This window comes from Suncus etruscus, chromosome 4, assembly GCF_024139225.1.
Source record: "Suncus etruscus isolate mSunEtr1 chromosome 4, mSunEtr1.pri.cur, whole genome shotgun sequence".
Classification (NCBI taxonomy): Eukaryota; Metazoa; Chordata; class Mammalia; order Eulipotyphla; family Soricidae; genus Suncus; species Suncus etruscus.
The window spans coordinates 149209131-149353309 of NC_064851.1; positions in this window are offsets into that span (position 1 = coordinate 149209131).

Genomic DNA, 144179 nt, shown 5'->3' on the forward strand with positions numbered 1-144179 from the left:
CAAGTTTATTTTATAGTATAGTTACACATTACGTAATGAGGTACCACCACATTTCTTATTTTTCAATATTTTAAAAAATATGATATCTCCAATGAGGTCATGAATTCATTGTCAGAAAATTTAGTAAACTTTTGTTGCTAAATGATCATTCGGATACTTCATTTGTTTCTAGGTGACTTTAGATACACATTGGGATTATCAGCTGTTTCAATTTTCTTTCTTATGATTGTTTAGCCTATTTAGACTTTCTACTTCCTTTTCTTTCAGCTTTGAAAAATTTCATGACACTCAGAATTTATCCATTTCTTCTAGGTTCTCCAGCTTAAGATCATACAGGTATTCATAATAATCTCTCATTATATTTTGAACTAACAAATTGTCCATTATAATTTATATCCTTTCATTTCTGATCCATTGTCTTTGAAATTTTTCTCTTTTTTCCCTCTCATGATTCCAGATAAAGGCTTATCTATCTTGTTTACTCTTTCAAATAATAAACTCTTAGTTTCATTGCCTTCTTTAATTGTTTTCTTGATTTCTACTCTCATTTTTACAATTTCTCTCCTATGACCTTTTGAGTTTGGTTGCTGCTCCTTCTCCAAATTTATGACATATGTTTGGATTGTTAATTTGGGCTTTTCATTAGGCCTATAATGAATTTACTCTGTATTATAGTTTTTGCTGCATCCTATGCATTCTCATAGCTAGTATCTCCATTTTCAATAGATTAAAGGAATCTTAATTTTTTAAAATTTTATTTTCTAATTGATTTATTTTTTGCTCCAGTTTCTAATTATCAGTATTTTTTTAGCATCCACATGTTGGCATCTTTCTCCATTTTATTTCTGTGGCTAATTTCAACTTTTATGAAATTATGGCCTAAGGTGATACAGTGTAATATTTCTATATTTGTAAATGTATATATGCTATGTAGTCTATTTTGGAGGATATTCTAATGCCCTAGAGAATATATATTCTTGTTTGGGGGCATGAAGAGCTTTGCACATGTTCAAAAACAACCATTCCTTTTGGTCCTCATTTAGATCTCTTGTACCTTTATTGATATTCTGTCTGTTGGATTTGTCTATTGGTTAAAGTGGTGTGTTGAAGCCTCTGTATTTTTGTGTTTACACCGTCGTGTTTCTTGAGGTTTGTTAGCAGAAGGTTTATGAAATTTGATGGACCTTCACTAGGTACATGAATATTAATGATAGGAGTTATTGATTTATTTCTCCTTTAATCAATGGCTAGTGCCAATCACTGTCTATATTTACCTATTTACCTTAAATATGTTAAATGTTACTTGGTCTGAAATAAATATTGCTACCCCAGTTTTTTTTCTTCAATTATCTTGTATAGTTTTTCCCATATTTTCATAATCTGTGTTTCTCCTGTGAGTTTAGGTATATTTATTGTAGGCAGCAGATGGAACAATTTTCTTTCTTGATCAATTCTGCTAACTTATTCCTTTTTATAGAGAAGTTTAATCTCATTGAAATTGAGGTTAATAAAATATTTGCTGTGTTGCCATTTTTGGATATATATTTATTGATATGTATGTATTTGATTTTGCATGAGTCTGATATTTTTAGGTGGCTTTTCTGTAATTCATACAGCATTGGTTTATTTGACAAAAATGCTGCTAGTTCTTTTTGTCTGAACATGTTCTTATCCCACTCTCAAATTTAAATGATAGTGGAGCAGGATAGTGGATTGTAGGTTGGAGTTTTTTTTTCATTTAATAACTTGAATATATCATTTCACTACTTATAAAATAACAAATGGTATGTCTGTTGCTATCCTTATGTTGTTCCCTGTACATTTGAAAGTTTCTTCTTTCTTGCTTTAAGTATTTTGTCTTTGCTTCTTAATTTTACCATTTGAATATTAAATATTTTGGCATTTTGTTTTAGATTATATTTTTTGGTACTCTTTGTGCCTCTTGAATCTTTGCTTGTGCTTCTGCAAAGATCAGGAAAGTTCTTGGTAATTATTTCTTCCACCATCTCTCCCCTTTCACTTTTTCTTCTCTTCTGGGGTTCCTATAATTTTGATTAATCCTTTTGCTACTATCACAAATATTATATCCTCTTCTATTAGTTTATTGCTGTTTTATCACTTTATTCTTGCGTATAGCCCAAATTTTGTCTTAAATATTATACTGAAAAGGTGCTCTGTATGTCGAATTTTGTTGTGACTTGCTATTGTATTTTTTATCTCCTTCAATTACACCTGTATTGACTCTTTAATACCCTGGATAGTTAATCATTCAGTTGATCGAATTGTTCTCCTAATGATTGCCTTATTTGCATGGCCATTGCATGGAGTGTTGATTTAATTTCCTCATTGATGAGACTTAAATCTTTACTTGAGCTTGATGATTTGCTGGGACTAGTATCTCTCTCTTCCAGAGCATATTATTTCCATTATGTTTTTCATTGTTTTTAAATGATTGTGGGTGTTGTGATTTAAACTGTAATTTAAGCATCAGTTTCCCAATTGACTGAGATTTGAACTTAATATATATGTATATATTCTGTATCAGTGAATTGTTACTCTATAATCTTCTATAATCTGTCAATCTAACATAGTGCCCTAGCATGCTCTTTCAGTGTTTATACAGGTGAATAACTAATGAACCCATTTTCATAGAGGGTAATTATGAAGTTATTTGAGACCATAAATCTAAATCAGAAAAACTTCCCAATCAAATTTAAAAAAAAATGATATACTGGCCTTTTTTCAGTTTGAAGTGATATATCTATGGATATATCTACCAATTTTGTGTAGCAGGTCTATAGAGTCAGGCCCCAAATTACTGGTTAGAATAAGAGACTTATTCTATCTGAAGTATCTGAGAAGATCTCATGTCTCCATAGAAGAAGCTTTGGATGCCTGTACTTAAATCACCCAAGGGAATTTGAGAAGAGCCTCAAGGAGATATAAATCTTGTGACAATGGTCGCAGGCTTCAGTAATATCCCATTTTGGGAAGTTCTGGGGGGAGGATTGTATAACCTCTTAGTGATTGTTTGAGTGCTGTAAGGCTTGATTTGTTTTCATTCAGGTACAAGTCCATGGATCCTTAACGGAATCTGAATAGGCTTATACCTGCAGTTCTATCCTAATACAACCAAGGGTGACCCTGAGAGGGATCCTGGTATGATATTGTCAGCCTCACTAAGGTTGAGAGGCATCTAAGGTCTCATGAGAGATGTGGTTCGGCAAGCATCTGGATGAAAGCTTGAGCTGAATGACTCATTTCTTTTCTTTTTCTTTTTTTTTTTTTGTCTCATACCATCAACATGTTGGATATGTGTGTGGAAGGGATGAAACTTAGATCCCCATCATTTGCAAATCCTTTATATTTCTTCATTAATTTAGATATTAGCAGTTTCTTCTGAAAGGAAACTTATGGGACCTCAGCCAGCTGATTTCATGGATTGCAGATAGATTGCAGATAGTCAAGGACTCCTCATTGCTGGCAAATTAAATCATCCCTGCCTACTGGTTAATCTTTGAGAATAGTTCTTCTCTCTCAGATATCTGTTTGTGTGGAATAGTTAGAGCTATCTAACTTTAAGATCTCTAGGCTACTTTAACCAAGAAGCAAGTTACGTAAAGTCAGGGTTCCCCTTGCTCATTTCTGTAAAACTCTGAAGCATTAAAGACCAGTTGTTTATAAAATCAAATAATATAAGCAGCTAAATTTTCCCAGATGAGATGAGATTACTGGGATTAAAGCTCTAGGGCTTCCCTCCCCACAAGAATGCAATTAGACAGAGCTCCCTGAAATTTACCCAGACACCAGAAAATCTAGCAGCCTCCATCCACAGCCACCATTTTCTCAGCAGAAAAAATGGCCACTCCTCTACAAAGCTCTTAAAGAAAATAATGGCTGCTCAGACAGTCAGGTATGTGTTATACCTCTGTGACATTCTCAGAAAGGGTTGGGGAAAGATTTACCTTTCTGCATAAACTAAAGTCCAAACTATACCCATCATATCACACATTACACCCTTCAATATGAAATAGCCCAAGTTTATGACCTAACCTTATCAAACTTCAAAGGCATTACATACATTTAAGCCTTATAAAACCTGGACCACATGGCCACACCAACATCACAATTTTTATTAGTATTATTAGACAAAAATCTGATCGAAAAGTTACATAATAATTTATTAAACTCAGTGGTGGGATTGCTGTTTGAAGATATAATGCCTAAAAATACTATAAGACCACATAAATCACAGTGTTATAATAAAAATTGAAAAAATAATTTAAAAGGTCATTTATATTTAAAACATCAAGTAGGTAATTATTTTCAAGTATAGACCTAGTTTGGAAGTTCAGCAGGATGGATGTACTGTGTCCTTTCTGGAAAGACAAAGTAATATTTGAAGACCAGGTTGCTTTGTTTTTTCTTGGGTTTTTTTTTTTTTTTTTTTTGGTTTTTGGGCCATACCCATTTGACGCTCGGGGGTTACTCCTGGCTATGCGCTCAGAAATTGCCCTGGGTTGGGGGGACCATATGGGATGCCAGGGGATGGAACCGCAATCCGTCCTATGCTAGTGCTTGCAAGGCAGACACCTTACCTCTAGCGCCACCTTCCCGACCCCTGTTCATTTTTTTAAAACTTTTTGGAATACAATTTAGCTGAAATGTTTCTGAACTGATGATTAAGAGTGAAAACTCACTCTGAATTTGTGGTCTGAAAATATTGAATGGATCAAGAGGATCAAAAAGTAGCACAAAAATACCTCTGTAGGGGCTGGAGTATAGTGAGTAGAGCATTTACCTTGTATGTGGCCTATCCAGGTTCCATCCCCAGCATTTCATACAGCTCGCTGAGAACTGATAGTAAAAATTTTTGAGCACAGAGACAGAAGTAACTCCTGAGCATACCTGGTGTGGCCTAAAAACAAAAATTCCTACTCAATTTTTTGGGGGGGAATCTGGACAGACAGTTGGCCAAAGGCCCCCAGGACTGACCAGTTAGTCCTGGAGACCGAAAGCCCCCCCCCCATGCCAAGCTGGCTTTTAAGGCCAGGTCTGGCATCTGAGCTCTGGGGGGGGGGCATGGGGGGTAGGCAAATTCCTCCCCCATGCTTTTTCATACTGGAGAGGGAGGCTGCAGCTGGACCCAGAGGATCCCACATGCCAGGATTCCTGCTCCTCTCCTACGGGTATGGCTGGGAATCTGGGCAGACAGCTGGCCAATGGCCTTCTGGGCTGATCACTTAGTCCAGGAGACCGAGATCCCCCCCATGCCAAACTGGTCTTCAGGGCCAGGTTTGGCAACTGGGCTCTGGGGGGAGAGGGGAGGAGGGAAACTCCTTCCATATTCATACTGGACCCCTGCAGCGGTTTCTTTTCTTACTAATACTCATTTTTTATAACCAATTTATAACTCAATTTTATAACCAAGCAAATGCGCCCGAGCGACAAATATACTTTTTAAGCATTATCTAAAAATGTTCTTCATTCTAGACGGTTCCTAGGAAAGGCAACAAAATATCAAAGATTTGGATGATAACACTCAAATAGATCTTTAAAGTCAGTCTTTATGGACGTGACTTTTCGTACTGACTCCAATCTGAAATCACAAACAATTAATATATATGTATTGTATATAGCCCCTGTCATGTATTGCCTCTCCCTTACCCCGTATCTCCTCTATCCCCTCATTTTTCAATCCTGATCCGTTATCTTCCCCTATGCAATTTTTAACACTTACTCCAGTTCTGAAACCTGAGATTTCCTTGAGTTTGAAATTTTTTACTATTAATAAAGAGGTAAATATGAGTTGATCTAATAAGTGAGATAAGTTTATTTTTAAAAATTTCAGATTTTTATCTTATATACCTAAACAAATTCTAATATGAAATTAAGTTGTTATAAACTGATATTTAAAAGTTAAATAAAAACTAAAGTTTTTTTACTATGTTTATAGGTATATGTTTATTTTTGTCTTTATGTGGAATTATTTGATATTTAAAATATTTTTGCACATATATTTTCAAAAGTAGTTTTAAAAATACAAACTTAAACTGTATAAAGTTGGATATCTTAGTTATGTACATAAAATTAATACCAAGTTAGTCACTACAAGATACAGACTGCAGAAATCCCTCCTTAACTTTAGAATTTATTGGGAATAAAAGAGTAAGTGAAGAATATTTTTTGTGAATTAAAATGTATGACAAAAATATAAACATGAAATATAGATGTATTTTTGGATAGGGATTATAAAGGACTGGAGTTTTAAATTCAAAAAGAGAAAATGAAATAATTTTCCAAAAGATAGAACAAAGTTCAAGAAATTAGCAAGTTATCAAACTACATGGATGTGAGGGAATTTTGTTATGTAGGTGTGATATTTCAAACAAAAAGAAAGAAATACAATATGGGAAGCTACATCACATCAAATGGAGTTTTTTTTTCTCCAGAATTTTAAAGTTTTACAAAGAACACAAAACTTTATCTGTTCTTCAGTATCTCTATGGACTTATGTGAATATGGTCTTGATTTTAAACAAGCTCAAAAATGTAAATTTTGCTTTTCTTTTGCCATCTGTATCACTCTGATTAAATGTGTATTAAAATATTTTTCATAAGACTATGTAAAAGCTTTGCAAAAAATGTGCAAGGTTTATAAAAATTACATTTAAGAATATTAATAAATAATTAAATTTTTTGCATGAGAAAGAATCAACTATTAGAGCTGAGTATTATTTTAAGTAATTTGGTTTGAGACCATGCCAAATATCTTATGCTTATTATATGCAAGAAATGTTTATATTTAAAATATAAAACCTGTAGAAATATGGTTATTGTATCATTTTGTATGTGAAATATTTTCTTTATTTATACCTTTTTAATAAATAATTTTGCTTCCTATGAATGTCTTATTTTACAGAGACAGAAATACAGTCAATTATTTTTCTTTGTAATAAATATTTAGAAGTTAACTCCAAAATTCTAGGGTATGAGTGGATCCTGATAGTTAAAAAATATCTCATAAAAATCCTGAACTTGGGACCAGAGCGATGGCGCAGGGCATAAGGCATCTGCCTTGCACGTGCTAGCCTAGGACCGAGGTTCAATGCCCTGGCGTCCCATATAGTCCCCCAAGCCTGGAGCAATTTTTGAGCACATGGCCAGGAGTAACCCCTGAGCTTCAGCAGGTGTGGCCCAAAAACCAAAAACCAAAAAAAAAAAAAAAAAGGAACTTAAACTTTAGTTTACTTGATTTTAACCTTAATTTTTAACACTCCAAAATTTTAGTCTCACCAAGGACTATGTGAACATGGACCAAAGTCCCATAATATCTTGGCTTTGACATCAGAGGCCAAAGGAAGAGTAAAGTATTAACAAAGATCCAAAGAGGTGAGGAAAAGCTGCAACATACTAGCCTGAGTCTTGAAGTCTGGGAAGTAGGATAAGATTTTTTCAGGAAAAGCCACCCTATTCTAATCATTTAGTACTGAATTCAGATTTGGCATATTAACCTAATACAAAGCATATATTTCTTACTGTGATTATGCATAATATCAGAATAAATTTACCCATTACTGTGATTATTTGGATCATTATAAAAGGTGAAGTCATTATATAAAGCTTGCACAAAGAACAGTGAGCGTATTTAGAGAAATAACTTCACTAACAACGACCATTACAATGATAATAAGAGAAAGAAATAGAATGCCTGTCTTAAAGACAATCAGGGGGTGGGGAGGAGAAAAATGGGGAACATTGCAGGTGGGAAAGTTACACTGGTGAAGGGTAATGAACATTGGATGACTGAAACCCAACTACAAACATTTTGGTAATCATAATGCCTAAATAAAAATATCATGATAAAAATATTTTTGTTTCAATATGAAATAAAAAAAGAAAAGGTGTGTTACAAGTCAGTCCCTGAAGAGGTTGACTGATGGAGGGATGGAGGATGAGGTCTTTCCCCTCCAGCTCGGAGCACGCGTCTGCCACCCTGTCCAGCTGACAGTTCTGAGGTGAAACTGAGGGCAAACAGCTTGCATACAGTCAGGCTTGTGGAAATATTAGCTTTATTCGGTGGACAAGACTGAAGTCCAAAGTCTCAGCCTGAGTTCCAGTAAAAAAGCCCTTCGCCTTCCACAGACCCTTGTTTTTATCCCCCAGAATCAGGTACCACCCTAGGGTGGGGGCAGAATGCCAGGTCACACCCTAGGGTAGGGCACAATCACCAATCAGTGTAGGGTCAGTAACATAATAATCCCATAAAATGTTTACATACACAACAATTCTTCCATTTGTTTTTAGTAAACAAACAATATTGTCTACAATTATTAAAGGAAAAACTAGTCAATAATAAAAATAGCAGCTGTTTGCATAAGCGCATCACAGGAAAATGTAAAGAAAAACTTCTAACCTAAACACAGGGTGTCTAAAACCAGAAACATGTATTAAGGAATTAACTACAAGCTCCCGAGTATACCCCCTGCACAGTGGGGGGCCACTGCAATGATGATCAATAGGCTTCTGAACTTAATCCAAGTTCTTAATCCAGGCTGAAGTCCATATGATGTCTGAAATTGATGTACCAATAAGGTCGATTATTTATAGATGGGAGCTTAAGTCACAAATTAAAACAAAATGTTTAAGGCAGAGACCCTCCCTGTGTAAATAAACAACTTGAGGGCCCATTCAAAATGGATGGAACCTCCTATAAACCTAGTATTTTGCCTATGATGTGCCCACGCAAAAAAGCCCTGAGACCAGACAAAAATATCATTTAGGAAATTATAGACAACAATATCTAACCCACTAACCTAAAGTCAAGGAAGCAAAACCCTAATGTAATACAACATCAATTCCTAATATTAAAAACTAAAATAGAAAAACATTAATTACAATAGTCAAAAGAAGTGTAGTACCAAATATAAATTCAAAGGATTACAATTATAAGAAAAATACAAAAGGTGAAATTTCTACAGAGCCCAATACCAATATGTAAAGATGAGGGGTCTGGAACTCCGAGAAGACCGGCAAAAGACACGTGATGGGTTTGGAAAAAAGGGTTGAAGCCATCATGAGTTGGTTGGGCTTCTGCATTTCCTTTGAGATCATTGCAATCTTGGGGTAGCCATTGTAGAAATGGTCAACGATAGTACTGTGTACATGGATGGAAAACCAGAAATTTATATAGCACAGTTTAACTGGGATCAAGAGATTGTGGGTCTTATTCATGGATCTTTTCTCTGGGGATATATTGTGACACAAATTCCAGGTGGCTTCATTTCCAACAAGTTTGCAGCAAACATGGTACAAAACTCCAACAGTCACGGATTTCTTCCTCAGGCCGAGAACCGGAGGCTTGTAGTTGTGGGTGAAGGAGATGAGTTGCACATGTGAAGGGAATTCTGAGAATTAGATGTTAAGGACTAGGAAGGAATGATAAGGAAGACTAAATTGGGGAAGATAAAGTTAGGAAAAAGGGAACTATATACAAAATATGCAAAACAAGACATACACATACAGACTTCACAAAAAATATGGCCATACCACTCACTCATACCAAAAAATATGTGTTGGAAAGGATCCAAAATAGAGCCAAAGAAAAGAGAATTCAGCTGAATCAATTAAAAGCGCCTTATAATGTAATAGCCAGCAACTGTTTAGATAAATCATTTCAAATTCAAAAATAAAATTTTTATGGCAGAGCAGAACAGATCTGAAAGAGAATTTTATGCATAATACAAACATGGAAAACTCTACTATAAGTGTATAACAGTATATATACAAAGTTATTGTATAACAGTAACTCTATGATAATCTATCATAAGCAAGAAGCACTGTGAAGGAAGTCCACCTAAAATTATCATTATGTCAGCTTCTTAAAACCTAAATTGAGGGAAATAAAGCAATGATGTTAAAAAAGAAAGAGTGAAAGTGGTTAAATGAGTATACCTACAAAGAAAAACAACATTAATATGATGAGAAATTTTTATTTCAGGTGAACCTTGACTAAATTAAATTGTAAGATTTCATGATTAACTGAGACCTAGAGCAATAATGAAATTAAGACATAAATCCATCATACAAGGAAACACATTGGTGTCCATGATTTTCAATCCATATTCATTGATCATGCCTGTGGAAAGAATTCTAGAGCATTAATAGCAACGAATAAGGAAGTAAAATGATTATCTGGTGTTCATTGTAGATCTTTAAGAAGTATAAAACAGGATGTATGCTGCTGTGGATTTCAGCAATGTATTAGGGACTTTTTCGATCTTCTTGTCATCAAAATTGTTCCAGTGTTGTTTTGCAGAAATTTTACAGTATGAAGTACAGTGTCCATAGTGAACTTATAAGTTGTATTTCTTTTTTTTTTTTTTACCACTTATGCCACTGCTCTGGCCCCTCTTTATTTATTTTTTTTCTTTTTTTTTTTATTTAAACACCTTGATTACATACATGATTGTGTTTGGGTTTCAGTCATGTAAAGAACGCCACCCATCACCAGTGCAACATTCCCACCACCAATGTCCCAAGTCTCCCTCCTCCCCACCTAACCCCTGCCTGTACTCTAAACAGGCTCTCCATTTCTCTCATACATTCTCATTATTAGGAAAGTTCAGAATGTAGTTATTTCTCTAGTTAAACTCATCATTCTTTGTGGTGAGCTTCCTGTGGTGAGCTGGAACTTCCAGCTCTTTTCTCTTTTGTGTCTAAAAATTATTATTGCAAGAATGTCTTTCATTTTTCTTAAAACCCATAGATGAGTGAGACCATTCTGTGTTTTTCTCTCTCTCTCTGGCTTATTTCACTCAGCATAATAGATTCCGTGTACATCCATGTATAGGAAAATTTCATGACTTCATCTCTCCTGACAGCTGCATAATATTCCATTGTGTATATGTACCACAGTTTCTTTAGCCATTCATCTGTTGAAGGGCATCTTGGTTGTTTCCAGTGTCTTGCTATGGTAAATAGTGCTGCAATGAATATGGGTGTAAGGAAGGGGTTTTTGTACTGTATTTTTGTGTTCTTAGGGTATATTCCTAGGAGTGGTATAGCTGGATCATATGGGAGCTCGATTTCAAGTTTTTGGAGGAATCTCCATATCGCTTTCCATAAAGGTTGAACTAGATGGCATTCCCAACAGCAGTGGATAAGAGTTCCTTTCTCTCCACATCCCCGCCAACACTGTTTATTCTCATTCTTTGTGATGTGTGCCATTCTCTGTGGTGTGAGGTGGTATCTCATCGTTGTTTTGATTTGCATCTCCCTGATGATTAGTGATGTGGAACACTTTTTCATGTGTCTTTTGGCCATTTGTATTTCTTTTTTGTCAAAGTGTCTGTTCATTTCTTCTCCCCATTTTTTAATGGGATTAGATGATTTTTTCTTGTAAAGTTCTGTCAGTGCCTTGTATATTTTGGAGATTAGCCCCTTATCTGATGGGTATTGGGTGAATAGTTTCTCCCACTCAGTGGGTGGCTCTTGTATCCTGGGCAATATTTCCTTTGAGGTGCAGAAGCTTCTCAGCTTAATATATTCCCATCTGTTAATCTCTGCTTTCACTTGCTTGGAGAGTGCAGTTTCCTCCTTGAAGATGCCTGTAATGTCCTGGAGTGTCTTGCCTATGTGCTGTTCTATATATCTTATGGTTTTGGGGCTGATATCGAGGTCTTTAATCCATTTGGATTTTACCTTCGTACATGATGATAGCTGGGGGTCTAAGTTCAATTTTTTGCAAGCAGCTATCCAATTGTGCCAACACCACTTGTTGAAGAGGCTTTCCCTGCTCCATTTAGGGTTTCCTGCTCCTTTATCAAAAATTAGTTGATTGTATGTCTGGGGAAAATTTTCTGAGTATTCAAGCCTATTCCACTGATCTGAGGGCCTGTCCTTATTCCAATACCATACTGTTTTGATAACTATTGCTTTGTAGTACAGTTTAAAGTTGGGGAAAGTAATTCCTCCCATATTCTTTTTCCCAATGATTGCTTTGGCTATTCGAGGGTGTTTATTGTTCCAAATGAATTTCAAAAGTGTCTGATCCACTTCTTTGAAGAATGTCATGGGTATCTTTAGAGAGATAGCATTAAATCTGTATAATGCCTTGGGGAGTATTGCCATTTTGATGATGTTAATCCTGCCAATCCACGAGCAGGGTATGCATTTCCATTTCCGCGTGTCCTCTCTTATTTCTTGGAGCAGAGTTTTATAGTTTTCTCTGTATAGGTCCTTCACATTTTTAGTCAAGTTGATTCCAAGATATTTGAGTTTGTGTGGCACTATTGTGAATGGGGTTGTTTTCTTAATGTCCATTTCTTCCTTATTACTGTTGGTGTATAGAAAGGCCATTGATTTTTGTGTGTTAATTTTGTAGCCTGCCACCTTGCTATATGAGTCTATTGTTTCTAGAAGCTTTTTGATAGAGTCTTTAGGGTTTTCTAAGTAGAGTATCATGTCATCTGCAAACAGTGAGAGCTTGACTTCTTCCTTTCCTATCTGGATTCCCTTGATATCTTTTTCTTTTCTAATCGCTATAGCAAGTACTTCCAGTGCTATGTTGAATAGGAGTGGTGAGAGAGGACAGCCTTGTCTTGTACCAGAATTTAGAGGGAAGGCTTTTAGTTTTTCTCCATTGAGGATAATATTTGCCGTTGGCTTGTGGTAGAAGGCTTCAACTAGATTGAGAAAGGTTCCTTCCATTCCCATCTTGCTGAGAGTTTTGATCAAGAATGGGTGTTGGACCTTATCAAATGCTTTCTCTGCATCTATTGATATGATCATGTGGTTTTTATTTTTCTTGTTATTGATGTTGTGTATGATGTTGATAGATTTACGGATGTTAAACCAGCCTTGCATTCCTGGGATGAAACCTACTTGATCATAGTGGATGATCTTCTTAATGAGGCATTGAATCCTATTTGCCAGGATTTTGTTGAGGATCTTTGCATCTGCATTCATCAGCGATATTGGTCTGTAATTTTCTTTTTTTGTAGCATCTCTGTCTGGTTTAGGTATCAAGGTGATGTTGGCTTCATAAAAGCTATTTGGAAGTATTTTCGTTTGTTCAATTTCATGAAAGAGTCTTGCCAGGATTGGTAGTAGTTCCTCTTGGAAAGTTTGAAAGAATTCATTAGTGAATCCATCTGGGCCTGGGCTTTTGTTTTTCGGCAGAACTTTGATTACCATTCTAATTTCATCTATGGTGATGGGGGTGTTTAGATATGCTACATCCTCTTCCTTCAACCGTGGAAGATTATAAGAGTCCAAGAATTTATCCATTTCTTCCAGGTTCTCATTTTTAGTGGTGTAGAGTTTCTCAAAGTAGTTTCTGATTACCCTTTGAATCTCTGTCATATCAGTAGTGATCTCTCCTTTTTCATTCCTAATACGAGTTATCAAGTTTCTCTCTCTCTCTTTCTTTGTTAGGTTTGCAAGTGGTATATCAATCTTGTTTATTTTTTCAAAGAACTAACTTCTGCTTTCGTTGATCTTTCGGATTGTTTTTTGGGTTTCCGCTTCATTGATTTCGGCTCTCAGCTTTGTTATTTCCTTCTGTCTTCCTATTTTTTGGTCCTTTTGTTGAGCATTTTCTAGTTCTATTAGCTGTGTCATTAGGCTACTCATGTAAGCTCCTTCTTCTTCCTGATGTGTGCTTGCAAAGCTATAAATTTTCCTCTCAGTACTGCTTTTGCTGTGTCCCATAAGTTCTGATAGTTTGTGTCTTGATTGTCATTTGTTTCCAGGAACCTTTTGATTTCCTCCTTGATTTCATCTCGGACCCACTGGTTATTGAGTATGAGGCTGTTTAACTTCCAGGTGTTAAGGTTTTTCTTCTGAGTCCCTTTGGAGTTCACAAATAATTTCAGAGCCTTGTGGTCAGCAAAGGCAGTCTGCAAAATTTCTATCTTCTTGATCTTATGGAGGTATGTTTTATGTGCCAGCATGTAGTCTATCCTGGAGAATGTCCCATGTACATTGGAGAAGAATGTGTATCCAGGTTTCTGGGGGTGGAGTGTCCTATATATATCCACTAAGCCTCTTTCTTCCATTTCTCTCCTCAGGTCTAGTATATTCTTGTTGGGTTTCAGTCTGGTTGACCTATCCAGTGTTGACAAAGCCGTGTTAAGTTCCCCCACAATTATTGTGTTGTTATTGATATTATTTTTCAGATTTGTCAACAGTTGTATTAAATATTTTGCTGGCCCCTCATTCGGTGCATATATGTTTAGGAGAGTTATTTCTTCCTCCTCTACATACCCCTTGATTAATATAAAATGTCCATCTTTGTCCCTTACAACCTTCCTGAGTATAAAGTTTGCATTATCTGATATTAGTATGGCCACTCCAGCTTTTTTATGGGTGTTGTTTGCTTGGATAATTTTTCTCCAGCCTTTTATTTTGAGTCTATGTTTGTTCTGACTATTCAGGTGTGTTTCTTGTAGGCAGCAGAAGGTTGGATTGAGTTTTTTGATCCATTTAGCCACTCTGTGTCTCTTAACTGGTGCATTTAGTCCATTGACGTTGAGAGAAAGAATTGTCCTGGGATTTAACGTCATCTTTATTTCAAAATTTGGTGTGTCTTTTGGGTAGTCTTGTCTTAGATTAGGTCTTTCAGTTTTTCTCTTAAGACTGGTTTTGTGTCTGTGAAGTTTCTGAGCTGTTTTTTGTCTGTGAAGCCATGTATTCTTCCGTCAAACCGGAAAGTGAGTTTTGTTGGGTATAGTATTCTGGGTGAAGCATTCATTTCATTCAGTCTTGTCACAATATCCCACCACTGCTTTCTGGCATTGAGTGTTTCTGGTGACAGGTCTGCTGTAAATCTCAGGGAAGCTTGCTTGAATGTAATTTCCCCTTTTGATCTTGCTGTTTTCAGAATTCTGTCTCTATCTGTGGGATTTGTCATTGTGACTAGGATGTGTCTTGGGGTGTTTTTTCTGGGGTCTCTTTTGGTTGGTACTCTTCGAGCATGTAGGATTTCATCACCTATATTCTTTAGCTCTGGAAGTTTCTCTTTACTGATGTTCTTGACCATTAATTCTTCCTGGGAATTTTCTTCCTGGGTCTCTGGGACTCCAATGATTCTTAAGTTGTTTCTGTTGATCTTATCATAGACTTCTATTTTCATTTGTTCCCATTCTTTGACTAATTTTTCCATTGTCTGCTCATTTGCTTTAAGTTTTTTGTCCAATCTCTCCTGCTGTATGGAATTGTTATGTATCTCATCTTGCACAGCACCAAGTCTATTCTCAGCTTCTGATACCCTGTCCCAGAGCTTATCCATTTTGTCATTCAGTTCGTTTACTGACTTTTTCAGGCTTGTTAATTGATATGTTATTTCAGTTTGGAGTTTTGTGATTTCTGTCTTCATATTTTCTTGGTTCTTATTAGTGTTCTGTTCAACTCGATTCATGGTTTCTTTGAGTTCCTTGAACATATTCCATATTGCTAGTCTAAAGTCCTTATCTGAGAGGTTGATTAGTTGGTTGGCCATTATCTGGTCATCAGAATTGTCCTCTTCATTCTCTATGTCTGATGCTGGCCTGCGTTGTTTCCCCATTGTCACACTTGTATTGTGGGTTTTTCTACGTGTTGTGGTGGTATTCATTGACTATATGATGTAGGCAGCACACTTCTCTGGCTCCGCCCTTTCTGGATGGGCTGACTTTCCTCTACGGGAGGGGAGTCCTCCGTGGATGAAGCCTCACACTGGATCAAATCTTAGGCCCAAGCATTCAACGGAGAAGACAGTTCGAAGAGGAATGCTTGCTTCTGTGTTATAGCTCAGTTCTTAGTGTGATTTTTTCTTCTTGTTACGATGGTATTCTTTTCTTAGAAAGAGCGCACGGCCGCGTAGCGAAGCGGAGCGGCCGTGCTCTGCTGGAGCCTCTTTGGCCCCACTCCCAAGAGTTTCACGCAAGAGGACAGTAGAGAAACACTTACAAGGAGCACTCACAGTTAGGCTCCACTTGGCGGGCGCAGATTCGTGGCTTTTCCCTGCCTGATGTCCCAAACAGGGCAGCTGGCTTATGCGAAAGCCTGCCGGTTTTCACGTTCTGGAGACCCGCCCTGGAAATGGCGTCTGGGAGAGCAGATTTCTGGAGCCTCTTTGGCCCCACTCCCAAGAGTTTCACGCAAGAGGACAGTAGAGAAACACTTACAAGGAGCACTCACAGTTAGGCTCCACTGGGCGGGCGCAGATTCGTGGCTTTTCCCTGCCTGATGTCCCAAACAGGGCAGCTGGCTTCTGCGAAAGCCCGCCGGTTTTCAAGTTGTATTTCTTAATCTTGCTTTTATTCTTTGAAGTGCATTCTACTAAATTGAGGTCTTCTAAAGGAAAATATACATAAGTGTGCAATTTTTTAATTTGTTTGCCATCAAAAGCAAAACGTTTCAAGTGTATTATAAGTACTGGTGGCAGTTTCCATAAGTATGTTTTCTTTGAAAAATCCCTTCTAGTTTTGCAGCTGTTGCACAGAACTTTGTTGTCGTCCCTTAACTCTTCTTTAAAAAATTTAGAGGCATTCCTGTAATGTACATTTATCTGTAGATGTAAAAGCCAGAGACAAATGAACAAATGTCTCATAAACCTCAGACTTTTGGTGGCATGTGAGACACTGTAGTATAGATTTGAATTGTCCTTGAAAGAGATCATAAATAATAGATTTGTGAGCCTTTTGGTATTCTGGACTAAATTGTTCATAATTTTCAATTTTCATAAGATGTGTAGTTTTGTCTGTCATTAGATTTACAGTAAGCAAGTCCTGATGTAGTCCCTCTATTAGAAACATCAGTAGTTCGTGTGGATCCTGCTGATTGTGTACAGCAAACTGGTTATTAAGTAAACCAATTGTTACTTTGAAGCTTTCAGGGTTAATATATTATGAAATCCATTTTCCATGGTTTTGATTAGCTGACCAAATTCTTTGGCTAATTTACCTTCATGCCCCATTGGATTTTTTTTGTTAATATCCTTTTTATAATGATCTTTATGAAAATACTGAGTCAAGTCTGAAATATTATACAAGCATTGCAATATTGAGTTCATGTAGCAAGAGTTTCCTATATTTTGGAGCCCAGTTAAGACAGGTTCCTGTCTTTCCTTTTGCATCTTGGAGTGTAAGGGTTTATCACTACCATCTGTCTCACTCAATGTATGGTGTGTGACAGCTAAATCTTTGTTCCCTGCTCCAGAGACCTCATCAATATTACTGCTGTTAGTGTCTGGATATTCTGTTTTTGCTCTGATGGGGAGTTTATAGTCTGAACCTGATCATTTGTGCTAGCCCGATTTCTAACAAGGTGTAATGGAACCCAAAATTTCTTGGGAGGGTTGTCATTTGTAGAAACATAGGCACAGGCCCAGAGAGATAGCACAGCAGCGTTTGCCTTGCAAGCAGCCGATCCAGGACCAAAGGTGGTTGGTTCGAATCCCGGTGTCCCATATGGTCCCCCGTGCCTGCCAGGAGCTATTTCTGAGCAGACAGCAAGGAGTAACCCCTGAACACCACCGGGTGTGACCCAAAAACCAAAAAAAAAAAAAAAAAGAAAAGAAAAAAAGAAAGAAACATAGGCATAACCCCTTCCTCTTAGAAGATATCTTCCTTGATCCAAATAAGTTTATGGGTTGTTTCTTGTCTCTAAATATCTTCTTTAAAATGTCTCTCCACTGCAGTGTAACTTTACCCTTGGGGTAAGTTTAAGTAATTTATTGTTGTTGTTGGTTTTTGTATTTGGTTTTTGGGTCACACCTGGCAGTGCTCAGGAGTTACTCCTGGCTCCATGCTCAGAAATCGCTCCTGGCAGATACCGGGATTCGAATCAGTCAACCTCTTCAGGGGCTGACTTGAAGGTGGAAGAAAACTATGTTTTAGGAATTTGCCTTTCTGTAAAAATCAAATCTAAGATCTACAGATCTACAGAAGTAATTGAACAAATTTATTCTCAAAGTCTTGATTTTAAAGATACCTGAATTAAACCTAGTTAGTGAGAAATGTAGGAGTAGTTCTGGAAAATTCATAGTCCTGTCTGGCCATCTGTTCACCAGACAGCCAGAAAATCTGGTCGGGAAAATAGCCCATTGGGTAGCTTACACAGATTTTCATTTGAATTTCTTTTCTCATGGGAAACCAGCCCATATTCCTGACAAGGAAGAGTCCAGTGCCAATTTTAACCTAGCTAACCCCTATGGTTGATTCTTAGGAAAAATTTAGAAAGCCTATTTTTTTAGTCCAAACATCTGGTAAAATTTGTTCTGACCACATGCCATATGCTGGCCATTCACTGCACAGTTAAAGATTGTGGGCTACAAAAAAAAAAAATCAGGAAGCCACTGATTTCTGGTTGTTATTCTCTGGTCTTTGTAGAAAGGTCTCAGAGAATCCTTTATCTTTCTGTTTATGGCTCTTTGATTGTTCAGTCACTAGAAAGTCCCCATTGATTTGTGTTTGTATAATCATCTCTCCTATTTTAGTTTTTGGACCATAATACAACTTAGTCTTAGCTCTGCCAGGCTCCAGGGACCTTATGGGTGCCAGGAATTAAATCTGGGTTAACTGTCTACAAGGCAAATGCCCTATCAGCTGTACTATCACTCTAGTCCCTGTATCATTTTCTTCTTCTTCTAACAAGTTTATGTTTTTTCATTTAATCATCAGGCTAAAAAATTAGCTTGATTTTTATTATTCATTTGTTTTGTTTTGTGACTACGCCCAATTGTGCTCAAAGTATCAGTGGTCCTCAAACTAAGGCCTTGGGCCACATATTGTATTTGTTCTCATTTTGTTTCTTCACTTCAAAATAAGATATATGCAATGTACATAGGAATTAGTTTTTTTTTTGTTTTTTTTTTTTTTGTTTTTTTTTTTTACTATGGTCAGGCACTCCAACTGTCTGAGGGACAGTGAACTGGCTACCTGTTTAAAAAGTTTGAGAATCACTTGCTTACTTGTGTTGGCACTAAGCAACCTCTTTTTTCTTTTAATTAAATAATTTTTATTTTGATCAAGGTAAATTACAAATATTTCAGAGCAATATTTTAGGCACATAGTGACATTGAATTGGGCAGTCCCACCATCAGTGTTGTCCTCCCTCCACCCTTGTTCCTAGCATGCATCCCATATCTACCTCCTTTGACTCCCCGTGCTGCTAGTATAAGTGGTCCCCTCTCTGTCTAGATTGTTGTAGATTTCTTCTAATGGGCTTTCACAAACATGTGTGACAGGAATAGAACCAGATTTGCTGCATAGAAAGCAAGCACATGCAATACTATGTCTGTGGCTGCTGGCTTCAGTCATGTTTAACAAAATATATTAATCTTCAAATCCTAAATTAAGTAGTCACACTGTTTGAAGAAAAAAGTTTAGAAGAAATAAGTCAAATAGAATTTCATTTCTATTTTTTTTTTGGTGTATCTTGAGAAAAATGCTTGTTTAGGACCATAGGAGAACAGAAACATTCATTGAATTATGGCTTTAACACAATAAAAGACAGAAATGTTAATTTAAATTACTGCTTCTTCTTATTATGCCCATGTTTTCATGTTAATGCATTACCATTTAGTCTGCCTGTGATGTGACCATAAATGTGAAGTGATCTGCTATAAAGTCACTTGAGAAAGTGTTTAACAATTTCTATACTAAAATTCTGATCTGTTGAAACTGACTGATTTTGTTAGTCCCTGCTAACAAAATCAACTGTGTTCTCTCTCCTAACTTAATCAACGCTATTCAGAAGACTTTAGAGAATCATTGTTAATTCCAGTGTGCTGTACAATTTCTATAACTACTTTAGACAACCCCTTCCCAAAGTTGCCTTGATCCAGTATTCTAGTCAATTCCAACAACTAGTTTAGGCAACCCTCCTAAAGTGAATTTATTTATCACACAAAATCCCAGAATTGGCCCAATTACTCCTTTCCTGGGATAGCCACAAAATATTTTATATGCATCTCAGTCTCTTCACATGATAAGCTCAGAATATCCTATATACAACTCACTCCCTTCTCAGAATTGGCATTACCCACCTCTCAGAAATAACTAATCTACAGAAACAAAAACTTTCTGCCAGAGCAACTCTGAAATGTATGATAAAGACAATAGATAAAATAGACAATCCATAAAATGATTATATATAGCATAAAATGAGGATTAACAGAAAATTTTTCAAATTCATTACTGCTAAATTGCAAATTTTTGTATGCAAATAGACAAAACAAATTACAATAACAAATTTTAAAGCAAATTATGATAAAGAAGTAAAGTCATACACTAGAGAGCAGAGTAAGTCTCTTTAATAATAGAAAAGCAATATAGTCACATACAAATTCTAAAATTATACCAATACCTGACACATTTATCAAAATAATATAAACTTATTAGATACCTGGATATAAGATTTGAGGTAATAAAATAAGTAAAAATGTTTAAGTGATACAATTCTTGACATTAGTCTTAGAGATGTTTTTGGCTTTGACTCCAACTGTAAAGCAACCTAAAGCTACATAAACTATAAAAACTTTTATAGGATTAAATAAACTCTGAAGTAATCAAACCATATAAAATGGAAATTATTATTTGCACATCATATACCTGATAAGGGATTTATATTCCTAATTTATAAATTGATAAAAATTCAACAACAAAATTGAAGAATCGACCTTAAGAAGGAGCAAATGATTTAAATATACACTGCTTCCAAGAAGACATGCAGATGATCAATGAGATCATTATGATATGATCGTTCTCTTATTAACAGGGCAATGAGCATCAAGGCAACAATAAACTATTACCTGATACCTATGAGAATGCCTATTATCCAGAAACAAATAAATGATACTGTAATGTGATGAAGAGAGAGCCTTTGTACACTATTAATAGAGGACATAAATTGGTGCAATTATTATGAAACTCAGCATGGGGACTTCTCAAACACTAAAACAGAAATTTCATGTGATCCATTTATCTTACTTCTTGGAAAATCATAAACAATGCAAAACACTAATGTAAATATCTATGTCTACCCTCTTCCTATAGTAACACTAATTAGCAATATCCCGAAACTGAATGCAACATGTTCTTATCAATAAATAATTAGACAAAGAAATATTAAATACTGCAATAAACATATGTGTAATGACATTATTGGATCTAGACTAAAATATACTAAATAAAATATCAAATGGAAAAAGTTAGGCACTAATTATTTCATTCATATTTCACACATAGAAAATATAATAAAAATTTAATAAATACAACCAAGCTTTAAACTTGATAAATTAATATTACAAGAATGAAAGGGAAAGAAGGTAGCAGGCAATGGTGTCATTTGTATGATAAAGATTTGGACTTTTAATGGTAAATTTATACATATATATGAATTTTAATACTATGTATTTGAAAATTATATGATGTTATAAAACAATGTTCCTTCAATTAAAATATTAAGACTGCTGGTTTAAAAGCACAAAAAGTCTAGAACAAAATTTAGTAGTATGGTCATATGTTTAGCTTGTGCCTGGCCCAGATTTTATTTTGGCACCATATAGTCTACTAAGTATCACTGGTTGTGTCTCTAGTAGAGGCCATAAGCACTGCTTCAGTGACCCATAAATCAGCTCAAATGATGGGTAGTGTTCTTTACATGACTGAAACCAAAACACAATCATCTTTGTAATCAAGGTGTTTAAATAAAAATATAAATTAAATATTATTTAAAAAAGATTAATAAAAATTTTGACACACAAAATAATTGTTTTATATATTTTTGTTTTTCAGGTAAAAGTTTTTTTTAATAAAGATACTATTTAAGTAGGGCAGTGGAGCAAAAATGTTTTCTTCTTTTTAGGGGGGGCATGATTGAGAAGCACTGGTTTAAAGAGACAGGAAAGAAAAACAGTAATTGGGAACAAAAAGGAAAGACCTATTTATTAAACAACAGCATTGAAGGGAGCTAATTTTCTTGTATGGAATGTCTCTTCAGGCTGACCACTCTGGTGAGGAGCCAAGAAATGAATATCCTGACTACACATTCTACTTTCCAATGGTCTTTTTTTTTTCAGACCCCAAATTGACTCATCCATAGAAACAAGTTGAAAAGGAGACTATTAAGAAATTGAGCCTTAAGAATTACTTTCTTGGTGGACTCTTAGTGGTCCTCAGGCTTCCCCTCTCCCTCCGTACTCCAGGGGGGAAGTGCATGGGGAGGAGGGCGGGCAGACATGTGGCCTCCGGTTTTCTCTTTAATTATGGGGACCAGCTCGTGCCAGGCTTGGGGAGGCCCCATACTGGAGCCCTTCTCCCTGGCCTGGGGAGTGCTGGGAGGCTTGGCAGGCCCCCAGCCGTCCTTGTCTTTTTCCCCTGACTCCAGGCCTTCCCTGGGTGCCAGCTCAGATGGCCAGAAGTGGGTTCAGGTGGATTCCTAGTGGTCCTCAGGCTTCCCCCTTACCTCTCCCTATACTAATAGAAATGCACTTTGGGAGGAGGGCGGGCCGTTTTAGTACTGGTTTATGTTGGGACAGTCACTGGAATTTTTTTCTCCTTGTTTTCCTATTGATAATATTGTATGCATATATTTTATATATCCATAACATCCATCTTTTATTGTGACCTTGATACTGCCCTACAAATCTCGTTTCTAATATTCTACTGCCTCAGTCCCAACCCTTATTTCCCCCTATCTTCTCAGTAGATGCAGCTCATGACATGAAGCTCACCACATAGAGTGATGAGTGCAGTTAGAGAAATAACTACCCTGAAAACTATCATAACAATGTGAATGAATGAGGGAAAAAGAAAGCCTGTCTCAAATACAGGTGTGGATGGGGTGGGGAGTAGATAGATCTGGGAAACTGGTGGTGGGAATCTTGCACTGGTGAAGGGGGGTGTTCTTTACATGACTGTAATCATACAACTACAATTATATTTGTAATCACGGTGTTTAAATGAAGATAATTTATTTAAAAAAAGAATTACTTTCTTGAACAGGAAGTAGAGTGGGAAAAGATGGGGTGATGGTAAACTTGAAACCTCTATACTTTTGTAAGAAAGAAGAGTTTAGGTGTAAGTTTAGATTTGGATGAAAATATAAAGATTAAAGAGATCTGGGGCTCAAGTTATAACATGATTCAAGAAATGACAAGAAATAAACTTTGAATATGTGTTGAATGTACTTATTTCATTTAGGTGATATTTCAGTATCTCAATCGAAATAATATTGCCTCAATTTTGAAATGATGGAAATTATTGCTTAATACTAAAAAGATTACTCTAAAATCTAGGGAATGGATATTGATAGAGAATTAAGAGGACTGAATACATACATACTGATATATTATGTATACATTATAAAATACATTCTGATTATGAATATAAAGTAACTAAAGCTGTGTAGAATGTGACTATACTCTTGCACCTCGCCAAAAAAAAGCATAACACTCAGAGAAAATTGAGATTCTGTGGATCCATTTTAGAACTTCCAATTGTCAAGATAATTTATGAAACCATTCATAATTTATTTCCATATTTACATAATTACATAATGATTTTCTTTTAGTGGTTCTTCAAACTTAGAAGATTTATTTGCTTATGATCTTTAGAATTTTCTGAAATATCAGGTGCCAGTTATTTGTTATCCATTTGTTTATTGGTCATTTTTTTGTTTTCTCTTTTTCTTAAACATTTTTGGGATATTGGGGGTTACATATCCAGAGGTTTTTAGCATGAACTTCTATTTATCTTCCCAGGAGTCACACACTCCAGGGAGTGCTCAGGAGATCAGCTATGATGCTGGGGATTAATCTGCTATCAGCTGAATGCAGAGGAAAGAAAATGTCTTAAATGACTACAATGCTCTGCTAGAATAGAAAAAATACATATAGAAAGACAGGGTAAGAAGGTAGACTATAACTTTGTGGTAAGCACCTTGCAAAGAGAAATATGCACACCTTCTGTTGTTGGTAGAATTTAGGATTTCTGCAAGTAACTGTGAATTCTTGCATATGCTCAGTACAGTGGCGTGAGAGTGACAGAATGACTTTTGTGACTTGTGTGAAGTAGATCATTTCAAAGTAGATCAATATAGACTTGTTGGCAAGTAAACGATAAGCAGAAATATCATTTGCTCTTGAAAGAGACACAATTTCAATTATATTTTATCATTGGTTATAATAATTTTTATTTGATTTTAATTTTCAAATTTGGAAAGTAAATTTTTAAATATGTTTTCCTTCTCTGGCCCTTCTTTTCTATTTAATTTTCCTGTTGTCATGTTATTTATCTCCAACCCTACTCTCTTCCCCCTTCTTTTCTCTTTCTCATTTCCTTGTCCCCATTTCACATCCCATGATATCCTACAAACTATATTATTATGATAATTTATGATTTTTTTATTTTGTGGGTCACAAACAGTAATGTTCAGGGTTTACTCCTGCTTTTTGTCAGGGATTACTCCTGGCTGGGTTGGGGGTTTATATAGGGTACCAGGAATTAAACCTAGGTCAGCCACATGCAAGGCAAACATATAACCCACTCTATATTTTCTTCAACTCCCGTAGTAAATTTTAAATGCTTTGTCAATGTGCATTAAATTTTTTAAATCTCTGAGAAAACTAAGGAGGTGTATTATTGTTACTTGCATATAATTAATAAAGTTTCCCAGCACTACTTGTTAAAATAATTTTTTTTACACAAGGTCAGTCATAATGGTATTTATTTGGTACTTCTGATGAGACAATAGTATAATGTCAACCATGAGAAATAAAAATAGGCCCATTTGAGGACAGAGGATCACACACACGCATGGACAAGCATTTTTCATGGGGAGTGGGGAGAGATGGTTCAGAACATGTACAATATGGAGCTGGAAGTCCAGTCCAAAGCTACCAACCCCCAATCCTATGGTTTCAACTAGTGACAGAGAATTACCTATGTTCCTCTAGGGTTTGAAAATAAATTTTAATACCAGGCAGTTTTAATTATTACTGCATTGTAGTACAGTTTGAAGTTAAGAAATGTTTTGCCAACTCATTTTCTTTTTCCCTAGGATTGTTTAACTATTTGTTTCATATGAATTTCAGAAGTGTTTGACTTAAAAAAAATTATGGGCATCTTTGTAGAAACTGCATTTAATCTTGCAAGATTTGGAAGTATTGCCATTTCAATATTAGTCCTGCCAGTCTATGAGCAGATATGTGTTTTCATTTCTTCATATTCTCTCTTACTTTTTAAATTAGTGTTTTATGGCTTTCTTTGTATAGATCTTTTGCTGATTTAATTAATTGACGCTGAGGTACTTGATTTTTTTGAAATATAATTGTCAATGTGATTAATTTAAATGTTTCTTCACTTTTATTATTTGTATATATGAAAGTCATGGACTTTTGTTTGTTAAATTTGTACCCTGTTAACTCTGCTGTAGAGATCTATTGGTTCTAGAATCTTCATTTGTGGAATCTCTAGGATTTTCCAAGTATAGAATCTCATCATTGGCAAAAATGAGAGCTTGAGTTCTCTATTTGGTTGCCCTTGATATTTTTCTTTCTTTCTTTCTTTTATTTTCCTTGAAAATGAAACTTTATTTCTTTTTATTTATAATTATCTTTATTTAAACACCGTGATTACAGACATGATTATAGTTGTATAATCATACAGTCATGTAAAGAACACTCCCCTTCACCAGTGCAACATTCCTGTCACCAATTTCCCAGATCTCCCTCCTCCCCACCCCCCTACACCTGTACTCGAGACAGGCTTTCTACTTCCCTCACTCATTCACATTGTTATGATAGTTTTCAGTGTAGTCATCTCTCCAACTGCACTCATCACTCTATGTGATGAGCTTCATGTCATGAGCTGCATATACCAGCCCTTATTTCTCTTGTCTCTGAGATACTGTTAAAAATGTCTTTCCTTTTTCTTAAAGCCCATAGATGAGTGAAACCATTCTGTGTCTTTCCCTCTCCCTCTGACTTACTTCACTCAGCATAATAGATTCCATGTATAGGAAAATTTCATGACTTCATCTCTCCTGATGGCTGCATAGTATTCCATTGTGTATATGTACCACAGTTTCTTCAGCCACTCATCTGTTGAAGGGCATCTTGGTTGTTTCCAGAGTCTGACTATTGTAAATAGTGCTGCAATGATTATAGGAGTAAGGAAGGGATTTTTTTTATTGTATTTGTGTGTTCCTCAGGTATATTCCTAGGAGTGGTGTAGCTGGATCGTATGGAAGCTCAATTTCCAGTTTGTGAAGGAATCTTCATATCGCTTTCCATAACGGTTGTACTAGACAGCATTCCCACCAGCAGTGAAAAAGAGTTCCTTTCTCTCCACATCCCCGCCAGCACTGCTTGTTTTCCTTTTTTTGTGATGTGTGCCAATCTCAGTGGCGTGAGGTGGTACCTCATAGTAGTTTTGATTTGCATCTCCCTGATGATTAGTGATGTTGAGCATCTTTTCATGTGCCTTTTGGCCATTTGCCTTTCTTCTTTTTCAAAGTGTCTGTTCATTTCTTCTCCCCATTTTTTGATCGGGTTAGTTGTTTTTTTCTTGTATAGTTCTGTCAGTACCTCGTAAATTTTGGATATTAGCCCTTTATCTGATGAGTATTGGGTGAATAATTTCTCCCACTCAGTAGGAGGCCTTTGTATTCTGGGCACTATTTCCTTTGAGATGCAGAAGATTCTCAGCTTAATATAGTCTGTTTATCTCTGCTTCCACATGTCTGGAAAGTGCTGTCTCCTCCTTAAAGATGCCTTTAGTCTCAATGTCCTGGAGTGTTTCACCTACATGTTGTTCTATATACCTTATAGTTTTAGTTCTGATATCAAGGTCTTTAATCCATTTGGATTTTACCTTTGTATATGGTGTTAGCTGGGGGTCTGAGTTCGCTTTTTTGCAAGTGGCTAACCAGTTGTGCCAACACCACTTGTTGAATAGGCTTTCCTTGCTCCACTTAGTATTTCTTGTGCCTTTATCAAAAACTAGGTGGTTATATGTCTGAGGAACCTTCTCTGAGTACTCAAGCCTATTCCACTGATCTGAGGGTCTGTCTTTATTCCAATACCATGCTGTTTTTTATAACTATTGCTTTGTAATACAGCTTAAAATTGGGGAAAGTAATGCCTCCCATACTCCTTTTCCCAAGGATTGCTTTAGCTATTCGAGGTTGTTTATTGTTCCAGATGAATTTCAGAAGTATTTGATCCACTTCTTTGAAGAATGTCATGGGTATCTTCAGAGGAATCACATTAAATCTGTACAATGCATTTGGAATTATTGCCATTTTAATGATGTTGATCCTGCCAATCCATGAGAATGGTATGTGTTTCCATTTCCGCATGTCCTCTCTTATTTCTTGGAGCAGTGTTTTGTAGTTTTTTTTTTTTTTGTATAGATCCTTCACATCTTTAGTCAGGTTGACTCCAAGATATTTGAGTTTGTGTGGCACTAATATGAATGGGATTGTTCTCTTAATGTCCATTTCTTCCCTATCATTATTAGTGTATAAAAAGGCCATTGACTTTTGTGTGTTAATTTTGTAGCCTGCCACTTTGATATATGAATCTATTATTTCTAGAAGCTTTTTGGTAGAGTCTTTAGGGTTTTCTAAGTAGAGTATCATGTCATCTGCAAACAGTGAGAGCTTGACTTCTTTCTTTTCTATCTGGATTCCCTTGATATCTTTTTCTTTCCTAATCACTATAGCAAGTACTTCCAGTACTATGTTGAATAGGAGTGGTGAGAGAGGACAGCCTTGTCTTGTACCAGAATTTAGAGGGAAGGCTTTTAGTTTTTCTTCATTGAGGATAATATTTGCCACTGGCTTCTGGTAAATGGCTTTGACTATATTGAGAAAGATTCCTTTTATTCCTATCTTGCTGAGAGTTTTCATCAAGCATGGGTGTTGAACCTTATCAAATGCTCTTTCTGCGTCTATTGATATGACCATGTGATTTTTATTTTTGTTGTTGTTTATGTTGTGTATTATATTGATAGATTTATGGATGTTAAACCAGCCTTGCATTCCTGGGATGAAACATACTTGATCAAAGTGAATGATCTTCTTGATGAGGTACTGGATCCTGTTCGCCAGGATTTTGTTGAGGATCTTTGCATCTGTGTTCATCAGGGATATTGGTCTGTAATTTTCTTTTTTGGCAGCATCTCTATCAGGTTTTGGTATTAAGGTGATGTTGGCTTCATAAAAGCTATTTGGATGTGTTCCCGTTTTTTTGATTTTATAAAAGAGCCTGGCCAGGATTGGTAGTAATTCCTCTTGAAAGGTTTGAAAGAATTCATTCATGAATCCATCAGGGCCTGGGCTTTTGTTTTTGGGCAAATTTTTTATTACAGTTTTAATTTCCTCAATAGTGATGGGGGTGTTTAGATATGCTACATCTTCTTTATTCAACCGTGGAAGGTTATATGAGTTCAAAAATTTATCCATTTCGTCCAGGTTCTCATATTTAGTGGCATAGAGTTTCTCAAAGTATTCTCTGAATACCCTTTGAATCTCTGCAGTATCTGTAGTGATCTCCCCCTTTTCATTTCTAATATGTGTTATAAAGTTTCTCTCTCTCTTTTGCTTTGTGAGTTTTGCCAATGGTCTATCAATCTTGTTTATTTTTTCAAAGAACCAACTTCTGCTTTCGTTGATCTTTCGGATTGTTTTTTGGATTTCCACTTCATTGATTTCTGCTCTCAGCTTTGTCATTTCCTTCTGTCTTCCTATTTTTGGGTCCTTTTGTTGAGCACTTTCTAGTTCTATTAGCTGTGTCATTAAGCTACTCAGGTAAGCTCCTTCTTCCTTCCTGATGTGTGCTTGCAAAGCTATAAATTTTTCTCTCAGTACTGCTTTTGCTGTGTGCCATAAATTCTGATAGTTTGTGTCTTTATTGTCATTTGTTTCCAGGAACCTTTTGATTTTCTCTTTGATTTCATCTCGGATCCACTGGTTATTCAGTATGAGGCTGTTTAACTTCCAGGCGTTAAATTTTTTCTTCTGTGTCCCTCTGCAGTTCACATCTAACTTTAGAGCCTTGTGGTTAGCAAAGGTAGCCTGCAAAATGTCTATCTTTTTTATTTTATGGAGGTATGTTTTATGTGCCAGCAAGTGATCTATCCTGGAGAATGACCCATGTACATTGGAAAAGAATGTGTATCCAGGTTTCTGAGGATGGAGTGCTCTATATATATCTACTAGGCTTCTTTCTTCCATTTTTCTTTTTCATGTCTAGTATATTTTTGTTGGGTTTCCATTTGGTTGACCTATCAAGTGTTGGCAAGCCTGTGTTGAGGTCTCCCTACAATTATTGTGTTATTATTGATATTCTTCTTCAGATTTGTCAACAATTGTATTAAATATTTTGCTGGTCCCTCATTGGGTGCGTATATGTTTAGGAGAGTGATTTCTTCTTGCTGTACAAATCCCTTGATTAGTACATAATATCTATCTTTGTCCCTTACAACTTTTCTGAGTATAAAGTTTGTGTCATCTGATATTAGTATGGCCACCCCCGCTTTTTTAACGGTGTTGTTTGCTTGAGTGATTTTCCTCCACCTTTGATTTTGAGTCTATTTTTATTCTGACTATTCAGGTGTGTTTCTTGTAGACAGCAGAAGGTTGGCTTCAGTTTTTTGATCCATTTCGCCATTCTGTGCCTCTTAATGGGTGCATTTAGTCCATTGACATTGAGAGAAATAATTGTCATGGGATTTATTGCCATCTTTGTGTAGAAGTTTGGTGTGTTTTTTGTTCTGTCTTGTTTTTAGAATATATCTTTCAGTTTTTCTTTTAAGGCTGGTTTTGAGTCTGTAAAGTTTTTGAGCTGTTGTTTATCTGTGAAGCCATGTATACATCCTTCAAACCTGAAAGTGAGTTTTGCTGGATGCAGTACTCTTAGCGAAGCATTTATTTCATTGAGTTTTGCCACTATATCACACCACTGCCTTCTGTCCTTGAGTGTTTCTGGTGACAGGTCTGCTGTAAATTTGAAGGATGCTCCCTGGAATGTAATTTCCCTTTTCGATCTTGCTGCTTGCAGTATTCTATCTGTGGGTTTCATCATGGTGACTAGGATGTGTCTTGGGGTGTTTCTCCTGGGGTCTTTTTTAGCTGGTACTCTTCGGGCATGCAGGATTTGGTCACATGTTTTCTTTAGCTCTGGTAGTTTCTCTGTGATGATGTTCTTGACCATTGATTCTTCCTGGATATTTTCTTCTTGGGTCTCTGGGACTCCAATGATTCTAAAGTTGTATCTGTTGAGCTTATCAAAGACTTCTATTTTCATCTGCTCATATTCTTTGGGTAACTTTTCCATTGTCTGATCCTTTGATTTAAGGCTTTTTTCCAATCTCTTCTGCTGTGTAAAGTTGTTATGCATCTCCTCTTCTAAAGCACTAATTCTAGCCTCAGCTGCTTTTAACCTGTTGGAAAGCTCATCCATTATGTTCTTCAATTCGTCTACTGAGTTTTTCAGACCTGTTATTTGACCTGATATTTCAGTTTGGAGTTTTCTGATTTCTATCTTCATATTGTCTTTATTTTTATTAGTGTTCTGATTTATACTTTCTTTGATTTCTGCGAGCAACCTCCATATTCTTTTCTAAACTCCATTTCTGAAAGACTGCTTAGGTAGTTGGCCATTGTTGGGTCATCAGAGTTTCCATCTTCATTCTCTATGGTTGAAGTTGGTCTGTGTAGTCTCCACATTGTCACACTTATGCTGTGGGTTTTTCTACGTGTTGTGGTGGTACTCATTGGCTAGGTGGAGTGCATGGCAGCGAAGCGGCCATGCTCCTCTGCTTCTACCCCTTATAGGTGAGCTTAAGGGTGCCAGCAGAGTCAGCTTTATCCGCAACTCTGGCCCCCAAACACTCACCTCAGCTGAGGCAAGCCATCAGGGGATGAATGCCAGAGAAGAACAAAGTTCCCAGGTTGATGCAAGCCCAGGGAAACCCCAAAATGTCTGCCAATCTTAAGGGTCCCAACAGAGTCTCTCATCCACAACTCCGGCCGAAAAGACACACCTCAGCCAAGGCTCGCCTTGAAGGGATTAATGCCGGAGAAGATCAAAGTTCCCAGGTTGATGCAAGCTGGGGGAGGCCCCAAAATCTCTGCCGAACCTACAGGCCCCAGCAGTCAGCTTTATCCGCAACTCCGGCCCCAAAACACTGAGGTAAGCCGTCAGGGGATGAATGCCAGAGGAGATCAAAGTTCCCAAGTTGATGCAAGCCCAGGGAAGCCCCAAAATGTCTGCCCCTTGATATATTTTTATTGCATAATTTATCTGACATACAACTCCAATACTATATGAAACAGGACTGGCAAGAGTGAGAAAGCTTCTCTTGTGACAGATTTTAGGAAAAGTATAATACTTGCTGTGGGATAGTGGTAAATGGCTTTGACTATAATAAGGAAAGTCTCTTTAATTCATCTTGTTGAGGGTTTTTGTCATAAATAAGTACTGGACATTGTTAAATGATTTTTTGCATTTGTTGTTATGACCACATTTTTTTTTCCTTTACTGATATGGTGTATATTGTTAATTGATTTACATGTGTTTAATTATACTATCATTCTGGGTGAATCCTACTTGGCTTTATTTTTATTATTCTTTTGGCCTACCTACTTTTGCTGATAGTTTCCAATTTCTTAAACTGTGCCATTATTTATGTAGGTTTTTTCTTTCTTCCTAATGAATGCTTGCAAAGCTATAAATGTTTCTCTTAATACAGCTTTTGCTTTGTCCTCCAAATTTTGATAATTCTTGTCTACATCCTCATTTGTTTCCAGAAATCTTTTGACTTCCTCCTTGATTTCCACTCTGACCCATTGTTTGTTAATTAGTGTGTATTTAACTTCTAGGTGATAAAGCTATTATAAGTGACTGCTTTTAATTTACTTCTATTTTTTTTTTTTTTTTGTTTTTGGGTCACACCCGGCAGTACCCGGTTATTCCTGGCTCCAGGCTCATAAATTGCTCCTGGCAGGCACAGGGGACCATATGGGATGCCGGGATTCGAACCGATGACCTCCTGCATGAAAGGCAAACGCTTTACCTCCATGCTATCTCTCCGGCCCCAATTTACTTCTATTTTCAATGAATCAGAGTAGGAGAAGGTAGTTTATATAATTTTTATCCTCTTGATTAATGTTTTGCAAGTATAATTTTATGTTATCAATGTATGTTTTATGACCCAGTACATGGTCTATCTTGAAAAATGTCCATTTGCATTGGAATAATGTGTTTTAACTTTTGTAGGGTTTAAGAGCCTTATATAAATCTACTAAACCACAATTCAAGTTCTTCCTTTAAAACTCACATACTTGGTGAGTTTTACCCTGGTTGATCTATCAAGTGGTAATACAGTAGTGTTGAACTCTCCCACTATTATTGTGTTGTTTTGTGCGGGGTCCTGCAAGTTCCCCAGAGGGGCCCGGCCAGCAGGGATCAGTCGAGAGGCTCACGGACGGCCGCATCTTTATTTTGCAAAGCTCAGATCGCAACCACACCTGTAAAAAATCTGAGAGGTTAATATTAATAAGGCCCAAGGCGGAAATTCCGTTCAAAGGCGTTTAATGGGGTTCAGCACCTTCTTAAATAGAGAAGGTACAGGGGGCAGGCAAAAGGCAGTGTCAATCACTCTTTTCAGTGCACAGACTTATCTCATTATTCCAAATAAGGTATAAACACAGGACAGGTAGGTTGGAACAAGGAACATAGCATCCTTCTCTAAAAAAGTGGGCAGGGGGCAACCATGCCAGATCCTGGGAAGTCGGTTTTGCCACATTCCTAAATTCTTAACAGATGTATGGTGGGGCAAAGTTCTTTGTAAAAACCCGATACTGCACAAAGCAATAAAAGGTACCTCGTAAATGTGAGAATGTGGGCTGGGGAAATCTGACTTCATTCCAGGCTGAGTTTTTCTTTCCCCTGGGCTAAGAAAAATTTTATTACTTGTTTCCTGCTGGTCCAAGGGTTTGTAGCAAACAGCACGTAGGGCTGGAAAATGGCAGAGAGCTTTGCAAAAGTGGCCACCGCCAAGTCACGGTAGCCAACAGTTTTGAGGTATATTTTTAATTTACAAGCCGTTGTTTTTAGGTGCATATGTGTTTATGAGTGTGATTTCTTCCTGGTGTACATATCCCTTGATTATTAGCAAATGACAAATCTGTCTTTTTTTATTACCTTTTAAGCCTAAAGTTGGTGTCATCTGACATTAGTATGGCTGCCCCCGCCTTTTTAGGGAGCTATGTTCTTGAACAATTGTCCTCCAGCTTTTGACTTTAAGTCTACAATTGCTCTGACTATTTAAGTTTGCTTTTTTTCAGGCAACAAAATGTTGGATTCAATTTTATGATCCATTTATCCACTCTGTGTTTCTTAATTGGTGCATTTTGTCTATTGGTATTGAGAAATGATTGTCATGGACTATACCGCCTTTTTTTTGTAGAAGTTTAGTGTGTTTGTTGGGTCTACCTTGCCTTAAATTAGAATCTTTCCTTTTTCTTTTATGTTTGGTTCTATAAAGCTTTTAATCTACTGTTTATCCATGAAGCTGTGTATCCTTCCCTTAAACATGAATGAATGAGTGAGTAAAGTATACTCGGCAAAACAATTATTTTATTAAGGCTTTTCACTTTATTCAACCATTGTCTTTGGGCCTAGAGGGTTGCTTGTGATAAATATGCTGTAAATTTTAAGTATGCTTCTTTGTATAGAATTTCCATTTTTGACTCAGTATTCAATCTCTATATGTTGTTTTCATCATTGATGTGACTAGGATGTTCCTTGGTATGCTTTTATTTGGGTCTCTTTTAGCTGTACTCTTGGTGCATCCAGAATGTAGCTGCATGCTCTCTTTAGTTCTGGGAACTTCTCAGCAATATTGTCTTTGACTGTTGATTCTTCATGAGGGTTTTCTTCCTGTGTCTCTGGTACACCAATGATTCTTATGTTGTTTCTATTGAATTTATCCCAGAATTTTATTTTTATCTGTTTACTTGAGAAAAAAGTTTTGGGAACTTTTTTCATATTCTATTCTTTTATTTTTATGCTCCTTCCAACATCTTCTGTTGTATGGACATGTTATGAAGCTCATCTTTTAGCTCACTGATTCTGTACTCAGCAGCTGTTACTTAGTTGCTGAGGCCTTCCAGTGAGTTTTTTACTTCACCCACCAAGTTTTCATATATATACATATATAAATGAATATATATTCATATCCTTTTGAATCTTATTGGCTATTCATTCCATTGATTTTTTTTAATTTTTTATTTTTAATTATGAGAACAATGATGCAAAGAAAGAGGAAAAGGTAAAGTTACAGTGGGAGGACAATCACCCATAAACAGCGTTCTCAGAAGAAATCCCCTTGCTGATGGCTAAATTTTGAACTTACAGTCAAAGAACATTAAGAAAAATAAAACAGAACACATGTACAATTACTTTGTCCACAAGTCCCCAGATTGTAGTAAAATATAACTTTTCTTAGCAGTACACAAAGCAATATAAGGCCATGAAATTTATGTGACTCCTTAAACATTGAAGGAATAGTATTTTTTTTACATTTTCATGCACATGCATATTAGTTTAAGTTAACATCAAAAGTTTCAGTGTTTTTTTTTAAGGTTTAGAGTCAAAAGAACACAGTAAAAATGGTGTTAGAGTGGCAAATATTGTTTGCATGAGCCCACCAAAATATGGTGGACATGAAAAGGAAAAGCCTTGGCCTAAGTACAAGGAGATCCTACCCCTGAATTTTCCTGGCATAAGACCAACTCTAGGCTCCAGGCAAACTAGTTTGTTTAATCCAAATCATTGTCTGTAGTGCCAATACAGTTTTATTTTTTATGCAGTCTCTTTTGTTAGCATCAGGTTTCTGTATTAATGATCCTGGAATCTGCATGCATGTCCTACATTTAAGTCAGGCTGGTGTGGAGCATCCTCTCGTTTCACCTCACAATTAAAGGGCAATGCAGAAAGCCCTGTCCAGTAAGCAGGTCGTTGTTATTGTTAATTAAGTCTTCTCAGTGTAAAGGGAAGTCTCTTTTGAGTAGGTCGATGTCATAGCAGCAGTAGGGTCTTCCCTGGTAGAGGATTGCTTTCAGGTGATGTTATAGACAACCTTGAATGTTTTGTAGATGGCTTCCCTAGATCAGAGGTGAATGGAGAATGCCCATTTTTCTGAGGCCTGTGCCAGGTCATTATGTCAATGTTCAGGGTGTAAGGTCCCATTGCACTACAAGGTTTGTGTGTTCCTATCTCTATTAGATAAGAAATTATTTGTATGTATAGTAAATACTATACATATGCACTATACATGTCCCTATGCAAACAAGAAATAAAGCTGCGTGGCGTTATCAGTGTATATGGGGCATAAGAACACGTCCAAAAATACTCGTGACTTCATTCCATTGATTTTTTAAATTCTTTGAATATCCTTCATGTTTCTTATGTAAAGTCCTTATCAAAGAGGCTTTATAGGTGGCTGGTAATTTTTAGGTCTTTAGGGCTACCATCTCCATTCTCTAAGCATCACCATGTGATTTCTGTGTTGTTTTCCCATTGGGGCCTTTTCAATGTGGTGATTTTTAATTGTTGTGTTGGAGTTCATTAACTACAAGAATTGTGGAACTCATAATGGGTCAGAGTGGACACATTCATCTGGTTTCATCTCTTCTTTGGTGGGGCTGCACTCACTTATGCAATGGATCTTATCACAGGCAGAGTGGCAGAGTTGGGCCACCTGTCTGAATTCATTCTTCCTTGGTGTGGTCATACTCACCTGCATAGCAGCATAGCTGGTCATGTCTGCAGAGTGATAAAGCTGGGCTGTTAGTCTGTTTTTTTTTCCCTTCCTTGGTGGGGCTACATTCACTTGAACAGCCGGTCTTTACACAGTTAGAGAGCTGGAGGTTGGATGCTGGTTTGCTTTCATCCCTTCCTGGGTGAGCCATACTAACCTATGCAGCTTGTTCCATCATGCTCAGAGTGGTGGAGTTGGGCTGCCAGTCTGCTTTTTTGTGATTCATTTTGTTATTCTGTCTCTCTTTCTCTTTTTTGGAGTGGGGGCACACCTGGTGATGCTCAGAGGTTACTCCTCTTTATGCACTCAGAAATTGCTCCTGGCTTGGGGGATCATATGGGATGCTAGGGGATCAAACTGTGGTCTGTCCTAGGCTAGCACGTGCAAGGTAGACATCTTAATGCTTGCACCAACCCTCCGGCTCCCCTATTCTGTCTCTTAACTGCTGCATTTAGTACATAAATGTTGAGAGATATGATTGTCATGAGATTTTTCTGCCCTTTTATGTAGAAATTTGATGTGTTTGTGCGGTCTGTTTTGCCTTAATCCTTCAGTTCTTTTAAGATTAGCTCAGCTTCTAAAGTTCTTGAGCTGCTGTTTATTCATAAAACTCTATATCATTCCTTCAAACCTAAATAAACACCTGGCTAAGTGAAGTATTTATGGTAAGGCAACCATTTCATTGAATTTTTTCACTATATCCCACCACTACCTTAGGGCTGGAGGGTTGCTTGTGATAAATCTGTCAACCTTAAGGACTATTTTTTTAAATAAAATTTCCATTTTCGGTTTGCTGCTTTCAGTATTCTAGCTCTATAAGTGGTTTTTATCACCATGACTAGGATGTGCCTTGGGGTGCTTTCATTGGGTCTCCTTAGCTGGTACTCTTTGGGCATCCAGCAGGTGGGAGCATGTACTCTTCAGTTTGAGTGACTTATTCAAATTGATGTCATTGACCCTTAATTCTTCATACGAGTTTTACTTCTGCCTCATTTGTATCCCAATTGTTTTAGTTGTTATTCTTGAATTTATCGCAAAGGTCTAATATGTATTTGTTTATTTTCAGTATTTTCTATCGGTTCATTTATTTTACGGCTCTTTACCAACTTCTGCTGTATGGAGGTGTTATGCAGCTTATTGTCCAACTCACTGATTCTGCTCTTAGCAGTTATTATTCTGCTGGTGAAGCATTCCATTCCAGTGAGTTTTTCATTTTACCTACCATTTTTTTCAGAAACGATTTCAAGTTCTCTCATATTTATGTTCATATCCTATTGAGTATTTTGTATGTTCTTTCTGTTTATTTCATGGTTTCTTTGAGTTCTTTGAAAATCTTCCACATATCCTCTCTAAAGTACTTTTTAGAGAGGCTATATCTATACAGGTGGCTAATGTTAATTGAGTTCTCAACTACCATCTTCATTTGTAAGTGTGGTGGCAATTTGTGTTGTCTTCTCATTGTGACATTTTAAAGTAGATGGTATTTTTAATGTGTTGTGTTAGACCTCCTTGCCTAGAAGAAGACATAGAGCAAAGTGGAGCAGCTGAGCTCTGCTCTAAGTATACTAGCTTGAAATCACAATGACTCTTTTGATTCCATAAGCTATGCACTGTCACTGCAGTTGATGGTCTTTGGTCTTGCCTGTCTCAGGACCAGCCATTTTTTTCTGTGTGTAGGAATGTTAGTTCAAAATGCATATTGAGCTCACAGCCAGTTCTAGATTGCCCAGAACTGGTGGCCTGAGCCTGACAAAAGCATATTTAAAAGCAGAGTGGCTCCCCAGCCTCACCTTCTGTGGACAGCTATTGATGCATAGCTTATAATATTTCACCCATGCAGCTTCTGCCCTTGTGGCCAAATCCAGGATCCTCCTGTCTTACTTAGCCTTGCACCTGCTCTCTCTCTCGACACTATTGTCCACCGTTCCACAAACTTGGTTGGCTGTGCAAATGGCTCTGAGCTTTGTCCATAGCTCCAAGTTCTGCTGTGGGATGAAGTCAGGCATACTCCCTGACAGTGTCCTGTCTTTGGGAACCAAAGCAGCATAGTTGCTTCTAATACTGTCTCTGTTAATCAAGGACACCCTCCCTACCTAGTATATTGATTTTTGATCTGGTGACTAGTATTTATCTCTTCTTCAAGACCTAGTGCCACTGATGGATTTGTATATTTTGAGAATTTCGCACTTTGGGGTGCCTGGGGACTACCTGCTCTCAGAATTTCCAGTTTCCACAGTGGTGCTGCTGCTCTAATCACTCATACCTCTGCCATTTTTCTTACAACATTCTTTACTTGCTTCCTCCATCACATCTCCACTTCTCTAAAAATGTACCTCTTCAAAGACATCTATGATATCATTAAAAATTCATGAATAGATTATTTGTAGGGACTTTAATCCTTCCTTTCTGCCCAAGCCATTCTAGAACAACACTCTTTGGACTCCATATCTACTTCACCCACTCTAGCCTTCTCAGAAAATTGTGAAAGATACGGTAATCTGTAAATCCAATTAGGTATGTTGTAGAGAAGTTGAATCCTTCCATTACTTTCTCAACCAGCCCTGAGAAACTTCTCCAAGTCTCTGGATTTTGGGATTTATTTATTTGCCTCCTTTTTCCTCTCTGCCAGCTCAAAGGACCAGAGCTAAAATATATAAAGTAACCTTATCTATAACTGCAAAGAGGTTTTAGTGGAGATGTTAAGACCTATAAGTTTACCAACACTAATGCATCCAAGAGATTACTCTGCTTCACACATCCTAAGAATTGGTGGGACTTACTCTAAAGATTAATGGTTTATAATTCTGCATCAAAATGTCTTCATAAAAGTTCTGATAACTAACAGGAGAAACTAGATTTACATCTGCTGTTCTCATTGAAATATCATTGCAGGGTTATGAAAATAGAGTAACAACATAAGTAGTCCATTAGTGTAAAATAATAAATCATGTGAATGCTAAAATTATCAGAAAGTGAACATTCATGGTGCTAAGTGAACTTAGCACCCATAGATATATAATGACAATGAGAAAATAAGTAATTTCAGCTGAACAGGGAGGAAGAGATTGGATCAGTAATAGAAATAAGTTCTCAAGCTAAACAAAATTTTCAAGCTTCCTTAGGATGACCCCAAAGAAATTCATTCAATGGCAATGGAAGATGAGTTCAATTAACTGAAAGAAAAATTGTATCAAAGTATAAAAATAACATTGAAGGAGCTAAGAAACATAATAGCAAGTCACATGAAATAGAATGATGGATATAGAAAATCATAACAGTAAATTTGAAGACAAAATACAAAAGCAGCAAAAAAGTAGCAAGGGAAATCAAAGAGTAGTATAAAATGTAAAATTTTTTGAAGTAAAACAGGTTTTATTTTTATGTTCTGAGGAAGGTAAAGAAGTAAAGAAGGTAAAATTAAAGGAGAGAAACATGCTCCAAAGAAAGTGCAGGATTCTCCAAAGGAAAATATATACCCCAATACACATCACAGTCATGAAATAATAAAAGCATGAAAGTACACTTCTCTAGAGGGGAAAATAGGGTGATATGTGCTCAGCCATCATGTACACAGACAATATGTGCTGAAAATGTAGATTACTAATGAATAATAGAGAGAAGAATGGCCTCCAAATTATATGAAAACCATCTTATTAGGGAAAGAGAAAAGGGAAGATAAAATGGTGAAATAAATTACAGCTGAGAACTTACCCAGTCTCTGGAGGGAGGCTTCTGCATAGACTCAGGAGTCCCACAGAGCACCCAACAAAATAGATCCAAACAGAAAACACCAAGACAAATAATTAAAATGGTTACAAAAATTAAAGGGAGTGACAGATTACTTAGATTCAGAAGATGAGGAAAGATTCAGAAGATAAGAATAATACAAAGGAATAAAACAGATCTCCAATATTTTACCATATGAGCAAGAGAAAAACAACAGATGAAAAGTACTGGATGAAAATCACTTTCAATCTAAAGTTCACTGTTCTAAAAACCATTCATTTAAATTTGAGGGAGAGATTCAAACCTCAAACAAATAACTGGCAAGATTTGCTACAGCTAAACCATCCCACAAGAAATAAGGTCTATAAAAAACAAAGACAAGTTGTAAAAACAAATAAATTGCATACACAAAAAGGTAACCAAGCCCTTTATATCAATACTACTTCTAGATGTCAATGGACTGAACAATCCTATTAAAAGAGAGAGTGGCTTAATGGGTTAAAAACAAAATTCCATATTTTTGCTTACAGAAAATAACTAAATCATAGGTAGAGCTACAAACTCAGAGTGAAAAGTTGGTCAAGCAATCACACAGGTCAGTGGCAGATAAAAAAGTTTTGACATACATGAGGCAGGCTGGGTAACAGAAGGGAACCTGAGCACATATTCCAGGGAAGTTGATGACACTGGTGTTAGGATTGATCCTGAACATTGTATGACTGAAACTCAAGTAAAAATAACTTTGTAAATTACAGTGTATAAAAAATGATAAATAACACAATTAAAAACACCTGAGTGATTCAGATTTTGTTCCCATCTCCAGGTCTTTAATAGCATCTACAGAGTTTTCTTTGTTAAATAAGTTAATAAATTACTAGGCTTTAGGAATCTATCTAGAAACATCATTGAGGCCATTGTTTTGTTTATAACAAACCACCTTCTTTTCCATCATTTCTTCATACTTTTCTATGTGCATAAGAATAATTTGACGTATTAATTTATGAGAAGAGAGAGGATTCATGGAACGTACTCCTGAACTTTACTCTTGACACCATATACATATATGCATTTTGTTTACAATTTTTATTTGGCTTTTATACCTAGTCCTCTCTGGACTAGTAGTCTGTAGGATTTCTGAGGTTTTAGGATAGATCCAGGAAGGTGCTATTTCTGTCTGGGTTAGAGGGAATGTGTTAACCCTTAAGATTGTATCATGATAACCTTTGCTTATTTATCTAAGATCAAATACATGACCCACAAATCTTCTATCAGATTACATAGTTTGGGGGACTAGGGAGAACACTACAACTGGTCTGAGAAGCATCCTTGGAAATGAAACCAAGTAATTTACTCATTCTCCCTGAATGCTGCAACAAATTGTTAGAGCAAAGGTTTTGTTTTTCATATGGCATTAATTTAAAGAAAAGAATAAATGTCTCTACCCTCTGTTATTTTTCCATCAGTTTAAGTTATCTGAGACTAAATATTAGTAAATGTTACAGATCATCTTGAATTTTAAAAGAAAATGTGTTTCTTGCAGCGGACAAGGCTCTTACCTTACATGTGGCTCACACATTTTTGATACTTAGCGTCCTATAAGGTCCACTAAACAACTACCACTAGTAAATCCTGAGCACAGAACCAGGAGTAATCCATGAGCATCATCATTTGTGGCACCTAAACAACAACAAAAACAACAGCAAAAGACATACATTCAAACACAATGCACACTGATTCATTAATACATACACTCATGCAAACATACTTGCTAATCTATGAGCATTTGCATTTCTTTTTGGGACAGCATAGTAGTGTGTAATGATCAGTTAAACTTGACTAATATGATTCCGTGTTATTTTTTCTGTTCTCTCTATATAGAAATATTTAGCCCCATTCCAGAAAATAATAGGGAAAAAAGAATTATAGACCGTTTGAAAGGTTTTCAGGCAATGAAATACTGTCAAGTGTTGCATGATGAGAAAATGAATAAGGATATAGCACATTTTGAGATATTGATAAAATAAATTATCAACAGTGTCACGTCTCTTTCTCATTTACAAATTGTCTACAAATTTCAAACAATTTACAAGCAAGCTTGGTGTGGTGTAATTGCATGCATGCATGTGTGCAGGGGTAGTATGTGAGAGGAAAGACAGAGCAAAAGAGAGAGAGAATGGGAGATAAGAGGAAGAGAGATAGGATTATTTAGAATGGAGTGAAAATACATTATTACTTAAAATCAGTAAATACAGGTAGCTCAGTGCTAAGAGGCCAAGATCAAACATTTTTTTTAGATTTTGAAATAAAAACAAAAAATAGTCTAAAATAGAAGCATTGGGGCCGGCAAAGTGGCGCTAGAGAAAAGGTGTCTGCTTTGCAAGTGCTAGCCAAGGAAAGATCGCGACCGCGGTTTGATCCCCCGGTGTCCCATATGGTTCCCCCTAACAGGGGGGATTTCTGAGCACTTAGCTAGGAGTAACCCCTGAGCATCAAATGGGTGTGGCCCAGAAAACCAAATAAATAAATAAATAAATAAATAAATAAAATAGAAGCATTAAGAGACAAAACAATTTTTTTTTTTGGTGTTTGGGTCACACCCGGCAGCGCTCAGGGGTCTTTCCTGGCTCTACGCTCAGAAATGGTTGCTGGAAGGTTCAGGACCATATGGGATGTCAGGATTCGAACCACCGTCCTTCTGCATGCAAGGCAAATGCCCTACCTCCATGCTATCTCTCTGGCCCCAACAAAACAATTTTTAATGTCTTAAATATCTTTTTGTTTGTTTTTGGGCCACAACCGATGACACTCGGGGGCTACTCCTGGCTATGCGTTCAGAAATTGCTCCTGCCTTGGGGGCCATATGGGACGCTGGGGGATCAAACCCTGGTCCATCCTAAGCTAGCACTGGCAAGGCAAAAAGCCTTACCACTCTGTGCCACCACTCCAGCTTCTTAAATACCATTTTTACAGCTAAATTTCAGGAGCCCATGTGTAACTATGCCAACTATTTCTGTAAATTCACCTTAGAAAATCTTCATTGGAAGATTATATCAGAATATATATACTATTGCTTACATCAAAATATTAGTTATTCTAAGGTATTAATATTTTGGGGGTCTCTTTGGGAGGTCACACCCATTGGGGTTCAGGCGATAATCCTATTCTCTCTCAGAAATAGCTCCTGGAAGGGACATATGGGATGTCGAGTTTCAAACCATAGTCTGTCCTGGATTGGCTGCATGCAAGACAAATGCCCTACCTCTGAACAATCTCTCTGGCCCCTATATTTTTATAACATATTTAAAGTGACAACTATCTTTAGAGGGATAGCATTAAATCTGTACAATGCTTTTGGGAGTATTGCCATTTTAATGATGTTAATCCTGCCAATCCATGAGCAGGGTATGTGTTTCCATTTCCGTGTTTTCTCTTTTATTTCTTGGAGCAGAGTTTTATAGTTTTCTTTGTATAGGTCTTTATCATCTTTAGTCAAGTTGATTCCAAGATATTTAAGTTTGTGTGGCACTAATGTGAATGGAGTTGTTTTCTTAATGTCCATTTCTTCCCTATTATTATTGTGTATAGAAAGCCCATTGATTTTTGTGTGTTAAATTTGTAGCCTGCCACCTTGCTATATGAGCCTATTGTTTCTAGAAGCTTTTTGATAGAGTCTTTAAGGTTTTCTAAGTAGAGTTTCATGTCTCATGCAAACAAGAGGAGATTGACTTCTTTTCCTATTTGGATTTCCTTGATATCTTTTTCTTACCTAATCGCAATAGCAAGTACTTCCAGTGCTCTGTTGAATAAGAGTAGTGAGAGAGGACAGCCTTGTATTGTGCCAGAATTTAGAGGAAAAGCTTTTAGTTTTTCTCCATTGAGGATAATATTTGCCATTGGCTTGGGTAGATGGCCTTAACTATATTGAGAAAGGTTCCTTTCATTCCCATCTTGCTGAGAGTTTTGATCAAGAATGGGTGTTGGACCTTAGCAAATGCTTTCTCTGCATCTATTGATATGATCATGTGATTTTTATTTTTCTTGTTGTTGAAGTTGTGTATGATGTTGATAAATATATGGATGTTAAACCATCCTTTCATTCCTGGGATGAAACCTTCTTGGTCGTAGTGTATGATCTTCTTAATGAGGCATTGAATCCTATTTGCCAGGATTTTGCTGAAGATCTTTGCATCAGCATTCATCAGGGATATTGGTCTGTAGTTTTCTTTTTTGGCAGCATCTCTGTCTGGTTTTGGTATCAAGGTGATGTTGGCTTCATAAAAGCTGTTTGGGAGTGTTCCCCTTTTCTCAATTTTATGGAAGAGCCTGGCTAGGATTGGTAGTAGCTCCTCTTGAAAGATTTGAAAAAAGTTCATTAGGAAATCCATCTGGGCCTGGGATTTTCTTTTTGGGCAGATGTTTGATTATAGTTTCAATTTCCTCAGTAATGATGGGGGTGTTTAGATATGCTACATCCTCCCTACTTAACCGCGGAAGGTTATAAGTGTCCAAGAATCTTTCCATTTCTTCCAGGTTCTCAAGTTTAATAGCATAAAGTTTCTCAAAGTAGTCTCTGATTACCCTTTCGATCTCTGCAATATCTGTCGCGATCTCCCCCTTTTCATTTCTAATACGGGTTATCAGATTTCTCTCTTTCTTTCTTTGTGAGTTTTGCCAATGGTCTATCAATCTTGTTTATTTTTTTTTTCAAAGAACCAACTTCTGCTTTCATTGATCTTTCGGATTGTTTTTTGGTTTTCCACTTCATTGAGTTCTGCTTTCAGCTTTCTTATTTTCTTCTGTCTTCCTATATTTTTTGTTGGTCATTTTCTAATTTTTTGAGCTGCATCATTAAGTTATTCAGATATGCCCCTTCTTCCTTCCTGATGTGCTCTTGTAGAGCTATAAATTTTCCTTTCAGAACCGCTTTTGCTGTGTTTCATAGATTCTGGCAGTTTGTGTCTTCATTATCATTTGTTTCCAGGAAAGTTTTGATTTTCTTTTTGATTTCATCTGAGACCCACTGGTTTTTCAGTAGCAGGGTGTCTAATTTCCAATTGTTAAAGTTTTTCTTCTGTGTGGCTTTGTAGTTCACACCTAATTTCAGAGCCTTGTTGTCAGCAAAGTTAGCCTGCAAGATTTCTAACCTCTTGATTTTATGCAGGTATGTTTTATGTGTCAGCATGTAGTCTATCCTGGAGAGTGACCCATATACATTGGAGAAGAATGTGTATCCAGGTTTTTTGGGATGGAGTGTCCTGTATATATCTACTAGTCCTCTTTCTTCAATTAATCTTTTCAGGGCTAGTATGTTTTTGTTGTGTTTCAGTCTGATTGACCTATAAGTGTTGATAGGACCGTTTTGAGATCTCCCACAATTATTGAGTTATTATTGATATCTTCTTTCAGATTTGTCAGTAATTTTATTAGATAATTTGCTGGTCTCTCATTGGGTGCATATATGTTTAATAGTCTGATTTCTTCCTGTTGTACATATCCCTTGATTAGTACATAGTGTCCATCTTTGTACCTTACCACTTTTCTGTGTATAAAGTTGGTGTCATCAGATATTAATATGGCCACCCCAGCTTTTTTAGGGTGTTGTTTGCTTGGATGATTTTCCTCCAGCCTTTGATTTTGAGTCTATGTTTGTTCTGACTATTCAGATGTGTTTCTTGTAGGCAGTAGAAGGTTGGATTCAACTTTTTGACCCAATTTGCCACTCTGTGTCTTTTATTTGGTGAATTTAGTCCATTGACATTGAGGGAGATGATTTTCATAGTATTTAATGTCATCTTTGTAGATAAGTTTGCTGTGTTTGTTGGTCTCTCTTGTGTTAGAGTAGACCTGTCAGTTTTTCCTTTAAGGCTGTTTTATCATCTGTGAAGTTTCTAAGCTGTTGTTTATCCATGAAACTATGTATTCTTTCTTCAAACCTGAACGTGAGTCAGGCTGGGTGCAGTATTTTTGGTGAGGTATCCATTTCATTCAGTCTTGTCACAATATCCCACCAGTGTCTTCTGGCCTTGAGAGTTTCTTGTGCCATGTCTGCTGTAAGTCTTAGGAGTGCTCCTTTGAATGTAATTTCCCTTTTTATCTTGCTGCTTTCAGTATTCTATCTCTATCTGTGGGATTTGTCATTGTAACTAGGATGTGTCTTGGGGTGTTTTTCTTTGGGTCTCTTTTAGCTGGTACTCTTTGGGCATGCAGGATTTGATTGCATATAGTCTTTAACTCTGGGAGTATCTCTTTGATGATGTCTTTGACAGTTGATTCTTCCTGGAGATCTCCTTCCTGGGTTTCTGGGACTCCAATGATTCTTATGTTGTTTCTGTTGTGTTTATCAAAGACTTCTATTTTCACCTGTTTGCATTCCTTGAGTACATTTTCCAATCCCTGTTCATTTGTCTTAAAGTTCTTTTCCAATTTCTTCAGTTGTGTTGAGTTTTTCTGCATCACATGTTCCAGTACTCAGATTCTCTCCTCAGCTGCTGATACCCTGCTGGCCAGGCCATCCACTGAGGTTTTTAGTTGAGCTATGGTTTTTTTCAGATTTGTTATTTCAGTTTGGAGTTTTCTGATTTCTGTTTTGTGTTCTGTTCAGATCGATCTATGCTTTCTTTGAGTCCTTCAAATATCTTCCATATTGCTATTTTAAGTTCCTTATCTGAGAGGTTAATCAGGTGGTTGGAATTTATTAGGTCATACGAGCTTTCTTCTTCATTCTCTGTGCATGGTGTTTGCCTGCAAGGCTTCACCATTGTCATGCTTGTAGTGTGGTTTTTCCTGCGTGTTGTGGTGGGGTTCATTGGTTAGGAAGATTGCATGGCAGCATTCTGCTACCTGTAGTTGACAGTTTTTTTGGGGTGTGCTCCTTAGTCCTCTGAGGAGATCTTCATGGACTCACAAACACAAGAAGACAGGCGCAGAAGTTTCCCTTGAAGTCCTCAGAGTGAACAAAGGCACAGTAGGGCAGAGCCTCCGCAGACCAGAGAGCTTAACTTATTGGATGGCAACCCACACAGCCAGAATTTACTCACTGGGCAGCTTCAAAACGCAGTTTTTGGTGGTGTGCTCCCTAGGCCTCTGAGGAGACCTTCAGGGATTCAGAAACACAGGCAGACAGGTGCAGAAGAAGTTTTCATTTCAACCAGCCATTTCTTACTCAATCACTCGCTCGCTGGGCAGCTTCAGGATGCAGTTTTTTTGGTATTTGTTTCCCAGGGCTCTAAGGAGAGCTTCAAGAATTCAGGAAAGACAGAGAAGCACAGGACAGAGCTCCCTTCAGGTCCTCAATTTCCTCAGAAGAAGCACAGCAGGGCGGAGACTCCACAGGTAGAGCATCAGCACTCCACCTGGCAACCCCCACAGCCAGCCATTTCCTACTCACTCACTCACTCACTGGGCAGCTTCAGGATCCCCTTTCTCTATTTTAATACAAGTTATCAAGTTTCTCTCTCTTTCTTTGTTAGTTGTGCCAATGGGTTATCAATCTTTATTTTTTTCAAAGAACCAACTTCTGCTTTCATTGATCTTTCAGATTGGTTTTTTTGGGGGGGTTTTCAGTTCATTGATTTCTGCTCTCAGCTTTGTTATTTCCTTCTGTCTTTCTATTTTTGGTTCCTTTTGTTGAGCACTTTCTAATTCTATGTGCTGCATTATTAGGCTATTCAGGTATGCCCCTTCTTCCTTCCTGATGTGTGCTTGCAAAGCAATAAATTTTCCTCTCAGTACTGCTTTTGCTGTCTCCTATAACTTTTGATAGTTTGTGTCTTTATTGTCATTTGTTTCCAGGAAATTTTTGATTTCCTCTTTGATTTTTATCTCTAACCCACTGGTTATTTAGTATTAGGCTGTTTAACTTCCAGGTGTTAATGTTTTTCTACTGTGTCCCTTTGGAGTTCACATATAATTTCAAAGCCTTTTGGTCAGCGAAGGTAGCCTGCAAAATTTCTATCCTCTTGATATTATGGAGGTATGTTTTATGTGCTAGCATGTAGTCTATACTGGAGAATGTCCCATGTACATTGAAGAAGAATGTGTATCCAGGTTTCTGGGGTTGGAGTGTCCTGTACATATCTACTAGGCGTCTTTCTTCCACTTCTCTTTTCAGGTCTAGTATATTCTTGTTGGGTTTCAGTCTGGTTGACCTATCAAGTGTTGACAAAGCCATGTTGAGTTCTTCTACAATTATTGTGCTGTTATCAATATTATTTTTCAGATTTGTCAACAATTGTATTAAATATTTTGCTAGCCCCTCATTTGGTGCATATATGCTTAGGAGAGTGATTTCTTCCTGCTGTATGTATTTCTTGATAAATACAAGATGTCCATTTTTGTCCCTTACAATGTTTCTGAGTATAAAGTTTACATCATCTGATATTAGTACGGCCACTCCAGCTTTGTTATGAGTGCTGTTTGCTTGGATAATTTTCCTCTAGCCTTTTATTTTGAGTCTATGTTTGTCTGACTAATCAGGTGTGTTTCTTGTAGGCAGCAGAAGGTTGGATTGGATACTCTGATCCATTTAGCCACTCTGTGTCTTCAAAGAAATGGATCAAACACATTTAAAATTCATTTGGAACAATAAATAACCTTGAATAGCTAAAGCAATCATTGGGAATAAGAATATTAGAGGCATTACTTTCCCCAACTTTAACCTGTATTACCAAGTAATATTTATCAAAACAGCTTAGTATTGGAATACAGACCCTCAAATCAGTCAAATAGGTGTGAATACTCAGAGAATGTTCCCCAATCACTTAATTTTTGATAAAAAAAGAAATTCTACATGGAGCAAAGAAAGCCTATTCAACAAGTGGTGTTGCACAACTCTCTAGCCACTTACAAAAATTGAACTTAAATCCCCAGCTAACATCATGTACAAAGGTAAAATCCAAATGGATTAAAGACCTTGATATCAGACCAGATACTATAAGTTATATAGAACAACACGTAGGAAAAATGCTCCATGATACCGAGACTAAAGGCATCTTCAAGAAGAAACTACACTCTCCAAACAAGTGACAGCACAAATTAACAGATGGAAATACATTAAGTAAAGAAGCTTCTGCGCCTCAAAGGAAATAGTGCCCAAGATACAAGAACCACCCACTGAGTGGAAGAAACTATTCACCCAATACCCATCAGATAAGTGGCTAATATCCAAAATATACAAGGCACTGACAGAACATTACAAGAAAAAAAATCTAATCCCATCAAAAAATGGGGAGAAGAAATGAACAGACACTTTGATAAAGAAGAAATACAAATGGCCAAAAGACACATAAAAAATGCTCCACATCACTAATCATTAAGGAGATGCAAATCAAAACAACTATGAGGTATCACCTCACACCACAGAGATTGGTGCACATCACAAAGAATGAGAACAATCTGTGCTGGTGGGGATGTGGAGAGAAAGGAACTCTTATCCACTTCTGGTGGGAATGCCGTCTAGTTCAACTTTTCTGGAAAGCGATATGGAGATTCCTTCAAAAACTGGAAATTGAGCTTCCATACGATCCAGCTATACCACTCCTAGGAATATACCCTAGGAACACAAAAATACAATACAAAAATTCCTTCTTTAAACTTATATTCATTACAGTATAAAAATTAGAATTAATTTTTATGAGGTACTGTGTCTAGTGAATTCCATGTTTCAACTAACTAGCTTTTGCTGATATTGCATGGAGACTCCAGTTGCCTGGAGTTAAGAGGGAGATTGGAAGGGTGATGCTGAGCATGCAATTGGCTTCATTGGAGCATATTACATATTACATATTTATTTGCTCCCCAAGAACCTCAAAGATGAGAGCAACAGTATTATGACTCTTCTTTTATTAAAGAAATGATTACATAGATGTGATAAATTTGGGTTTGATGATTTTGTGTATTATTTTTGTTTTCCTTCTTTTTTCCCTTTCTTTTCTTTTGCAGTGCTCAGGGGTTACTCTTGGCTCTACACTTAAAAATCACCCCTGAAGGCTCGGGGGACCATATGGAATGCAGGGATTCGAACCACTGACCTTCTGCATGCAAGGCAACTGCCTCACGTCCATGCTATCTCTCTGGCCCCTCCCTTTCTTTTTTTCTTTTTCTTTTTTGGTTTTTGGGTCACACCCGGTGGTGTTCAGGGGTTTCTCCTGGCTGTCTGCTCAGAAATAGCTCCTGGCAGGCACGGGGGACCATATGGGACACTGGGATTCGAACCAACCACCTTTGGTCCTGGATCGGCTGCTTGCAAGGCAAACGCTGCTGTTCTATCTCTCCTGGCTCTTCCTTTCCTTTCTTAAACTGATTTTTATAGTCTCTAGAAAATCTCCTCCAGTTTTTGCTTGTTTGAATCCCCCCCTTTTTTTATTTTTTTCTTTTTCTTTCCTTCAAACAGAACCACATAACTTGAACCATCTTGTTCTGTCTCACAAATTGAGGGGGGAATAATGGAGGACACCAAGACCAATCATCGAGTAGAAATAAAAAATGATCAGACTTAAACAGAAAATCCAAAGCCAACTACAACAGAATCTATACCCAATCTACAAAAAGCTATACACAGAGGGGACCAGTTATACTAGCATCTCTGGGGGCAAAGGATGGGCGATGTGGGATACATGCTGGGAACTGGGGTGGAGGGAGGACAGCATTAGTGGTGGGAATGCCCCTGATTCAATGTCACTATGTACCTAAAATACTACTGTGAATGATTTGTAATCCACTTTGGTCAAAATAAAATTATTAATAAAAATACATAAAAACCCTCTAGGTACTTTTTCATCTTTTTTCTCAGCATTAATTTCTTCCCTTGCACTAATTAATTCCAATAATCACTACTACTATCTAATTATCTATATCAAATTATTTTCCTTTTAATCTTATTTTCTTTCCTCCTTTTAATTTCATTGTTATATTTTGTTTGGTTTTGTTTTAGGTCGCGACAAGTAGTGTTCGTGGAACACTCATGGTATTTGGGTGACCATGCAATGTTGAATTATTAATTACAGGCCTCCTGTTTTCAAAGCATGTGTTCAGCTTAGTAAACTATCGCTCACTGTTATTTCTCACATTATAACAGAATTAAAATAATACTTAGGTTAACTAAGTTGTATACTAGACTTTCAATTATGATTATCCTATTATTATTACAGTAACAATATTTTAATTACTATAACTCCACAGTAAAATGTCAGGGAATGTGATGCTTTCCACGTCTCATTTTTTCAGCCTGGCTTTGGTTATTAATGGAATTTATGCTTTTATACAATGTAATTATTACTGTTCACTCTAATTCATTGAAGAATATCACTTATATATTTTACATATTATTATTTAAGGGGGCATACCTATCTGTACTCAGGCTAACTTCTAGCTTTGTGCTCAAGAGCCACACCTGGTACACTCAGAAGAAGGATTAAGCAGGAATTGAAGTCAAACCAGACATACATAACACAAGTGCCTTAATCACCATAATTTCTTTCTAGGATTATAATGGAAACTTTGATAGGAATTATATTAAATTTCTGTAGTGCTCTGGGTAGGATAGAAATTGTGAACTTATTAATTTTTAATTCGTTAATATAAATACATTTTATTTCCTGGTTTTCTCTTTTATTTCATCAGTGAATTTAAGTTTTTATGGTTAGGTCTTTCAGATATTTTGTTAGATTGATTCCTAATTTTTTGACTTTTGGGACACTACTTTAAATGTCTGTATATTTTGATCTTCATCTCTTTTAATGTATTGTTTGCATAGAAAAATGCAACATATTCTCAAGTGTTGATTTTGTAATCTGCTACTTTGTTGTAGTTTTAACTGCTTAGAGATTTTAGTAGGTTAGTTTAGGATTTGATCTATTTAATATATATATTCATATATAATATCATGTCCTCTGCAAACTGTGATAGCTTCACTGTTATTTTCCAATTTGGATTGCTTGATTTTGCTTTTATTTTTTTTAACCAAATTGCTTTGATGAGGACTTCTAAGATTATGTTAAATTTTAGTGGAGAAAGTAGACAACCTTACCTTATCCTAAGTTAGAAGGAATGCTCTGTGTGTGTGTGTGTGTGTGTGTGTGTGTGTGTGTGTGTGTGTGTGTGTGTGTGTATTATTTGACTATGATGCTCACTATGGATTTTTTTTAATAAGTAGCTGTTACTATCTTGGGGAATGTTCCATCTATTTCAATTTTGATGAATGAATTTTAGACTTTGCAATAACTTTCTCAGCATTTGTTGATACATTTTCATCTTTATTTCTGTTAATATTGTATATTACATTAATCAATTTTTGTATGTTGAATCATCTTGATTCCTAGTTGATTGTAATGCATAATTATTTTGGATATTATTTTGGCTTTAATTCTCTAAAATCATCTTGATAATTTTTGCATCACTGTTTATCAGGTAAACTGTAATTTCATTTTTTGTAGCATCTCTACTTTTGGTACTAGAGTCATGTTAGCTTTAGGGAAGATATTGGGGAGGATTCCTTTTGTATGATGTTTTGAAAGAGCTTGAGGAGTATGTTCTTTCTGAAGTCTTGGTAGAATATAGTAGTAAACCCATCTAGACCCAGGATTTTATTTGGGGAGGAAATTTAAATCACTATGTCAATTGAGTTTGATCATTTATATTTTCTTATTTCTTCTGATTCAGTCTTACATGTCTCACATTTCCAAAAAGTAATTCATTTTATAAAGGTCCTTATTATGATTATTTCTAAGGTGATTTCTTATTTTTTACTTTTATTCCTGATATAATGTATTTATGGTTCCTCTCTTTTGTTTCTTGTAATATTATCTAGGTGTTCATTGATCCTGTTTGTTCTTTAGAAGAATCAGCTTTCAGTTTCAGTAACATATTTATATCTTTACTATTATCTTTGTGATGTCTATGTCATTAACTTATACATAATTTTTATCTTTTTTTTTTTTTACTAACTTTGGGTTATCTTTGTTCTTTTTTTTTCAAGTTCCAGCTTTGTGGCTCAATCACTTATTTGAATTTGTTCTTTGTTCTCTAGTTTTCTAATATAAGCTGTATTGCTATGAATATCTAACATAGTCCTGGTTTTCCTGTGTTTCATAACTTCTTAATTTTTTCTTTATTCTTAATAATTTTGAGGAACATTTACTTCCTCTTTGATTTCATCAACCAATATTTATTTAGCAGTGTATTGTTCAATTTCCAAGAAATTTTAATTTCCCCTATTGTTATTAATGGTAAATTTCTATCATAATATTACTGTGGTCTGAGAATATACTTGATATGAAGTACAGTGTATAGAACAATAACCTTTATGTAACCAACCTGTGTTAGATCTCTGGTATCCCAGATGATCCCCCAAACACTGCAAGGAGTGATTCTTGAATGTAGAGTTAGGAGAAAGCTCTGAACACTGCCAGGTGTGAACCAAAAGCGAAACAAAAAAATCTTAATATAATTTATAGTTTTGAAATTATGCATATTTGCATTGTACTGAATCATATGGTTTATCCTGGAAAACATACTCTGTATAGCAGAGAAATATTCAAGGTTTTAAAGATGGTTCTTTCTGCAAATGTCAGTTAATTTCAGTTCTCTCAAATGTTCACAACTTTTGTTTTATTAAGGATCTTATGTCTGGCAGATCTAGCCAATAATGAAAGTTGGTATATTAAAGTATCCCATAATTATGTGTTGCCCTCAAAGTAGTTTTTATAGGTCTGTTAGCAAATGCTTTTTAAATTTTGCTGCCCCTTCCTTGGGTGAATATATATTAATGGAAGATAGCTCCTTAAAAATCTTTACTTAACTAGGATGCAGTTATCATTCCTCATTCTTAATATTACTTTAATTTAAATGCTATTTGGTCTGATATAAGAATCACAGCTCCATTTTTGTCTACCATTAGTTTGTATTGATTTTTTTTATTCTTTCACTCTGAGCATGTTTAATATGTGATTTAAAGTTTATTTATTGTAAGCAGAAGAATGTTGGAGCTTATTTCCTGATCCATCAGCCACTATATAGCTTTTCATAGGAGATTTCAGCCTATTGACTAATATTAATGTGAATGAGTTTGATACCAGTTTCAATGAGGATTTATGTCCTATTATCATTTGGCTTAGTTATTATTGTTTTTAGAGGAAACTTACTATATAGTGATCCTTGTAGAACTAGTGTGAATACAATTAATGCCTTCATTTGCATTTTGTCTGAGAATGTGTTTTATCTTGTCCTTAAATTCTTTCAAACAGAAGAATCTGATTAGATATTTCTTACATTCAGAACTTTGAATATGTTATTCCATTCTCTTCGTGCATGTAGAAATTCATATAAGAAATATGCAATGAATTTTAAACTTTGTTCCTTGTAATTGAAGTTTGGTTTCTTTCTTGCTGCCTTCAGTAGTCAGTCTTTCTCTTTGATTCTTGCTCTTTTGATTACATGCATTGTTCCATTAGATTTTGTTTGGTTTGGAACTCCTTAGGATTAATAAAGCCGTGAAAATGTCTCCCTCTTCAGACTGGGGACATTTACAGCTCCTTCAAGTACCTTTCTTAAAATTTCTCTTTTCTCTCCTGGCATTCTTTTATTTTGAGATTGTTTGGCTGTTACTGCTCATACATAAAGTGCTTTAATTTTTTTTGTTTAAAAATTTTCTTTTATGTTTCCCTTTCTTTTTATCTTTTAAAATTAAAAAATGTGGGGTTTGAGCATTAGCACAGTGGATAGGCTCTTTACCTTGTACATGGCTGACCTGGGGTTGGTTCCAGCACTTTATCTGGTTTCCAGACTTGCCACCAGTAATTTCTAAGTGAAGAGCCAGGAGTCACCTATGAGGGCTGCTGGATGTGACCCCAAAATAAAACAAGACAAAAAATTATCAAGACACTGCTTTTACAAAGCTATTGATAGTAGAGTTGTTTTAGACATATAAAATCCAACCACAATTCCATTACCAGTATTCCCATCCCTTCATCCGTGTATCCAGGTTTCTTCCATATCTCATCTGCCTCTTTGCAGGCACATAGCACATTGATTTTATATATATATATAATGTATATATATTATATTATATATACCTTAGTCAACAAAACTTAAAGGAATGTTAAGTAAGATATTTAGAAAATAAATCAATAATAGTAAATTGATCATTGATTTCTAAATGATTTAACAAATATTAAACAAGGAATTAATTCATTATTAAAATGTGTAAAACCCTTAGCAGTAATAAACATACTTTTCTTTTTCTTAACATAATTTTTATTTTGATCATAGTGGCTTACATATTGTTGACAATAATATTTTAGGTACATATTTACATAAAATCAGGGGGGATTCCCATCACCGGTTTGTCTTCCCTACTCCTCCGTTTTTGTCCTACCTTCCATATCCTCCTCCCTCACCCCCAGGGCTGCTAGAATATGTGGTCCCCTCTGTACCTATCCTATTTCATCGTAGTCTTACACCTGTTTGGTCCTGATGCCTCCTTTATTTCCCCCTCTAATTGGGGGGCAGGACTAGCTAGTTCAAGTTATGTGGTTTTGTTTGAAGAGGAGAAAAATGATAAACTGGGGTAAAAGTCTAATACGCCGGGAATAAGCAGAATTCTTCTAGAGGCTCTCATCATCGGTTTGAGAGACAAAGGAGAAAAAGAAGGTGAAACAGTCCACCCCTACGAAATGAAGTGTCAAATATCTATTAAGAGTTCCAACAATAACGCTAAGCACCCCAAAAACAGAACAAAACAAACAAACAAACAAAAAATGCCGTGGTCTTGAGAAAGGCATCATGGCAGAGCCCATGAAGAGGGAAAAGAAGGGGCCTGAGAGATCACATGGAGGTAAGGCGTCTGCCTTTCATGCAGGAGGTCATCGGCTCGAATCTCTGCGCCCCACATGGTCCCTCGTGCCCGCCAGGAGTAATCTCTGAGCCCGGAGCCAGGCATAATCCCTGAGCACTGCCAGGTGCCACCAGAAATCTGAAAAGAAGAAAAAAAAAAGGGGAAAAAAAAGATAAGTGGGGGGAAATAACTTCAATAACCACACTAAAACAAAGAAATCGACCAAAAATAGATAGGTAAATAAAAATAATAATAGTAGTACCTGAAGATAAAAAGTAATATATGAAAAATAAACAATGTGTTTTTTTCCCCTCCTGCCCAGGCACAGTAAATATTGGGGTCATTTAAAAAGGGATTCACATGGCCTAAGAGATATGGGGTTTCTCCGCCTTTGGAGTATATTGTCATGGGATCAACTATAGACTCTGTTCATGATCCTTTATTCTCCCGGTGGTGTATTTGTGGAGTTTGGGAGTAAACATACTTTTCTTAATCTAGTACAGAGCAACTATATGCACTGTTATTGAGTATCATATTTAAATTATTGACAAATTTGTCCTTTAGAGAAGCTCTTTAAGCTCTTCTTGCAAAACTGGTTTTAAGGCTATGAATTTTCTAAACTACTACCTGTTCATTAAGTTCTGAATCAATCATTCATTCAAATCTGAATGATAATATAGCTGGATAGACTACTATTGATGAAGTGTTCACTTCCTTGAGTTATTTTGAACTGTAGCCTTTCTTTTTTTCTTTTTATTGAAGACAAAGATGCAAAGAAAGGACAAGGTGAAGTTACAGTGGGAATGCAATCACCCATAAACAGAATTCTCAAAAGAAATCCCCTTGTTGACACCTTAATTTTGAATTTTCAGCCAAAAAAATTAAGAAAAATAAAACAAAGCACATGCACAATTACTTTGTCCCTCAAGTCCCCAGATTGTAGTACATTATAACATTTCTTAGCAGTACACAAAGTAATCAAAAGCCACAAAATTTATGCAACTCCTTTAACATTAAAAGCTATAGTATTGTTGACACAGTTGATCATAGTACATTATATAATTAAGGATGAGTCAAAGTAGCACAGCAAAGATGTCATTAGTGTGACAATTGTTTGCACAGGCCCAGCAAAATATAGGGGACATGGAAAGAAAAAGCCTTGGCCTAAATACAAGGAGACCTTACCCCTGATTTCTGGCATAAGATCAACTCTAGGTTCCAGGCATACTAGGTTGTCCAACCCAAGTCATTGTCTGTGGTGCCAATACACTTTTATTTTTCACAGTCACTGTTGTTGGTGTCAAGTTTCTGTAGCTAATGATCCTGGAATATGTCCATATCCTACATCAAAGTCAGGATGATGCAGAGCATCCTTTAGTTTCACTCACAATTAGAGGATGATGCAGAGAGCTCAGTCCTGAAAGCAGGTCGGTGTTGTTGTTAAGTCCTCTGGGTATTAAAGGGAAGTCTCTGTTGAATAGGTCTATGCCAGAGCAGTGGTAGGGTCTTCCCTGTAGAGGATTGCTTTCAGGTGATGTAGTACGCAACCGTGGTTGTTTTGTACATTTCATCCCTGGTTTAGGGGTAAATGGACAATGCCCGTTCTTCTGAGGCCTGAGCCAGGTCTTTATGATAATGTTCAGGGTGTAAGGTTCCACTGCATTACAAGATTTGCCTGTTCTCATTTCTATTAGATAAGAATGTGTTTGTATATAATTTCCCATTTTAATGTGCCTATGCAAAGGAAGAACAATGCCACATGGCGTGATTGGTGCCTATAGGGACGCTAGAACAAGTCCAACAATCCCCTTGACTTAGTTCACTTCTACAGACTTCTACAGACTTCCTTATTTAACAAATAACAAAGAGAAGGACAGAGAAAACAAATATACAGAGAGGGTAAATTTTGAAATAGTTGTGTGGGGTGTTAAATTCAGTGCAAGAATTTGGTCTGGGATTGACCTGTACAGTATTGAAGGCAAAATGGGTAAATGGGGGGAAATAATGGTTGGGACTGAGGCAGCTTTTCTTTCATACTCTTCAGGCTCTTTACAGTAGAACTTTGTATGTAAATTCCTCTAGCTACTTTCAGTATTCTGACTCTATCATTAAAAATTGTTATTTTCAGTATAATGTGTCTTAGATTTTCATAGTTGAATCTATTTTACTGGCACCTTTCTACCCTCTTGGATTTCTGACTCTAATTCTCAATTCTTTGAAAATTTTATTGATTTTTTAACAAATTTTTTATCATTTTTACTTTCATAATTTTGAAGGCTCCTATTATTTTTATATTATTCCATTTAAACTCATTCCAAAATTCTCTGGTATTCTGCTCATTTTTCTTTTAGATTATTTCCATCTCCTACTCTTTCCTAGTGGTTTTCTCCCTATTTTTGGAACTCCCCAATCTTTTGATCAGCTTTGTTATGCTGTTTTTTAGTGCTTATATTGACTTTACATATATATCTCCAATGTGCATTATTTCTCTCATTTTTGATTGTTGTAGTTTTTTATTTTTAATTTTGACTGTTAAACTTTCTTGTGCTTTTATTTTTATAATTTCTTAAACATCCTCATCTTTGCATTGTCTGAGATTTTACTGATATTGTTTATGTTTTTAATGATAAGATTTTTGCTCACTGATCTTGGTGGGTATCTATTTTCTCTATTTGTTTTATAGTGCTGTGCTAGGGTGAGTCTTTGTAGTTAAAGATCCTGGAAGATGCTACAGAATTGGCTTGTGTTACTAATCTCTCTTCTCTGCCCCTCTTCATCAAATGACAGGAAAAACAACGGAGAAATAAATAATATATTTCTATATATTTATAAGTATAGAAATAGAAATATATTTATAAATATATAGAATATATACATATATGTAATATATAAAAATATATTATGTTGAGTAGATCTATTCTATGCCTGCTTTGGGATTCACACTCAAGGAACTGTGGCATGGGTCTGTTTATATGGTGCAGGTGGGATATAAAGGCTGCTGGGACATTGTCATAAGGGAGGCACTCTGGCTCCCTTTTTGAATTACAGCTAGTGATGTCAGCTAAAAACAAGCTTCACTTGGAATACCAAGTAACATGCAGAAGAATAGAAACTGATGAGTGGGCCCATTTACATGGCACAGCATGATGTGGAGGCTACTGCTTTTCCTGGTAGCTGGTACTTTGTTTCAACATCATTGATTTATTGGAAAGAAAAACCTAAATAAAATAAATTAGAATTTTTATAATTTAAAAAAATTAGCATGTGATTTATATTTTCCCCCTCACACCCCATATGATTTATATTATACTTTCACTTACAACATACAACTATTTAATTTATACCTTTTAAAATTTTAATTTAGGACTGGAGCGGTGATGCAAGGGGTAAGGCATCTGCCTTGCATGGGTTAGCCTAGGACAGACCATGCTTCGACACCCCAGAGTCCCATATGGTCCCCCAAGCCAGGAGCGATTTCTGAGCACATAGCCAGGAGTAACCCTGAGCATCACCAGGTGTGGCCCAAAAACCAAAAATAAAATAAAATAAAATTTTAATTACCTTGAAAGTCTTCTGTTAAACAGGACCAATTAACATTTTATCAGTTAAATTGTTGCTGCAAACATCTGAGTTATTATCTTTATAATATCTATTTAATAATTAATATTTTAATAACCTTTCAGACCTGTAGTACCTATTGCTGCCCATTATTTTTCACCCTTAATCCAATCCAGATGGAACTACTAAATAGTGAGGTGTGCAAAAAGGTATGAGGAGGAGATAATAAGCAGGTATTACACTTGCCTTACATGCAGCTGACTTTGACTCTGGTTTGATCCCTGATGCCAGGAGTAAACCTTGAACACAAATCCAGAAATAATAAGACCTGAGTACGGCTGGGAGTAGCCCAAAAGCAAAACAAATAGATCAAAAAATAAATAAATAGGAAAGAAGATAAAAGAGAAAATCCTGGGCTGGAGGACATTTTTCCTAACAGGCTACCAAGTTCCTCATTTCCTTTCCAATCTACATGGCATTGTGAATGGCTACACGAAGACTATTCTGCTCTTACCTTACACATCCCAAAAGGAGAAATTTTACAAATACAGAATTGGCATACATTTAAGAATATGGGCATAAGCAGTAGCCTGAATAGAAAACCATATAACTGCTAAATTTAGCACTCTTTGAAGAGTAAGAAATAAGGTTAGGACAAAATTCAGTAATTGAAAGGCTTCTGTAGAGGAGTAAAGAAGACCAGATTAGTAACCAAGATTTTCAGAATACTCAACATTGCCTGAGAATGAGCTCAGGAAGCCAGAAGAGCAGTAAGTGATGTATGTATGTAGTGCTTACCTGAGAATAACCTGAGAGCAGCAGTTTTCTCAAAGATAAAGAATATTACTAAAAGTATTGAATGAGAGAGTTTCATATAGCTTTGAGAAACATTGATGAGAAAAATAAATAGTCTTTTAAAGTGAAAATAAGATAAATCAGATAAATGATATATTTTCAGGATAGAGTAGCTTAATTAAAGTGACCCATGTAATATATAAAAATATATATAAAATATATAAAAATATTTCTTTCTTTCTTTCTTCCTTCCTTCCTTCCTTCCTTCCTTCCTTCTTTCTTCCTTCCTTCCTTCCTTCCTTCCTTCCTTCCTTCCTTCCTTCCTTCCTTCCTTCCTTCCTTCCTTCCTTCCTTCCTTCCTTCCTTCCTTCCTTCCTTCCTTTCTTTCTTTCTTTCTTTCTTTCTTTCTTTCTTTCTTTCTTTCTTTCTTTCTTTCTTTCTTTCTTTCTTTCTTTCTTTCTTTCTTTCTTTCTTTCTTTCTTTCTTTCTTTCTTTCTCCCTCCTTTTTTTTTTGGTTGTTGGGCCACACCCAGTAGGGCTTAAGAGCTACTCCTGGCTCTGCACTCAGAATTTGTTCCTGGCAGGCTCAGACAACCATATGGGATGCCAAGAATAGAACCCTGGTCAGTCCCAGATTGACCTCATGCAAGGCTAATGCCTTACTGCTGTGCCGTCACTCCAGCCCCTAATATTTCTAAATTCTAATCTAAATTTAAGATTAGAATGATGCACTCTAAAATCCTTTTTTTTTTTCTGAGATTTCTTCACAGTATGAAGTCTATGTTGGACAGATGTTAATTATTAAGCACTTGAATATTTATTCATATAAATATTAATTAGGTTTCCAAATAAATATCATAAAATAAATGCCTTCATATAAATATTTAATGATTTTTAAGTAAAATAAATTTAAAGAGGCATGGACTTATTCTATTGTTCATAAATCTGTCCCTTGTTGGTTTCATTTCAAAATTCAGTAATGCTTTTCCAAACTCAAGGCAAATATTCTAAACTAGTTAAAATGAATAATTGTTGACTCCTGTTTAGCTCCCAAAATATGAAGACTAAAAATTGAGATTCATATTTTATAACAATGTTATTTCTTATACATCTATAAATGATTAAATAAAAAGGGAATAAAAACGCATGACACAAATTGAGATAACAATTTTTGTTTTGGTAAAAACATATAGCTAGTATTCTTTCTTTAACTGAATAACTTTTACCCTCTTAATTTCACCAAAATTAGAAGAGATTACTTTGGATGTTACTGAGCCAGTAAAGGGCAGCAACTCTTTTCCTTATGCAGTAAATGAACTCTCATCTGTCTCTCCTGGAAATTAATTGCAATACAGCTCCATTTAATACAAAGGTGAAAGAAATATCCTTTAGGGCATTATTATACAAGATGTTGCAAAACCTAATTGAAAGTTTTCATCTTATTTTTAAAATAACATTTTCTAAAAAGGATTTAGAAATGTTACAATAAAACAGTGAGTTTTTTTATTTAACAAACTTTATTACATACATGATTGTATTTGGATATCAGTCATGTAAAGAACAGCACCCATCATCAGTGCAACATTCCCATCACCAATGTCCAAAATCTCCCTCCTCCCCAACCAACTTCCGCCTGTACTCTAGACAGGCTTTCTATTTCCCTTGTACATTCTCATTATTAGGATAGTTCAAAACGTAGTTATTTCTCTAACTAAACTCATCCCTGTTTGCGGTGAGCTTCATGAGGTGAGCTGTAACTTCCAGCTCTTTTCTCTTTTGTGCCTGAAAATTATTATTGCAAGAATGTCTTTCATTTTTCTTAAAACCCATAGATGAGTGAGACCATTCTGCATCTTTCTCTCTCTCTCTCTGACTTATTTCACTCAGCATAATAAATTCCATGTACATCCATGTACAGGAAAATTTCATGATTTCATCTCTAACAGTGAGTTTTGTTACAGCAGCTTCTGGTGGTAGAATGTTTCTGAGATGTGTTCACCTCTACAAAAGCACTTTTAATTCCTGAGAATTTTGACATGCACTCAAATAATTTAATCTGTTATTCTTAGAATTCTATAATAGTAGACTTCAACTAAAAATATCAGATATTTATGATGCTCATTATAGGCCACTATTCCTGGTTGCTACAAAGACCCTTAGTGATTTCCAAAGGTATGAAAATAAAAGCAGAGATTTTACATCTCTCCAAATCCAGAGAGATGATTAAGTCAGAATTTGAACTTCAATTCATCCTTAACCACTGCACAGCACACCTCAGATTCTCATCCTACTCATTTAGCTTTCAAATAGAAAAAGTGAATCCAAGAAAATTTGGCAGTATTCAGCATCATATGCCAGTGATAAACTAACCTTTCATAATAACTATTATCCAAGTTCATATTTTATACTCAACATCCCAATATATACCAGAAATTCTATATTCCAGAGATGAAAGTAAATGCATGGAGTTCAATGAAACTTGCACTCAATCTCAATTCCTACCACATATTCATAGTCTCTTTGCTTTAACTATGAACTGGCTACATTTTTCAGCTGAACAAATAGGGAGAAAGCCTTCACTTTAAAGAGATCTTAATATCCTCATGGCATTATTAGGACTCAGTAGTTGGTTGTGTCTATCTATCATTGAAGTTATATGTTTTCTTCATGGGTTAGAAAAATCAACAGAGATATTATTTTCCTGTATTTGAAAAATGTTCTCAAAATAAATAGAGTGTTCTGAGATTGAGATTGTTGTTTAAAATTATCTCAAAAAGAGTTTTCCATGTGCTATGCTCTTCAGAGGTTGACTTTACCCTGCAGGGAAGAAAGAACACTGCATAACTGGAGAAAGGAAGTCTCCTCAATTCCAGAAGATAAATGTACATATCCTATGTGGAGGCCTGTAAACCATAAGATCAAATCTTACAGTCTCACAGAACCAGAAAACTAGCAAACTCAGATCAGATATTATTTTTTATGTCCATGTTAGTATTTCAGTTTTCAATTTGGTTTGATGAGTCTTTATAACCTTGGTTGAATTTTATCCTATTATTCTTTGAGATTTTGCTAAGACCCTCATATTAGATTGTCATGTTTTTTCTTTTCTTTCCTTTTTTTACAATAAACAAAATTCTAACTACATGTCCACCAAATATTTTTTATGTTTTTTTCTTCTTTATTTGAACTCTTGATTACATAAATGATTGTGATTAGGTTTCAGTCATGTAAAGAACACTCCCCTTCACCAGTGCAACATTCACACCACCCAAATCTCCCTCCATCCCACCCCACCCCCACCTGTACTCCAGACAGGCTTTCCAGTTCCCTCATTCATTCACTTGATTATGGTAGTTCTCTGTGTAGTTATTTCTATAGCTGTACTCACCATGCTTTGTGGTGAGCTTCATGGAGTGAGCTGGTGTTCCAGCCCTCCTCTCATTGTCTCTGAGGATTGTTACAAAAATGACATTTATTTTTCTTAAAACCCGTAGATTAGTGAGACTATTCTGTGTGTCTCTCTCTCCCTCTGACTTATTTCACTCAGCATGATAGATTCCATGTACATCCATGTATAGGAAAATTTCATGACTTCATCTCTCCTGACAGCTGCATAATATTCCATTGTGTATATGTACCACAGTTTTTTTAGCCATTCATCTGTGGAAGGGCCTTGGTTGTTTCTATAGCCTGGCTATCGTGAATAGTGCTGCAATAAATATAGGTGTGAGGAAGGGGTTTTTGTATTGTATTCTTGTGTTCTTATGGTATATCCCTAGGAGTGGAATAGTTGGGTCGAATGGGAGCTCAATTTCCAGATTTTGAAGGGATCTCCATATGGCTTTCCAAAGAGGCTATACTAGACGGCATTCCCACCAGCAGTGGATAAGAGTTCCTTTCTCTCCACATCCCCGCCAGCACTGATTGTTCTCATTCTTTGTGATGTGCACCAATCTCTGCGGTGTGAGGTGGTATCTCATCATTGTTTTGATTTGCATCTCCCTGATGATTAGTGATGAGGAGCATTTTTTCATGTGCCTTTTGGCCATTTGTATTTCTTTTTTTTATCAAAGTGTCTGTTCATTTCTTCTCCCCATTTTTTTTATAGGATTAGATTTTTTTTCTTGTAAAGTTCTGTCAGTGCCCTATATATTTTGGATATTAGCCCCTTATCTGAAGGTTGTTGGGTGAATAATTTCTCCCACTTGGAGGGTGACTCTTGTATCCTGGGCACTATTTCTTTTGAGGTGGAAAGCTTCTCAGCTTAATGTATTCCCATCTGTTGATCTCTGCTTCCACTTGTTTGAAAAGTGCAGTTTCCTCCTTGAAGATGCCTTTTGTCTCAATGTCATGGAGTGTTTTACCGATGTGTTGTTCTATATACCTTATGGTATCCGGTCTGATATCAAGGTCTTTAATCCATTTGGATTTTACCTTCGTACATGATGTTAACTGGGGGTCTATGCTCGCTTTTTTGCAAGTGGCTAACCAGTTCTGCCAGCACCACTTGTTGAAGAGGTTTTCCCTGATCCACTTAGGATTTCTTGCTCCTTTGTCAAAAATTAGGTAATTGTATGTCTGAGGAACGTTCTCTGAGAACTCAAGCCTACTCCACTGATCTGAAGGTCTGTCTTTATTCCAATACCATGTTGTTTTGATAACTATTGCTTTGTAGTACAGTTAAAGTTGGGGAAAGTAATGCCTCCCATTTTCCTTTTCCCTAGGAGTGCTTTAGCTATTCTAGGGTGTTTATTGTTCCAGATGAACTTCGTAAGTGTTTGATCCACTTCTTTGAAGAATGTCATGTGTATTTTTAAAGGGGATCACATTAAATCTGTATAAGGCTTTGGGGAGTACTACCAATTTAATTATGTTAATCCTGCCAATCCATGAGCAGGGTATGTGTTTCTATTTCCTTGTGTCCTCTCTTATATCTTGGAGCAGAGTTTTATAGTTTTCTTTGTATAGGTCCTTCACGTCTTTGGTCAAGTTGACTCCAAGAGTTTATGTGGCACTATTGTGAATGGGATTGCCTTCCTGATTTCAATCTCTTCCCTATTATTATTGGTGTATAAAAAGGCCATTGATTTCTGTAGGTTGATTTTTTAGCCTGCCATCTTGTTATATAAATCTATTGTTTCTAGAAGCTGTTTGGTAGAGTCTTTAGGGTTTTCTAAGTAAAGTATCATGTCATCTGCAAACAATGAGAGCTTGACTTCTTCCTTTCTTACCTGAATTCCCTTGATATCTTTTTCTTGCCTGATCACTATAGCAAGAACTTCCAGTACTATGTTGAAGAGGAGTGGTGAGAGCGGACAGCTTTGTCTTGTACCCGAATTTAGAGGAAAGGCTTTTAGTTTTTCTCCATTGAGGATAATATTTGCCATTGGCTTGTGGTAGACGGCATCAATTAGATTGAGAAAGGTTCCTTCCATTTCCATATTGCTGAGAGTTTTGATCAATAATAGGTGTTGGACCTTATCAAATGCTTTCTCTGCATCTATTGATATGATCATGTAATTTTTATTTTTTTTTGTTGTTGATGTTGTGTATGATGTTGATAGATTTATGGATGTTAAACCATCCTTGCATTCCTGGGATAAAACCTATTTGGTAGTAGTGTATGATCTTCTTGATGATGCATTGGATTCTATTTGCCAGGATTTTGTTGAAGATCTTTGCATCAGCATTTATTAGGGATATTGGTCTGTAATTTTCTTTTTTGGCAGTGTCTCTGTCTGTTTTGGTATCAAGGTGATGTTGGCTTCATAAAAGCTGTTTGGGAGTGTTCCCATTTTTTCAATTACATGGAAGAGCTTGGCTAGGATTGGTAGTAGCTCCTCTTGAAAGATTTGAAAAAAAATTTATTAGGAAATCCATCTGGCCCTGGGCTTTTCTTTTTGGGCAGATGTTTGATTACAGTTTCAATTTCTTCAGTAGTGATGGGGTTGTTTAAATATGCTACAACCTCCTTACTTAAATGTGGAAGATTGTAAGTGTCCAAGAATTTTTCCATTTCTTCTAGGTTCTCATGTTTAGTATCATAAAGTTTCTCAAAGTAGTCCCTGATTACCATTTGGATCTCTGCAATTTCTGTCGTGATCTCCCCCTTTTCATTTCTAATATGGGTTATCAGATTTCTCTCTCTCTCCTTCTTTGTGAGTTTTGCCAATAGTCTATCAATCTTGTTTATATTTTCAAAGAACCAGCTTCTGCTTTCGTTGATCTTTTGGATTGCTTTTTGGTTTTCCACTTCACTGAGTTCTGCTTTCAGATTTGTTATTTCCTTCTGTCTCCCTAATTTTGGTTTCTTTGTTGGTCATTTTCTAATTTTTTGAGGTGCATCACTAAGTTATTCAGGTATGCTCCTCCTTCCTTCCTGATGTGTGCTTGTAGAGCTATAAATTTTCCTCTCAGGACTGCTTTTGCCATGTGCCATAGATTCTGGCAGTTTGTGTCTTCATTATCATTTGTTTCCAGGAAAGTTTTGATTTTCTTTTGGATTTCATCTTGGACCCACTGGTTGTTCAGTAGCAGGATGTTTAATTTCCAATTGTTAAAGTTTTTCTTCTGTGTGGCTTTGTAGTTCACATCTAATTTCAGAGCCTTGTTGTCAGCAAAGGTAGCCTGCAAGATTTCTATCCTCTTAATTTTATGGAGGTATGTTTTATGTGTCAGCATGTAGTCTATTCTGGGGAATGACCCATGTACATTGGAAAAGAATGTGCATTCATGTTTTTTGGGATGGAGTGTCCTTTATATATCTACTAGTCCTCTTTCTTCAATTAATCTTTTCAGGGCTAGTATGTTTTTGTTGGTTTTCAGTCTGGTTGACCTATCAAGTGTTGATAGGGCCGTGTTGAAGTCTCCCACAATGATTGTATTATTATTGATTTCTTCTTTCAGATTTGTCAGTAATTGTATTAGATAATTTGCTGGTCTCTCATTGGGTGCATATATGTTTAATAGTCTGATATCTTCCTGTTGTACATATCCCTTGATTAGTACATAGTGTCCATCTTTGTCCCTTACCACTTTTCTGAGTATAAATTTGCTGTCATCAGATACTTATATGGCCACCCTAGCTTTAATGAGGGTGTTGTTTGCTGGATGATTTTCCTCCAGCCTTTCATTTTGAGTCTATGTTTGTTCTAACTATTCATATGTGCTTCTTCTAGGCAGCAGAAGGTTGGATTCATCTTTTTGACCCATTTTGCCACTCTGTGTCTTTTAATTGGTGAATTTAGTCCATTTACATTGAGGGAGATGATTGTCATAGGATTTAATGTCATCTTTGTAGATAAGTTTGCTGTGCTTGGTGGTCTCTCTTGTCTTAGAGTAGACCTGTCAGTTTTTTCCTTTAAGGTTGGTTTATCATATGTGAAGTTTCTGAGCTGTTGTTTATCCATGAAGCTCTTTATTCTTCTTTCAAACCTGAACATGAGTCAGGCTGGGTACAGTATTCTCGGTGAGACATTAATTTCATTCAGTCTTGGCACAATATACTACCACTGTCTTCTGTACTTGAGAGATTCTTGTGACATGTCTGCTGTAAGTCTTAGGGATCCTCCTTTGAATGTAATTTCCCTTTTTGATCTTGCTGCTTTCAGTGTTCTATTTCTATCTGTGGGATTTGTCATTGTAATGAGGATATGTCTTGGGGTGTTTTTCTTTGGGTCTCTTTTAGCTGGTACTCTTCAGGCATGCAGGATTTGATTGCATGTAGTCTTTATCTCTGGGAGTATCTCTTTGATGATGTCTTTGACAGTTGATTCTTCCTGGAGATCTCCTTCCTGGGTTTCTGGGACTCCAATGATTCTTATGTTGTTTCAGTTGAGTTTATCAAAGACTTGCATTTGTTCGCATTCCTTGAGTACTTTTTCCTTTGCCTGTTCGTTTGTCTTAAGGTTCTTTTCCAATTTCTTCTGTTGTGTTGAGTTTTTCTGCATCACATCTTCCAGTACTCCGATTCTCTCCTCAGCTGCTGATACCTTGTTGGTGAGACTATTCATTGAGTCTTTCAGTTGAGCAACCGTGCTTTTCAGATTTGTTATTTCAGTTTGGAGTTTCCTGATTTCTGTCTTTGTGTTCTCTTCAGATCTATCTATGCTTTCTTTGAGTTCTACAAACATATTCCATATTTCTATTCTAAACTTCTTATCTGAAAGGTTAATCTGGTGGTTAAAATTTATTATGTCATCCGAGCTTTCATTTTCGTTCTCTTTGGATGGTGTTTGCCTGTGAGGTTTACCCATTGTCTCGCTTGTAGTGTACTTTTTTCTGCGTGTTGTGGTGGGGTTCATTGGTTAGAAAGATTGCGCAGCTGTGAAGCAAAGTGAAGTGGTGGCACTCTTCTGCTGCCTCTAGTTGACAGTCCTCAGAGTGAACAAAGGAACAGCAGGGCGGAGCCTTCACAGGCCAGAGACCTCAGCTTATTAGACAGCGACCCCCGCAGCCAGAATGTACTTACTCAGCAGCTTCAAAATGCAGTTTTTTGGGGGTGCGCTCCATAGGCTTCTGAGGAAACCTTCGGGGATTCAGAAGCACAGGCACAGGCAGACAAATGTAGAAGTTTCCCTTGAAGTCCCCACCAAATATTTTTTTACTCTGAGACAAAGCATTTAGCCTATGAGTAATGGCTGATAATTTGTGTCATAGATTCAACTATTGGTTACAAATCATGAAGCATTTATTACATTAGGTTAAATCCCATTGATATTGGGGAAGGAGCTCACTTGGCCAGGTCCAAAAGATACTCCCTATTCTGTGCCTGGGGATGCCTCATGCAGTACTCAAAGAATCAAGCAGGGTCAAGATTCAAAGCAGGGCACAGGCAAGGAAAATGCCATAACACCGCAAGTCCCATTTTTAACAACACCAAATTCCCATATTCTAGGTAAGTGAATTTTGTTGAAGAAAATGTATATTTAGATATGACCTGTCAAACAGAACTTAGAAATAATTAATTGTGTATAAATATATTAATATTGTAGAAATAACTAATTTATAGAATTTTTTCTGAAATCACTGTTCAAATTCAAGAAACACATCTTTAGTTTACAAATATATTTAATTAATCCCAGTCCAACATTTTGACCATGTCCAGAGATGAATGATTTTATTCACTTATATATATTATGCTGACAGTCTTGTTCTCAACAATCTTATTATCTTTATGATGCATGGTGTACTTTACATAACTTCTATATTTCTGCAGCTTCTATGTGCTTATAGTTAATCAAAACTCTTAGTTTCAAATATGTTCACATACTTACTTGATATTATTACATGGAAGTTGTTGATACCCTTACAAACTGAATTTCTACCTGTCTCTTTATTCCCTTAATTTTATAATCTGGTTATTTTACCTATTTAACCAGGTTATTAACTTTTGATTCTAAGATTAAACTTAAACTTAAGAAGCTTAATGTTTTCCCTTCACTCTACTCTTCAAAACAATTACTGACTGTAGTGAGTAATGTTGACTGCCAGTTATACAACTTTTGCTCTCCCATTTTTTTTTAAATTACTTTTGGTCTGATTTTTCTCTGGTACATATATTTGCATATGAAGAACTGAATTTTATGATCAACATCAGGAATATTTCTGACTGATCTAATATTAATATCACTTTCCTATATTGATTTAGAAATGAGGATATTATTAATTTAGGTTAATAAGTAATTTACTTGAATCATTTAGAAAAGTAAAGTCCTGTTTTCTAGACAAGGTCTGTACATGTTGTTCTCTATTTGTAATTTAATATGTAAATAATTAGCCTTGAAACCATCTTGCTTCTATTTTGAGAATAAAAAATAATGAATAAACAATCAAGTGGCCAAAGGCTACAGAAATAATTCGGTGTTTAGGGTTCTTGCCTGGCATGCAGCAGTCCTAGGTTTGTTCCTTTGAACCTGTATAATTCACCAAACCTGTGAGGAGTGATCTCTGAACACAAAGTCAGGAGTAAGACCTGCACACCACCAAATACAGCCCTAAATATAAATTAATTAATAAAAGCAAATGGATAGTGTATAGTCTGTATAAGCAAATCTGAAGTATATTTCTACACATAAAGTTTGACTAGAAAACAAATTTATTAACTGTCAAAACTAGTTTTTGCCATTTATTTTTATTACTTTCTAAAAAACTTGCCTTAAATGATTAAACAAGTCTTATAATATTTAATGTCTTTTATATGTCACAGTGGCTTCTGCCATTGTCTTTGTTTCAACTTTCATTATTTCTCACATGGATTAATAAAACAATATTCCTAAATATTGTTTGTTCCTTCCAAACTTTAATTTGCAGCAATTCATCCTCTGTAGCTCTCAAGGTGAGCATTCTGGTACTAAGAAGAAAAAGAAATATTATCTCAGATTTCTACTCAAAATCTCTTCAAACTTTCTCCATTTTCTTTTTATTTGTTTATTTAATTTGGGGTTTGGAGAACTCATTTATGAATTATTTCTGTGGTCTTACTTTTCTTAAACCTCTACTTAATACAAAGAGATCTTGTTTTTACCTATTTGGAAAGTTCTAATAAATAATAATATTGTAAAAATTTGAAGAGATCAGCCTTGCTCCACATCAAAAATTGAGCTGAGACAGAAGCTAAAGGGACCAGATATTTTATAGATGGACTCTGATACATCTTCAGAGAATTTACTAGTAAGATGGTGCAGGGAAACGTTTAAGACATGCATGTCCTACATCCAAGTACAGTATGATATTTTATAAATAAATCATAAAGAGGTGGTAACTCTTCTGACAACACTGAAGACTTAAGAATTAAATTTCCTCATTTTTCTATAATATTTCATTCGAAGTGGATCATTAAGCAAGAATATTTTCCAATAATATCTCATTAAAAACAAAATAGAAAAATCTAACGCACTAATAGATGAATAGTAAAATTACTAAATTTAGTATGACTATAAAATTGAGTCATTGATATTTTGTTTAATATAATACATAATCATATATATTGACTTGCTTCTCTTCAATAAAATTGCATACCTATTCTTTTTTTTTTATAGACTCAATGTTCACCTTTTCTCCTTTTTAAAAAAATAGCCACATCCACCTGATATTATAGCATTTTATATGGGAATTTCTATGCTTTTTAGAACTATGCTCCAGTACCTTCATAGTCTCAGTATATCAAAATAATCAATCCAGGGAAATTAAAGGATCATCCTGGGAACCTAAACTAGGAACAAAATAGTGTACTCCGATGATTATTTGGATGTCTAACCTGTTGTAAAGTTGCTGTTGATTACATTTTAGATCATCTACAATAAAATGAGTAGAGATTATAGGTACTGAGGGAGACATATTAAAGAGGAAGGGAAAAGGAGAGAGAAGAAAAGGAAAGATCATAGGAAGTTCAGAAAGAAAGAATGGGGTAATATGATAAAAATATCTATCAGGGTTTATTTTATGGCTATCTATAAACTCATTAAAATAAGAGTTCTTTTTTAATCAAGAGTAATTGACTCTCTATTTTCTTCCTCTTTCGTATTGCTTAAACTGTTTCTACCTGACCTGTATAGCACTGGAAAATAAGACAATGCCAAAACACATATATTCTCACAACATTTAACTCCATGCAATATACCCCAAATATATGCTCCCTAAACTATGGTTTCTCAAAGATAATTTCCTCTCTCATGTCTTCAAGTATACCTTTGTTTATAATTATTTCTTAATATATTTCTGGAAACCCATTTTTCAATTTATTGCTTTACTCCTGAAATTATTTTTATAGCAAAAAGTCCAATTAAATGCCCCTCTCCACTTTCTTTAAACATTCCTCCAGTTTCTCACTGTGACTTGTATAAATCTACAATTAAAATAGCCTGATATAATCATTCTGAATCACTTGAGTAGTGTGGTAATTTTAGGGTACTAGACTGGATCTTTTCCTTTAACTATTTTTTTAATTCTTATTTAAACATTTTGGTTTACAAGGTCATTTAGAAAACTGATATTTGGGACTTCCGATGTTCCAATTCTAATCCTACTGCCAGTGTGACCTTCCTTCAAACATTGCTTCTAGTTTCCCAGCAGCTCCCCAGCTTTTTGCCTTAGCAGGTACAAAATAATTTATTTTATATTGCGTGCTACAACATAATGGCTAGGGGAATTATGAAAAATACTTTAGTAAAAAAAAATTTATGAAAATCATTTTATCTCACAATAAGGTTATTAAAGTCATTGTCTGATTTACTAAACAGTTTTACCTTTTTATTTATTTGATTTCTATGCTACTTAATTGACTTCTATGCTACTTTCCCATCTAATTTGCTGTGTATCTACTGAGTAAATAGTATTGTGAAAATTGAAAATGTATTAAGCAAAGCCATAAGTAGCCATGCTTTCTGGAGCTCTAGCATTTGTATAATTAGGAATATTCTTGTCCTGTCCCCTCCCAATAGGAACCCAGAGCTCTCAATCCCAATACCATTTTATCTATGAGTAATTTCAGCTTGGCTTGTCATCTTTGGAAATTACTGAATTTTGGCTCTTGTTTACATTATGGCTTTAGGATGTGAATGCTGATATGTAGGATTTGGGGACTCAGCCTATCCCTTTCTTGAAGAAGACCATTATCTGTGAGGTTCAGCTGTTTTTGCTTGGCATTTCTTCAGATTAGTCATGAAGTTGGGTTGTCAATAACATTGTTGTGGCTATAGGAATTGGGTATGGCTGTTCTTTTAATTCTTATGAGGACGATAATTTTATTATTCTTGACCAACTCACTAAATGTATTAATTAGTTGTTTTTATTCATATAGCAACCTTAATTTTTAAAACTACATTTACATTTAAAAAATCTAGAGTGGCTGGAGAGATAGCATGGAGGTAAGGCATTTACCTTGCATGCAGAAGGACAGCAGTTTGAATCCCGGCATCCTATATGGTCCCCTGAGCCTGCCAGGAGCAATTTCTGAGCATAGAGCCAGGAGTAACCCCTGAGCGCTGCCGGGTGTGACCCAAAACCCAAAAAATAAAATAAAATAAAATAAAATTAAAAAAATCTAGAATATTAAATTTAAAAGGACTGTATAAAAGGTGGCTGGAGATATAGAACAGCGGTAAAGCATTTGACTTGTAAGCAGCCAATCCAGGGTGGACAGTGGTGTGAATCCCAAGCATTCCATATGGTCCCCCGTGCCTTCCAGGAGTGATTTCTGAGCATAGATCTAGGAATAATCCTGAGCACTGCAGGGTGTGACCCAAAACAAAACAAAACAAAAATAAGTCTAGAATATTAACAAAAATTAAGACTAAACTAGATAACAAGAGTTCTGCAAAAGTGGAGTGTATGTATATTATTGGTGACATTGCAAATTAGTATATTTTTTGGATAATTATATAAATACCATAAATCAGGAAGAATCACAAAATGTTCAAAGCCTTAGTACAAACATAAAATGTTTTTTTGTATTTAGGGGCCATGCCTGGTGATGCTCAAAGCTTACAGCTGTATTTGGGTTTTGTTTTTTTTTTTTTTTGGTTTTGGTTTTGGGGCCACACCCGGCGGTGCTCAGTGGTTACTTTTGGCTGCTCAGAAATAGCTCCTGGCAGGCATGGGGGACCATATGGGACACCGGGATTCAAACCAACCACCTTTGGTCCTGGATCGGCTGCTTGCAAGGCAAACGCCGCTGTGCTATCTCTCCGGGCCCTTACACCTGTATTTGTGATAAGAGATTACTTCTCGTGGGGCTCAGGGTATCATTTGTGATTTTAGGGATCAAACTCCTTTTGGACATATGCTAGACAAGTATTATGCAAATTGTACTATTTCTTTCTTCAAACATAAAATCTTTTTCAAATAAAGTTGTTTAAAAAAATAATTCACAAAAATATACTGATTGCAGCAACAAAGTTGAAGTAAACTTGTCCATTATTTATTATATATCAGGTAACAAAAGTTTATAAAGTTATATAAAGAATTACAAGCTAAACAGAAAATATGTGTTATATATTATTTTGAGAAGCAAATTGAAAAATTATATATTCATGATCATTTTTAAAAGTTTAAGTCTATAGGTCTGAGTTGATCAGACATCAACCATCCAACTCTGAACCATGAATCTCATCCTTGGAACTGACATGGTTTTTTGCACCAGCACCAGGAAACAAACTTCCACATGGGAAGGCCCTAATGCCACCCTGGCATAAACTTGATCCAGAGTGGTATTATATGACACTGACAAATATATCAACAACTTGCGTTCAGGGCAAGTTTTCCTGCCTCACCAACTAAGGTGAGATGAAGTCAGAAGACATGTCGTGACACTCAGACTTTGACATAGGATCTGTGCAAAAATCAGATACCTAATTACTGGGGCTGAAACAGTGGCGCAGTGCATAAGGCATTTGCCTTGTGTGCGCTAGCCTAGGTCGGACAGCAGTTCTATCCCCGGCATCCACTAAGGTCCCCCAAGCCAGGAGCAATTTCCAAACTCATAGTCAGGAGTAACCCCTGAGCGTCACCATGTGTGGCCGAAACCCAAAAAAAAAAAAAAAAAAAAAAAAAAAAAGATATCTAATTACTGACGCCTTACTGTGAAAACTGCAATTAAGGAGAACTTTTCCTGGGATTATGAAGATAGACCTTGGGATTGAACAATTAGTATGCCTGGAGCCTGTATTTGGTCTTATGACAGGATGCTTTATTGATAGAGACAGCCTGTTTTTCGGGGTATTTCCTTTCTAATTTCCCCAATGTTTGCTGCACCTATGCAAAAAACCAAACAACAACAACAAAAAAATTTGATACCAACATCCCTTTTTAATTTTATTTTTATCTTTTAGATAGAGGCTCCTGTCTTTTCATAGAACCTTGAGTCATGAATTACTTTGTTTTACCTCATATTTCTGCATTTTTCTACAAAATTGAGAAGAATAAAAGAGGATGGGGGCCAGGGGCCAAGTAGTCTCAGATGCATTGATGGAGGAGAAATAAAGGACAGACCTAGATATCTAAGCAAAAGTAAAAAGCAATAAAATTAAGAGACACAAAGTATAACAATCTAAATTTAAAATGGGCCTATATTTTACACAGGAAGACCAGGGAACTAAGGGTGGTGGTATAGGATGCACGCTGGGAACTTTGGTAGAGGGAAGTTAACACTGTTTGTGATAATGGCCCTAATTCACTATCACCTATCACCATATGCATGAAATCCAACGGTAAAAGACTATGTACTTCACAATGGTTTAAATAATAAAAATTTAAGTCTATGAAGTAAAGAGGCATAAATAAAAAGGTTGTTATGAATGATGCGTTACCAGTAATATATATGTATATATATAGATATATAGATATAGATATAGGTTTTTGGGCCACACCCAGTGAGGCTCAGGGGTTACCACTGCTATGCATTCAGAAATCGCTCCTGGCTTGGGGATCATATGGGACACCGGGGTATCAAACCAGGGTCCGTCCTAGGCTAGCACCTGCAAGGCAGATGTCTTACCTCCATGCCACCAGCCCTGCCACTTTTATATTTTTACCAAAAGTTTACATTAATTACAATAAACATATTAGTACATTTAGTACACTCTACCATGTTATAAAGTTTAGTTTCCTTTTGAGAATTTTTGCAAAGTATTTTTTTCTGGATGAGATACTATCAATACACATTCTCATAAACTTCATAACACATGGAACTTTGTATATTCAACTAAGAACCCATTGTATAAATTTAGTTATAGTTACAAATTTTCATAGCAATTTTGGTAATTCATAATTCACAGTTGTGTAGAGATATGAAGCAGATGTTTACTAAGTTGGCTTTGGCTTTGTTATCAAGATATTCTTGCAGCACTATTTACCATAGCAAGACTCTGGAAACAACCCAGATGCCCTTCAACAGACGAATGGCTAAAGAAACTGTGATACATATACACAATGGAATATTATGCAGCTGTCAGGAGAGATGAAGTCATGAAATTTTCCTATACATGGATGTACACAGAATCTCTTATGCCGAGTGAAATAAGTCAGAGACAGAGATAGAGAAAGATGCAGAATGGTCTCACTCATCTATGGGTTTTAAGAAAAATGAAAGACATTCTTGCAATAACAATTTTCAGACACAAAAGAGAAAAGAGCTAGAAGTTCCAGCTCATCTCAGGAAGCTCACCACAAAGAGTCATGAGTTTAGTTAGAGAAATAACTACATTTTGAACTATCCTAATAATGAGAATGTATGAGGAAAATGGAGAGCCTGTTTAGAGTACAGGTGGGGGTCGGATGGAGAGGAGGGAGACTTGGGACATTGGTGATGGGAATGTTGCACTGGTGATGGGTGGTGTTCTTTACATGACTGAAACCCAAACACAATCATGTATGTAATCAAGGTGTTTAAATAAAAAAATAGAAAAAATTAAAAAAAAAGAGTATAGCTATGGCAAACATCAAGTGTAATAGGAACTTCACTTTAGCTTTGATGTGCTTTATAATATTGCTGATATAAGGCATAACTTAAATGCAGATCAAGTGTCATACTTGCTTCATTCTTCTAGACTCTACCCAAATGGGCCAATGAATATGAGGTAGTTAAGATTCCGTAAAGTAATCAGGGAGCATGCTGTATGTAGGCAGCTGAATCTTGCCTTAGCTGGTTGCAATAAAATATAAAATCTAATAACCTCTCTTATCCATTTACTACTATCTAGTGTAGTCTGTAAATAGCTAAAAAGGAAAAATCCAGTATCAAAATATATATGTACTATAATCTCCCTAATTGTCTTAAGCTTAACACTCCCTTCCACAAGCCTAATACATTAGAATTATCATTCCAGAATCTCTAGAAAGAGAAGTGACCCTAAACACCAAGAGAATGGTGCTGAGATACCTGATGTTTAAGTTCCTAGTTTTATACTCCTGAACGGTATGGAATGAGTCACATCTATAATAGAAATAATTTACAAAGAAGATTCTGGAGTAAACCCTAACCTTATGATACCTTAAATACCAATTGTTTATGGAATGCCGAAGTTCTATCCCTAGAACTGCATTATTTCCTGAGCATTTGTAGAATTAATCCCCACAGAGCTAGAATTTAGCACTTTGAAAGCTAGATATGGCAAAAAATAATAATAAAAATGTGGTTGCTGTTTTAAACATTTTAGACATATTGTTTTTAAATCCAAATCTACTGGGGGGCATATTTTTAGTTGCTGAAGTCCTAAGTAATTTCTTCAAAGTCTATCTTCTGCATTTGAGTGCAAATTTTAAATGACAATGGGGATCAAATTATAAACTTGGTAATTGATTAACTGTGCAATGGAATTTTTTAATATATTACAAGTTTCAGTTCATATACCACATCTTAATTGAATTTGCCCTAAAGCCCTTCAATTAAAATAGTGCAGAAACTAGCAGTTTTCTAGATAAATGTGGACCTTAAGCAAACTAAGAAAACCAGATTGTAAGCATCTGAAAGGTTAATATCTTTTATTCTAATCAAAACAATAATGGAGTTGAAGGAACTCATTTTTTCATTTTTATATAATATGAGTCTTGATAGTATCACTCTAGGAAAAATTAATTTTCTTAGGAATGAAGCTGATACATGAATGGTTTTTGGGACCATCAATAAAGTAGGATAAATTTTAGCAAAGATTAAGGCTTAGTCTACCTTCTCTGTGAGGTATGGTAGCTTGAGTCCTCAAAATCTTTAGCCAGTCTTCAGTTTTATATCTCTGACTTTCTTGTTCTTTCTTTACCACGTCTCTAAACAGCCTGCCTTTTCAGAGAATCTTTACCTTGGTCTGAATTATTCTTCTCCTCAATTACATTATTTCTCATCTATAAAATAGACCTTCCTTTGTGTTCCAAATACTAAACATTTAAGTTCCAGGTAACCTTGTTTTGTAGTTAATCATATTTAGAGAAAATTCCTTGCACTATTGCTCATTATTTTTGTAGCTTGATCCAGTATGAATATGAGTATGACTCATGTTCCAGATAAATAAAGAATTAATGGTATTGGTTGTTTATTCAATGGTATCTAGTTGTGCACAAAGAATGATGAGAATAAAAGTAAATAGAATACAAAAATTAGAAACTTGAAACAATGTAAAATATGATTAACTCTCAGTGATCATAAAAAGGCAAGAGTAATTTAAAGATAAGATTTATTTTAAAAATACTAAAACAAAAATAAGGGTGGTTTATGACATACTAAGAAGTCTAAAAAATATCATTAAAGAAGTGGAAATGAATTCTATTCTAAGAAGTACTTGATTCCTTACTTTGTCATGGTAATATTTATCTGAAAATTTCTGCAGTATGCATTCTGGATCCAATATGGTACAAATTTTGTGGTCCTGTTTGGTATCATGATATTTGTTCAGGCAGCTTTGCTTATTGTTATACTTTCTCACAAAAAACTAAAATTCAAAAACAAACCTTATTAGTGATAATGTGGGTAGAACACTGATTGCACCATCTAGCTTGTTTCATGATACATCTCTTTCTCCAGAAAAAAAAGACACATTTTATTTTGCCCAATTTTAGATTTTTGAACTTAACTTTGATCTGATTTGTAAGAACACAGCATTTTTTGAGAGAATTTGCCTACATAAACAAAACTGTATTCTTTAAAAATAGCTGCGTGGTTTTTACATTTAGGGAATTTTATGTTTAATAGCATTTTTTGTTACATGATTCATGAGATTTCTCACAGTGCAGTCAAGTTGTTCTTGCCCTAATAGAGTCATGCTTTTGTTGGTAGATGGAGAATCAGCAGTTGGGGTTTTATATAAAGAGATTCTAACAACTAACATTTAGCCTGGAGCAAGATGTTATAGCTTAGATTTAAATTTGGAAACAGGTTGTAAATGGTAGCAATGCACTTGGCAGAACTAAAAAAATTTTTAAATGACATTAATTTTGTAATTTCAGGTATGTTTTTCCTTTTGATATAGTATATTGAGTGTATTAACTAGCATATACTCTAGGAAAAGAGTCCAGTATATTCTAATCCTGACACTGGGTCTCACGTACCTAAGAAAAATGGTCTGTGTGCCTTTCTGATTGTGTTTCCTACAATTTAAAATTTCTCCAATGTGCTCACACTTTATTGGGGAATGATTTCTCACTGAATTTTCAGTAAGGAAAGAGAGGAGGGGGAATAAATACAATGAATTATAGAACTGGTGATCAGAGTTCCACTAAGACATTTTTATCTTTCTATCAGCTTTCAGAAAATTAGTATTTGCTACTCTCTATGAGAAAATAATTTATTTTGTTTATTTTTGTCATTATTTGAACTTCCTATACCAGGATAAAATTCCCTGAACTTATAGGTTACTTATGCACAAGTTACTAGTAGATCTCATCTGTAAGGGACCACAGAGAACATTAGGTAGGAGTAGAGAAACAGGGAGTCCAGATTAAGTCAGGAAAAGACAAAGAATTTGGTGCTAGAGACCCCCTAGACTTCAGATGCTGAATCAACATCGTTGACCAAGTTACATGACACAAAGAACGTATTTGCCTTTTCCAGAAAAATTGTGGTCATACAGAACTTAGGTCTCCAAAGACATGTAAAATGAATCCCATCTATTCTGTGTTGTGGTTTTAACTTCTTCAGTCTGATATTAAAATGTTAATCTATCTTATCAGTTTTTGTGCATGTGAGCATCTGTGGGATATTTTTCCTCAGTATAAGCTCTCAGCATTATTAAACATGTTATTAAGTTGTGCATATTATATAGTTATATCTTTCTTGGTAAATGTTTCCTTATTGTTTATAATATTTTCTTCCCTATATACTTTTAGGTGAGACTATTTAAATTAAATTCAGTTTTATTTTATTTTATTTTTAATAATAATTTATTTATTTAAGCACCATGATTACAAAAATGTTCGCAATTGGATTTCAGCCACTAAATGCACACCCCTTTCCCACCCCCCACTTTTTTTTTGTTTAGTGGGGGGCCACACCCGGCAGTGCTCAGGGGTTACTCCTGACTATCTGCTTAGAAATAGCTCCTGGCAGGCACCGGGGACCATATGGGGGACCATATGGGACACCAGAATTCGAACCAACCACCTTAGATCCTGGGTCGGCTGCTTGCAAGGCAAACGCGCTGTGCTATCTCTCCAGCCCCGTCCCCTTCGCCTTTTAACAGTGCAACTTTCCTGCCACCAATGTCCCCATTTGGCTCCCTTCAAACCTCTGCCTGTCTTTGAGACATGCATTGCATCTCTCTCTCCTCTCTCTCTTTCTCTCTTTCTCTCTCTCTTTCTCTCTCTCTCTCTCTCTCTCTCTCTCTCTCTTTCATGGTAGCTTTTACTGTAATATTTCTCTAACTACACTTACCATTTTTTGTGATAAGCTTCAAATCTTGGGCTGATCCAGTTCTCATCTCTAGTGTCACTGAGTATTATTATTATACTGTCTTTTACTTTTCTTAAATCCCACAAATGAGAGAGACTATTCTGTTTATCTCTCTCCCTCTGATTTATTTAACTCAACATGATAGTCTCCATATCCATTCATGTATAGACAAATTTCGAGACCATTTTCTCTAACAGCTACATATCATTCCTCTGTGTAGATGTACCACAGTTTCTTTACCCCATTCATCTGTTGTCACACATCTTTTTTTATTTTCTTTCAAATTTTAGCTATTGTAAAAAGTGTTGTTATGGGCCCAGAGAGATACCACAGTGGCGTTTGCCTTGCAAGCAGCTGATCCAGGACCAAAGGTGGTTGGTTCTAATCCCGGTGTCCCATATGGTCCCCTGTGCCTGCCAGGAGCTATTTCTGAGCAGACAGCCAGGAGTAACCCCTGAGCACCGCTGGGTGTGGCCCAAAAACCAAAAAAAAAAAAAAAGTGTTGTTATGAACAAAAGAGTGCAGGAGGCTTATTGTATTGTGATTTTGTGGTTCTAGGGTACATTCCAAGTAGTGATATTGATTTTTTGTTTGTTTCTGTTTTGTTTTATTTTGGTTTGGTTTTGGTTTTTGGGTTCCAACCTGGTTATGCACTCAGAAATTGTTCCTGGCTTGGGGAACCATATGGGACTCTGGGTGATTGAACCATGGTCTGTTCTAGGTCAGCTACATGCAAGGCAAACCCCTACTGCTGTGCCACTTCTCAGGCCCCATGTTCAGTTTTTTTTTTTATTGTGACTGAAGTGCATTACACAGAATTATTTATTGTACATAGTGACAATGAATGAAGGGCATTCCCACCACCAATGTTGTCCTCACTCCACTCCACATCTCCCTCCTTTACCCCCCAGAATACTAGTGTAACTTATCTCCACTTTACAGCTTGTTGTAGATTGGGTATCTATTCTGTCATTGACTTTAGGTTTAGTGTTCCAGTCTGGTTATTTTTTTATTTGCACTGCATGTTCATATGAATGGTCTTGGTATCATCATTCCCCCCCCCTCAATTTATGAGGCTGAATGATTCAAGTTATGCTATTCTGTTGGAGATAAAAAGGTTAAGGAAAAGAGAAGAAAAATTTGGTATCAACTACTAAAAAAAATAATAATCACTAAATAATATCCACAAGAGTGAAAAAGAAAGAAAAAATTAGAAGAAAAAAGAGAAGGAAAATAATATCAAAAACAAACAAAACAAAACAAAAGGAATGCTGGAGTGGCAGGGTTTGGTGATCCCCCACTTTTTTTTCTGCATAGGCACAGTAAGTATTGGGGAAGGAAGGAAATTTTCATGGGCTAAGAGATTCAGGGTTTCTCCACTCTGGAAGCATTTTGTCATGGAAACAACCACTGGCTCCATACATACTCATTGCCATATCCCAGGTTTTTTTTTTTTGTTGTTGTTTGTTTTTTTGTGGTGTCAGGAAACTTTCCTCTCGGTTGTGGATGAGAAAATCAGGCCACTGTATCTAGCAATCTTGGTATTTGCGCAGGTCCTAGGACAAGGTCTATAGTCTTTACGGTTCTAGAGGTTCTGTTCCATCATTGTTGGTGTGTTCATTTTTCTGTATCATGTGCTCCATGTTTTTGCTCGTTCCCTAAGCCAAAGTTTAGGAAATTATGGTTCCAAAGCTTCTGCTCAGTCTCTGTTGTTAAAATTGAGCCTCTGTACTAAGAAATCTTGATTTTTGTAAGAGTCCTGGGCTACAGCCTAGGGTAGGGTTTTCCTTAATTGTCTCAAGGTAAGTTCTGCCCAGTCACGGTTGTCAAAGTCAGTTTTCTGTAGTTAGTGCTCTTATTTTTCATAGTTCAAAGGACAATACATCTTCTGATTTCCACTTAGTGTTAGGTGATGTGATAGGACTTCCTGGTCTTAGGTCAAGTTGTCATTTCCTCGCTGTCCTCGTCATATTAACACTGGCACAAGTAAATCTCCCAACGGAGCTTAGTTCCTGGTGTTGTTGCAGGGAGTTGTTTCAGTTCTACATCTGGGATCTGGGGTTTGAGAATGAACTAACACTGTCTAATCTCGTGAAGACGAGTCCAGTTTTTTAAGGAATATTTATATTGTTTTTCAGAAAGGCTGGACTAGATGACATTCCTACCAGTGCATAAGAGTTTCTTTCTCTCCACATTTATCCCAGCAGTGGTTCTTGTTCTTTGTGATGTGTGCCAATATCTGTGGCATGAGATGATATCTCTTTGTTGTTTCTATTTTTATATCCCTAATTATTAGTGACATGGAACCCTTTTTCATGTTTTTTGGTCATCTGTGTTTCTTCTTTGAGAAAATACCTTTTCATATTTTTTCTCCCCAATAAACTGTGAATCAAAATACCTTTTCATATTTTTCTCCCCAATAAACTGTGAATCAGGGTTTGATTTCCAGCATCCCATATGGTGCTCCCAGTCTTCCAGGATTGATTTTTGTGCACAGAGCCAGAATTAAACCTTGAGTGCTGCCAGATATAGCCCAGAAAACAAAAAAAATACAATTAAATTTAGTTTTTAATGATATCTCAGAGCCTAATGCCTCGGATATTTTTATCCTATATGTTACTATGCTAATTTTATGCTACAAGAAGATACAGCATATAGCCATCAAGTAGAGGTTCTTGGAAATTAATTCTTCTGAAAATTAGTTTTGTATCTTGAGCCACACACAGAGATGCTTGAACTTAGTCTTAAATCTGTGCTCAAAAATCATTTTAACAATACTAAGGGGACCATTTGGTGTGTTGGGGATTAAGCCAAGGTTATTCAGATGCAAGGTAGTATAACCTTACCCACAGTATTATCTCTCTGATCCCATAAAAATAAAATATTATTAAGGAAGTGAACTCATTATTTGAACTGACTTTCTTCTAATATCCTCAGTAATACATATTTTCAGAAAATAATCTTCTAGGGCTTTGTAACAGTAATTCTAATGTATCTAAGGCCTATTTTAGTTTTCAGACATGTAGAGATGATCTGTTTGGAGTTCATATATATGATCACTTGAATTTTGCTAATGATTCTTTAAGATTACCATAAAGTAGAATATTATAAGCTTGTTGTGGGCTACAAGTAGAAGCCAACATTTAAATTCATTAAAACAGCACTTAATTAAAACCAAGCAAGTAGCAAGTGTTGGTTTAATAAATCATTTATTAGTAGTATTTTTCCATCATAGTCATTTTTGCAATTATTATTAAAATAAAACACTAATTTAATAACGTTAGCTCTGAATTTCCATATGACAAAATATATCTGGAACAGTTCAGTTACTTTCCATATCAGACACGACATATTTGCCATGATTCTCATGGTTATACAATTCTATGCATTGTATAACCAGGCCATTTAAGCTCATTTATATTACTACTTGTTGTATATATGTCAGATTTCAACCTTGGAGCTAAAGTTTTCTAAGCTGAGAAGGTCATTTATTATGGAAAGTAGGCTTATCTCAGTCTCTAAATATTTTTTTATTGTGACCAATGTGAATTACAAGTTTTTCACAGTTATATTTAAACTACATAGTGACAGTAAATAGGGCCATTCCCACCACCAGTGTTGTCCTTCCTTCAACCCTATACCCATAATATATCTCATACCTCCCCCTGTTGCCCCCTGGGCTGCTAGTGTAACAAAGTCTCCTTTGTATATAATTTGCTGTATGTCTTGATTCTGTTATCCTTGACTTTGATCATTATTTATTTCCACTCAATGTTCATATGACTGTTTGTTCCTGATACCATCCACATTTTCCCCCCTCAATTTATGAGGCAGAACAAGATGATTCAGGTTCTGTGGTTCTGTTGGGAAAAAATGCTGAGAGGAGTCTGTCTAGAAGCTATTAATATAAATTTAAAAGAAGAAAGGGAGAAAAAACAAAGAAGCAATGACAAAATACACAACAGTCCTTTTGTGGCAAAGTTTTGTGCCTTTTTTTTTTTGCATAGGCACAGTAAATATTTGGGAAATTAGAAAGGGAATTCCCTTGGCCTAAGAGATACAGGGTTTCGGGCCGGGCGGTGGCGCAAGAGGTAAGGTGCCTGCCTTACCTGCGCTAGCCTTGGACAGGACCGCGGTTCGATCCCCCGGCGTCCCATATGGTCCCCCAAGCCAGGAGCGACTTCTGAGCACATAGCCAGGAGTAACCCCTGAGCGTCACCGGGTGTGGCCCAAAAACCAAAAAAAAAAAAAAAGATACAGGGTTTCTCTACCCTTGAAGCATACAGTCATGGGAACAACTATAGGCTCCAGACATGCTCATTATTGAACTCCAGAGTCTTTTTATGGTGCTAGAAAATGTTCTGCTCAGTTGTGGTTGTCAAAATCAGAACTCTGTCTTTAGAGATATTGGTATTTGCACAGATCCTCGAACAAAGTCTAGGATAGTTTTTCTTTAATGGTTCCAGTTCTCCGTCATGGTTGTTGTAGTCAGTATTCTGTCCTTAGTGATCTTGGTCTTTGCACAGATCCTAGGATAAAGTCTAGAATAGAGTCTATCCTTATGGTTCCAGAAGTTCTGCTCAGTCACAGTTGTCAAAGTCAGACCTCTGGAATTAGAGATCTTGGTTTTTGTACAATTCCTAGGCCAAAGCCTAGGCTAGGGTCTTTCTTATTGGTCCCAGGAAAAGTTCTGCTCTGTTGCAGTTGTCAAAGTCAATCATCTGTAATTAGTGATCTTGGTTTTTGTGCACATCAAGGATGGAGTATCTTCTGATTTCATCTTACCATTAGGTGATGAGGTAGGGCAACCTGCTCTTAAATCAAGTGTTGCTGTTTTCTCGTCGTCAGGATGCCCTACCAACCTGGTGCAAGTTGGTGCTAGAGCGGTATTAGGAACTGCCCTGGGGGAGTTTGGCTCCTGGTGTTGTTGCTGAGAACTGTGTTGTTTCTAATGGTTGGGATCTGGGGTTCGGGGTTGGATGATCACTGTCCTATCACATGGAATCTAAGTCAAGTCCCCATGACACATGTTTAGGGTGGGAGGTGCCCCTGTATTATAAAATATATTGGATCTTATCTCTAATAGATAAGAGCTTGTTTCTATACTTAAGATTTCACCTTCTTTAGTATGCCTGTACAAAAGGGAATAACACAATATTATATTGCTGATGTATTTGGGGTTAATAATAACAGAGTATACAATCTCTGTGCCCTGGTTTTGACCTGAAATTTTATCCCAAGCGAATGTTTTCTTCTTGAATTTTGTAAAAAGCATAATGCAAACAATAGAAATTAAAAAACCATATACAGAAATTTAAAAAATAAAATCATTTTTTAAAATGTAAAAAAAGGAAAGATAAAAAAGGGACAGAGGAAGCTATTTTTACATTTGGAAATAAACCCACTAAGAGGCATAACTATTGAGTATTAAACACACAAAGAAAATATAGATATCCCCATTAAGTCTTTTGATATATTCTTGGGGTATGAGATTCAGGATCCATTCCCATCCCACACCGTGATCATGTTGGGTTTAAGAAATGGTTTGCAGCAATAAGGGATCAAGTAGTGTCCTTAAGCTGTAGCTCCTTCTGGGGATGAATCCAGTAGCATGCTATAGTACACATTTAGGAGGTGTGTGTGAGAACTGCAACAGAGAATGAGTCTGCAGGAGTAGTGGTTGCAGCTTCTTGTCAGGGTCTGCCTGAGATGTGGGTTAGGCTCTAAATTTTTGATTTAACTTTTCAACTATAAACTAAGTTTTGGAAGTATTAATATTATGTTTTTTGTTCAAAAATATGGAACAATAGAATAAAGAGATCTATTCCCACATAATACAGAAGAGCAATAAACATTTCAATTCTACCTCTGTGTTGGAGTAAAATTTCCTGAATTTATAGTTTCATTTTATATCATGTATTAGAGAATAACTCAGTTATTCTCTAACTCATAATTAAACTCTAAATTTTGGCAGCAATTTTTTATTTCACTCTTGAAGCAGGAAATCAAGTGCCTCTATTTCTATCACTTTTTACTCTTGGGATTTACACCTAACTCACCTGTCTTCAAGCCAAAATGCATTTTAAAGATAGAAAGTAGAATAAATAAAGAATTGATACTTCTGAGCTTATAATTTCTTATGACTGCTGTTTGTTTGCTGAATCAGTAAAATCATAATATGAGATCCCATGTCATGTTCAGTCTACATTGCACACAGAATACTGGTATTGATGTTATCATCACAACTGGTGTTATGGATGTTGGGCTAGCAGTTATTACAGTAGTTTTTTGATATAGGTTTTCACTGAAAGAGACTCCAGCTTCTGGGTCTTTTCTGAAAAGCAATAGAATTTCAGGTTCCAGTCAAGCCTTTCCAGGATTGGTGCAAGTGCACAATTCTCTTTGTCAAATGTCTTTGCATGCAAAATAGCAAAACTGGATATTTTTATGTGCAAAAACTTATGCTGGCCATTAGATTACATAAACTTCCAGAAAGGATGTAGTCTGTCTTGGCATGGGGATGTAGATCAAGGTGTGATCTCCTGCACTACAAAGCCCTTAAGCATAGCAAATATCCTCACTCTAAATAGAGATGCCTTTTTAAGTAATAAATATTTTAGCATCATTTTAACATTAAACACATTGAGATATTTATTTTATATAACATAACAAATAATACAGTTTCAAACCATATTTAAATTGGAGAAATAAATAAACTACTCTATTACTCAATTTTTTCCTTTTTCTTATACTCCTACAAAAAATTTTATCATATATGTATGTTTGTATACCAATCACCACATCAAGGTACAATAATGTCAGTACTTGAGGACCCTTTCTATTGCCCTTTAATAGTTTCAGGTACTATATTCTTTTTTTCTTCTTGAGTCTCTAGTCTTTTCTACAATTATATAAAACTGTAACTTCACAAATGCCTAATATAAATCACGCAGTGCATATACTATTTTAATATTGGCTTTGCAATACAAACATAAAAATGAATATAAAAAGTAAAAGGAAAGGCCATAAGATTCACACCAGTCTTATAAAATATGACTCTGTAAGCCAGAAAGAAATGGTGGAATGTAGTGAAAAAAATTAGTGAAATTAAAACTTCACCAAGAATACTCTATCCAGCTAGTTTATCATTCCAATTTGGAGGAATGATACAGATCTTCAAGAATAGATAACAGCTTGATAGCCTTGAAATACTCTTTGAAATAAGCATTTATTTATTTTAAACATTTATATATATACATATATATATATTAACTTAAAAATTTACAACTTAGTTGATAGTTGAATTTTAAGCATATAATGTCCTAGTAATAATCTCACCATCAATGTCAACTTTTCTTCACCAGTGATCCCAAGTTTTCTCTCTCCAATGCTACATTGCCACCTTGACAGTCAGAAAATGATACTTGGAAGTTGCAGTTTGATTCTCATGTGTTGTTGAGCCTATATGCTTTGTATATATAGGTATACCACTCCCCCATATTACAAGTGTACCTGAATCCTTGGATCCTATTCACCCATTGCTTCCCTTTTTCTTCTTCCTTTACCTCTCAGTTTTCTGTCATTATCCTCCCCAATTCATGATTTTGAAGATGTGAAAGAAAATTGTTAACTTTTGTTAACTTTTCTGAATATATTGTTCACAAGTGGCAAGTAGAATTTGAACACAACCTTATTCCAGAGTTTATGTTTATAAGAACCTCACTAAAAATCCAAAACACTTAAGACTTTATGACAATGGTATGAAATTTTCTTCCTTAGATTTGGTGCAGGTAAGCTTTCTCAAACATTCTGTTCACTTTATCAATAGAGAGGGAGGTTACCAGACAAAAGGCATTCTGCTTCCCTGAACAAGCACCATTTGTTTAGTTCACCCATTTTACTTAACCCTGGGTTGCTGTTCTGATGGGCCAGCTGTACAATTATAAGTCCAGATGGCAGGAACTTCAACCTACTTATCTCTAAAAGATGCATTAGGAGAGCCTGTGTGCATTCAGCTCACAGTATGATTCCATTTGGAAATAAAAGCAGGCATCCTGGAGTTCTAAAATCACTTCACTACTGGCAATTGCACCAACAGAAGTTACTTGCTGTGGGACAAATGTACCAACTTAGGTGCACAAACATTGCTAAGATTTCCATCAATGAATCCAATGAATCCACCTTCAAACAAATCACCTCTGCTTTTCAGATAATGTAAACACCTACAACCTGACAGAAAAAATGAATTTAAAATATTACAACAGAAAAACTTAAAATAAAATGTAACTTATTATATTACAGATTATGGTTTTGCTCTATGATGCTTATCTTTCTGGTGCAATAAAACTTAAATATTAATGACAAACCTTTCTTTTTCCCATATTTTTTATTCCCCTGCAACTGTTGAAGCCTTCTTTGCAGTTATTTGATTTATTCCAAGAATAAGATTAGAAAAGCATTCAGCATATCACTGTGGAAAGAATGTTTAGAAAAATGAACATGTTGTTGACCTCAAATAGATGACGAATTAGTAAAACCACAAACAGGGTTTCATTTAGCAACTGAATAGTTGAAACAGACAGAGAGCTTCATGATGCACACTTGTCAATTCCTTACTCACATGGTCTCTGAGAGTGCTTTCTCTAGGTTTCACAGAAAAACAAAAGTACAGTGTATAATGTGTTATGTAGTTTTCTAATCAATTTCTGCTAAGAATAAGTCTTCCAAATTCTTTTTTTTAGTTTGTTTGTTTTTGTATCGGCTTCATATCTGGCAGCACTCAGGATTACATCTGGCTCTGAATTCAGAATCACTCCTGGCAGGCCCTGGGTACTACTATATGGAATGGCAGGAACAAAACTAGGGTCAGCCACATGCAAGACAAATGCCTTACCACTATGCTATAACTCTTGCCCAGTCTTCCAAACACTTAAGGACAATTAATGTTTGAAATTTTTGACACTTTGGCAATAGTGAACACACAGTAACTTTATCCACTAAAATAATAAACTTTAACAACTATAGTTCTATGTAAAGTGTATAAAAGTATAAGCTTTAACACTATGGTTCTATGGCCAACAAGTTTACCATAATAAATGAAATGATGATGAAAAATATTATGAAACCATGGAGATTTCATAGACAAATTTGAGAGTAAAAAAAAACAAACAAGATTTCTTTTGCATAAAAAATAAAGAGAAGGATGGGACATAGAAGGGTGTCAGATAAACTTGCTTTTCAAACTTTATAATAACCAAATAATTGAAAATACTCAAAATCGTGGCATGCTTTGTTATTAAAGTGAGTTCAAATTTATGAAAAACATATTTTAAAAAAAGCATGTAGTTGTGAAAGCTTTAGAAAGTGGTGACAGTGCTGGAAGTGACTATGCAGGAGTCTGGCAGTGAGTGGCATTGTGACTTGATCCCACAGAGGTGCTGGGGCATATGGAGAGCTGCATGGATCCATCTACTTAGCCAAGCTCATAGCCGAGTTAATGGAACACTGATATTAGCACTGAGGGAGTGTAGCAGAGTCAAGGCTACATGAGGCACAGATTGAGGGGGAGTAATCTGGCCATAGGGTAGTGCAACTGTGAGACTGACAACACCGAGATGCCAGTAGTGACAGTGAGGTTAGTGAACCTCTCTGCTTGCATACATCCTTCTGTCCAACCCTGGCTCCCCTTCCAGGAGGCTCTGGCATGGCCCAGTGTACATTTTGAACTAAATTTTGTGCACCCATTGAAAAAAGTGGTCTTGAGACAGGCAGGACCAGATAGCAGAAGCTACGGTGATGGGAACAGCTTTGGATCAAAGAGCCTTTTATAATTCAGGCAAGTGGGCCTAGAGAAAAGTGAGGTAGCTCCAATTTGATCTGAAGCCATGCATTTCTTCTAGTCAAAAGTCTCACCATCATACATAAGAAACACCACCACACTGCAAAAGTCACAATGGAAAGACAACACAGAAACCAAACACACTTAGTGAATAAAGATTGTTGTTCAAAGCCACCTACATAGCCTTGATGATAACAACTTTAGAGAGGAAATGTGGAGAATGTTCAAATAACTCAAAGAAACGATGGACCGAACAGCAAATAAGACTCAAGAGACTAAGAGAGTAGAAGATAGATAACTTCAAAAAGAGATAACCTGGTAGGTAAAAAGGAAAACGTGGTAGGTAAAATGAAGAACTCACTGAATGGCCTCACAAGAAGAGTAATAGGTTCTGAGAACAAAATCAGTGAGCAGTAAAATGAACCGTATATCACCTAAGTACAACAGAAGTTGGAAACGAACCTTAAAAGAATGAACAAAAGGTGGAAAGAACAAAAGGTGGAGTATCTTCAAAGTAAACAGAAAATAGACCTTTGAGGTAAGTTAAACAGGAATAATAAAAGAATCACTGGGATATCAGAAAACAAGGAAGAAAACACCTATGAAAAAGCAATAGTCCACCAAAACTCACAGACCCAAGAGAGGAAGACCTAAAAGCATCCATGAGAATAAAATTCCAAGCCATGCTATAAGAAATGAAAGACACAGTGACCAGAGAATACAAGACATCAATAGATGAACAACTGAACCAACTTAAACAAGAATTGCTACAAAATAGGAAAGACTCCATACAAACAGAATTATTTTTTCAGTGAAAACTATTATTTATTTTATTGCCCTTCAAGAAATACAAATAAAATTCAACATATACTTATTAGAAAGGGTATAGTAGCAATGAGAAGATACTTTACTAGAATAACAACTATTTATTATAATCAAAAAGGAAACCAAATTAAGAGTACAAAATTCAGTGTACAGATATAAACCTACTTAGACTATCAATTAAATGCAACAAACACAAGTACAGTTTAAGTGACCAAGAAGAAAATTAAGTAAACAGTTTTCATAGAAAATTTCTATGAATGTATGTTGATTGTATGTTCCCATCAATATTTTTTTATAATTTATTAAAACACTTTGATTACCTACATGATTGTGTTAGGGTTTCAGTCATGTAAAGAACACCACCATCACCAGCACAACGTTCCCATTGCCAATCTCCCAAATCTCCCTCCTACCCAACCAACCTTCGCCTGTACTCTCGACAGGCTTTCTATTTCCCTCATACATTCTCATTATTAGGACAGTTCAAAATGTAGTTATTTCTCTAACTAGACTCATCACACTTTGTGGTGAGCTTCATGAGGTGAGCTGGAACTTCCAGCCCTTCTCTATTTTGTGTCTGAAAATTATTATTGCAAGAATGTCTTTCATTTTTCTTAAAATCTGTAGATGAGTGAGAACATTCTTCATTTCTCTCTCTCTTTCTCTCTCTCCCCCCCCCTCTCTCTCTGACTTATTTCACTCAGCATGATAGATTCCATGTACATCCATGTATAGGAAAGTTTTATGACTTCATCTCTCCTGACAGCTGCATAATATTCCATTGTGTATATGTACCACAGTTTCTTTAGCCATTCATCTGTGGAAGGGCCTTGGTTGTTTCCATAGTCTTGCTATGGTAAATAGTGCTGCAATGAATATAGGTGTAAGGAAGGAGTTTCTGTATTGTATTTTTGTGTTCCTAGGGTATATTCCTAGGAGTGGTATAGCTGGATTGTATGGGAGCTCAATATCCAGGTTTTGGAGGAATCTCCATATTGCTTTCCATAAACGTGGAACTAGACAGCATTTCCACCAGCAATAGATAAGAGTTCCTTTCTCTCCACATCCTCACCAATACTGCTTGTTCTCATTCTTTGTGATGTGTGCCAATCTCTGGGGTGTGAGGTGGTACCTCTCAGTTGTTTTGATTTGCATCTCCCTGATGATTAGTGATGTGAAGCATTTATTCATGTGTCTTATGGCCATTTGTATTTCTTCTTTGTTCTTTGTCAAAGTGTCTGTCCATTTCTTCTCCCCATTTTTGTATGGGATTAGATTTTTTTTTTGTAAAGTTCTGTCAGTGACTTGTACACTTTGGAGATATGCCCCTTATCTGATGGGTATTGGGTGAATAGTTTCTCCCACTCTGTGGGTGGCTCTTGTATCCTGGGAGCTATATTCTTTCAGGTGCAGAAGCTCCTCAGCTTTATATATTCCCATCTGTTAAGCTCTGCTTTCACTTCCTTGGAGATTGCAGTTTCCTCCTTGAAGATGCCTGTAGTCTCAATGTCCTGGAGTGTTTTGCCTATGTGTTGTTCTATATATCTTATAGTTTCGGGTCTGATATCGAGGTCTTTCATCCATTTGAATTTTATCTTTGTACATGATGTTAACTGGGGTCTAAATTCAATTTTTTGGAAGTGGCTAGCCAGTTATGCCAACACCACTTGTTGAAGAGGCTTTCTTTGCTCCATTTAGAATTTCTTACTCCTTTATCAAAAATTAGGTGATTGTATCTCTGGGGAACATTTTCTGAGTATTCAAGCCTATTCCACTGATCTGAGGGCCTGTCCTTATTCCAATATCATGCTGTTTTGATAACTATTGCTTTGTAGTACAGTTTAAAGTTGGGGAAAGTAAGTCCTCCCATATTTTTTTTCCCAATGATTGCTTTGGCAATTCTACGGTGTTTATTGTTCCAAATTAATTGCAAAAGTGCCTGATCCATTTCTTTGAAGAATGTCATGGGTATCTTTAGAGGGATCGCATTAAATCTGTACAATGCTTTGGGGAGTGTTGCCATTTTAATGATGTTAATCCTGCCAATCCATGAGGAGAGCATGCATTTCCATTTCCGTGTATCCTCTCTTATTTCTTGGAGCAGAGTTTTATAGTTTTCTTTGTATAGGTCCTTCACATTTTTAGTCAAGTTGATTCCAAGATATTTGAGTTTGTGTGGCACTATTGTGAATGGGGTTGTTTTTTTAATGTCTATTTCTTCCTTATTACTGTTGTTGTATAGAAAGGCCATTGATTTTTGTGTGTTAATTTTGTAGCCTGCCACCTTGCTATAAGAGTCTATTGTTTCTAGAAGCTTTTTGGTAGTCTTTAGGGTTTTCTAAGTAGAGTATCATGACATCTGCAAACAGTGAGAACTTGACTTCTTCCTTTCCTATCTGGATTCCCTTGATATCTTTTTTTCTTTTTTCTTTTTTTCTTTTTTTTTTTTTTTTTTTGCCTAATAGCTATAGCGAGTACTTCCAGTGCTATGTTGAATAAGAGTGGTGAGAGAGGACAGCCTTGTCTTGTGCCAGAATTTAGAAGGAAGGCTTTCAGTTTTTCTCTATTGAGGATAATATTTGCCACTGGCTTGTTGTAGATGGCCTTAACTATATTGAGAAAGGTTCCTTTCATTCCCATCTTGTTGAGAGTTTTGATCAAGAATGGGTATTGGACCTTATCAAATGCTTTCTCTGCATCTATTGATATGATCATGTGATTTCTATTTTTCTTGTTGATGTCGTGTATTATGTTGATAGATTTACGGATGTTAAACCATCCTTGCATTTTGGGATGAAACCTACTTGATCGTAGTGAATGATCTTCTTAATGAGGCATTGAATTCTATTTACCAGGATTTTGTTGAGGATCTTTGCATCTGTGTTTATCAGCGATATTGGTCTATAATTTTCTTTTTTTGTAGCATCTCTGTCTGGTTTAGGTATCAAGGTGATGTTGGTTTCATAAAATCTAATTGGAAGTTTTCCTTTTTTTTCGATTTCATGATAGAGTCTAGCCAGGATTGGTAGTAGTTCGTCTTGAAAGGTTTAAAAGAATTTATTAGTGAATCTATCTGGGGCTGGGCTTTTGTTTTTAAGCAGACATTTGATTACTGTCTTAATTTTCTCAGTAGTGATGGGGGTGTTTAGATAAGCTATATCCTCTTTATTCAACTGTGGAATATTATAAGATTCCAAGAATTTATCTATTTCTTCAAGGTTCTCATTTTTAGTGCCATAGAGTTTGTCAAAGTAGTTTCTGATTACCCTTTGAATATCTGCCATATCAGTATTGATCTATCTTTTTTCATTCCTAATACAAGTTATCAAGTTTCTCTCTTTCTTTGTTAGTTTTGCCAGTGGTCTATCAATCTTGTTTATTTTTTTCAAAGAACCATCTTCTGCTTTTGTCGATCATTCAGAATATTTTTTTGTTTCCACTTCATTGATTTCTGCTCTCAGCTTTGTTATTTCCTTCTGTCTCCCTATTTTTGGTTCCTTTTCTTGAGCAATTTTTAATTCTATGAGCTGTGTGATTAAGATATTCAGGTATGTTTCTTCTTTTTTTCCTGATGTGTGCTTGCAAAGCTATAAATTATCCTCCCAGTACCACTTTTGCTGTGTCCTATAGATTCTGATAGTTTGTGTCTCTATTGTCATTTGTTTCCAGGAAGGTTTTGATTTGCTCTTTTATTTCACCTCAAACCCACTGGTTATTCAATTCTAGGCTGTTCAACTTCCAGGTATTAAAGTTTTTTTCTGTGTCCCTTTGTAGTTTACATATAATTTCAGGGCCTTGTGGTCAGGAAAGGCAGCCTGCTAAATTTCCATCTTCTTGATTTTATGGAGGCATGTTTTATGTGCTAGCAAGTAGTCTATCCTGGAGAATGTCCCATGTACATTAGAGAAAAATGTGTATCCAGATTTCTGGGGGTGGAGTGTCCTATATATATCTACTAGGCCTGATTCTTCCATTTCTCTTTTCAGGTCTAGTATATTCTTTTTGAGTTTCAGTCTGGTTGACCTATGAAGTTTTACAATGCCATGTTGAGGTCTCCCACATATTGTGTTGTTAATGGATATTATTTTTCAGATTTGTCAACAATTGTATTAAATATTTTGCTTGCCCCTCATTTGATGCATATATGTTTAGGAGAGTGATTTCTTTTTGCTGTATGTATCCTTTGATTAATAAAAAATGTCCATTTTTGTCCCTTATAACTTTCCTGAATATAAAGTTTGCATCATCTGATATTAGTATGACCACTCCAGCTTTTTTCTAGGTGTTGTTTTCTTGGATGATTTTTCTCCAACCTTTTATTTTGAGTTTATGTTTTCTGACTACTCAGGTGCGTTTCTTGTAGGCAGCAAAAGGTTGGATTGAGTTTTTTGATCCATTTAGCCACTCTGTGTCTCTTAAGTGGTGCATTAGTCAATTGACATTGAGAGAAGGAATTGTCCTGGGATTTAGTGCCATCTGTCTATTGAAGTTTGCTATGTCTGTTGGTCCATCTTTTCTTAAAGTAGGTCTTTCAGTTTTTCTTTTAAGACTGGTTTTGTGTCTGTAAAGTTTCTGAGCTGTTTTTTGTCTGTGAAGCCATGTATTCTTCCTTCAAACATAAAAATGAGGTTTGCTGAGTGCAGTATTCTAGGCGAAGCATTTACTTCATTGAGTTTTGTCACTATGTCCCACCACTGCCTTCTGGCCTTGAGTGTTTCTGGTGACAGGTCTGCAGTAAATCTCAAGGATGTTCCCTTGAATCAAATTTCTCTTTTTGATCTTGCTGCTTTCAGAATTCTGTCTCTATCTGAGGGGTTCGACATTGTAACTAGGATGTGTCTTGGAGTGTTTTTTCTGGGGTCTCTGTTAGTTTGTATTCTTCAGGCATGCAGGATTTGATCGCATGTATTCATTAGCTCTGGTAGTTTCTCTTTAATGATGTTCCTGACTGTTGATTCTTCCTGGAGATTTTCTTCCTGGGTCTCTGGGACTCTAATGATTCTTAAGTTGTTTCTGTTGAGCTTATTATAGACTTCTATTTTCATCTGTTCCCATTCTTTGAGTAATTTTTCCATTATTGATCATTTGCTTTAAGACTTTTTTCCAATCTCTTCTGCTATACGGAGTTATTATTCCTCTCATCTTCTAGTGTATCAATTCTATCCTCAGCTGCTGTTAACCTGTGGGAAAGCTCATCCATTTTTTTCTTCAATTTATCTACTGAGTTTTTCAGACCTGTTATTTGATCTGAAATCTCAGTTTGGAGTGTTCTGATTACTACCTTCATATTCTCTTGATTCTTATTAGTGTTCTCTTCTATACTTTCTTTGAGTTCTTTGAATATCTTCCATATTGTGACTCTAAACTCCTTATCTGAGGGATTTACTAGTTGGTTGGCCATGTTCTGGTCATCAGAGTTGCCATCTTCATTCTCTATGTCTGGTGCTGTTCTGTGTTGTTTTTCCGTTGTCACACTATTTGTGGGTTTTTCTATGTTTTGTAGTTGTATTCATTGGCTAAATGATTTTTGCTATGCAGCTGCGGTCCTCTGGATCCTCCCTTTCTGGGAGAAAAACTTGCTTCCTGGGAAGGCTAGCCATCCACAGATGAAGCCACACACACAGGAAATCAGACCCACAGATGCCACACAGAAGACAGACAGTACAGAGAGATGTGCTAGGCTTCACTGTTCCATCAGAGTTCCATACAAACAGAATTAAATGAAATACGTAAAACCATAGAAAGCCAAAAGAGCAGAATCGCACAGCTCAAGAATCACATAGAATAATTCAAAGATAAACTGAAAACAAAAGACAACAAATAAGCCAACAAAGAAATAGAAGTTAAAGCACTGGAAGTAAAAGTCCAGTATTTAATGAACAAAGACAAAAGAAACAATCTAAGAATTGTAGGTATACCAGAAAGTAAGAAAACAGGGAAAGAGGAAGAACAATTAGTCAGGGAGATAATAGCAGAGAACATTCCCACCCTCTGGAAAGATGCATCTGAGCAAATCTAGGAGGTGAAAAGAGTCCCCAACAAAATAGACCCTAACAAACCAACTCCAAGACACATAGTAATACAAATGGCAAGAAACAAAGAGAAAGGCGACCTACTTAAAGCAATAAGGAAGAAAAAAACCTCACATACAAAGGAAGGAACATTAAAATCAAACCAGATATCCCATATGAAATACTTCAAGCAAGAAGACAGTGGAATGACATATTTAAACAACTGAATGAAAGAAATTTTCAACCTAGAGTCCACTAACCAGCAAAACTCTCATTCATATGGGAGGGAAGACTAAAATCATTCTCAAACAAAAATGAACTCGCTTATTTGTGCAAAAAATATCCGATCCTAAAAAACTTACTCAGAGATGAATTACACAATTCACACCCCAATTGTAACAAAACCACCCTAAGAAACACAACTGCACACAGCCCTCTCTATCAATAATCTCCTTAAATGTTAATGGACTAAACTCTCCCATTAAAAGACACATAATTGAGAACTGAATTAGAAAACATAAAGCAGATTTTTGCTGCCTACAAGAAACACACCTACAAGTACAAGATAGGCACAGGTTTAGAATAAAAGGATGAAAATCAATTATCCAGGCCAATGGAAATAAAAAAAAAAAACAAGCAGGGATGGCCATTCTTATAACAGACCAAATTGCATTCAACCTAATGAAAGTGATCAGAGACAAAGAGGGTCACTACTTACTGATCAGGGGAACACTAGACCAAGAAGTACTAACACTGGTTAATATCTACACACCTAATGCAGAGCCAGCAAAATATGTACGGCAACTGCTTTCAAAACTGGAGAAACACATGAAAGGAAATGTGATAGTAGTAGGAGATCTTAATATTCCACTATCACCACTGGACAGATCCACCAGACAGAAAACTAACAAAGAAATAAATGAAAAAATTAGAAGAATTAGGGCTAATAGACTTATATAGGGCCCTTCATTCCAGAAAGCAGAACACACATTCTTCTCAAGTCCACATGGAACCTTCTCCAGAATAGACCATGCCTTAGAATACAAATCTAACCTGCATAAAATCACAAAGGTAAGGATCATTAGAAGCACCCTGTCAGATCACTATTCAACAGAGGTCAAAATTGACTGTAAAAAGAAGCAATGTATAAAATCCAACACCTGGAGATTAAACAACATGCTGCTCAAAAACAGCTGGATCAAAGAGGTACTCAAGGAAGAAATAAAAAGATTCCTTGAGACAAATGACAATGAAGAAACAACTTGTCAAAACTTGTGAGACACAGCAAAAGCATTAATCAGGGGGACACTCATAGAAATATAATCCTATGTCAGAAAAGAGGAAAACAACAAAATTGGCAGTTTAAAGACCATCTTAAGGTGCTGGAACAACAGCAACAAAAAAACCCAAACACAACCAGGAAACACAAAATAATAAAAACCAGAGCAGAAATAAACAACATAGAAGCTAAGAAAACAATACAGAAAATCAATGAGTCCAGGAGTTGGTTTTTTGAAAAAATAAACAAGATAGACAAACCACTGGCAAGACTCACCAAAAAAAGAGGGAAAACACTCAAATAAGCAGGGTCACAAATGAAAGGGGAGAGATTACAATAGAACCCCAAGAAATCCAACACATCATGAGGACATATTATGAACAACTATACTCAGGCTAGAGAACCCAGAAGAAAGTGACAGATTCTTGGAAAAATACCAGCTTCCAAGACTAGCAAAGGAGGATTTAGAAAGCCTAAACAGGCCAAACACCTTGGAGGAAATTGAAACAGTAATTAAGAAACTCCCCAAGAACAAAAGTCCAGGCCCAGATAGGTTTACAGGTGAATTCTATCAAACATTCCAAGAAGAATTACTTCCACTAATTCACAGGCTCTTTCAAACCATTGAAAAGACAGGAATCCTCCCCAATTCCTTTTATGAGGCCAATATCACTCTTATTTCCAAAGAGGGCAAAGATACCACCAAGAAAGAAAACTACAGACCAATCTCACTAATGAACATAGATGCAAAAATATTCAACAAAATCTTAGAGAACCGAATCCAGCACTACATCAAAAAGATTATACACCATGTTCAAGTGGGTTTCATCCCAGGGATGCAAGGCTGGTTCAACATACGCAAACCAATCAACATCATACACCACATCAATAATAAAAAAGACAAAAACCACATGATCATATCAATCGAAGCAGAAAAGGCATTTGACAAAATCCAACACGCATTCATGTTGAAAACACTAAGCAAAATATATCTGGAAGGAACCATTCTCAAGATAGTTACAGCTATCTATGAAAAGCCCACAGCCAACATTATCCTTAATGGTGAAAAACTGAAAGCATTTCCACTAAAGTCAGGAACTAGGCAAGGATGTCCACTCTCTCCACTCTTATTCAGCATAGTCTTAGAGGTCCTAGCAATAGCAATCAGACAAGAGAAGGGAATCAAAGGAATTCAAATAGGGAAAGAGGAATTAAAACTATCTCTTTTTTGAAGATGACATGATGATATACATGGAAAACCCTAAAGAGTCCACAGTAAAACTCCTAGAAACAATAAACCAATACAGCAAAGTGGCTGGCTACAAAGTTAATACACAAAATACAGTAGCATTTCTCTATACAAATAACGAAGTAGAGGAGAGAGAAATTAAGAATACAACTCCATTTAAAATAGTATCAAAAAAGTTCAAGTACCTAGGAATCAACCTTACAAGGGAAATGAAGGACTTATATTAGGCAAACTTTAAAAAACACTTAAGAAAGAAATTGAAGAGGATCTAGGGAAATGGAAGAACATCCCATGCTCAACATAAAATCAACATAGTCAAAATGACCACTAAAGTCAGGAACTAGGCAAGGATGTCCACTCTCTCCACTCTTATTCAGCATAGTCTTAGAGGTCCTAGCAATAGCAATCAGACAAGAGAAGGGAATCAAAGGAATTCAAATAGGGAAAGAGGAATTAAAACTATCTCTTTTTTGAAGATGACATGATGATATACATGGAAAACCCTAAAGAGTCCACAGTAAAACTCCTAGAAACAATAAACCAATACAGCAAAGTGGCTGGCTACAAAGTTAATACACAAAATACAGTAGCATTTCTCTATACAAATAACGAAGTCGAGGAGAGAGAAATTAAGAATACAACTCCATTTAAAATAGTATCAAAAAAGTTCAAGTACCTAGGAATCAACCTTACAAGGGAAATGAAGGACTTATATTAGGCAAACTTTAAAAAACACTTAAGAAAGAAATTGAAGAGGATCTAGGGAAATGGAAGAACATCCCATGCTCAACATAAAATCAACATAGTCAAAATGATTATCCTACCCAAACTCCTATATAGATTTAACACAATCCCCATCCAAATTCAGACATCGTTCTTAAAGACTTAGAACAATCAATCATAAAATTCATCTGGAACCATATAAGACCCTGGATAGCCAAACACATACTACAAAAAAGAAAGCTGGGTGGCATCTCTTTACCTAACCTAAAGACATACTATAAAGCCATAGTGATCAGAACAGCATGGTACTGGTACAAGGACAGAGCCTCAGACCAGTGGGTTAGAACAGAATTTCCAGACATAAGCTCCCAGATATACAGTCAACTAATATTTGACAAAAAAGCCAAGAACTTGACATGGGACAAAAAAAGTCTTTTCAACAAATGGTGCTGGTACAACTGGAAAACCATTTGTAAGAAATTGAAAATTGACCCATACCTCACCCCATATACAAATGTCAACTCAAAATGGATTAAAGACTTTGAAATCAGACCCAAGTCTATAAAGTTTATTGAGGAAAAATAGGCAAAACACTCGAAGACCTATATATCAAAAAAGTCTTTGATGATAGAATGCCAATGGCAAGAATTTTAGCATCAAACATATACAAATGGGACTACACCAAACTAAAAAGCTTCTGCATGACCAAAAAAAAACCCTACTTAACACAAGAAGACAGTTAACTGAATGGGAAAAAAATCTTTGCACTCAACATGTCAGATAAAGGGCTGATATCCAGAATACACAAAGCACTCAGAAAGCTGAGACCCCAAAAACCAAATAAAGCCATAGAAAAAATGGAGAAATTAAATGAATAAACACTTCTCTGAGGAAGACTGAGAGATGGCCAACAAACACATGAATACATGCTCACCTTCACTCATCATTAGGGAAATCCAAATAAAGACAACAATGAGGTACCACCTTACACCAGTGAAGATGGCTCACATCAAAAATAATGGGAACAATCTCTGTTGGCGGGGATGCAATATGAAAGGCACTCACATACACTGCTGGTGGGAATGCCTCCTAGTCCAACACCTATGGAGAACAGCCTGGATAGTGCTCAAAGAACTCAGAAGTGAGCTGCCATTTGACCCAGTAATTTCTCTCCTAGGTATCTACCCCCAACTTGGAAGGACATTCTTTCCAAAGTATGTGTGCACCCCACTATTTATCGTAGTACTCAGTATAATAGCCAAGTCTTGGAACCAACCTCGATGTCCAACAACAGATGAATGAATCATTAAGATGTGGTATCTATACACAATGGAATACTGCATGGCAGCCAGAAATGATACAATCACAGACTGTACAGCAACGTGGATGGACCTAGAACATATTATGTTAAATGAAGTAAGCCAGAAGATGAAAGACAAACACGGAATGATAGCACTATTCTGAAGCACTTGGAGCATACACCTTATATAGAACTAATACTCAACAATCAAATAAAAGGTTTTAACAGGGTAGAAACTCCAAACACTGTAAAAGTCAACATATACCGGAGAGCAGTGCCCAAAACACATGAAAGAGGAACAACACAAACTCTTTACTACACATTATACCACAAAGAAACCAGCAACAGCAGAAAGAGCAGCATAGAGAAAACAGGTATGTAATCAGCCTTCTACTAGAAAGGCCCATAAAAATCCCTTAGGATCTTATACAGCATTACAGGTAAAGAATCCCATAGGAAATCACTGACTCCAACGGAAGCTTTTCATAACAATTTGTTTTAATGCCTTAATCTTACTATATTTAAAATAACCTTTCAGCTTTTCTGTCCACAGGCATTCTTGGACACAAATTGTGGATAAATTAAGATGGTATCTCAGGGCTCAGTCACACGAGATACCATACCCAGCTTGCACTATGAGAATGTCCTGATAAAACTCTTTAACATACCCTTTATCTCTAGGCTATACCTTCTGTTAGGACCTGAAACACGTGACCAGCCAGACAACCGAAGCAGCAATTGTGACCTACAGACTTATACTACAGGCCCTACTTATCGAACACGTTCAAGCAAACTAGCATTCCCTAGCTCTTTTCTACTCTCTTCTTACTAATTTCTTTTTTTTCCTCCTTTTCTTTTTAATTTATTTTCTCTTTTCTCCTCTCTTGCCCTGTCCAAATACTTCCCCCCTTCCCCCCTCACCAGCTAACGATAAGACAAATCAGAAGACTTGTCATCTTTTGGTCTGTCCAAATGCCAAGATCGCGATTTACAGATGACTGGCTGATAGAACCATGACTGGACTATATGTATCCTGGGACCAATAAAAAAAAAGCCCTAGTTTAGGGTTTGAGTACAACCTGCACAATAACCATGATCTCTAGTTACAGAGGTCTGTCTGAGACGATTGCAACAGAATGGGTCTTATGGAAACATAAAGAAAGACACTATCCCTGGCCCCATCCTAGAATCAGCGCAAAGACCAAGACCACCAACCACAGAAGAAGAATTCAAATTACATGGAGGGAACAGAACTTCTAGAACCACAAAGAAAGACTTCATCATAAGTTCCACTCCCTGACCTGTGCAGATACCGAGATCTCTAGATACAGATATCTTATTTTATCACTTAGGATGGAGCAGAAGTCTTCCATACACCACAAAAGCACCAAGGGAAGAGTAAATTAACCTGAAAGGAGTCTATAGTTAATCACATGACAATATACTTCAACCGGGGAGAAACCCTGTATCTCTTAGGCCAAGAAAATTCTTTTTGAATGACCCCAATATTCACTGTGCCTGTGCAGGAGCAAAGAAAAAAGGAAAAAAAAAAAAAGGAAAAAGCAAAAAACAATTCTTTTTATTTATCTAGTCTTTGTCGATTTCTTCTTTGTTTTTATGTGGATATTGAAGTTGTCTCCATTTATATTTATTTCTTTTCTTCCTGTATGTGCTCTGCCATGTTTTTTTTTTTTTATCTCAAGACCATGGCTTTTATGTGGTACTTATCTTTATTATTGGAGTGCTCACTGGATATTTTATTTGACACCTCTTTTTGTATTGTTGTGGTGTTTCACCTTCTTTTTCCCCTTTGTCTCTCCAACCTAGGATGAGAGCCTCCAGAAGGACCCCGCCCATTTTGGGCGTATTTGATTTTTCCCCCAGTTTATTTTCTCTTCTTCATACAAAATTACATAACTTGAACTATCTAGTCCCGCCTCCCAATTAGAGTGGGAAATAAGGGAGGTACCAAAACCAAACAGGGGTAGGACCACTAAGTAGTAAGCTAGGCACAGAAGGGACCACCTATTCTGGCAGCCCTGGGGGTGAAGGAGGAGGATATGGGAGGTAGGACAGGAACGGAGATGGAGGGAGGGCAATTCGGTAATGGGAATTCCCCTGATTTTATGTTAATATGTACCAAAAATATTATTGTCAATGAAAAAGCAATAGGCAAATAAATTATTGACGAGCAGTCCCCATAGCTGAAGAGTACTGGCACTCACATCCTAGACACCAAAAGAGTACCAGCTTTAAAAAAAAAAACTTAAATAATGGACCATATATAAAATCCTAGCCCAATAATTAAAACCAAAGATAGATAAAAATGGTGAAATCAAGATTAAAAAGGGAAATTAATACAAAGAAGCATCCTTAAGTATTACAGATTTATCACAAGCACCTCTCCAGACCTGAAGAAAGTTATGGGAGTGAATCAGAAATTGAAATCAACATTTTCTGCCTTCAGGAAACACATATAAATAGTCAGAGCAAACAAAAACTCAAGTCAAAGGCTGAAAGACAGTCCTTTAAGCGAACAGCTCCTTTTATAAGGCTGGCATGGCCAAACCAATATGAGACAACACAGGTGGACATATATAAAGAGACAGAGAAGGTAATTCCTAAGTAATCAAGGGATAAGTACACCAAGAAGAAATAACTGTCTTAAACATATATGCACCCAAAGAGGGGCCACATAAATACTTAAAACAACTCTAATAAACTTGAAGAAAGCAACACAATAGTATTGGTATATTTCAACATGGCTCTGTCACTTCTTGATAAGTAGTCTAAAACATAAGCAAGATATACTGGCTTTGAAGGAAGGAGCAGAAATAGAAGAGAGTGGCTTCGTAAGCATATAGAGGACTTTTTACCACAACAAAGCTGAATACATATTCTTCACTAATGCATATGGTACAAGACAGATCAGTGTGCATCAAAAGTAAGCAGATGGAAGAAAATAGTAAAAAATAGAAGTCAACTAACTGGACACCAAAAGAATGATTAAAAAATGAACAAAAGCAAAGTTCTTTGAAAAAATAAATAAGATCAATAAACCATTAGCAGATTCACAAAAAGGGAGAGAAACTTAATAAGAAAATATTAAAAGGGGATTGTTTCTACCAATATCACAAAAAATAAAGGGTAATCAGAGCCTACTTTGAGCATCTTTATGCCACAAAACAAGAGAACCTAGAAGAAGTGGATCAATTATTGGACTCTTCTAACCTTCCAAGGACTAAACCAGATGATATAGAATAAATGAATAGATTTATTATGATTGAGGAAAATAAAACTGTAATCAAAACTTCCCAAAACCAAATCCCTAGGCTCAGATGGATTGACAATTTTATCAAACTTTAAGAGGACCCACTGCCAATTCTTTTTGGACTTTTCTAGTAAATTGAAGAAATAAAAATACTCCAAATAGTTTCTATTCTGCTAACATCAACCTGATACCAAGCTTCTAGAAACAATATATTTATATATTAAAGTGGCAGGCTAAAAAATTATACACAAAAATTCATGGTTTTATATATGTACATTATGAGAGAAGAAAGGAATATTTTAAAAAATTCACTATTGTGCCTCAGATAATCAAGTACTGTGGAGACAACATAACTAAAGTGGTGACAGACCTATGCAAAGGGAACACACAGAAAAATAAAAAACATTGCTTCAAGATATAATGGAGAAACAAGAAAATTAAAATAGACTCTGCTCATTGATTGGGAGGAATAACATTATTAAAATAACATTATTAAAATATCAATACCTCCTAGAACATTGTATAGATTTATGCAATACCTTATAAGAATAACGTTGACATTTTTTAAGAAGTGGATCAGGGCCTGGAGAGATAGCACAGCGGCGTTTGCCTTGCAAGCAGCTGATCCAGGACCAAAGGTGGTTGGTTCGAATCCCGGTGTCCCATATGGTCCCCCGTGCCTGTCAGGAGCTATTTCTGAGCAGACAGCTAGGAGTAACCTCTGAGCTGTGCTGGGTGTGACCCCCCACCCCCCCAAAAAAAAAGTGGATCAAACACTCCTGAAATTCATAGCAAATAATAAATATTCACAAATAGTCAAAGCAATCATTGGGAAAATATGAAGGAAGATGGAAGAATAAAGTCAGAGAAAGTTTAATCCTTAAGGTTAAAGTGGATTAATAACATTATGACTTAACCTCCACTGAAAGGTCCTGTTCAGATCATACTTACATCCAGATAAGCACTGATTTATATAAATTTTATCTTTACTTTTTTAATGTGGTGTATTATATTAATTGTAAACCATCCTTACATCCCTATAACAAATTATTTCTGAACATGGAGTATGACCATTTTGCTATGCTGTTGGAATAGCTCTATTGAGAACTGTTGTGTCACTGTTCTTCAGAAACATTACTCTGAAATTTTCTTTTTTATTGTTTTCTACTTTGGGCATAGGAGCAGAGTGTATGTAATAAATCTTATGTATTGATTGGTTAGGAGATGCATACAGTGATGCTTAGACATTGTGCCTGGCTCTGATCTTAGGAGTTACTCTTCGTTGTTCTTGGATTGCCATGGATTGAACCTGGGTTGGTTGCATACAAGACAATGCTCTGTGCACTGTACTATCTTTTTGGCTCCAGTATGTCCTTTTAAAAAATTTTGCTAGAGATAACCAATGACATATCTAGACCAAAATTTTCTACTCTGAGAGATTTTATTTTTTTATATTTTTAATAATTTCCTTATTTAAGCACTGTGGTTACAGAAATGTTCGTAGTTGGTTTTCAGTCATAGAATGACACCACCCTTCACCAGTACAACCTTCTGGCCACCAATGTTTTCCATTTCCACCACCCTCTGCCTGTCTCTGGGACAAGCATTTTGCTTCTTTCTCTCACTATCATTGCCATGGTAGCTGTCAGTAAAGGTAGTGCTCTAAACTCACTGCTCTTTGTGGCAAACTTCATATCATGAGACAGTTTTCCCAACCATCATCTCTATTGTACCTGAGTGTTATAACCATACTGTATTTTATTTTTCTTATATGCCACAGATGAGTGAAATTGTTTTAGGTCTATCTTGGAGAGATTTTAATCACTGAATAATTGTTAACATTTTCTTGCTCAAGATTAATCTCTTCAGGTTTTCTGCTTAATTTTTGTTGTTGTGTTTACTTTCATAATTCTGAGAACCTATGCAGTTCTTCTCTATTCTCATGCTTAAAGTCATTGCTGCCTTTGTAACATTGAATTTCAGAGGAATTTATTGTAGCTTTTTCCTTTTCATAACTGATTCTATTAATTTTGGTTTTTATCTCTGTTATTTTTTCTTTAAAGTCTAGCAAAGTTTTGCCTATCTTGTTTAACACCTTAATAAGAACAGCTCCTGGTTTCATTATTTCTAGTGTTATTTTCTTAATTCACTTATCATTGGTTTGTGCTCTAATTTTGTTCTATATGTAAAAGCTATGATTTACAAAGTAAATTTACAAAGTCATTTATAGTTGAGTTTTAGGCATACAATGTTCCAGCAACAATCCTAACATCAGTGTCAACAACCCTTTTGCCAATGTTCCCAGAATCCATCCCATACCTCCACCCCTTTCTCCACTCCCCAGCCTGCATCAAAACCACCTTTATACAATTGGTTGTTAAAGAACAAGTTTCATAATTTCATTATAGGTGATTCTATGGTTTAAATATTCAATTCTATCCTTCCTTAATGTCGCTTACATATCTGAATCCCCTTGACCCCTGTTGCACATTATTTCATATTTGTCTTTCTCCCCCTCTACCATCTTTATTTTATTCTTCTCATATTCTGGGGCTAGGTATTAAGACAACACTCATTTAAACTGTTGCATTTCCTCATGCAATTATTTTATCACATAAAAGTAATGTAATCCTGTATTTATCCTTCTTCTGGATTACCTTATTTAACATAATATCTTCCAGTTCCATCCATGTAACAATAAACTACATCACAAATTAGAGCTATTATCATCCCAATGTATATATGTACCACATCTTCATAATCCATACATTTGTTTTTTAATATCTAGGTTGTTTCCAACTTTAGATACCATATTCAGTGTTGTGATTTTAATGGGACCACATCAAACTAAATTGTTTTTGTATGACAAAAGAAACTGGTGAAAACTAAAAGACAGTTAACTTAGTGGAAGAATGTATTTGTACTCAACAATCAGATAAATAATTGATGTCTAGGTTTGCAAACTACTCAGCAAAATTATCTCCCCCAAATCAAAAAACCCTATCAAAATGGGGAGAGGAAATGACACATATTTCTCTAAGACCAACAGATGGACAACAGCACGTGAAAAAAAGTTTATTATTACTAGAGAAACCTAAATTGAGATGAAAATTAGGTAACATTTTACACAAATGATAATGGTGCATATCGAAATACTGGGAACAATCTGTGCTAGCAAAGATCTGGTGAAAAAGGAACACTCATTCATTGTTTATGGGAATGTTGTCTGGTTCTACCCCTGCAGAACATACTGGAGGGTTCTCAGTAAACTCAGAATCCAGCTGTCATCTGACCAAGCATTTTATTACATTTTTACAATAATAATCCTTCTAATCCTTGACAGAAATAGGAGATATAGTACCACGTTTTGTATTTTCTTTTGTCAATAGCCTATTTATAGTATTTTTTTTATTTATTGGTTTTTGGACCACACCTGGTGATGCTCAGGGGTTACTCCTGGCTATGCGCTTAGAAATTGCTCCTGGGAGACCATATGGAATGCCAGGGAATTGAACCGTGGTCTGTCCTTGGTCAGCATGTTCAAGGCAAATGCCCTATCACTTGCACCATCGCTTGCACCATCAATAGTTTTTATTGTATAAGTTTTTTATATCTTTGGTTAAGTCCCAGGTACTTGAGTACATTCAGTGCAATTGTAACTGAATTTTTTTTCTCTTCTACTGCCTTTGAATATAAAAAATGTCATGAATCTGAGTTTTCTATATATTTATAGCCTATCACTTTACTGTATAAGTTTATTGCTTCTAGGAGTTTTTTTAAACATAATCATTAGAATATTCATAAGTATAATATCACAATCTCTGCCAAGAATAATAGTTTGACTTCCTTTTCAAACTGATTCCTGTTACTTTCTCTTTCTTGTCTAAATACTATGACAAGGACTTCTTATAATATCATGTTGCTGTCAATGTTCAGATCTTTTTACAGTTCTTTTCTGTTCTTTTAATTTTTAAATTTCATTCACCATGACTTATAATATTCAATGTATGAGGCTTATGCATACAATATTCCAACAGCAGAGTGCCTGTTTCCCTCCAGAATTGTCTCAAGGTCTCCTTTCTAAAACTTACCACCAGTGTCCTCATTATGCTAAAATCAGTTCTGTAGGTAGATAAGTTCAAAACTTCTGCTGCTTTGAACCATTTATTATTCCCATAGCATATTTCTGTATATCACACATATAAAAGGGGCCATTCTGTACCTGTCACTCTCCTTCTGGCTGGCTTCATTCAGCATGATGGGTTCCAGTTCTTTCAATATAACAGAAAAGTGCATGATTTTGTCTTTTCTTTTAGCTTGGTTTTCTTTATATACATATATAGCTATACCTTTATAGACATAAATATGCATTGTATATATGTATTCCATTGATCATATATTTCTTTCTATAAAGTTTCATAATCCAATTTTGTTTTTATACATTTGGTTGTTTATATATTTTAGTCATTGTGACTAGTGCATAGTGAATATAGGGGTATATTTTCCTTTAAGAATAAAGTTTTGGGGCCTTTGAGGGTAGACTTCAAGAATTGGGTTCTCTGGGTCATATTTTTCAGTTAACTCAATTTTTAGTTTTGTGAAGTGTCTATATTGTTTTCCATAAAAGTTGAAACAAGTAACATTCCTTCAAGGATAGAGTGAGATTCCCTTTTCCCCACATCCATTCCGACAGTTTGTTAGTATATTAGCAGTTACTTTAAATATATTTTTGGGACATTATTAGGTGTATATATTTAAGAGAGTAAGTTCGTGTGTGTGTGTGTGTGTGTGTGTGTGTGTGTGTTTTATTTGTTTTCGTTTGTTTTTTGGTTTTGGGGCCACACCTGGTGGTACTTAGGAGTCACTCCTGGCTCTGTGCTCAGAAATCATTCCTGGCAGGCTGGGGGACCATATGGGATGCCATAAATCAAACCCAGGTCCATCCTGGGTCGGCCACATGCAAGGCAAATGCCTTACCACTGTGCTAACTCTCAGGCCCATTTCTTTTATATATATACTTTGATAATTAATTATCATGGCCTTTTCTATCCTGTATATATATACAATTTATAGTCTAAGGCTGGAGCAATAATACATGGGTAGGGCATTTGCCTTACACACAGCCGACCTGAGCTCAGTCCCCAGCATCCCATATAGACCCTGAATCTGCCAGGAGTGATTTCTGAGTACAGAGCTAGGACTAACCCTGAGAGAAACCAGATGTGGCCCAGAAAAAATATTGTAGTCTGTGTTGTCTGATATATAGACAACTCCGTATTTTTTTTTTGTTTTTGTTTTTCCTTTGGGGGGGCACACCCGATGACGCTCAGGAGTTACTCCTGGCTATGTGCTCAGAAATCGCTCCTGGCTTGGGGGACCATATGAGACACTGGGGAATCGAACCTTGGTCCATCCTTGGCTAACACTGGCAAGGCAGGCATCTTACTGCTCTGCCTCAACTCTGTATTTTTTAAGGCATTTGTTCACTTTTCGACCTTTGAAGCTGATCCTGTTTCCTATGACCTTTTTCTCTTATAGGCTGCAGTAAGTGAATTCTGTTTTCTGACTCATTCTACTGGTCTTGACTGGTAACTGAGTGGGATCATTGAGATAAAGAAATTTATTGCTATTTTGTAGACATATTGTGTTTGTGTGTGAAGTTCATTTTGTCTTTTTCATCCCTTTAAAGTTTCTTGTAAGGTTGGTTTCAAGATTATGAGTTTTTCCATTGTTTCTTAAACTTGAAGTTTTGTATCATTCCTTAAAATCTAAGTAATAATCTAGCTTAGTATTTTTTTTTTTTTTTTTTTTTTTTTTTTTTTGGTTTTGAGCCACATTCGATGCCACTCAGGAGTTACTCCTGGCTATGTGCTCAGAAATTGCTCCTGGCTTGGGGGATTATATGGGACACAAGGGATAAAAAAATGATCTATCCTGGGTTAGTGTGTGCAAGGCAAATGCCCTACCGCTTGTGCCATCACTCCTGCCCTAGCTTAGTATTCCTGATGAAGTTTCATTTAAATAAAAGTTTCATAGTAGTTGTCTCAAACATCATTGGCTTCAGCGTATAGCAAGGAGAAGGAAAGAAACTGAGAGGAAGAGGAGAAACACAAAAGCTTATATTCTCTTATACTTCAAGGAGACCTGCAACAATGGATACAGCTGTTTAGATAGAGCAGGTGTTTAATTATCTGCTCTTTATAGATGTCTATAATAACGTTCTAAAACTTTTACTCACAGACACAGGTGCAAAATGTGTTTGGAAGCCATGAACTCCCATTACAGTGCTCACATAAGAATGTTTTAGTGTCTTAATTTTAATATGTCTACAATAACTCTAAATTTTTTGTTCATGTGGTTCTTGGAGATTTAGGTTGGTCGTTCTAGTTTCTCATTACAATGCTATATTATATTAGACTCCAAACAGTGAACATTATGATAATGTCTTGACAAAAATTCTAATCTATTCATTTTACATAGGATTATGCATGCCAATATATGTTTATGTCTACAGATATCATTGGAATAGTCGTCTGCATGTCATAGACTCTTGCTTCAATGCTCATTCATTATGTTGTTGCAATTTATTTTCAATTCAAGCTAGTTTACTATTATATACTGATGCCCATTTGTCCGTCTACATTCAGGAAAGGAACCTAAATGATAAAGACTCATTACACTGTACTTCATGGTGCAGACTCCTTTTACAAGCTCATTACCATATTACTTAGTATTTTAGACTTGAAAATTATGAGTTAAGAATTATGATTTTCTTCAAATCCTGATTTTAGGAATGTCCTATGTACAATCTAATTCAGAAAGCCTTTTTCCAGCAAAGTTTACTCTCACCGATGATGATTTGCCTAGAATTGGAAAACATTTCCACCTGACCTGCCAGTTTTATATTTTTTTAAGCTCTCTGACTCATTCCACCTGGGTCAGTTTTTCAACCGAAAACTATGGATCAATCTTCATTGCCTATCATTGTGTGTGAATGTATGTGTGAGTATGTGCCTGTCTAACGTCCATCTGTACTGTACGTAATGTCCGTCTATGTTGTATATAGTCCTTCCCCTTATTATATAAGCCCTTCCTTTTCCCCTTCCCCGCATACCAATTTACAAATTCTTTTTTATCCTTTCACTATCTCACCTCTGATCTGTTATTTTACAAACCAGCCACTTGTTATTTAATTCTTTTAACCCTCAGTTCTTAACTTCTCAGAAACTGAGTGGGAGAGGAGAAACACAAAAGCTTATATTCTCTTATTCTTCGAGGAGACCTGCAGTAAGATACAGCTGTTGAGATTGAGCAGGTGTTTAATTAACTGCTCTTTATAGATGTCTATAATAATAATAATGTTCTAAAGCTTTTACTCACAGAAACAGGTGCAAAATGTGTTTGGAAGCCATGAACTCCCATTACAGTGCTCATAGAAGAATGTTTTAGTGTCTTAATTTTAGTATGTCTATAACTCTAAAGTTTTTGTTCATTGTGATTCTTGGATATATAGGTTGGTCGCCCTAGTTTCTTCCTCCCACCCCAATCTGCTGCCAGCCTGCTCCCAAAGTAAAAGGAGAGCCTCCCAAAGCAAGGACAGCCTCCCAACCCATCTTGCTTCAGCCCAAAAAGAAGCTACCACCAACACTGCTACTTATTAGCTAAGACTCCTTTTCTCCTTCCTATCTTCACTGTGGACTGTTGCTTGCTACTGGATTTGGCTTTTGAGAGATTCTAGGCTTGAGGACATTTTCTGATCCATAACTGATGCAAGCCATTTTTTAAACCCCAAAAGACCACAGGCTGAAACTGTCCTCCAGATCTTAATCCCTCCCCATGACAATTTCAAAAAATTTAAAGGGGATATGTATATTTCCTTTGTATATTTCTTTAAGTGTTATTGCTTTAATAGGTATAATTTTTTGTTTTGTTTTGTTTTTTGGCACACACCCTGGCAGCGCTCAGGGGTTACTCCTGGCTCTATGCTCAGAAATTGCTCCTGGCAGGCTCAGGGGAACCATATGGGATGCCAGGATTTGAACCACCGACCTTCTGCATGCAAGGCAAATGCATTACCTCCATGCTATATTTCCGGCCCCTCTTTAATAGGTATAATTTTTATTGTGTATATTCTTATATAGTTATAGTTTACCCCACTCCATTTTTTTATTTGTTTAGTAGAAAATTCTAGTAGATAAGTTTCTCTTGGCTTCTGAATTTATGTTAGAACTAGGTTTTGTGATTTCTTAGCTTGTCAGTTTTACCCCATATGTACAAGTAGTATCCTATGGCATTGTTCCTTTTTGCATAGGCACGATAAATGTCATAGTGATTTAACTTACACTTCAGACAATCAAACATTGACTACTCACCCCCAAATCTTGGATTCTATCTTTGGAACAAGCACAGATTTTTGGGGAGGTTAGGTTTTTGTATCACACCCAGCAGCACTCAGGATTTACTCTTGGCTCTGCACTCAGAAAGAGTTCCTAGCAGGCTCAAGAGAACATCTGGGATGCCAGGAATCAAACCACAGTCTGTCCAGGGTTGGCCCCTTGCAAGGTAAATGCCCTACAACTGTGCCCTGGAATGAAGCATGGTTTTATGCTCCAGTATCACAAATTGAATTTCTACCTGGGTAGGCCCGAATGCTGCCCTGCCATCAACCTTCTCCCGAGTGGGTTCATATGATACCCAGATGACTTGGAAACTGCAACACTTGCTTTCAGAACAGGTTTCCCTGAATCACCACCCAATGGTGAGATGAAATCAGAGGACATTATGTAACACCCTTGACTTCGAAGTAGGATCTGTGCAAAAACCAAGATCTCGAATTACTGAAGCCTGACTGCAACAACTATGACTGAGAAAAAATTTTCCTGTGATCATGAAGAAAGACTTGGAGTCAAACAACTTAGTACTTTGGGAACCTGTAGTTGGTCTTATGGCAAGATGCTTCATGGGTAGGAATACCTTGTTCTTTAGGCCAAAGTATTTTTTCTTTCTATTGCCCCAACTTTCTCTTCACCTATGCAAAAAACTGTCATCTTTTGTGTACCTTTTAAATAGGGGCTCCCATCTTTTTCATAGACCCCTTGGGAAACAAAATACTTTGTTTTATCTCATATTCTCTGCATGATTCTACAAAATTAAAAAGGTGGGAAGGGCAGTGGCCAAGTGGTCTCAGGTGCATTGGTGGAGATAAAAAAAAGGACAGAACTAAACATCCAAGCCAGAGTCAACAACAGTAGAATCAGGAGACTTAAATTATCACAATCTAAATTTAAAATGGGCCAGGTATACTGGTAGGCCACGGTGCAAAGGGTGGTAGAATAGGATGTACTCTTGGAACACTGATAGAGGGATATCAACACTAGTGGTGGTGTTGGCCCTGATTCATTCTGTGCCTGAAATCCAACTATAAAGGACTTTGTCAATAGCAATGGTTTCAATAAAATAAATTAAAAAAATCAAAGACACATTTTAATGAGATTTTTTCTTTCTTCTCCCATTTCTTTCTTTTTTTTTTTTTGGTTTTTGGGCCACACCCTGTGACGCTCAGGGGTTACTCCTGGCTATGCGCTCAGAAGTTGCTCCTGGCTTCTTGGGGGACCATATGGGACGCCGGGGGATCGAACCGCGGTCCGTCCTAGGCTAGCGCAGGCAAGGCAGGCACCTTACCTCCAGCGCCACCGCCCGGCCCCTCTTCTCCCATTTCTAAAAATTGTGTTCAACCATTTTATTCTGGATTGTGGAGTATCATCTATGTATATCATATGGCTGATCACTTGTATAAAAGTTTCACCTTTGATTTTACAGCTATCTCTATATATGTATATATATATATATATATATATATATATATGGCTTTTTATCATTCTGTTTTTGCTGCTAAGAGTTTTCCATTTGAATTATTTTGGCTGGGAAATTTTGAACTTCTTTAATTTTGGTGCATAAATTCCTCAACTGGGAAGAGTTTTTATTATGATTATGGTAAATAGTTATAATTATAATTATAGTTATAATTACTGAGGAATTAGTTATGATTTCTTTAGGGTTCTTCTTTACAAAGTTATTCATGATTGGGCTTCAATCATACAATGTACACCATCCTTTGTAATCATGGTGTTTAAATAAAGGAAAAGAAAATTGCACCTTTATGCAATTAGAATAAATCTTAATATGCAAAAGCTCATAAAATATATAGTAAATCAAATCTGAGGACCTAAAAGAAACTGTTTTTTTAATTATTTTATTTTAATACATTCGCAAAAAGTTTAAAAGCCATTCCACTAACAATTTCAGAATTTTCCCCTTCAAAATATCTTCTTGAAACATTGTATAAGTTTTTTTTGTTGTTGTTTTTTGGTTGTTATTTTTTTGCGAGGCCACATCCAGCAGTGCTCAGGAGGTACTCCTGGATGTGCACTCAGAAATCACTCTTGGCAGGCTCTGGGGACCATATGGGATGCTGGGGATTGAGCCTGGGTCAGCCTAGTGCAAGGCAAATACCCTATCCAATGTGTTATTGCTCTGGGCCCTGTATAAGTTCTTATATACAGAGGTTTTGTTTGTTTGTTTGTTTTTGGGGCCAAACCCCGTGATGTTCAGGGGTTACTCCTGGCTATGCGCTCAGAAATCGCTCCTGGCTTGGGGGGACCATATGGGACGCAGGGGAATCGAACCAGGGTCTGTCCTAGGCTAGCTTGGGCAAGGCAGCTGCCTTACCGCTTGTGCCACTGCTCTGGCCCCTTCAGGTTACAAAGGTCATTGATTGCTGTATAAAAAAAACTGTTAAAAAAATATTGGGACTGGAGTAATAGTACAGCAACCAATATGTTCCCCTGAGCCAATAAGGAGTAATTTTTGAAGGCAGAGCCAGGTGTAACACTTTAGCACCACTAGGTGTGGCCTCCAAAGCAAACAAACAAAATATTTTAAAAATAAAAAAATACCTCAGCTTTATGTTGGATATAAGTGTTCATATATATTATAAAAATATTTTTATCCTGTCATTTTTATATATGTACAGATAATTGATCCTTTATTATATTTTAAATCTATTCCCAAGTTGTCTTTGTTTTATGATTTTTTTGTTATATTCTAAATTATTTTGCTTTCAAAGAATCAGTGGCTAATTACTAAAAAATTATAATATTTAGTTTTATTCTACTTCTGTGTCTTCATTGTTGTTGATGTTGATATTCATGTTACAATTCTTTTTTGTTGTTTGTTTTGTTTGTTTGTTTTTGGGCTACAACCAGCAGTACAAGGGTTTCTCATTCTGCACTCAGAATCACTCCTGGTGGGTTCTAGGGACAATATGGAATGCTGAGTTCTAGCCCAAGTTGGCCACTTGCTAGGCAAGCACTCTACATGCTGTACTTTTTCTCTGACCTCTATTTGTCTTTCTGAGGAACTTGTACAAGCTGTGATGCTTGCATTTTGATAGGAACTTGCAGATTATTGTTCTCCTTTAAATGTAGTACTAGCCACGAGATTGTCAGAGATCAAAATTCTAGGTCATGAGAGGCATACATCTTTTAGTTGTAATCATACAAGAAATGCAGTGCATCATTGTCATTACTATGCTTATTGTAGTGCTTAGGCACACCTATCATGGTGTGGGAATAATTTATCATTTAAGGTACCTGAGATTAAAGACAGCAGAATTTCTGAACATAGACAACAGAGCTGACTGTATTGTACTTGATATATGTGACAACACTGGAGATTGAAACTGAGACGATGAGCTTACAAGATGAGCATTTCCTGTAATGAACATTATGTATTCCTTTTTTATATTCTTAATTATTTTATGTTTACAAACATGTTTACCACAAATATATAAAAATTAAACTATTGTTTTGACATAATTTTATATTAAAATCATTAGGTCAATCTAACATTATTTTTTTCCTAAATAACAAATGCCCTATATTTTCTTTCTTTTGCTCAGTGCTTACTTTTGGCTCTGTACTCTAGATGGCTGGACTACAAGTGGGACTGAGAAATCATGTGTTGCAGAGAATCAAATCTAGGTCAAACTCAAACAAAACAATCACCTTACTTGCTGTACTGTCTCTCTCTGCCCAATACAAGCTTCTTTAAATTAACTGTATTGAGTTTATTTGACATACCATCTTTATCAAAAAATATTTAATTAAAATTTTACTCAATTCGAATGGTTTTCAGTAATTGGTTAGTAAAATATTGTTGTTCCTCATAAATGTCCTGCTTTGATATTATAAAAACATATACACATAAAATACTATTATTAATAATGCTATTTATTTCTGTCCTATGTGGTCTGTGAAATATTTCTATTTTCACCAAAATACAGATGAAAAGGAGGTTAAACACTTTATTATAAATAATATTATATAAATATAATGTATATAAATATATACATATGTATATATACATATATAAATATATATACATATATGTATATGTGTATATGTGCATATGGATATATGGATATATATATACATAATGTTATATAAACTGACTGGTATGTTTTTCTATTTATTTTTGTTTTAAAGGTTTGAAAATATTAACTTTATAGTCAGTAAAATTAATTAATTTTACATTTTATACATTAATTTTACCCAGTCTATTTCCTCATAATTTCTATTTATTCAATTTCCTGGAAGGGCCTAAAAAGTATAGGCAGTAGGTGTTCTTGGAAGGTTAGAAAGAATTTGTTAGTGAATTTATCTGGGAATGGCTTTTGTTTGGGGGAAGATTTTTTCTTCTGTGTCTGCTTGTTATTCACTTCTAATTTTACTGCATTATGATTTGGTAAGGTAGTATGTACAACTTCTGTCCCCTTTTTTATGTAGGTATGTTTTATGGGCTAGCATATAGTTTATTTTTGAGAATGACCCATGTGCATATAAGAATATATATACAGTTTTCTGGAGATTGTGAGCCCTATAGATACATTTAGCATCCTCAATAGTGATGGATCTGTTCAAATATGCTGGATCATCATGGTTCAAACTTGGAAGTTTATAAATGTCCAAGAATTTATCCATTTCTTCCAAGTTCTCATGATTTGTGGTATAGAGTTTTTCACAGTAATTTATTACACTTAGAATTTCTTTAGTATATGTAGTAATCTTCACCTTTTCTTTTTTAATTTGTTTTTACTAAGTTTCTCTTTCTTCCTTTGTGAGTTTTGCTAGTGGTTTGTCAATGTAGTTTAATTTTTCAAAGGACCAACTGTTGCTTTCTTTGATCTTTCAGATTTTTTTTATTTCCCATTTGTTGAATTTTGCTTTATTATTTTCTTCTGTATTTCTATTTTTGCTTAATTTTTTGATCATGTTCCAATTTTATTAGCTGTGTCATTAAGTTATTTATGTACACCCCTTCTTCCTTCCTGATGAATGCTTACAAAGATAAATTTTCCTCAGTACTACTGCATTAGCTGTGTCCCAAAAATTCTATCATTTGTGTCTTTATTCTCATTTGTTTCTTGGAATCTTTTGATTTTCTCTTTAATTTTGTCTGTGACACACTGATTGTTCATTAGTGTGCTGTTTAATTTCCAGGTGTTATAATTTTTCTTCTGTGTCTGCTTGTTAGTCACTTCTAATTTTACTGCATTATGATTTGGTAAGGTAGTATGTACAACTTCTGTCCTCTTTATTTTGTGTAGGTATGTTTTATGGACTAGCATATAGTTTATTTTGGAGAATGACCCATGTACATATGAGAGGAATGTATATACAGTTTCTGGGGATCGTGAGCCCTATAGATATAGATATATAGATATTTAGATACACCTACTAGGCCAATTTCTTCCATTGCTCCTTTCAGAGTTAGTAGATTCTTTTTATTTTTTTCTTTTTGAATCACACCCGGCAGTGTTCAGGGGTTACTTCTGGCTCTTCACTTGGGAATAGCTACTGGCAGGCTCGGGGTACCATATGGGATGCAAGAATTCGAACTACCATTCATCCTGGGTCTGCTGCATGCAAAACAAACAACCTACTTCTCTGCTATCTCTCTGGCCTTACAGAGCTAGTATATTCTTGTTAGGTTTTAGTCTTGTTAACCAAGTGGTGACAAGACAATGTCGATGTCTTGCACTGTTGTGTTGTTATTAATATCTTCCATCAAGTTTGTGAGCAGCTGTTTTAAATAATTTGCTGGTCCCTCATTAGATGCATCTATGTTTAGAAGTGATTTCTTCTTGTGTAAATATTCCTTCTTCTTAAGAAATGTCCATCTCTGTCTCATAACTTTTTAATGTCTAAAGTCTGTATCATTTGAAATTAATATGGCTATTCAGGTCTTTTTAAGGGAGTTGTTTGCTTGAATGACTGCCCTTCGACCTTTGATTTTGAGTCCCTACAGCCTCTTATCTTCAGGACACAGTTTCTGCACCTCTGGGTTTATTATTGGTTCCTCTTGTTCACCTGTATGCCTCTGGTTTCAGTGTCCCAAAGCTGCCTTGTCTGCCCTCAAGACCTCTTTCTCTGAGACATGGGTCTATTTCCTCATAATTTCCAATATTTATATAATTAAATGTATCTCTATATATTAAAAATATAATTACTTCATGTAAAATTTCCAATAATTTACTTTTCCAACTGCAACATAGACTATGAATTATTATAAATATATACAAATACTTACCTAAGGCATTTGTATCTGATCATTTGTACAACTGTTCCAATTTTTTCAATGTACAATTGAAACCACTGTATTATTATTCTTAAGATTTTTTTCATCTAAGACTCCAAGGTCTAAACAAAAAATACCCCAATTGATTATTTCAAATGTTATTTTTTCCAAATATGCTCGACCTGTATGTTTAATAAGTTCATTTCTAAAATCTTTTCTTTCTCTTTAATCTTTTTTCTTTCTCTCCTTTCATTCTTTTTCTTTCTTTTCTCTCTCTTTCTTTCTTTCTCTCTTCTTTTTATTTCTTTCTTTTTCTTCCTTTTTTGTTTCTTTCTTTCTTTCTTCTTTCTTTCTTTCTTTCTTTCTTCCTTCCTTCCTTCCTTCCTTCCTTTCTTTCTTTCTTCCTTTCTTTCTTTGTTCCTTCCTTCCTTCCTTCCTTCCTTCCTTCCTTCCTTCCTTCCTTCCTTCCTTCCTTCCTTCCTTCCTTCCTTCCTTTCTTTCTTTCTTTCTTTCTTTCTTTCTTTCTTTCTTTTCTTCTTTCTTCCTTTCTTCCTTTCTTCTTTTTCTTGATAGCAGTTTTTATTCTGAACCCTTCTATACACCACCTAATTGCCCTAAATAATGAGATTTGCTAAAGCAGTATGTGGAAGGTCATTCTATACCTTTCCTTTTTATTTTATTTTATTTTATTTTATTTTATTTTATTGATGTTGTTGTTATTTGCCCCATCCAGCAATGCTCAGGATTTTCTCCTACATCTTAACTCAGGGTTCACTATTGACAGAGCCAGAGAACTGTATGTGGTGTCAGAGATAATACTTTGATCGTCTGTTATTCACTTTGTTTCTAGCTTGTAAGTTTTTGTTAGAAAAATCTAACATGACTCAACTTTTCATTGTATGTAGATTTTGCTTAGGTCTTGCAGATACAAAGATTCAGTCTTTAAAATGTCAAACAATAAAAAAGTAAAAGAAATAAAACTGGAGGCTTAGTTCTGGATTCCATAAAATTATGTTTCTTTGGTTTTTCTATTATTGCTAACTATTACATTTGAAATCATTGTAATAATTTTCATGGTAGTCATCAAAATTATAGTCATTTTAGGGGCCAGAGATAGCATGAAGATAGAGCATTTGCCTTGGATGCAGAAGGATGGTGGTTAGGATCCTGGTATCCCATATGCCCCCCCCCCCCCGAGCATGCCAGGAGTGATTTCTGATGATAGAGCCACTGAGCACTGCCAAGTATGACCCAAAAGCTAAAAAAAAGTATAGTTATTTTAAAATCCTATAATTTTAAATATTATTTTCAAAATATTCATTGAAAATATATCTGAATATATATGATCTACCATCTCTCTTCATGGACATAGAAGAAGTCTGATCATTTCATCATTGATAATAATCTTCAAGATTTTTCCTTTCTTTTTTCTTTTTTGGGCCAAATCCTGTAACGCTCAGGGTTTACTTCTGGCTATGCACTCAGAAATTGCTCCTAGCTCAGGGGACCACATGGGGTGCCAGGGATTGAACTCAGATTTGTCCTGGGCAGCCATATGTAAGGCAAACGCCCTCCCACTGTGCTATTGCTTCGGCCCCAGGTTTTTTTTTCTAGGTGATATTGTGACAAGAGTAAGGAAATGAACTATAGTTTTTATTAGTGACTAGTATCCCAACCACTCTATAATTTGTTAATAAGCAGTCTTATTTTTTTTTTTAATTTTTGTTTTTGTTTTTGGGTCACACCCGGCAGTGATCAGGGTTACTCCTGACTCTACGTTCAGAAATCGCTCCTGGCAGGCTTGGGGAACCATATGGGATGACGGGATTCTAACCACCATCCTTCTGCATGCAACGCAAACATCCTACTTCCATGCTATCTCTCCGGCCCCAGCAGTCATAATTTATTCAAATCAGAAAAGTGAAGAGGAAGGTAAAATGTTCTGAGTAACTAAAAAAGTTTTTTTAAAATAATTTTTATTTTGACCAAAGTGGATTACAAATCTTTCACAATAATATTTTAGGTATATAGTGACAATAAGTTAGGGGCATTCCTACCACCAATATTGTCATCCCTCCACCTTTGTTCCCAGCATGCATCCCATCCTTTGCCCCCCCCCCCAGGATGCTAGAATAAGTGTCCCCCAGCCCCGTGTCTAGCTTGTCGTAGATTGGGTAACGATTCTGTTGTCGTTGGCTTTAGATTTGGTCTTTAAGTCTGATCATTTTTTATTTCTACTCAATGTTCATACGACTGTTTGGTCTTCATACCCTCGTTATTTCCCCCTGAATTTGTGAGGCAGAACAAGATGATTCAAGTTATGTGGTTTTGTTTGAAGAAAAAGAAGGCAAAAATCAAGCAAGCAAAAAACGGGAGGAGTCCTTCTAATTTAAGAGAAGAAAGGGGAAAAAGGAAGAAACACACAACAACAATACAAAAAATAAAATAAAAACCTACAATGACAAAAAAAACAAACAAAAAATAAAACCGAACAGCACTACATCAATAAAGACAACAACCAAACAATAACCATGATCCCAAAATAAAAACAAAACAAAGCCAAAAAAAGAAAAATACAAACAAAAACAATAACAAAAATTGTGCTTCCTTTTTTTGTATAGATATAGTAAATATTGGGGAGATTAGAAAGGGAATTCCCTTGGCCTAAGAGATACAGGGTTTCTTCACCCTGAAGCATACTGTCATGGGAATAACTGCAGGCTCTGTACATGTTCCTTTACTCTCCCCTAGGTCTTTTTGTGGTGTCTGGAAACTTTCTGCTCAGTCATGAATGATAAAAATCAGGCCTCTGTAACTAGAGAGCTTGGTCTTTGCACAGGTCATAGGATGGAGTCTTTCTTTACGGTTCTACAAGTTCTATTCCATCACTGTTGTTTTAATCAGTCTTCTGTAGTTGGTGGTCTTGGTTTTTGCACTGATCCTAGGACAAAACCTAGGATAGAATCTTTTGTTATATTTCCAGAAGTTCTTCTCAGTTGCAGTTCTCTCAGTCAAACCTCTGGAATTAGAGATCTTGGTTGTTTTACAGATTATAGGCCTAAACCTAGTGTTGAGTTACTGATCCTACCCTAATCAATAATTGTAATCCACCCTAGGGTGTGACCTGGAATAGTATATTGGATTATTCCTTACTTCGTATTCTGCTGCCATCCTAGGGTGGTACCTGATTCTTGTCAATAAAAGCAAGGGTCTGAGGAAGGTTGAGGCTCATTCTTCATCTTCTTCAACTGAGCTGTATTCCATCTTAGGAGCAGAAAGATTTTGTGGTTTGAATTTCTTGCTTGAGCAATAGATTGCCTGAACTCATTTTTGTATCTTTTCACTGTTCGATTTCTTTTCTGTGGATCTCTACAACTGGAACTGTTCCCCCTGACCTAATTGGACAGTGGAATGGGAACAGCCTTTCCTGTCTGGGAGCTCGGTGGGAATCAAATCTTAACCAATCTCCTAGAGAAAGTGAAACTTCAGACCAGGGTCTTTTTTATTGGTCCCAGGATAAGTTCTGCCCGATCATGGTTGTCATAATCAGTCTTCTCTAGTTAGCAATCTTGGCTTTTGCACAGATCAAAGGATGACATGTCTTTTGATTTCATCTTATTGTTAGGTGGTGAGACAACCTGCTCTTAGATCAAGTTGTTGCCATTTCCTCATTGTCAAGATGTCATATCAAAACTGATGCATGTTAGTGTCAAAGCAGTATTAAAAATGTTCCAGGGGCCGGCGAGGTGGCGCTAGAGGTAATGTGTCTGCCTTGCAAGTGCTAGCCAATGAAGGACAGCAGTTCGATCCCCCAGCATCCCATATGGTCCCCCCAAGCCAGGGGCAATTTCTGAGCACTTAGCCAGGAGTAACCCCTGAGCATCAAATGGGTGTGGCCCCCAAAACCAAAAACAAACAAACAAACAAAAAAGAATGTCCCAGAGGGAGTTGCGGAGAACTGTGTAAGTTCTATGTTTGAGATCTAGGGTTTGGGGTTGGAGGGTCGCTGTCTAATCACATGGAGTCTAAGTTGGGTCCACACGACCTATGTTCAAGGTGGGAAGCGCCCCTACATTGTAAAATGTATGAGTTCTTATCCCTAGTAGATAAGATCTTGTTTCTATATGTAAAAATTACACTTTTTAGTATGCCTTTGCAAAAAGAAATGGTGCTATATTATAGTACTGGTGCATTTGGGGGGTGGGAGTGTCAGGCTCCATCATCTCTTTGCCATTGTTTTGACCTGAGCTTTTTATCCCAGGCAAGACTTTTTCTTATAAATTTTTGTACCAAACCCTCTTTCTCACTCCCCCCCCCAAAAAAAATGTGGACTGTTGCTTGATACTGGTTTCAGCTCCAGAAGGACCCCCAGAACAAGAACTCTACCTGAGCCCTTTCTGCCACAAATCATTTCTCAAACTCAATAAGACCAGGGTGTGTGATGAAAATGTGCCCTGGATTCCACCCCCCACAAGAATATCTCAAAAGACAATGGGGAAGCCTATATTTCCTTTATAAGTTTAATACCTCTATAATACTACCTTTTAACCTGTTCATCCCAAATGTAAAGACGTCTCCTGCATCACTTCATTACTTTTTAAAATTCATTTTTATTTATTTTTTCTTATATATATGTATATGTATATATGTGTGTATATATAATACATATATATATATGTTTTTGTTTTCTTCTTTCCTTAACTTCACCTGTTTTGGTTCTGCTTGATACAAAAACTTACAAGTAAAAAAGTTTTTGATTGATAAATTATGCAAATCAGAAAAGAACCCCCTTTTCTACACATAGACACACTTCCTTCTCTTCTAGCCTTTTTATTTTCTCTTCTCTCTCTTACTGCCCTGGATAAACTCCTGATTCATAATTACAACCTCAGTCATAATAAGAGCTGAACTGAAGTGGACTTTTGGCATTATGGGATACCAAAAAAACCCTAACTGCATATAAACTTGTGATTTGAGAACAAATGAATATTTTATATGGTTTGAACTACTATGTTAAACTTTGTTATTGTTTTATTGATTCCTCCTTCAAACAATGTTATGTATTCTGATGTTAAACTCATTATGCTAAAGAAAACCATGAAGATCATAACTTTGTCTTTTAACCATAGCCAGCTCCAAGGTTGTCCAGTTTTTAACTGTAGTTTTAACTTTTTTAGTTAAAAGTAGTTAAAACTACTTCTTTACATAAATAAATGCAAAGGGGTGAACTACTTTGCCCCATTATACAGTTCAAGTATATTTTTATAGGTTATAAAAATGTGATGTTGAAGCATATCTTCTTTGGCTCATCAGTGAAATTTCCAGGCTTAACTAGGGATAAAGGTGGTATAGTAGGTAATAAATTTTACTTTATAGAGAAGATATTATTGAAACTAGTAGATAAAATTTTTGAGAAATGTCTACAAACTTTTTAAAAAGTTTTTATCACCCCATAAATTTTTTCTGTAATTGGGGTAAAAGCATTCCCATTCAGATTTACATTATTTTGATTACTGGATTTGTGCAATAAAATAAACAATGCAAATGGTTTTTGAATCATACTAAATTATAAAATTCTAAATTATAAGGAGGAAGTTCTGAAAAGGAAAAATATAGTTGCTCTCAAGGTAAATGTTTTGAATTTTTGGAATAATATATAAATGTTATAGGGATAGGAGCTCCAAAGTTAAACAGTGCATGAGTTTATAGAGAGTTTAAAACTGGTACATTATGCAAAATATATGTCTATGTAGATGTTAATTTTGGAACAATTTTTGGCAGGTTAGAAATTGCTTCGGAAGCATGTATTAAATTATTGACTGCCTTTTAGAAAAAGGACAAGAAGACAGTTTTTTTGAAGTTGGAAATACTTTCACATTTTACATTGAAGAAAAGAGGACTGTTATGAGGTGAAATGAATTCTATGAGAATTAAGCAAATTGCTTGTGGGAAGGTCATAAATTTCAGCTCTATTAACTAGCTTTATAAATTTTGAGATATTGAATGAATTCATCATTTCAAGTAATTCATATGAAAAATAGCGTGAAACTGCCCATTGTCAGAGAAAATAACCACATGGAGCTCCATATTGTGGAGAGAAAACTTACATTTCTTTTTTAATAGATAAGGAATAAGTCTCCTTTGTCAAGATAGGCCTCATTTTCTACCTCTAGAAATGAGAAACCCTGCTGAGAGATAGCATTGTAGAAACTCTCAGAAGTTCTATGATAATGATTTTCCAGTTCTTTATTAGTTTATAAGTGCCACAGATGAACAGAAGAAAAGTCACTCAATGTTGCAAGCAATAATCTATAAAAAAATTTGGTATATATTTCTTTTTGGTCTAATGTCAGGTCTATATGATATAGTTCTAATAAAAGAGATTTTAAGAACATTTTAATATTTAAATATTAGGCAATATATTATATTTATACATTATAATATACTATAATAATGTAACATCATACTATTGTACAGTGTTATACTATTATACACTATTGCAGTGTATAATATGATACATTATAATGTATATGGCATATATTATAATATGTATGTTATAATTATAATAATAGTATTATTATAATACTTTTCTTTTTTTTTTGGTTTTTGGGCCACACCCGTTTGACGCTCAGGGGTTACTCCTGGCTATGTGCTCAGAAATCGCCCCTGGCTTGGGGGGACCATATGGGACGCCGGGGGATCGAACCGAGGTCCTTCGTTGGCTAGCGCTTGCAAGGCAGACACCTTACCTCCAGCGCCACCTACCCGGCCCTTATTATTATTATAATACTTTTAAGGTAAAAAGTTTATGTATACAATATTACGCTACTGCACCCTACTCAAAAGGATCTTCTTCCCTCCACCTTTTTCTAGGTGCCTCCCCTTCAACCGTTTTCCTGTCCACACACACAAAATTCTAATTTTGTAAACAAATTCTTAATTTCTGTTCCTTTGGTCATTATTATTTTCTAAATATTTTTATATCCTATCCATGAGTTATATCAAAGAAAAAATTAAAGTGGCTCCTTTTTATGCTTTCCCTGATTTATCCTATTAATTTTACCCTATTAATATTTTAACATTTTTATTACTATTTCATAAAAAATCCTTGTATGTTTAACTTTGTATAGTTAGCCCAATTGTTCTCAGCATTTCAGAGGATCCAGACTGCTATTCCTTAACTAATCCAGAGATTTTTCCAGTTCATTCACTCATAATGTAAGTGGTAAAAATCGATTCTTGAATGCAAAAGAAAGCCTTGATACTGTAATTTTTGTGGTTCACCATACATAAAAAGATATGCTATATCTATAGTATCACATTTTAATGTAGGACAGAAAGTTACCCGAAGTCTCATGAAAACTTCTTTAGTTTCTAGGGAAAATGTTGTGAAGGAAAGGGGAGAAAATACCCTTGAGGAAAAAATTTAAAGATTAGAAATTATTTTCATGAATTATCTTGTTATAAGTAATGGTTTCCTGATATGTTAGAAAAGAGTATCATACTATGTTGGATATGAGAAGATTACATAGATGTTAAGGTACATGATTTTCAGTCCCTGACATTGCATATAATCCCTTTGAGTACTTTCAGAGGTAGTCCCTGAGCATCTGTGGAATAAGGTCTGAGTTATTCTGAGTGTGGACCAAACCCCATATATCAGCTATATATATTATATATATATACCCATATATATCCAAATCCCATAAATCAGCTATATATATCTATATATATCTATGTATAGATAAATATATGTGTATATGCACATAATAGACAAAAGATGAAACTTGGGACCAGAACTTACAGTCCTTTAGTTATTCTGTTTATCATTACAAAAACACTTGCCCCTATCCAACTCATCTGACCATTCAATTTTAACAGATTAATAACAGAAATTGAATTCATTATATCATTTGTGTCATTATTATTGTTTCTTTTTCTTTGTTCCACTCCTCCTCTTCCAAAAAAAAAAAAAAGACTTCTGCATTTTTATCTACCTGAACATTTCTGCTCATCATTATGAGATGATAAAAAAATATATGTATTGCTCGGGGCCGGAGAGGTGGTGCTAGAGGTAAGGTGTCTTCCTTGCAAGCGCTAGCCAAGAAAGGACCGCGGTTCAATCCCCCGGCATCTCATATGGTCCCCCCCAAGCCAGGGACTATTTCTGAGTACTTAGCCAGGAATAAACCCTGAGTGTCAAATGGGTGTGGCCCGAAAAACCAATATATATATATATATATATATATAATATATATTATATATATATATATATATATATATATATATATATATATATATATATGAATTTCTGTCCCAGCTAATGAAACTGGGCTTTTGAAGCCTTTATAATTTCCTGAATAATAGTAAGACTGTCCTTTTAAAATAATGTACAGTTAGGAAATGACTGAAAAACACTAATTAGTTAATGTTTAAGATAGTGCCTAACACATGGTAAAAGTAGCCAAAAGATGACTTTATCTAAAAGTAATGGGAAAAACTATTAGCTCTATTTTAAACAATTAGGAGATGAACTTAGTCTCATAGTTAGAAAAATGAACAGACCCCTCCAGCTTTCTTTCCCTAGGTTACATTTTTTCATGTACTTGCATTATTTTCAGGTACTCCCACTATAATGAAAGGCAGGTTCCAGATATCACATTTTGATGTATTTATATATTTACATGTATATATTTTCATGTATATTTACAATTTGAGAGATAATTGCACTAATAAAAATTTGTCATATTTAGGAAATTTCCTACTCTAGAACCTGATGTTGTCATCACACTAAATATTTAGATCATATATTATTGCTTTTTTTCTTTCAAAGCAATCTCCTGGACTTGATAAAATTATGGTTCAAATTTGCTTAATTTTCTGAAACAAGTATTCAAATTATATTTCCTTAATCATAGTAACTTTAGATCTAAAAAGGTTTTCTCAGTAACCCTAAATTTCTACAGGAAAGAAAGACCCTATAAAAATTAGAATTTAAATTGAAAAGGCTAGAAGGTGTTGATTAGCTTTCTAAATGATAGCTAAATTTAACCTCACCTTGTTTCTTTGTATTTTTTTGAATCAAAAGAGTAAAGTTAAAGAATTAGACTCTTCTTCATTTACTCTAGTTCACACAGTTGGTTGTCTTAAAATTCTGATCCAATCATTCTTAACCCAATATTTATTCATTTTTTAACATAAGGGTATATTTATTCTTTTTAACTTTACACTGTAATTAAAAGATTCAACTAGATAGTAATATAATATATATTTTATTACTTCTGTATAACTTACACATCCTGGCTCAAGTACAAAAACTGGAGAGATAAGATTTAGCAGTATCTAATGATTATGTTAATGCATCTATATGTAAATCATTTTATACCCAGATCGTAGTATCCCATAAAGCAAACTATCAGTTTTGGTTAAATCAACATCATTGACTCTCTAGAATTTCACAGTGTTAAATATTCTTCCTAGCTATACTTCTATTTTCATAGCCATAAGTAGTCACATTGTATTCACAAGTATTGAATATGTGTAGAAACTCATTTTAAGAGCTTAGACATAGAGTAATAGCACAAATAAGAATACAGTATACTTTCCTTTGGGAAATAGTACACAGTTTATCTATGTTTATCAAGAGTGTACATTAAATGCTAGCATAAATAAACTCAATTCCTACTATTCCTTGGCTGTAAAAAAACAAAATAAGAGCAGTGACATGATCAGATAACCACATTATTTACCTCTTTAGTGCATTATTCAATGCTATTCATTTTAAACTTGAATCTTAGCTATATTTTGGTAGGCACAGGATTTCATTGAACTGCTACTTTTTTCTTTTCATACAGCAGAGAAAATTGAACTCATTTGAACTTATTCAATCACTTGGCCTTCGTATGGTGACCAGTTGGTTAAAAGGACTGTTTTAGCTAGTATTATGCATATCATTGCATGAGTCAATGGTGCTACTGACATCTGTACAGTTATATCTAAATTAAGTTTGGAAATAATAAGAAAGTGAGACATTAAGAAGTAGTTGGCATAGACTTTCATTGATTCCAGGAAGATAAAAATATTTTTAAATATTTTTTTACTGTGACCAATGTGAATTACAAGTCTTTTACAGTTATATTTAAGATACATAGTGACAGTGAATTAGGGCCACTCTCACCACCAGTGTTGTCCTCCCTCTACCCCTGTTTCCAGCATGCATCACATACCACCCACCTCTCCCCCTGCACTGCCAGTGTAACAGGTTCCTTCTGTAAATAGCTTGTTGTAGATTGGGTTATCTTGATTCTGTTGTTGACCTTGGGTTTGCTGTTTAGGTTTGATCAATTTTTATTTCCACTCAATGTTCCTGTGGTTGTTTGCTCCTGATACTATATACATTTTTCCCCTCAATTTTTGAAGCAGAACAAGATGATATAAGTTCTATGGTTCTGTTGGAGAAAAAAAAAAAAAAGCTGAGAGGAGCCAGTCTAGAAACTATAAGTATAGATTTAAAAGAAGAAAAAAGAAAAGAAAAAAAACAAACAAACCAAAAAACACAACAGAAATTTTTAAAAAAGCAACAAAACAACACTAAGAGGAAGAAAAAGGGGGGGGGAACTGATGTCCTGGTGTGGCAAGGATTTTTTTTTTTTTTTTTTTGCATAGGCTCAGTAAGTATTAGGGAAATTGGAAAGGGAATTCCCTTGGCTTAGGAGATACAGGGTTTCTCCTCCCTTGAAACATACTGTCATGAGAACAACTACAGGCTCTGGACAGTCTCGTTGAATCCCAAGGTCTTTTTATGGTGTCAGAAGACGTTCTGCTCGGTGTCGCTGTCAAAATCAGTCCTCTGTAATTAGAGATCCTGGTATTTGCACAGATCATAGAACAAAGTCTAGGATAGAGTAACTTTATGGTTTCAGAAGTTCTGCTTAGTCACAGTTGTCACAGTCATTCTTCTCTAATTAGTGTTCTTGGTTTTTTCACAGATCTTAGGATGGAGCATAGGATAGCTTTCCTTATGGTTCCAAAAGTTCTGCTCAGTCATGGTCATCAAAGTCAGACCTCTTGAATTAGAGATCTTGGTTTTTGCACAAATTCTAAAACGAAGCCAAGACTAGGGTCTTTATTTTTGGTTCAGGAAATGTTCTGCTCAGTCTCAGTCACGATTGTCAACTAACTACAGTCTTCTGTAGTTAGTGATCTTCGGTGTTGCACAGATCTAAGGACATAATGTCTTCTGAGTTCATCTTACCATTAGGTGATGCGGTAGGGAAGCCTGCTCTTAGATCAAGTTGTTGATGTTTCCTCTTCATTTAGCTGTCATATCAACTTGGCACAAGTTGGTGCCAGAGCGGTATTAAGCATTCCCCAGAGGGTGTTTGATTCCTGGTGCTGTTGTAGGGAACTGTGTCAATTCCAAGGTTGGTCTCTGGGGTTCGGGGTTGGACAGTCGCTGTCTGATCACATGGAGTCTAAGTTGAGTCCCAATGACAAATGTTCAGGGTGGGAGGAACCTCTGTATTATAAATGTTATAGTTTCTTATCCGTAGTAGATAATTGCTTGTTTCTATATATAAGATTTTCCCCTTTTTAGAATGCCTATGCAAAGGGGAATGGTGCCATATTATATTGTTGGTGCATTTGGGGTTAAGAATGACTATGTAAAATATTTCACATTCTGGGGAAACATCAATTCTGGCTGTTTCCACATGTTTAGGAAAAGCAAAATGTATCCTTTGGACATCTGGAAATAGTGTAGGTACTCTTGGAAATATGATATAAGATGGAACCTAGGATAACCTGCACTTAGGTCAAGTTGTTCCCATTTTCCTCGTTGTCAGGATATCATATTAGAGCTGGCACTTGTTGGTGACCCCGCAGTATTAAGGCTGTCCCGGATGGGATTTGTTTCCTGCAGCAGTTGTGAAGAACTGTGCCATTTCTATGTCTGGGATCCAGGGTTCAAGGCTGGATGAATGGTATCTAATCACCTGAGGTCTAAGTTGATTCCACATGACATATTTTCAAGGTAGGAGATATACCTGTATTGTAAACAACTATGAGTTCCTATCTCTAGTAGATAAGAGCTCTTTTTTTTTATATGTAAGATTTCCCCTTTTTTAGTGTGCCTTTGCAGGAGGAAATGGTGCTACATTATATTGTCAGTGCATTTGGGGGTGGACAGAGGGGAAAACAGAAACAGGTTACATACCCAAAAAAGATAAAAAAAAAAAAAAGAAAGAAAGAAAGAAAGAAAGAAAGAAAGAAAGAAAGAAAGAAAGAAAGAAAGAAAGAAAGAAAGAAAAGAAAAAGAAAGAAAGAGAAAGAAGAAAGAAAGAAAGAAAAAGGAAGAAAAAGAAATAAAGAAAGAGGAGAAAGAAAGAAGAAAGAAAGAAAGAAAGAAAGAAAGAAAGAAAAGAAAGAAAGAAAGAAAAAGAAAGAAAGAAAGAGAAAGAAAGAAAGAAAGAAAGAAAGAAATAGGGAATAAAAATATATGTGCTCACATATGTATATGTAGGACAGGCATTTAAAAAAAATGATTTAGCAAAGTGTTTAAAGGACCAAAGTGATGCAAAAGACTACCTTAAATTTGGGGAAAAGCAGGAAAAGAGGTGGTGTAATACAGGTCTTATGCTTATGTTGGAAGTACAGGTTTTCCCATTGTCTTTTGGGTTTTTCTTGTGGTGTGTGGGTTCCCAGGCATCTTTCCATCACATCCCCTGACCTTCTTTAGATTGGCAAAAGATTTGCGGCAGGGAGGTCTTGGAAGAGTCCTTGCATTGAGGATACTTTTGGACCTAAGTCCGGTTTCAAGTAACAGTCCACGTTAGGGGGAGTTGGTAGGGAGAGCCACGCAGCATGAATCCGCAGAGGAGTTGGCTGCCTTTTCTTGAAGGAGACGAGGTGTGGGTTTGACTGGGTGTCCCCTCGCCTGGGTGCTGGGTACTGGTTCGTTGGGGTAGGAGGTCAATCTTGATGCCTAATAGATTAAGGATGAGGGTGGAGAGTTTTAATACGGCGGGAGGTCTGGATGGGATTGAGGGGTGAAGGGATAGTTGGATTTCCAAAGAGGGCAAAGGGGAAGGTATTTGGAAGGGGTAGGAAGGGAGAAAAGAGAAAATACATTAGAAAGAAAGGGAGAAGAGAAAAGGAAAAAAGTAAATAGAAGAATAGAAAAAATAAAAAAGAAAGTAGTAAGAAGAGAGGAGAGAATAGCAAGGGAATGCTAGTTTGCTTGAATGTGTTCGAAGAATAGAGGCTGTAGTTTAAGTCTGTACGTTGCAGTTACTGCTTCGGTGGTCTGACTGGTCAAGTGCTTCAATTCCGAAAAGAAGGTATAACCTAGAGATAAAGTGTATGTTAAAGAGTTTTCTCGGGGCCATCTTGTAGTGCAAGCTAGGTATGGTATCTCGTGTGGTATCCCGAGCTGCCATCTTAGTTTGTCCGCCCTTTGTATCCAAGGACGCCTGTGGACATAAAAGCTGAGAGGTTATTTTAAATATAATAAGATAAAGGCATTAAAACATAGTGTTATGGGATGTTTCCATTGGAGTCAGTGATTTCCCGTGGTGTTCTTTACCTGTGTTCCTGTATATGATCTCTAAGGGATTATTGTGGACATTTGTTTTAGAAGGCTGATTACATACCTGCTTTCTCTATGTTGCTGTTTCTGGTGTTGCTGTTTCCTTTGTGGTATAATTTGTAGTCAAGAGTTTGCGTTGTTCCTTTTTCAATATTTACTGTGCCAGGGCAGGAGGAAAAAAAAACAAAAAACAAAAAACAAAAAGCACAAAACATTGTTTATTTTTTATATATTATTTTATCTTCATTTATTATTATTATTATTTTTATTTACCTATCTATTTTTGGTCAATTTCTCTGTTTGGGTGTGATTATTGAAGTTGTTGTTCCCAGTTATACTTATTTTTTCTCTTCCTTTCTGTTCTTTCTTTATGTGCTATGCCATGTTTCTTATATCAAGACCATGGCGTGTTTTTTTTTTGTTTGTTTTGTTTTTGTGGTGCTTATCATTATTGTTGGAGTCCTCACTGGATATTTGACACTTCTTTTTGTACTGGTGGAGTGTTTCACCTTCTTTTTCTCCTTCATCTCTCAAACCGATGATGAGAGCCTCTAGAAGAATTCCGCTTATTTTCGGCGTATTAGACTTTTACCCCAGTTTATTACTTTTCTCTTCTTCAAACAAAACCATGTAACTTGAACTAGCTAGTCCTGCCCCCCAATTAGAGGGGGAAATAAGGGAGGCACCAGGACCAAACAGGTGCAAGACTACTAAGTAGTAGGCTAGATACAGAGGGGACCACATATTCTAGCAACCCTGGGGGTGAAGGAAGAGGATATGGGAGGTAGAACAAAAACGGAGGTGTAGGGAGGACAATTTGGTGATGGGAAACCCCCTGATTTTATGTAAATATGTACCTAAAATATTATTGTCAACAATATGTAAGCCACTATGATCAAAATAAAAATTATATTAAAAAAAAGAAGGAACCCAGGATAAAAATCAATTCACTGATCTTTGTATATGTGTGTTCAACTGCTGTGATTTGGTACTATTAAAAAGTCATTATTTCTTCCCAAGCAATTAAGCAAAATGTCTCAGTTAAATGCATAGTTACATAGTATGATTATATAGAGAGAAATTTTTCTTTATTTTTTTCTAATATATTGTGAACCTATTAGTAAATAAAAATTATGTTGCTATACAAATATACCACTATTTTAAGATTTTTATTTTTTAAGTTACATTTATGTTTACAAATTTGTATTGATTCCTATTTTTCATTATTTCAGAATAAGTACTATTACATAATTAGAGTCCATTTTTATTGGAATGTAATGGTAGTATAGCAGGTAGAGTGCTTGCTTTACATGTGACTGACCTGAGGTTGATCCCTAGCATCCTATATTTTGAAAACTGCTAGGAGTAATTACTGAGTGTAGAGCCAGGAATAATCCCTGAGCATCGTTATTGCTACCCCAAATTAAAAGAGTTAATCTTTGTGTTTGTCCTTATTTTATTAAGAAGAATTAAATTTTGTGGACTTTCTGAGTACTTTGGTACTTTAAATGATTCAAAGAAAATCAAATGCCAAAAGAAAACTTTTGTTTGTAAATAATTAAATTTATGATAATATAAATATCATGATATAGCAAAAAAAAAGAAAGAATGACAGACTATATAGTCTTTGTGCCCTGTTTCTGATCTGAGCTTTTATCCCAAGCAGGACTTTTTCTTCTAGAATTTCCTACCAAGCAGAACTAAAACAAGTGAAATTAAACATATATATGTACATGTATATGTATATGTATATATATATATATGAAAATAAGATAAAAAAACTAATAAAAAGGGATGGAGGAGGCTACCTATACCTTTGGAAATAAAGACACTAAAGGTATAACTATTAAGGTATTAAACATACAAGAAAAATATAAATATCTTCATTAGTCCTTTGAGATATTCTTGGTGGGGGGAGACCCAAGGCACATTTTCATTCCACACTATGGTCTTATTGAGTTTGAGAAATGGTTTGCAGCAGTAAAAAATCAGGTAGCTTCCTTGAGTTGAGGGTCATTCTGGTGCTGAATCCGGTAGCATGCAACTGTCCACAATTGGGGTGGGGGTGAGAAGAAGGGCCATATAGAGTGAGTCATTGGGAATGGTGGTTGCAGCTTCTTGCTGGTGCCAGAGATGATTGAGAGGGTGTCTTTTTGCTTTGTGAGCTGGGTGGTGGCTTGTTGGGGCAGGACATCAGTCTTGGTACCTAGTGAGTTAAGAACTAAGGGTGAAGAGGGTTAAATGGGGTGATAACAGATCAGGATTTGAGGAACTAGAGAATAGAATATCCATGGAATATGATAGTTGACATGGAAATAGTGAGAATTTTGTTGAATAAAAGAGTGAAGCATGTTCTTCTGCAGATTATTTCAATAGTGTCATTGCCAGATGATCAGCAGTTACATTCCATTTAGGCATCGACCCTGGGAGACCCAAGTGAGCACATATATGAGCAATAAAAATTGGCTCAGAACATTTTTGAAGAAGTGCTTGTAATTGCTGCAGCAAATCTTGAACAAGCTGATTATGAACATTTACTAGCCAAGCTATTTCTGTTGTTGTTGGTTTCTTTATGGTATAAAAGATAGCCAAGGCTTAGTGTTTCCTCTCTTCTACTTGATTTGATTGCTTCTCCTCACTATACCCTGGTATCTATGGTTTTTAGAGTTTATACCATTAAGACTGTTGTGTTTCTTCATGAAATATTGTGTGTATATATGGCATATATTCTAGGTACCTCAAATAAGTGCTGTCATTCTTTATTATTCCTTCTTTTGGCTTACTTCATTTAACATAATATTTTCAAGTTCCATCCATGTTGCTGAAAATTGCATGATTGTATCATTTCTTACTGCTATATAATATCCCATTGTGTATAGAAACCACATCTTTATGATCCATTTATCTGTTGTTGGTCATCTAGGTTGATTCCATCTCTTGGCTATTGTGCTGAATGCTGCAATGAATAGTGTTGTGCATACATATTTTTAGATGAATATGCTTTTTCTTGGGGATAGATACTCAGGAGTGTGATTTCTGGGTCATATGGCAGCTCAATTCTGAGTTTACTGAGCACCCTCCAAGCACCCTCCATCTTGTTTTCCATAGGGATTGGATCAGGCAGCATTCCCACAACAGTGGGTGAGAGTCCATTTCTTGCCACATCTCTGCCAACAGAGATTGGTCCCGTTATTTTTGATGTGTGCCATCCTCACTGGTTAAGGTGGTAGCTCGTTGTTGTCTTGATTTGGATTTCCCTAAGAATGTGTGAGGTGAACATGTTTTCATGTGTCTCTCGACCATCTGTTGATCTTCCTTGGAAAAGTTCTATTAATTTCTTCTTCCATTTTTCTATGGCTTTATTAGGTTTTATGGAGCTAACCTTACAGAAAAATATTTTAAAGTGAGAAAATAGATGCTGTTTAAATTAGAATTATTTAAGCAGGAGACCTAGACCATGAGACTTGCAATGGAATTTTATTTAGTTATTATAAAATAGAATAGTATTGGGGCCGGTGAGGTGGTGCTAGAGGTAAGGTGTCTGCCTTGCAAGCGCTAGCCATGGAAAGGACCACGATTCGATCCCCCGGTGTCCCATATGGTCTCCCTAAGCCAGGGGCAATTTCTGAGCACGTAGCCAGGAGTAACCCCTGAGCATCTAACGGGTGTGGCCCGAAAAACAAAAAAAATAGAATAATATTAAAGTAATAGCATCAATAAATTGTCAAATTGTATCTTATATAGAGTATTAGGAATGTGAAGTCTTGGCAAACAACATTTTTTTAGAAATATATAAAGACAATTCCTTAAGAAATCCTGTTTAAATTCCTTTAAGAGTTTTTAATAGTCCTATAAAATTTTATAGAGAAAAATATAACTATGGGACTGGGGTGGTAGCTTGATGGTCAGATATATGCCTAGCATGCACAGAAGCCGTATTCAACACATAAGCTCATCTAATCCTCTGTCACTGTAGGGAATAGCCTTGGGGCACTGAACAGAACAGGCCAGAGCCTCTGGACCAAGCAGTGAACTTCCCAACTCAATGACCAAGTATCACTGAAAATAACAGTTGGAATCTGAGCACTGCTTAAGCATAGCCCCCACATTGCAAAATAATTGATCGGGCATTATGCATGTGATGCTGTGTTCTATAAATTATAATCATAACCTATCCTAATTTATAATTAACTGACATACTCAAATATAAAACAAGTGCATCAAAACATATCAACTGGAGAGGAATCAAAGAGCAAATTCTTTGCAAATAGGACGTCTAAATTCAATTTCTTACATTATATGCTACTCTGAATACTACCAGAAGAGGCCCCCGAGTACCAAAATGAGAATACTCCTTGAGCAACAAGGGCTTTGACCAAAAAAAAAAAAAAAATATATATATATATATATATATACAAAAATGCATTAAAATATTTTAAGATGGGTTATTTATTTATGTAGTGCTGTGAATACGATAGGCTAATTTTTTATTATTTTTTTAGCCAGTGTGAGTGAGGTTTAGAACACTTTGAGCAGTAATTAGCATTTACACCTGATTGTGTGCTCAGTGGTCATTCCTGAGTACAGAATATATGCAGTCTATAAGTTGTGCCAGGCTGTGAATTGGACATGGGCATGAGCAAAGCAAGTGTCTCAACCCCTGAAATATGTCTCTGGCCTTCTGTAATTATTTGGGGGGGGGGTTCTCTCAAGTATCACAGGAGATAGAGGGTGCTACTTTCAGTGTTACTCAGCCAAACTGGTCTAGTGGTTTTGTGATGCTCCAGCTCTGCAGTGCTGGGACTCCTAAGGACCATGAATTATACCTGGCAATGGTATAATTGGTTGGAGGTCAGGTATTTGCCCTAATCTTTCAATTAACTCCCTGGATCCTCGCCTTTTCCTTAATTTCTTACTTCCTCCTTATTTTCCCGATTTTCTTCCTTTCTGCCTACCTTCTTCCATTCCTCTCTATATCTTATTATATTTTATAAATAAATTTTAATTGAATCACCATGAGATAATAGTTTCAAAGTTGTTCATGATTGAGTTTCAGTCAAACAATATATAATGCTCTTCACTAGTGCATATATCTTGCAGTCATTGTCCCCAGTTTCTCCTCTGGCCTTTCTCCTTCTGGGAAAGATATTCTCTCTCTCTCTCTCTCTCTCTCTCTCTCTCTCTCTCTCTCTCTCTCTCTCTCTCTTTCTCTCTCTCTCTTTCCTCTCTCTCTCTCCTCTCTCTCCCCTCTCTCTCTCTCTCTGAAAATATATCAAACATATCACATTGAGCATCCAGTTCTCGTCAAGAGTGATCATTTCCAACTATTATTGTCATAGGCGTCCCTTCTGTGCCCTGACTGAACCCCCTCTCTATTAATGGCCATCTTTATCATCTTTATATCATGGACTGCACTGCTCTTCTTGCTTTTAATGTTTACCCATGTTGGCCACTGGGTATACTAACACACACACACACACACACACACACACACACACACACACAGAGTTTTGTTTTGTTTTCTTTAGGCCACACCTAGTGACGCTCAGGGCTTACTCCTGGATATGCGCTCAGAAATCGCTCCTGGCTTTGGAGACCATATGGGACGCCGTGGGGGGGGGGGGGTATTGAGCTGTGGTCTGTCCTAGGCTAGTCAGATGCCTTACCGCTTTTTTTAGGGGGGGGTGGCTAACAAATATTTATTCTTGAAATAAAATTATTGATCCAATGTTCACCTTAGTATATATTTTCCTTTCTTCTCATTCATCACACTTAGTTTATAATGTGTCTTAAATAAGGTAATAGAATAAAATAATAGATTTGTGCTCTCTGGGAAGTCCAGAGAGCTAGTTAATAAAAGGCTTATCCCTTGTTAAAATCTCTAACATTGGCTGACCTTAGTACAAATTCCTAGTGCTGCCTATTATCTCCTGAGCACTTCATGGAGTGATCCTGAGCATAGAGACAGGATTAAGTCTGGTTGGTGTGACCAAGGGTAAGTCTGGAAAAAAAAAAAGTGTTTTTAAACCTAGATCTGTATGGCCCCTTATGGGGTCCTAGGATATTCCAAGGATCACAAATAGTCACTTATGAAACAAGAATAAAAAAAACAAGAACACTAAGAGGGTAATCAGTATGATTGGAGTACAGGAAAGAAACTTAATTGGACAGGATAATGATCAGAAAATGACTGAAAAGCTAAAAGTGGATATATAAAACTGAGTCAACTTATGTATTTTAATTTTGATAGAAAAATTGTTAATGTAATTCTGATTTAAACATTTTTATTAAATTATCATTATTTGCCATAATCATGCCCTAGTTTATAAGACAAAGATATTAATATTCATTAGAGAATTAAAAATGTCCATTGTAAATGCTGGAACTGCGATCCACCTTGAAAGACCAATTGGTTATATATGCTTGTCTATAAACTGGATGTGACCATGTTTTAGAAGAGAAAATCTTATTTTATAAGCTGCTGCCCTTACCTGGGATGTTTTGAGATCAGCTAACTGATTCTAAACCTTAACACTAATGGTATAGGATGGGTGAGGCAAAGAAACTACTCAGCATTGCTAACATCTGGGGTGGGGTAGGATAGATTTTAGAGGAACAAGAGGTTAACTTCTAAAGATTTTATATTTTTATGTTTTAGTTTTGTAAACAGTACGTGGAAAACAAGTGAACAAAAACTGTTCACTGTCTGTTTTCATGTTTATTACTCATCCAAGATGAACAAATAATACTCCAATATATAAAAATGGTGCCCAAGGCTATTGAATGTGTTTTGAATTAAGCTTCAAAAATATTCCCAGCAACATGTTTAATTAACTAGTATACTTGGTTTATATTAAACCCACATCAACTAATATTAAAAACATATATATTGAAGCTTAACAGCTTCAGGAGGGCTCAGGGTCTGATTGTGCTATTATTCATTTTCAATGTGCAGGTTCATTGAATCTTTCCAAATTGAGCATTGGGGACTGGAACATTTAAACTGATTTGGAAAGCAAAGTGGGGATAATTAAGTTCTTGTGTAATGATGTTTATATTCCTAAGCACTGTTTACAATGAGATATAAAAAGAGATTTCTTCATGGTTTCACTACTCTTCCTCCTACTACAAAATGTTTGGATTTTAATTTCTTTTACAAACACAGAGTAACTGTAGAGAAGAAAAGCCTTGGCCAACTTTTTCTAATTATAGGAGGAGATATTTCTCCTCTACTAAATTTTACTAAAGCCACCCCTAGTTATACCTAGATTTGAAGAAAGCAAAATAGATCAGGATCTGAATAGATATGCATTTCTTGGTGGCATTTGTGTGATTAACAGGACAAAAATGATAGCAATAGATATAGATATGTGTCTAAAGGAAATTTACCTTAACATCCAACAAAGTATGATAAAGTTTTATATATAAAGATTAATGCTTTATGGCATAAACCCACTAACAATGGAATTCTTTAATATTGTGCTAAGCTATATAACTTTTGCCATTTTTACTCTTTATATGTATATTTTACTCAATTACTCAGTAATAGTTTCTTGCATATCTAGTTGATTTAAAAACACCATGAGATCCCCCCACCAAACCAGGAGTAATTTCTGAGCACATAGCCAGGAGTAACCCCTGAGGGTCAAACGGGTGTGGCCCCACTAAAAAAAAACACACCATGAGATTATAAATGACAGAATTAGAGAAACAAACAGATTCTATTAAGGATGGAATGTTATCTACAAGATACTTCTTTGAATACCATGTTCCCTTGTCACACTGATCAACATGGGATACCTGTTGGAATATCCTGGGATATCTTTCTTGCTTCATACTGGCTGATCAGACACCAATACATGGCCCATAAGCACATGGCATATAAAGCAAATTAGCATAATTTTTTAAAAAGCCTGACACCATCCTCCACCCCACTGTCACAAGCCTTCACCTTCACTAATGGCTATCCAAACCCAGACCATTTCTATAAATTTGATAAACTATTGTCTTTATTTTAGAATAAAGCAATGATTATGCATTTTTAAAGTAAAAATGCAAAGCATTTTTATCTTGGCTTGTATTTTTGGCTTTTGAGTCACACCCAGCAACACTCAGGGGTTACTCCTGGACTATATGAGATGCCAGGAATGAAACTTCGGTCAGTCATGTGTAAGGCAAATGTCCTGTCACTTAGGTCCTGGGCAAGACATTTTTATGTCAATAAACTTCTATGAATTACATAATCTAACTGTACTTTGTTTCCCAAGTCATGTTACTACTGATTCATAAATCAGTGTTCGAATGCAGTTACCTCTGGATGAGATCAATACACCATACATTTAGGTTTGGCAGCTAAATAAAAATACTGCAGACATCTTAGTGCTTGTATGCCAATTGTAAAAGGGTGTGTGTGAATGGACTCATATAGTTTCATGTTCTTTAAAAATAAAATTATTTAATATTTTGGATTTTGTGAACCATAATTGTCATACCAGAAGTGTAAATAAAGATAAAAATGGAGAAATATTAAGAAAAATAGCTACAGACTATCTTACATTTCTATAAAACAGATAAATATTTCTAATTTTCATATTCTGAGTTATATATTTTAATGTAAACATTTTACTTCCACTTTATATTGATTGAAACTCACATTTGTATTTTTACTATAATTTAGATAGAATTTTAAATAATTGCTTTAGCAGGTAAAATTATATTTGTATCCAAAATCTTCATTTATATATGCAAATCTTAGAAAATAGTGATATCCTTAATCTTTGTTCCTAAAACTTGTGTTTTTATAATTCTTTTTTTTTTTTTTTTTTTTTTTGGTTTTTAGGTCATACCCGGCGGTGCTCAGGGGTTATTCCTGGCTGTCTGCTCAGAAATAGCTCCTGGCAGGCACAGGGGACCATATGGGACACCGGGATTCGAACCAACCACCTTTGCTCCTGGATCGCTGCTTGCAAGGCAAACACCACTGTGCTATCTCTCTGGGCCCTTGTTTTTATAATTCTTAGAAAAGAGTAGTTGATGGTGCCGGAGGGGTGTCCAAGTGGTAAGGCATCTGCCTTGCATACACTAACCTAGGACAGACCTCGGTTCGATCCCCCAGTATCCCATATGATCACCCAAGCCAGGAGCAATTTCTGAGCCAGAAGTAATCCCTTAAAGTCACAGAGTGTGGCCCAAAAACTAAAAAAAAAAAAAAAAATAGAAAGAAAGAAAAAGAAAAAAGAAATGAGTAGTAGAAATCTAGGTACACTTGATAAAAAGTAAAAACAATGAGGTTGTACAAGATCATATACAAGATGAAACTCCACTCGTATAGCTCTGAAAAAACCTAGAAATGTTTTTATTTGCCTATCTGCTTCTCAATGATAAAAAAATAAAAATAAATAAAATTTAAATATAGGGCCAAAGAGATAGTACAGTGAATAATGCATTTGCCTTGTACACAGAGCTGATGTGGGTTAGACCCTCAACACCACTTATAGTTTCCTTAGAACTACCAGAAATAATCTCTGGGCACAGAATTAATACCTTGAACACAGATAGAAATGAGCCCCAAATCAAAAAATAAATATACACATTGGGGCTCAGTGGGTAGCGTGTTTGCCTTGCACACAGCAGACCCTGGTTATATTCTTCACATCCTATAAGGTCCCCAAGCCTGGTAGGAATACTTTCTAGACACAAAGCCAGAAGTAATCCCTGAATACTGCTGAGTGTGCCCCCCCAAACCAAAATAAATATATATACTAATGTACAACATTCAGAAGACCAAAATTCTGATGAAATAGGAAGAACTGTATAACAAACCCTATTGCTTTCTGGCAGGATGAAGAGTCATTTTTACATTGATTCCAAGACATAATCCATCTGTTGGATTGTTACGGAATCAGAATCCCTGGCTTTGCACACTTTCTATAATTAAATTTGAAGCCACAAATAATATTGTGTATATGATAGCACAAATGTCTCTTTCCTATCTTCTTCCTAATTAATTTAATGTCCAAGATATGTAGATTAAAAGGCTTACACACAAGTTACTTGCACATAAATGTAGAAAGTTGCTATCAGAATGACTGTATATAATTTTCATTAATATGACTGCATATATTATTAATTAACTAATTTTTATTAAACCTGACATGTCAGTTACAAAAATGAGACAATTTTGCATAGTAAAACTTTGAGTTTGAATTGAGATTAGTATTCTCAATACTTTGCATGTGTTCTAGTAGTTAGGCCTCTAGGCCTTTGCAGTTCTGTCTGGATTTTTCTTCCTTTCCAGGTATTTTTAGAATTTAGTAGGCTTTCTCATTGTGAATTAACTCAATCTTTGTGATAAACCCAAGGTCCATATTAATATGTTTACATTTAAGTACCAAAATTCATTGAGTTTTGTAACAAATAGCAAAAAGAAGAGACAGGAATTGAATGCATCTTTTGATCTTCTTATGCTCAATCCACGGTACTTATCCAATAAATGCCTTCAATCACACATAATAGAGACATAATGTACTTTGAATTACCATATAGAGTTTCCTAGAAGAAAGTGAAGTAAGCAAATATCTTATGATACCTAGACCTTAGTATTCTCTATTTTTCAACAGTAAAAAATATAATGGAATAGGAATTCAGATGTCTATTTTTGACTTTCTATCAGCAGGTGTCTAATAATTCAGGAATGAATCATCATATTCAAGTCTTCATATCTAGCTGCCTCACATTTTTATATTTACACTAAATTTACTCATTTTCATATTTATATATTAATCCTTATATATCATGGGGCAATCAGAATTCCAGTAGAATAACTAAGTTAAGACCTTAGTGATTCATCTCTACATTGAAAAGCAGCTTTTCCCTTAGTGGCTATGTCTTTATCTCAAATGTTGAATAGTACTTAAAAAAGACTTCCAACTGCTTACATTTAAGGATCTGGAACAAAAGACCAATCCCAAAATATCTACTGGACTGAAACTTTGATGTATTTTTACTTGGTTTTGAGCTAGAAACATTTTTCTTGTTCTCTATTTCTGTCCCAAAGATTAACTCTTATGGATGCAGGCACATATCATGAAAGCTTTTAGACCACAGTGCTAGGACACAAAGATTCACCAAATGATTATTTTCACTGGCTGATGAATAAGTTCTCCTGCTGAAATTTTTTTCAAGGATAAGCATAGAAAGTGAAAGGTGGTTTTCTTTCTTTTTTTTTTTTGAAAGGTGGTTTTCTATATTACTTTGGTATCACAGACTTTCCATAAAAAGGTTGCAGAACTGAGAAAAAAGAAGCCTTCTGGGCAAGGAAGCAATCTGACTTAACTGCTTCTTACTTCCATTTTAGGATTTTGC